The sequence below is a fragment of the Alosa sapidissima genome, chromosome 10 (genome assembly GCF_018492685.1).
Source record: "Alosa sapidissima isolate fAloSap1 chromosome 10, fAloSap1.pri, whole genome shotgun sequence".
NCBI classification, from domain to species: Eukaryota; Metazoa; Chordata; class Actinopteri; order Clupeiformes; family Clupeidae; genus Alosa; species Alosa sapidissima.
In genome coordinates, this window is record NC_055966.1 from 8,482,141 (window position 1) to 8,626,319 (window position 144,179).

Here is a 144,179-nt window from a genome sequence, read left to right on the forward strand (position 1 = left end):
TCTGTCAATATGGACATGGTATATACATTGTTAGATTAGTTAGATTCTCCCCAACTCAATCAAAGTAGTCTACAGTGTCTGTCTGTGTTTCTGTCTCTGTCTGTGCGAACTTCAGAGTTCTATTACTCAATGATTTATACCGTAATCATTTTGATAGTAGACTATTTCTCATCTTTGCCAAGCAAAAGCTTTGAGTGAAAGAAAAAAGGCCTGGAAAAAGACTTTGGCGATTGAAGCAAATAAAAGCCTGGGCTATTAATCAAGTTCTTACTGTTATCAACTATACAATTTAGCCTGGCTAGCGCCACCACTTCTCAATGAGACGTGGTCTGGGAACCAAACGTTCATTTGAAAAAAATGCCCAGATCCGTTTATTGGGTTCCACGGATATCTATCAAATGCGTCGGTGCATAGCTCATTATCGTCTTGCTTTCCCCCCTGTTCTGTGATTGGTTCCCTATCTCAGGCGAAAATTTGCTCCATGGTCTCCAGGCTGCCTTAGCAGCGTGAATCAAATCGCATGCAAGGCAGCATGGGAACACCCAGGCTATATACAATGATCAACTTTATACATTTGTCAAATGAGCCTTTTAAGATTGTCATTACATGTATTGATTGTATTTCATTGAATCATAGTAGCAGAACCCTCTTTATGGGCATGATGAGGGCATGGGGCATCGCTTTGCGAGGTCAATGGTCGAGTTATTTCACAATTACCCTCTTTTGACTTACAGTAATGGAGACAGACAAACTGAAGTTATGTACCACATGTTGCTGACAAAAATCAACAATAAATTGTTAGAATCTAATCCATGTTAATTATTGCTTATTGATCTGTCCCAATCCTTCCCCACCTTTCTTATGCAGCCCTTGCCACTTAATCTACTAAACCCCTCTTCTACTGCACTTTTCTGGCTGACACCAGACATAATTTCACTGCATTTCTTACTTCCAGTAACTATATGCATGTGACCATAAACTTCCTTGTATCCTTGTACATTACAGTGGGTTTAAGGTTAAACTGAACCTATACCTTCAGTGTATACCCAAAAAAGCATCCTGTGGGAGGATTGTGTATTCCTATTGTAACTAGGCTACTTTATTGTGCTGGGTGATGCTCACCAGTGAGAAGGGGGTTGCATAATGTAGACATGAGATTTGGTATATCAACTTATGGCCACCTTACTCCAAAGAACTTGGACAAGATTTGGGAAAGATTCTTGAAAGATTGTAGTCTTTTAAAGCTGAAGTTGGCAAGTCTGACAGATTGAGGGGACTTAGCCAAAATTTTGAATGTTTACAACTCTCATGCCCCTCCCCCACTATCACCGAGCACCCTCTCATCGAGTTTGTGCTCGTCAGTGCGCACCAGACTGTGATTGACAGTCAGATCTCACACAGCCCTGCTCTGATTGGACCAGAAGAACCGGGAGCTGTGGATTTTTGCAAAACAAATAACAGGCTCTAGGTGGAGGTAGAAGTGCGGGTTTGTTTTTAAAACCGGCTGATTTATGTTGTTCTGTCGGAGCATAGTGTCGGTTTCAGTGAATATGATAAAAAAAAATAAAAAATAACTAATGCCCCCCATTCAAGCTTTACTCAAAAGACTCCAATCTTTTATGAATCTTTCCCAAATGTTGCCAAAGTTGAAGGTTGAAATTCTGTTTTGGTCGTTTTTGAAAGTGAATTGGGTGTGCCTGTGACATCTAATCATTGGTCTGGCACACCTGAAATATTTTCTGCTTTCACGGCTATGTAGTAGTCAACAAAAACCAACCGTAATAGCTTATCATAACGAGCAAAACATTAATAGCTTACCTTGGACACTCATTAGGCTACATGCATGGTTGAGTGTTTGTTTGTTAACTCTGTGAAGACACCCATTAGGTCCTCAATGCACCCACGACAGTTAAATAGCTTACTGTCTTTTGAAAGATTGTTGGCAGAAAGTCTGGAAAGAATGGCCCGCCGTCTTGCACAGTAGCCTCACATTGCACCCGTCAAAACGCAGCTTGCGCACATTACGGACTCGCCTTTGGAGTCTGATCTGACTGTTTGCACGGCAAATTAAGAGTGAAAGTAAGTGCTGGTTACTCCTGTCCCTCACTGATCGAGGTTCTTGATGTCTGTCCAAAGGATATTTTCCCAAATATTAATAACTTACTTCGGCCAATCGGTTACAGTCTTTGCTAATCAATAAACAAAGCAGTTCACGTGTTGAATTGACTTATAGGTCTATAAAACCCATCTCTAAAATAGGAACTGAATTTGTATTCTGCCTTAAAATAGTTTATGGCTTATTTTTTCCTACTTAGATCTTCATTTAAGTTCGGAAATGAATCATGGTGCAGCCTGAAAGTGAATTATTCTTGCGAGTAACCTAGGCATATCGTATTTTCATGTGCGGTTTTTGATTGTCATTACGCGATCACGTTAATTTTTAAAGCACAATAGGCACAATTTATATTTTCATGTCATTTGCATCCCAACTGTCATGTCTCTCCTCACTTTCAGTCGGTTCTCACAGGCACACCTTAATCATAATCTCTGGCTATAACAATAACGTTCAAATTAAATGGAGTATCATAACAATAATGTTCAAATTAGATCTGCTGCATAGTGGAGATTGAAAGGACCCAAAAAGTATCATCCTTGCATGTAATATGCTGTTGCTCCATTTTGACATTGTAAACGTTCGGAAGAGTGAAAACAAAAGCAGTTACAGTTAACACTTAATGACCTACTGTACTGTAGCAAATGTCGGCGACTTAAGTGTGTGATTAGATAAATGGCCACTGGCAGATGCAATAGGTAAATAGATATCTTTGCGTGTTAGCACAAGCAGCAGCCTGTAGGCCATAAAGGCAAGTGTGTTTGCCACTTACATTTCTATTGTCTGACACTTCAAACTGCTGCATGTGCATCAAGAAAGGTCCCGCCTTAGACCATGTTAATGGCCAATCGTAGACTAGGATTTGGGGGTGGCACCTGGGGTGGCCAATTGAATCTCAAGGGTGGCCTGTGCCACCCGGAGCCACCCCTCTGCTCAAATTGAAAAAGGGGCTCAAAGAATACGATTTTTAAAAATATAATATGTCAACATAATTTAGCCTAGGTCAATCTTTTAAATTATAGCGACCCATATTCAAACAAAATTCAATAAACCACATTATATATCATTGTACCCCAGGTGAAATCTATTTCTATTGTGTGTGTGTGTGTGTGTGTGTGAGAGAGAGATCCACTGCCTTTAGTGGCTTTCTTTCTGTGTTTGTCTCCTGTCTTTATGAGGCATCTTCACTGCAAAATTCATATCATGATTTATAAAAGAAAACATATTGCACAATTAAATGTGTAAATGGCAACGTGAATTGACATTACTGTATCTTCTAATCAGCTTTCTATAGCTGTAGCTCATAACTATAGCTTTGTCTTTGACAGAAGCTGATATAGCATTCCTTAAGATTTTTTTTCTCTGAATATAGGGCTGGGGCCTCATTACAGAAACTTCCTCTGAAATACTTATCTCAGTTTAGGATGGACTACATTTAGGGAAAAAATCATATCTTGGGATAGGAATTCTCTATTAAGCGGTCAAAAAAGTATGTGCTGATCAGCTGTGCCCGGTGCTCCACTAGATATTCACGCTGTCTGAGATTCCAGCTATATGGAAAACAACTTGTGTAAAATCCATAATGTGAATAAGGCCAGATGGGGTCATGTGGGGTCACGCTTTCTTAAAGTATGTGCTGATCAGCTGTGCACAGTGTTTCACTACATATTATTCACACTGTGTCTGTCCCTGTCTAAGATTCCAACTATATGGAAAGTATCTTGGATTGTGCCAGAGCCTATAAAACCCAATGCCAGAGCACTAAAAGACCTTAGACCTATTGCTCTCACCTCATACATCATGAAATGTTTTGAGTGGACTGTTCTTGGGCATTTAAGGAAACAGGTCTGTGCCTTACAGGACCCACTCCAATTGGCATATACTGTAATGAGGGAGTAGGTACAGACGATGCCCTTGTCTATCTGTTGCACAAGGTGCACAGTCATCTTGAGCTAACTGCTGCATCTATCAGAATAATGTTCTTTGACGTTTCCAGTGCTTTTAATACACTACAGCCACATATTTAAGCTAGGAATCCAAAGGTCCAACTAGTTTCTCCTCTGGGGAATTAATAATGTTATCTATCTATCTATCTATCTAAAAATTCAATTTATTTGTCTGCTACTGCCTCCCAAGGGAATATAGGCTACTGTTACCAAATACTGCCAGCCAGGAGTGGACAGAAAACACATTAACATGAAAAATTCTAGGCCTTACTAGCAACATAACGTTTTGAAAATTATGCTTTCCCTTTGACATTTCAAAAAGAATGAGAGCTTAGCTGTTTAGATGAAAACAAAATTAAGTGATAATGCTGTTGTCAGGTTGTTTTAAAATCACGTTTTTTGAAAAGCCACAGCTTCAAATTTAGCTTAGGCCTACAACCAAAAGATTGTTTTCAGAAAAAATGCACTATGAGACGAGATAAAATAGGATATAAACGGTTTATTTATTTTCATTTATTTATATATAATTTGAATGGTTAGGCTAATGTTCCTCAATGTTGGAGGAGAGGAGACATTGAGCAAGGTAAGGTAGCCTATAATTAGACATTCGCCTGACATTCAAAACATAGCTAGATCTAGCTTTAATTTCAGTCGTATGTCTAATATCAGGCTAATCAACTAGGGTAATCTAGTTTGACTAACATCAAAATGGGTAATCAACTTTACGCCGATTCATTTAACACATCGGTCATCAGTGTGCATCATGCAACTAAAAGTTCACATCGATGTGATGTAAACTGACCGACCAACAGCCATGTTTTTTAATTTTTTTACATAAATTATTATTTTATAGATTATTATTAAATGTTCACAGCTAATTGTACTAATTTTCAAAATAGTTATCCACGGGTCTTAAAAGGGCACTTTGGACATTAAGGGGAAAAGGGGCTGGTGCTTGAGCACAGCACCCTTGTGAGCAATTCAAAAAACAAAAATGGGTGTGAACTTTCTCATCTCACAATCTCATGCAGTCACATATCAAAAACATCATCAAACCTGCCTTTTACCACCTCAAAATCATCTCAAGAGTCCAGGCCTCCCTGTCGGAACCTGAAACGCAATTCCCTCCTTCATCACTTCGTCTGGACCATTGCAGTGATGTTTTGTCTGGTCTGCTCAGCAGGACCCTTGACTGGCAATTTGTTAAAGTGATGGTTCGGCGTAATTTCACCCTAGGGTCCTTTGCACCATGACCCCGAGCCAAACACCCTCCCAGAACCTGTTTTCCCTTGGTCGAGCCCTGGTCGAGTAGCGCTGTCAGAAATGAATGAGTTTCTGCAGGCGTAATGGAACCAACTTTTATCTCGTAAATTACCCCACTAATAATGCCCTGAATGGTACGAAACTTCTACAGTAGGCTATGTTCTTTACTCATAAAACGAGGCATTGAAAAGTTTGTAAGTACACCAGGAGTTTAATTAAATAACACTTGCCTGATGGATGCTACTATCTGCTACTATACTGCTGCGTTGACGTTACTTCTGTGATTTGGGAAAAGTCCTGGCAGGAAGCATGCATAAGGATGTAGATCCAGGAATGCACTAATATTTTGTTCGTAGTACCAGTTTGCAACAATTATTAGTTAACACTAAGTTGTAAACACTTCGGAAAAAAAAATATTAAAAACGGGATATACCAAAAAACGTTGATGTAATCGCTTCCTGCTGATATTCATTCATTTATCCTGGTCATTGTAAGTGCCATTTACACATGGTATATTTTTTCAGGACAGTCTAGGCTACCCAGATCTTGCATTGATTTGATTTTGATTTTTAAATAATACAAAGATAAAAAGTGTATAGAATTCTTACATTTTGAAATGTATCTCACCCCAGCAAGCTGCCAGCTGGACATGACTTTAATGTATGTGCCACACTGTCCTAAATCTGGCAATATAAGAACCATGGTGGAGGGAGACTTTGGGGCTGAGCAATTTACAGACATGTGGTGTGCACCTTACAGAAATAAATGCCATTTTTTATTTAGTGATGAAATGTAGTGACACACACACACACACACAGATACACAGGCTGACACGAAAAACATTCTAATTGATGTCACTAGTCAAAACACAACTGACACAAAAAGGCACATCATTGCACCCTATATTTGTGTAAATGTTTCCAGTGTATAAAACTTGCAAAAACAAAGTGCACACACATCAGACATGTGCAATGACACTCCACATGTGAGTGCATTGTTAGTTTCCGAAATGGCACGAGTCTCGGAGCCACATATGCTCGGGCCTATCATGGCCGCTTGCTGCTATTTATTATTATGACCGCCGCGCAGCAATTTTGTGTCAACGATTCCTTGGACACTGAAAGACCAGGGGCCTATTGCACAAAAGCAGAATTAAGACATCCGGGATAAGTTACTGAGCTGCGCTCAATGAATCCAAAACAAGAGCGTACAGGCTTAATTGGTTGCACAAAGACCAAGCCAGGATGAGCAGACACGGATTCATCAAGCCAGGTGAAACCCATCCTGGATAAGTGCGCGCTCACGGCTCCCTCAAATAGACCCCGCCACCGATCACAGATTCACTATGGCAACTAGCGGCTTCATTGCTTCTTCTACGGTGTGAAGTGGGTAGCGATAGCCTTTTTACAACAGCAACAAACAGCAACACCTCTGTTTAGGAGAATATTGCAGCTAGTGCCGCGACCACCACGCGCAAAATGGTTAGGCACTCCCGTGACGTCATATTGTCGCATGACAGGTCAGGAATGGTGAGTATGTAAGAGTTAATTAATGATCACAAACGTTTAAATAATGACAGTGGGTCTAGGTATATGTGATAACAATGTGTAGTGGGCAGTGGAATAACTATTGGTTTCTGTTTGTGGTGACTGCTGACTGAGATAAGGGATGAGATTAAATAGATCCTGGAATTTAGCCTGGTCTGGAGCAGGCTAGCTCCACAGAATAAATCGCCATGGTAACTTATACCACAACATATCCTGCTGCCCCCTATCCCGCTTTTGTGCAACTGGATCACGGATAAATTGAGCCAGGATAACCAAGATATCCCAGCTTAATCCCTTATCCTAGTTTTGTGCAATAGGCCCCAGGGGCCACGAAACTCGATGGGCATGTAGCCCCACAAGGATAACACGGAACCATTGTTTTTTGTGTTCCTGTGAATATCTCGAGAACCGTAGGGCCACTCATTTGATATGTTGCGCCACCGAGTTAAAATGAAAAAACAAAAATGAGGCATTGTAATTGCAGGTATCTTTGGCTGACAGGTTCAAAATTGCACAGAAGTTGAAGTGTAGGATCATCATGACACCCTCTGAATGCATGCCACGTTTCGTGGAATTCCGTTCATGGGGGACCATACAATAAATTAATATGTGTACATTTAGTGACTGCACACTACACATGCACTCATGAGGACAGGCAAATGCACCTACACACACACACACACACACTCACACATAAACACACACATAAAGACACACAGTAGACATGCAGGTGTGGCAAGTGGTATGGTTGTTAGGGGCTTTGAGCCCAGATATATTTGCTGACTACGCCACGATGGGACTTGCACCCAAAGATATCACACACATCAGTAACCTTAACCCTATAAGGCACTCAGGTTCGTAAACTGAATTGGAGACGTGGTTCCATAAAGGAAATCAAGCTTTTATTGACAATGAACAAACATGTTGCACCAACACACATGGATGCGCATACACTGGAAGGGGAGAAGGATAGCTGAGGCTTACCAGTGGGAGACCAGGGGGTATCTCACCACCGAAAGGGACGCTGCACCTCCACCTTGGGCCTCAGCTGCACCTCCACCTTGGGTCTCAGCTACACCTCCACCTTGGGCCTCAGCTCCTGGGAAACAGAGAGGAAAGCAACACAAGGTTAAGGGGACCACACACACACACACACACACCTGAACAGGTTAACACAAAATACAATACAGGCCAGGGACCTTGATGGCCCTGGCACTAGAGATCCACAGCTATAAAAGGCCTCCGGCTAGTGATGGGTCATATGAACACAGGACAAACACAAAATACAAACACTTCTCAAAACGAGGCTGCAGACACTGAGGATCAGCAGCACTATGGAGGGCCTCCGTCAGTGGTACAATGAGATGAGATGTAACATAAAAGGAATGACACAGTAACACAATCAAGTAAAAGGAGCCAAACGCTGTCACACTGGGTATCAGCAGCGCTACACAAATGGCCTCCTTCCAGTAGCAGACATAGAGAGATAACTGACAAATTCATAAACAAAATGAACAAAAACACTCAGTTCATAGCTGCCAACTCTCACGCATTGGCCGTGAGACACACGCATTTGATTAGTTTCACACACTCACACGCCACACCCACGATTTCTCACGCTGAAGTGTCAACCCGGTCGGTCAGATGCCTGAAAAATGAGTTTAGCCTATAGATCTACCTGTTGAGCCACGGTTATGCTTTCATAGACGGTGAGAGGGTTCGAGAGCACCCCCTGTCTGTGGAATTTTCAAAATTTTCTCTCATTTGCGATGCTACTTCAAAAGCCATCCCAGGCGCATTCCCCCGGCTTCAGGTAGGCCTATGCTTTGAGTATTTTTCACGCTGAAGTGTCAACGTGGTAGGTCAAATACCTGGCAGATGAGGTTCAACTAAACTAAACCTATACATGATATCACACATCATGTGAACGAGCGGAATCTAAGCTTTCCAATGATATTAGCGCCAAGTTGCTGTGATAAATGGTTCGCGAGAAAATTATCATTGAACCGACGTGCAATTTAGGCTAATCATATTTGCATTTTGCACACAGTGCACACCCATTACTCTCGGTTGTAATATCTCACTAACCCTTCACACAACATGTGGCAAACCTAATATCACAATAAACAGCAAACCGTACCGAATAAGAGGATATAAAGCATGCCTCTGTTTTTGAAATTGCAACACATTTCTACATAGCCTCATTGGGGCGAAATTATAATGTATTCTAATGTAAACTATTTGTCAGTAGGCCTACATACATTTTTGTAAATTGCTCAGTAGATTATCCCACTATCATGGTTCTTATATTGTCAGGTTCCAGCCAATCCCACTTACACAGATAAATGAATATATTTATATTGCCATGCTTTCTAGTGACATTAATGCAAAAATATAAAGAAAATCAAATAAGGAGACACAAATATTGATATAAAGCCTGACATAAGCCATATGCAAACATTCACATCATGCAGATATGGGTACATCCTGAAAAAGGAATAGCCTGTAGGCTATGGCCATTACAATGACCAATATATTATCTTAAATGAACTAGCTGAAAAACACAGGTGACCACTTCTGCATAATTTCATGGAGTGCTGAACATTTCTGAACTGTGAAATGGACCATATGTTTTTGTGGTTGTGAACTTATTGCAATATCACCATAACTATTCCACCTGTGTATGCATGGTTATAATTCTGAAGTGCAAAATAGCTTAGGCTACAGCACAAATATTTCCATAAAAATAAGCAAGTCTGACCTCTGAATTTATTTTTAAAAGTGCACCAGATTGATGCATTTAAAAGTTAAAATATACAAACATTTCTTAAATTCTTACAAAACACCTACCCACTTTTTAAAATTGTTAGTTTGGACCCCCCCACTATTGCCGTGCGAAATACCAGTGCTTTTTGTACGCCAAATAAATAATAACCTATAGGTTTATGTAAAACTCCCCATTAACAGCATCACGTCACTAACCACAGCTAGACTGCACAATGGTAGGCCTTCAAAAGCATGACATTTTCGCTTTAGTTTGATATTTAATTTACTTTATCCGCTTTCATGCGTTCATTGAACGTCCGCAGTGCTGTAATGGAAACCTTATTGCGTAGCCAAGTAGCCTATATATTGAGTTATTTTTAAATTATGCATGATTTACTTTTTATTAATTTCGTAGGCTGGCTTTATTTTGTTATATAGAAGTATCTAAATAACCTGGTAAAATGTACCAGAATTCAGGAAATTGCATCTAGTCCAAAAAAAAATTTCTGGGGGAGGACCCCCATACCCCCCACTTAAATGTCCCACCCACTTTCAGAATGCCTCCATCGCCCATGGTCCTAGCATTAGGCTAGATCCCTTTGATACCAATGTTAATTTAACTCTGGGACCCTGGTCCCTACACCTGAGAACCTTTTTACTGTACGGTATAATGCTGAACGAGCCAAACAATAATTTCCGCAGCAAAATTTGGGTTGGCCCCACCAAATCTCACTCCAAGGTTTTTTGAAAAGTTGGCAGCCCTGCTAATTTAGATACACCTATGGTGTGGGTGGTTGCGTTTCTTTAGGAGTCTGCTGTCTTGGTTTGTATAGAAATTGATATTAAGTGACGCATACACGCAAGACGGTGGAAATACGGGAGTTCTGATAATTATATCCGACGATAACCGCTACATTAGCAAGCTATGAGTAGAAATTAGTACGCTAGTCGTGCATGCGTTCTTAATCAAAAGTAAACTTTTTATATTTCCTTATTTTTAGAATTATAACAGAGGCATTTTCATGAGTGTTTACATACAATATCTCGAACAATAATTGCTTAGAACACTTACGGACGTATCTACTCCAAGGATCTGACCGTGAGAAACAGCTTGTCGTACACATCTCTATACATGGATTTCTATGGAACGTCATGAAAACATGCTTGCGCAACCAAGAGGCAGAAAGCACCATAAAACAGCATAGAGCAATGCAAAAGAATAAAATGAGTTTTTGTGCTGAAAACTGCACCAATTCGAAATCACGATGGTTAGAGAATGTTAAATATGTTCAATATCCCTAACGGAATGCATGTCTTCGCCAAAAATGAGAAAATACGATGTTATATTAATCATTCAAATGAACGTCAAACTTTGAAATATAGTCTGAAATGAGATGTTATTATCATTGAGACAACAGGGGTATACAAAAAAATCCGATTGTAGCTTACAGCAGCCGACTATTTAGGTTAAGTTTAGAACGTTGTGGACGGCCAACAAGCGTCTTCTGCCTCATGGCTGCGCGCGCATCTAGTTTTGTTGGTAAACGGGAAACCCGTGTATATGAACACGTTAGAACTAAATTCTCGGGTGCGAGGCAAAACAAAGGCACTTAGGGTGCTATACCAGGGTACACCAGTAGGTGTCCTTCTTGCATAAATTTAAACAGATTAAAACAGAACAGCCTCTATGCCACCAGCTAACATTTAAACTTGTACATAAGTAAAATAATAATAATAACTAGAAATGCAATTCCAAGGAATTACCAGTGCATGAAAATGCTAAAGTTGTGATGTAAAATATCATGTATAGTTAAAACAGATAATACAGAGATGGTTACTACGGTGATGCTAGGATAGACATGGTGGTTGCATAGCTTAATAAAAGTTGATAGTTTAAAAGTAGACTGTTTAAAAGCTGAATGTAGATAGTTTAAAAGTTGTTGATAGACAGTAGATAGTTTAAAAGTTGTTGATAGACAGCTAGTTTAATAGATAGTTTAATGATAGTTTAAAAGTAGACCGTTTAAAAGTTGAAGGTAAATAAAAGTTGTTGACAGACTGGAAGTTGAATGAATGTTGATATTCAAATAGTTTAACCCTTTAGGCGCCAGAGGTTTTTTTCCGAAACGATCAATTTTGACATCTTCATTTCAAAAGGCTATATCTTAAAAGTGATAAGAGATAGAGACTTTCTGTAAATTAGAGAAATATTAAGGATGACCCAAAGTTTATGTAGAGATTAAATGTTTATATCTAATTTGCATATTATGACGTCATATGGTGGCGGCCATCTTGGATTATAGAATTTTCATGAAAAGTCGCATGTTTGAATGATAAAATGCACCACTTCTTTCCCCCCAAAATGTCCCTCACATTCTGTATGCTATATTGCACAATACTGAATGCTCAGGTAAATAGTAAGTAGTGAACAAACTGTGTAAATCATTACTAATAAATGGCTGAAACAAACCAAATGCATGTAGCGGTAGACTGGCCTTTTGCTGTAGAGATTTTCCATTTACTACATACAGTAGGCACTCTGATTCCATGTATGGGGCACATATAGATTATTCAGATGACACACAAACACAAGTAGACAAGACCTGTTTAGTTCAAAAGCTCATTTGCCGCGGCAAGGCACAGATCAGGAGTGAGATGACGAGACAAGACAAGAGACAATGTTAGTATTTTTTTTCTTTTTGTTGTTTTTGTTGATGTTTTTTTTCTTAGCTGACAAAGACACACACATCACAAGGACATGAACACACAAAAAGGAACACATAGTGTATGTCCTAAATGATCAGGGAAATAGATAGCAAATCAACAGTGTAAATCATTACTAATAAATGGCTGACATTTTTATTTTCATGTAGCAGGCCTTTTGCTGTAGAGATAATGACTCCCTATCCCTATCCATACAGGGCCGGCATTCCCATCATCTTGTGATAGACTATGCATGACCTAATGTGTGTGTGTGTGTGTGGGGGAGAGGGAGAGAGCGTGTCACCACCTCCACCATGCGAGCAGCATGGCCAGATCTGCCTCGCGTGCCGAGTGGAGAGAATTTGCGCAGCTCGGACTAGGCCTACTGTCATTCTCATTGCGACTCCCCACACTGCCACTACGTTCCCCCCTAACTGTCCTATGAGCACTTCGACCTCGTCTAACATACCCAGTCGCATTAGACAAAGGCTCCACCACGTTATGGCTTCTACATACCTGATGCACCCGACCGGTAGCGCGACAATGTGACGTCAAAATAATGTAGATCTCTCTGGCGCACCAGGGTTTTGGCCGTGTAGCACACGGTAGCGCACCACTCATTTTTTTTCAGACGAGCGCGACAAGGCGGAAACAGGAAGATGGACTAGTTCGAGGGCAAGCGAGTTGCAGTGTTTTGTTACAGCCGTGAATTTTTAATAGTTTGCTGGATAAGTTAACAAAGTTACCAGTGAGAGTAGCAACACATGGAATTAAGAGGAAAGAATAGAAACGATTTATTTTAAAACAAAGGATATCTATTAAGGGCTGAACAAAATCTCTTTCCACTTCAGGAAATTACACAAACTCAGCCAGCTGCTAGCTAGCTAGCCAGCTAACTAAACTGTTTAAATTATTAAAATTTCCCTCGGGATGACTAAAGTACCTATCTATATATCCATCTATCTATCTATCTATCTATCTATCTATCTATCTATCTACCTGTGCACACACCTTGGAAACTACATGATAATGATGATGGTAGTTGTGAATAGTAGAAACCAAAGTCTGAAGTACTACTGGTGTTTACTGCAGCTTCTTCTGCTGTGTAAGTAGTTAATGTTAGTCTTTTCACAACAGCGACACCTCTGTTCAGGAGAATATTGCAACTAGTGTTGCGACCACCACGCGCGAGTATAAATGGTTACGGCGCTTCTGTGACGTCACATTGTCGCGCTACTGGTCGGGTGCGTCGAGTATGTGGGACGTTTTACTGTCACCGCGATTGTGGAGAGGCACAAGACAGAAGCTAGCGCTATGGACATTAGGCTACCTCCAGCCTTGTTCGCCACACCACTAACACCCTGCTAACTTCCCGATGAACACTCCGAACCCGTGAAACATTATTCCCACCAGTGACATTGGGCAAACGATTCAACGTTTGTGCTTGGTTTAAGCTAAACTATGGAGTAAACTCTCACTTTGTCCAGCTGCATCATTGCAAGGCAGGGACGCATCTGAAGGCTCACTAAACGAATCACCGTCATTTCCTGAAGGCAGATATTCCCCTTCAGAATCAGGGTCCGCGAATAGAAGACCCAACACTTCATTTCAGGTAAACTTTTTTGATGCCATTAGACGATAATCTAATGCAAATACTCGCTAACGTTGACAATATCGCTCTGACTAAGTGCCTCACACGCACACTAGCTCCGGTATTGCACGCACTGATTCAATGCGCTGTAGCTCAAAAGTTTTGTTTAAACCATGACCTTTTTCGGACTCGGGGATGACGTATGACATGTCTGCCACCTAGTGGAGTGGATGTCGAACGAAATATGACACCCTATTTGACTAAATCGGCCGTTTTATTCAGTACCGCATCTTGTCGAGTAAACTCGACAGTGGCGCCTAGAGGGTTAATGGCTGTGTATAGGTAGATATTTGACGATAACTGAAAGTTGGAATGGCTCTAATGTTTGCTAGCAGTTATGCTAAGATTTATAATTCTGCTAACCATGCTACTTAGCTAATGTTTTATAGTAGTGCTAGCAATGCTAACATGCTAACCATGCTACTTAGCTTACTTAACAAACATTTTCTAGCAGTTTTACTAAACATGCCAACTATGTTAGCAATGCTAACATGCTAACTATGTTAACCATGTGACTTAGTTAACCAAGCTTATCATTTTTAGTAGTTATGCTAACTATGCTAACTAGCATGCTAACTATGTTAACCATGTTACTTAGCTAACTTAGCTAAGTAGTTATGCTAACTATGCTAACTAACATGCTAACATGTTAGCATGCTAACTATGCTAACCATGTTACTTAGCTAACCTAGCTAATCATTTTTAGCAGTTTTGCTAAAAATGCTAACTAACATGCTAACTATGCTAACCATGTTACTTAGCTAACTTAGCTAATCATTTTTAGCAGTTATGTTAACTATGCTAACTAACATGCTAACAATGCTAACCATGTTACCTAGCTAACCTAGCTAATCATTTTTAGCAGTTTTGCTAAAAATGTTAACTAGCATGCTAACATGCTAACTATGCTAACCATGTGACTTAGCTAACCTAGCTAATCATTTTTAGCAGTTTTGCTAAAAATGCTAAAAATGTTAGCAATGCTAACTTTGCTAACTAGCTACAGTGGGTAGGAGTCATAGTTGATGAAAAGTGTTGACATAGTTGATGACAAGTTAAAAGTTGTTGATAGACAGCTAGTGAATGTATATAGTTCAAAAGTTTAAAAGTTGAATGTAGATAGTTTAAAAGTTGTTGATAGACAGCTAGTTTAATAGATAGATAGTTTAATGATAGTTTAAAAGTAGACCGTTTAAAAGTTGAATGTAAAAAGTTCAGTAGTTTAATGGGTTACATTGTTTAACAGTGGATTGTTGTAGTGAGGACTTTTATTTTGAAACAGTTTTGGGCAGAGGAAACAGTTGAATAGGATGTGTAGTCTTAATTGACCCAGATTGTATGCTTAAAGCCTGAGGCTGCAGGTGGCCTGAACACCTGCCATGCTTAACGGCCGTATTATGATGTCACAATCGGCAATGTTAAGTCTATGGGGATTTTTAAAAAGTTTTTCTTTAATAGTTTAAAAAGTATAAAAGTTTCAAAGTTGAAAAGTCATACCAACCCGATCTGTTTGAAGACCTACGTAACAAAGTTTGAATGAAGTTTCTAAGTTAAACTGTTCAAGTGAAATAGCGTACGGAAAAAGTGGTAAGCGGAATAATAATAAGAAGAAGTTGCCTAGGAAGAACAGTACAGTGCATTTTCATGCACTGTAATAAGAAGCCTAGGAAGAACAGTACAGTGCATTTTCATGCATTGCATTTTTCTGTAATAATAAATATAACCGCAAGCGGTGATTAACGGGGTCCGAGCAAAACGAACATATGGTAGCATAGCTTTTTAGTTTACATCTGCTTTGATTGTTTGGGCCCAATTGTTCAAAAGAAACGTGATCGGATTTCGGTTATCGGATTTCAGTTTACTAATGACTGTGTATGTTGATTGCCTGATGTCAATCAGGTGCTGTTCAATGGTGTGAATCTTAAATAACCAATAGTATTCGAGCTAGAGTCTAAAGCACTACCGGGGATTTGAACTCTCAATCTAACAAACACCAGCACTAGGCATTATCCCACTGAGCCACTGACAATCCTACATATTTGGCAGTCACATTCACATGGTGAAAATGTGTGTTGGCAAACACACAACATCAAGAAAATTCCTAGCATACATTTGACAATAGAATTAAGGGCTTTATAAAAAAGAGTACAGATCTGAAAATGTGCACTGTTAATGGTATCCACATAATGATGGTTGTATGGTTGTTCTCCAAGGAAAAAAAATTACTCATATAGGAATATAGGTGATATAGGAGAAATGGGCTGAGTGGTCGAACTTTATTGGTCTATATCTCTGAAATGGAACAACATATCCAAATTCTTTTGATAACTTTTGTGAGGCTTTGTCTAAACATTGTCTGTGAGAATTTTGGTGAAGATTTGATAATTTTTAAAGCCTGTGAAACTTTTTATGATGTTTGGCTTTTCTCTGAAATTGTGGCAAAAGTAAACATTTTTAGAGCATAAGACCAGGGTGAAAAAGATGCATCTGAATGTAGAGTTTAATATGATGAAAGAATTTTGAGTCTAGGTCAATCTGGTAAGGAGAAATAAGCATTTTTGACAAGAGCGCCACCTTTGGGTGCAGTACCCCAAATTTTGGGTTATGGGTAGTGGGGGGTACTGGTAACAATACTTGAAAATTTCAAGTTTCTAGGACTTACGGTTTATAGGAATATAGGTGATCTAGGAAAAATGGCCTAAGTGGTCTAACTTTAGTGGCCTATATCTCTGAAGTGGAACAAAATATCAAAATTCTGAGCGATAACTTTTGTAAGGCTTGGTCTAAACATTGTCTGTGAGAATGTTGGTGAAGATTTGATTATTTTTGAAGACTGTGAAACTTTTTATAATGTTTGGCTTTTCCATGAAATTGTGTCAAAAGTAAACATTTAGACCATAAGACCAGGGCCAAAAAGATGCATCTAAGTTTAGAGATTAATATTATGAAAGAATTTTGAGTCTAGGTCAATCTGGTAAAGAGAATTTAGCATAATTAACTTTTTTTTTCAATAGCGCCACCTTTGGGTGCAGTACCCCAAATTTTGGGTTATGGGTAGAGGGGGATACTGGTAACCATACCTGAAATTTTGAAGAGTTTTGGAGTTATGGTTTAGGCTGCAGTATGACTTTTACAGAATTTTGGCCAAAAATGAACGGTACAGTTTGTGCCTGTGTGCGTGTGTGTGTGTGTGAGTCTGTGCGTGCGTACCTGTGTGTGTGTGTGTGTGTGCATGCGTGCGTACATATGCCTGTGTAGCAGGATGAAGTGGTGTAGTGCCCACTTCTCATTTGAGCTCCGATTGCTGCGTTGTAAATAGGCGAGTTCGACTTGCGGCAGATCTGACTTGATGTGATGCATGCTGGGTTGAACACAATGCATACTGGGATGGACGCAATGCTTGCTGGTTAGAAATTCTGTCCGACTTCTGTCAGCCGGGGAAGGACTTACCACCGTGACACCATGTCACATGGCCTTAAAATATCGCGGGAGTCTTAGCCTGCAGACAGATCTTGCAGTTGCCTTCCACGAGCTGCACGAGCTGAAACACGCCCTCGTGACGTCAGTTCAAAGACGTGATAGGGCCATTTTGACGGGAGTCTCATGCTGCTTCCTTATGTTGGAATATGCGAAAATAAACAGAAATCGAAGGGATACCTTCTTATATGTGATTTCTGCAACAATGGTAGGCTAGCCTACTGAAAACGTTTGGATATTCTGTTATTTTCTGCTGTTGGTTAAATAGATAGACACACATATAGGGAAAACACTTGATATTGAATTTATGTGCTACAATGCAGGCCTGTTAACTGTATGACAACAGTGGTTTATTTAAACTACATCATAAGAATTTATTTCGTCAGTCATCATGCTCATTTTAATGAGTAGGAATGAAAGTTCTGCTGTGTTTATTGCAAACAAAATTCCGCGATATCTCCCGCGATGTCTCCCGCGAGTCATGTCAGGCAGACTGTAGCCTGTCTGTCCGGGATGAGCTGCCCTCTGTTGTAGCTCCTCCCGGCTAGCCTCTGAAGATCACGTTTACGTAGAAAGCCAGACCAAGTCAGACTCAGCCGAAGTCGAACACGCCTATTGGCTCTCTGTAACGAGATGCGAGCCCACCAATATCGGTGCGCCTCTATTTAAATCCAGGATCACTCGTTACGAGGTGCCAGACGTCAAAGGCCCGGCCCCTTTTTGCCTCCCTGACAATCGTTGTTGCTGCAGGTATGATTGAGCTCCCCGTGTTTCTTTTAGGATAAATCTGTTTAGATTGCTGCTTACACCTAGCGCTTCCTCTTTATAGAATCCCTTACAGACAGCATTTACATCTGTGCCAGATCCGTTTTTGAATCAGCAGATTCGCGCAGCAGTCGCACTCACTATGCAGATCTGCACCAACTTTGCGCCAGACTTGTCTGTAGCTTCTGACTGTGACAGTCCATCCAGCGGGTGCGGCGCCTATCCGGGGCAGCTTCGCAGACCAGACGCGCCACAACTGAATTGAGTCCGCCCGGCGGGTGTGGGCCAGATCCGCAGGAGCTGTGCAGACCTGACGCGCCACAACTAAAGGCTCTGGCATGGTCCTGCGTCACATTTGCGCGTGTCCAAGACGTGCGTCATTTTTGCCGTGGACGTGAAGCATACTCCAATTTCTGCTGTCCTGAATGCGCGTGAAATTGTTAAGGTTAGCGCCTGCGCACTACGGATTAACTGTGATACTCTGCCCCACCAACTGGGGGCGGTACATCGAGCCTGAAAGTAGGACACAACCACCAAAGAAGCCTGAAACGCCTGAAGAAAAGAAGAACTTGGGATGTGCGAGCACTGAACGAAGGAAGAGCTGATGAAGGAAAAAGCACCACGAGTACGTTTGCCTGTCTGCTGGGAAGTTTGATAAGCTGGCCCATCGCATCGCTCCATTTATCATCCACCAGAACACACACAGCACACCTGTTGGTATAGCTGAGAGACTAGCCTACTTGCTTATTAGGCTACTTAGCCTGTAGCTAAGTGACTCGGTGCTGCGAGGGCAGCAATATTGGTGCGATACAAAGTAAAGACATTTTTCTGAACACATGCAGCAGTGTCATGGTAAGAAAGAGTCGTGCGTACAGATGTCCTCAATTAAATTTGTATTGAGTCTTCACACCTGCCTCATACCAAAAAGTATGAACCAAAAACCTGTAAATATGACGTGTCAATAAAAGTTTTGAAGTAACTATTTGTGTTCATAATGTATAATGTCTCACTGTGATAATGGGTGTATTTAGAGAGAGAGGTAGCCTAGGTTATTCCTTCAATTATTATTATGATAACGCTTTATCCGGTGTTGACAGGCGAGTTTCGAGATTGAGTTCAGCATTGTTCAGGAGTAGGCTAGGTGATAATGATTGCATCTGGGAGAGGTAGGCTACATTCCCTTTATTATTATAATCACTATTGATAACACATTATATACGGAACAGGCGAGAATGCATCTCGATCAGCAAGTGTTACTGGGTTTCGCCTGAGCGTTGTAGATAGATACCTTTATATGGCTCTGGGTTTCGCGATTTGATTTCAGCATACGCTCATTTTTAAAAGATGCATTTAATCCGAAGTCATGTCAGCTCTCTTACTATAAATAAACTATTCGGTTTTTAGTGCTGTGTAGCACATTTCTTCAGTCTATGATTAGTTTTATTTTATTGTTTGCCATCTCATTCAGTGCTATATGATCCAGGGCTCATGACCAAATCAAGCCAATATAATAGCCAGTAGCCACAATGAGCCCGTGCAGCCACCCTGTTTCGACAATCAAAGGTAACGCACAGAACGGCCAGCAGACAGATAATTACGTCCCCAACTCATCTAAAATGTGGTGTCTTGAAATACTTTGGGTTCTACACCATAGATGGTAAAGTGACCGTTAAATATAATGTTAAAGAATGTATCTGTGGATTGTGGCTTTACATCAGTCGAAGTTGACTCCATGTCGTGGTGTCTCACGTAACTCAAAGCCAGGCAAGCTGAGGACAGGCGCTCTGTTCCATCGTCGTTATGGTAACCAAACAAGTCTTCTTCTGTCTAGGTTTGTTTCTACGTTTAAGTGTTGTTCTTCTATGTGGTCCACCTACTGGAGGGGAGTGTTTACAGCAGTTCCGTTTCACACATGCGCAGTCTACGCGCTCACCAGTGCCGCGTGCGCGGGACGCAGACGCGGGACCGTACCATAGGCTTTAGTCTAGGTTCTTTTAAACATGCATCCACAACTATGTGAACATGAGCTTTGGGCTAAATTGGTGAACTTTTGGTGAACCAAAATCGCTTAATATCGTGTCCATTGTGTGTTGCAGTATCTTCACGAAGTTTAACGTTTGCAGCCATCTTGAATTTAGTCAAGATGGATTCCAGTTTCTTCCAGTAGCAGCAACTGGAATCCATGCATTTCCACTGAATTATTTTTGGAATCTGATCCCTTATCATAGCTGTTCATTCTTACTCGTTGCTCGACTTATCGTGACTAAATTCAAGATGGCTGCAAACGTTAAACTTCGTGAAGATACTGTCTGTATAAATCGTCTTGTAAGTAAACTACCAGTGCTTTTTCAAAGTTCTCAATGTCTCGTTTTAAATGTCAGGGCCCTAGGAAGTCTACCAATGAAGTGTGGAGATACATTGAGCCTCGTAAATGGGTGTAAAACAGTGATTTATTTGCATGGCTAGCCCGATGCCGAAGCACCACTACTGAAAAAGTTGTTGGTAGCATCGGCTAACTAGCGCCAGATTTTGGAGTGCAGGGGACAAGTCGAGATGGGCTATGAGACATACGTTCACACTCGGTATCATGTTTCAATACACTTTAGGTCAATATCACACCGGAATTCTCCTTTAACGTTAGTCCATTGGGCTAGTTTTTGCCCTGGTCCTCTGACATCCATCCGTGAACGGCGCTGCTATTCACCGTCTGCTCGAAAATATTTCTCAGGACAGCTACTAGCCTCTGCGAGAGATCTGCCGCTGCCGCGACCAAGGAACTGCTGCTGACCTGCGAGCTGCCATGATAGCAGCCTGCCCTGCAGTCTGGATTGAGTAGCCTAGCTAACGTCGAAGAACTCACGAAACAACAAACTGTCGCTGTCAAAGTCCACCGACCTGCTGATCTGCAGGATCTCCCAACTGTTCTGTGCTTTCAGTGCTCCCCAGACTGCCAGTAATCTTCCTCCGACACAGCTGAGCGCCGTCGTCACCATCGGGACATCAGCCGGTTAGATGCAACGGACTATGTTAACATGACATTTTCTTTCAGTGCGTTTAGCGGAGTTTGTTTATCAACATGAGCCTTATATTTCACATATTGGTTTGTGTTATGTTGTAGGCCTAGGCCTAGCTTAGGCTAGCGGACACAGTGTTCTCTTTTACCTTTTTAAAATAAACTATTTTGAAAATTACAAATTGTGTGGGTCTTAATTCTCTGATAGCTTAAATATGAATCACAGACCAGGGCCAGATGAGCCCCAGATGTAGAATATGAGTCTGGGCCAGATCCGCACCAAATGCCATGGCAATATTAACTGTACTGGGCCAGTTCTGGCCCAGATCTGTCTCTGATCCGTAATTCCAACCTGTTCCGGTATTGGCCCGTTGGAAGAAATGACCCCGGGGCAGGTCCGTTTAGAGGATCTGCGCCAAATGCTAATGAAGATCTGGCCCAAATATATTTTGCTGTCTGGCTTGTGTTGGACTTCCACCTGCCAAGCGTGCATCATAGATACGGTGGTACGTTATCCATTTCACATTCTAGGGAAACTTAGAAACTTAGAACCTTGAATTTCCCCTGGGGATCAATAAAGTATCTCTATCTATCTATATAACTTTCAGTAGGCTAGGCCTATGTCATTTTAGCTTTGTAAACAGATGTTTTGGGGTTTTAGGAATCCACGCCAGTCACGCTGGTATCCGTGAAGTAAGACCTCGCTTGAACGGTATGTTGCCTTCACTGGAACTGATTTTATTTGTCTCTGAAGTTATGGAGTTTTAATCAAGTATTTTATGTGTAGCAGGGATGGCCAGTTAGCACAAGGGCACGGCAACCATCACGCTGGTCCTACTAACACCTGAACATACTGCTGCTTTGCCGACCGCTGTTTCACCAACATCCCACACAAACATCTGCGGCTAGCGTGATTCGCTTGCCAGCTGGATTGGACTGTGTTTTGTGTTGTGTCCTTCGTCTTTGTGTGTGCAGCTTCTGAATGAATGAATCAATGAATATGTTGTGATTGTGAGAATGCATTGAGTGTCTGAGTATCTTGATTGACGCAACTGAGCAGGGCTGCCAACTTTTCAAAAAACCTTGGAGTGAGATTTGGTGGGGCCAACCCAAATTTTGCTGCGGAAATTATTGTTTGGCTCGTTCAGCATTATACCATACAGTAAAAAGGTTCTCAGGTGTAGGGACCAGGGTCCCAGAGTTAAATTAACATTGGTATCAAAGGGATCTAGCCTAATGCTAGGACCATGGGCGATGGAGGCATTCTGGAAGTGGGTGGGACATTTCAGTGGGGGGTATGGGGGTCCTCCCCCAGAAATTTTTTTTTGGACTAGATGCAATTTCCTGAATTCTGGTACATTTTACCAGGTTATTTAGATACTTCTATATAACAAAATAAAGCCAGCCTACGAAATCAATAAAAAGTAAATCATGCATAATTTAAAAATAACTCAATATATAGGCTACTTGGCTACGCAATAAGGTTTCCATTACAGCACTGCGGACGTTCAATGAACGCATGAAAGCGGATAAAGTAAATTAAATATCAAACTAAAGCGAAAATGTCATGCTTTTGAAGGCCTACCATTGTGCAGTCTAGCTGTGGTTAGTGACGTGATGCTGTTAATGGGGAGTTTTACATAAACCTATAGGTTATTATTTATTTGGCGTACAAAAAGCACTGGTATTTCGCACGGCAATAGTGGGGGGGGGTCCAAACTAACAATTTTAAAAAGTGGGTAGGTGTTTTGTAAGAATTTAAGAAATGTTTGTATATTTTAACTTTTAAATGCATCAATCTGGTGCACTTTTAAAAATAAATTCAGAGGTCAGACTTGCTTATTTTTATGGAAATATTTGTGCTGTAGCCTAAGCTATTTTGCACTTCAGAATTATAACCATGCATACACAGGTGGAATAGTTATGGTGATATTGCAATAAGTTCACAACCACAAAAACATATGGTCCATTTCACAGTTCAGAAATGTTCAGCACTCCATGAAATTATGCAGAAGTGGTCACCTGTGTTTTTCAGCTAGTTCATTTAAGATAATATATTGGTCATTGTAATGGCCATAGCCTACAGGCTATTCCTTTTTCAGGATGTACCCATATCTGCATGATGTGAATGTTTGCATATGGCTTATGTCAGGCTTTATATCAATATTTGTGTCTCCTTATTTGATTTTCTTTATATTTTTGCATTAATGTCACTAGAAAGCATGGCAATATAAATATATTCATTTACCTGTGTAAGTGGGATTGGCTGGAACCTGACAATATAAGAACCATGATAGTGGGATAATCTACTGAGCAATTTACAAAAATGTATGTAGGCCTACTGACAAATAGTTTACATTAGAATACATTATAAAAAACAGAGGCATGCTTTATATCCTCTTATTCGGTACGGTTTGCTGTTTATTGTGATATTAGGTTTGCCACATGTTGTGTGAAGGGTTAGTGAGATATTACAACCGAGAGTAATGGGTGTGCACTGTGTGCAAAATGCAAATATGATTAGCCTAAATTGCACGTCGGTTCAATGATAATTTTCTCGCGAACCATTTATCACAGCAACTTGGCGCTAATATCATTGGAAAGCTTAGATTCCGCTCGTTCACATGATGTGTGATATCATGTATAGGTTTAGTTTAGTTGAACCTCATCTGCCAGGTATTTGACCTACCACGTTGACACTTCAGCGTGAAAAATACTCAAAGCATAGGCCTACCTGAAGCCGGGGGAATGCGCCTGGGATGGCTTTTGAAGTAGCATCGCAAATGAGAGAAAATTTAGAAAATTCCACAGGGTGCTCTCGAACCCTCTCACCGTCTCTGAAAGCATAACCGTGGCTCAACAGGTAGATCTATAGGCTAAACTCATTTTTCAGGCATCTGACCGACCGGGTTGACACTTCAGCGTGAGAAATCGTGGGTGTGGCGTGTGAGTGTGTGAAACTAATCAAATGCGTGTGTCTCACGGCCAATGCGTGAGAGTTGGCAGCTATGAATTAGCTATGTACCAAACATGACATTTTACCGTGACTCAAAGAGCTGTAGACAGCGTTGTAAGGCTGCGTGTACACAACCGCTTGGAGCTCCAGTGGAATTTTAATTTCACGACGAGAATTCTCGGTCTAACCGTTCATGTGCCGTTGAAACGGTGTAAATAGGCGACCCATCAGGCCAGCACTATAACCAAAGATCCTTGATTACTAGCTCCGCTTGAACCCTCTCTGCTATAACTCCGAGCGTGGTAAACAAAATCGGATATTTCAGGCAGTTAATGCTCCCGTTAACAAACAAACCAGATTTTGTTCAAATCTACACACCTATGGCTACTGAAAAATGTCAGGTTTATTTAGCAAATGTTATTTTGAAGTGTTAAAAAACATCGTTGTTATAGAATTTCTGAACAAAAGTGGTGATAATTGGGGGTGTTACGATAGCATGTTGCTTGTGATATGAAAAATACACTTAAAACACATGTTGATGAGATAGTAATTTGACATTATGGTAATTTGATGTCTTTCTGTTTATTTTTATAGTTTTACGAGAAAAAAGAATGAGCAACAATGTAATGAGTGAAAGAACTGGACAGGCATGTTTTATGGATCAGTAAAAATCATTGAAGAAAACGTTGTGGAGCTTTATTTATTCTTATTATTTATGCAACTTAGTAGTAGCATGACATGCAAACAAAATAGCTTCCACTGACCGATGAAAAAAAGCAATGCAAAGTAGCTGCAAACAGCCTGAACAGGCTTTATCTTACAGCCTTGTTCCATGAATGGTTTATTACTCCCTATTTGACTAGAAGTGTACAGTGGACATCTGATAAAAGTAACCGTTTGTGGGAGGCCAAATAAAACGCTTTCAAGTTGAATGCCATTTAATCTACAACCGGAAAAATATGTACAAAATATGACCACTGATCAGTCCTGCACATTCTCTCCCTACTCTTTTGTGCATGTAAATGAGTGTGTGCAAGTGTGCGTTTGCTTTTGTTTATACTGTATGTGTGCTTCTGTATTAGTGTGTTTTTGCTTGTGAGTGTGTGTGTGTGGGGTAATGGTACAGTAATGTGTGTGTGTGTGTGTGTGTGTGCTTGTGTGTGTGCGTGTGGGTGTGTTTGTGCATGCTTGCATGTACGTGATTGTGTTTATGTGTGTGCGCGTGTATGTGCGTTCCTGTGTGTGTGCATGTACGTGAGTGCGTACGTATGCCTACATGTCTACTCTGTGTGCGTGTGTCTGTGTGTGTGTGTGTGTGTGTGTGTGTGCGTTTATGTGGGTCATTCCACGTCAGTTCAACCAGGGCCCACGCACTTAGGTCTCAAAAAATTCTGAAAAAATTACCAGGTGTGTACCTATGTTACCCAGGAGATTACTCTTATGTAAGATATGTTATGTTCTTGCGCTGTGGGCTTGTGAACTTTGACAAAAAAAAGAGCCCGAACAAAATCGACACCCCCCTCCCCCTGTAAAACTGGCTGTATCTTGGAAAGTATTGATCTTACATAAGAGTAACTTTACAGTGTGTCTCCTGGGTAACATAGGTACACCTGGTAATTTTTTCAGAATTTTTTGAGACCTAAGTGCGTGCAGGGCTTAAATTTCACTGCGGGATTGCGGGTATTGCGCATAATTTGTTCAAGTCCCGCAACTCTAGCCATCATAATGCGAGAAATTCCCGCATACACTTTTACAGCCTGTCTGATGACGTTAATATAGCCTAATCATTAAGTGGCGTGAATGCGGTGCTATTGACCGGACTGATCAACTACCGAGTTGAATTGAACATAGCTTCATGCAGACGCACACACACACACGGAGAGAGAGAGAGAGAGAGAGAGAGAGAGAGAGAACCACTTTGCGCTTACGCAAATAGGCTACGCTACCATGGCAAACTTTTACATCTGGAAAGAGCTCCTTGGTAACTATCCTGCTAGCTCAGGTCACGTCAACACTTGATCCCAGAAAGATTGTCTTCGACATGTTAGTTTTTTGAACATTTATTGTATCTAATGACATAGAAAACATAATGATTTGCATACACATACCGCACTATGCACAACTTTTATTCACTAGCGACTATAGCCTAAAACCGGTCAGGTTGAAGGGGGGCTAATTACTCCATAGAATTACTCTCACGTATTTTCTTAAAGTGACAGGCACTCAATTACACCTACTCATCAGCAATGTGCACTCAATTGGACCTACACACCACATTAAAGATATGCCTAAGTGTTATAGGTTAAACGTCAATATGAGGCATTCAAATTACTAAATATGTTTAGCTACTAGTAATTACTAGTAAAATGCTATACTTTAAAAAATGCATTATTAAATAAATACACTCTATATGAATTCAAAAATATATGATAGAAACATATCACATAAGCTATCATTTTCAGTGTGTGTTTGTGTGTGTGGAGAGAGTCAAGCAGAATCTAGGATGTCCACTGTTGTGAATGATCCCACTACAGTATATATTACTGATGACGTCAGGGTGGTGGGGGCCCCAAAATCAAACACTTTTTAAAAAAAAGTATTGAAGTATTGAAATTGCAATTCTTGACTTGGTATCAGAATCGACCCCCCCTCCCCCCCAAATTGTGTAAATCCCCCCTACATGAATAACCTAAGGGGGGAATTCCCCCCCATTTTGAAAAATGAATTTTAAGCCCTGGCGTGGGCCCTGGTTGAATTGATGTGGAATGACCCATGTGTGTATGTGTGTGTGTGTTTATGTGTGTGTGTTTGCATGCGTGCATGCACACACATATACACACACTAGACATATGGCATATACACGCACATACGCACATGCACACACACAGGTACACACACACAAGCACATGCACGCACACACACACATAAACACAAACATGTACACGTACGCATGCACAAACACACACACACACAGTTATGCACACGCATGCACACACACACACATACACACACAGACACACATAAAGACGCACACATAAAGACACACCCACCCACATACACGCACAGCAGACATATGGCATATGCACGCACATGCACACATGCACACATGCGCATACACAGACTCACACGCACGCACACACACCCGTGCATGCACACATGCACTGACACGCACACACACAGACATATGCACACACACACACACGCACACACATAAAAACACACACAAGCAGACATAAGCACACACACACACACACCATTACCCCTACACACACACACTCACAAGCGAACACACACGCACACACAGACATATGAAACACACACACACATGCAGGCAAGCAGACACACACACACACACACACCCCATTACCCCCCCACACACACACTCACAAGCGAACACACACACACAAACATATAAAACACACACACACACACACAAGCAGGCAAGCAGACACACGTACACACACACACACACACACCATTACCCCCCACACACACTCACAAGCAAAAACTCACACACAGGGAAGCACATCTATACACAAAAGCAAGCAATTGCACACATACACACCCTCATTCACATACACAAAAGTTGCAAGAGAAGGGGATGGAGTAGGAGATGGAGACAAATTGACAAGTGTGATTTATTTTTGCGGAGAGAATGTGCAGGACTGAGCGGCGGTCATATTTTGTACTGCTTTGCGGTACATCTAGTTTTGTTCCTAAGTGTTTTTTTTTTTCACATCACTTTCCCTCTGAGATGGGTGGGCCAGTAACATGAGAGCACCCTACAAGAACAGCCTACATTCAGCTTGATAACAAATCAGCCCAACTGGACACACCTTTTATCAAAAAGTATAAGATGATGGTGTTCACTGTTGGTATCAGCACAGCACTGCAGAACTGCACAGCATTCAAAAGTTGCCTCACCTATGGTACGAAGACCACGTAAGCTTTTCTCTTATATCTTTTGTATGCTAGATTTACACCTAAATTACATTCATATGTAAAAATGCATTACATTTTGTATGGTAAGTACACCCACATTACATTGATTTCTATTACATTACATTAATCTACAGTTTAACTTATTAAAATATAAATTCTAAGCGTAATTACAACAGTATGAATGATCTTTACCTCATTTGTCTTTTTACAAAATGTGTTATAATTTCATTACTTTTCTGTATAATGACGTAAAGTAAATCATTACAGTTCAAATTTAAGTAACTACAGGTATATGGACAGGACTGCTGAAACATCCTTTCCTGCTGATGTAAATTAAAATTTGACATTTAAAAAAAGATATTTCTGGTTCTGGGCAAAGTTTGCATGTTACATTTTTATCAGCAGTCAGACATGGCCTGATGAAAGGACTGTATTTATATTGTATACATGTTATATGTTTAGCCTGGCTAGCGCCATCACTTTTCAATGAGACGTGGTCTGGGAACCAAACGTTCATTTAATCGTATTTGAAAAAAATGCCCAGATCCATTTATTGGGTGCCACGGATGTCTATCAAATGCGTCTGTGCATAGCTCATCATCGTCTTGCTTTCCCCCCTGTTCTGTGATTGGTTCCCTATCTTAGGCGAAAATTTGCTCCATGGTCTCCAGGCTGCCTTAGCAGCGTGAATCAAATCGCGCGCAAGGCAGCATGGGAACACCCAGGCTATTATATGTTTATATTTCTTATATATATGTGGTACATTTGGGTATTTGTATGAAAGCAACCAAAGTAATGAGTGGTAAAGTAACTTTTCAAAAGAAGTAAAGAGTAATCTCATTAGGGGTCCAAAATGTACAGTAAAGCTGCAGGGACCCTATTATTTTTGTGCCTATTATTGTGGATCCAAGCAGAGAAGCATTGTCTCATTTTGCAAAAATCACACATTAAATGTATGTCGTATTTTCTATAGTCTCAACCATTCAGCTGCCACAGACTTTGCCATAGCTCACTTGGTAAATCCACTTGAATCTCACACAGAAGACTTGGGGTTCAAGGCTTGCATTGGTAATTCTTTGTGTTTTGCATTTGCTTGGACCCTGATAATGGCATCTAGCATCTTTTCAGTTTAATAACTATCTATCCCAACACTGTTCATAAGCCATTTATCACAGATTTCTTTGTGAATTTAGCCCAGACATGAAAAGCAGCTTCCTCCAGACAGCCCTTTTTGCTTTACTGCTCGTGTAAGTATGACAAATAAGTGCAAAGCATACCGTATGCATTTATACATTCTAGCAAATACGTTTATGGGTTTATAGGAAATGTCTGTTATTTGTTGACATTATTAACTTGAGAGCACAATGCATATGAATTTATGTCATTATGTCAAAACACCAATTGTTTAATCCTGTACAGAGCATTTCAGGACTTGAGCCGCAGTCAGAAGGACCAATCATTTAATGATGCAGCGGATCTCAACCTTCCAGAACTGTATGACATTGGCTGGATGAAATCAATTGACAACAACAAGTTCATCTCTGACATCACCATCCCTGGCACCCATGACACCATGGCCCTTCATTGGGGCTCTTTTGTAGAATGCCAGGCCTGGTCATTGGAAGATCAGCTCAAGGCAGGCATACGTTATCTGGATCTTAGGGTCAAGATGTGTAAAAAAAAGCTCAAGCTTGTACATGGATGCTTTTTACAGCATATAACGTTACCTGAAGTGCTTAGCATTATCCAGACATTTCTGAAGGACTATGTCAGTGAGGCCATTCTTGTAAGGGTAAAACTAGAAAATGTAACACCGAATCATAAACAGGATGCTAAAAAGCTTATTGAAAGTTTCCTTAGAGATAATCCAGGTGTTGAGACATGGGATGAGTCAAATGTACCAAGTATGGGCGACGTTAGAGGCAAGATTGTTTTCATACAGAAAGGAAAGTTTAACCTAGGTATTCCAATTCATGGTACTGATGCGAGCGGGGATTATAAGGTCAGTACAATAGATAAGAAAAAGGAGAAAATTAGGAACCATTTGAAAGAGGCTGGGGAGATGTGTGGTAAGGGTGAGGTAATTCTGACTTACTCTAGTGGCACGGGCCTTCCTAAATACGCGCTGACTTTAACACCAAAAGTAATAGCTGAAGAAATTAACCCTTGGTTAAATGAATATCTAAAGGACGATAATCTGAAAAACATACCTTGTTTTGGAGTCATTGCTATGGATTTTCCTGGCTTTGATCTCATAAAAAGGGTGATTGGCCTAAATAAACTTAAACCTGTTGTACTTGACTCACGGCGTCGGACTAAACCGTAGTGTTGGCTGCGTCGGCTCCAACCTGAGCCCTAATTTTAAGGACTCATGACTTGACTTGAACTTAGGTACCGATGAAAGGGACTTGGACTCGGACTTGTGTGTTGTTTGCATTTGGAGATAGGTTAAAATCTGGTTATTTTACTAAATCAATTTTTTTCTGACTTACTAATAGACTTACAGTAATGCAAAGACATTGTGAATTCAATTTGGATATTTTCAATGCAATGGTTTTACTCAATGAACTGTATTACAATTCTACCTATAGCACGTAAATCTTGTGTAATCCACAAAACCTTTTTCATTTCGGTAATTGTTTTATTGAACATTTAAGCCATAACATGTCAGACATTCTCTGTTATAGGCAAAATAAGACTGACTTGGGGGCATCAGTTGAATGGAATTAAAAGAAAAAACGCTTTGAAACTTAAAGCACACATGCCTGCATACTTTACTTTGTGCACAACAATAGTCTTGATTATTTGTCATTAAAACCATGAGACAGCATGCAAAACCTAATGTTTAATGGAAGAAGACTTCATGTGATGCCACTGGTGATTAGTCATTGATTGAATCAAGCCGATCATCCCATAAAGAACATGTATGTTGGTTCAATAAATGGGGAACATTCTGACATTCTTTTTTGTCAGTTCATTTTTTTTTTTCTCATCATAATTTCCTTCACCCAGCAAGTGGCAACATTTCACCAGATGACGAATGCCGAACACACTCCATTTGAAAGTCTTAGTCCTCTCCACAAGATGGCAGAGCTGGTGCTTAATCTTGTAAAAGATATGAGAGATAAGAAGTAAAGATGAAGTACCTCTGACATGAGATGTACAGGAACAGGAAAAATGATTGGGTATTGCCAATGCTACAATGCTATGCATTACAAGCACAGATATTATTTTAAAGCGAATGACAGACATATGGGATCCTCTAAAGCACAGTATATACTGTACAGCTCTGAAAAAATGTGACCTCTGCATATTTTTTCTGATGTCATCCTCATGTAAAGGCAACTGAATCAGACAAAGATAGGATTAAGCAAAGCACACAATTATGTCTGTGTTTTTAAAAGGCTTTTATTGGAGATGGGCTTGTCAACTGTTTGTCTCACACATTGTTAGGTGTGCATAAGAGGAGAGCATTCTGTGGTGTATGAATCATCAGGTGACAAACATACAGTAAGTCTCTGACAGCAACACTGGTGTATTTTATGATGATGTTTGATGGGGTTTGAAGTAGGCATAGTGTTTTATTTACTCTGACAATGAGGACAATTCCTATAACACTCCTTAAAGGTGCAGTCAGTGATTGTGTAGGAGATCACGTTTGTTTGTGTTTATGTTTAAATCACATCCTGGTGGGTTGCAAGACCAGCCTCACTCAAGTCCACTACACCTGGCGGCACAACCAGGTGTTGCGGTGCCTTGCAGCGGTACAGGAAAGTCGGAGGACATTCGTCAACGTCTTTCCTCCTCCTTCATTCTGTCGGCTGGCAACAGCATTCGCCTGGGAAGGTGAAAGGTCCAGGTTCAACAATGAAACTATAAACAATTGTAAAGCGATATAAGCTTAATTTAGAATTGTTTAAGAGCGGCATGCTTTCTATAAGTGGATAAACACAGTTTGGACACATCTACTCATTTATGTGTCTTTCTTTTGGTAGAACAAAATTGAAAACTGATTTTTATGCCACTGAATTGTGCCAGTTGAGATCACAAGGCCCCAAGGGTCATAGCTTTTACTGACTAGAAATGGGCTTGACTTGTCAGTTTTTGGTTGACTACAATGAACTCCAATGAATCCACTGCAACATATGCTAATGTAACCTGCGTTGTGTTGAACCTGCGCGATAACCTGCATTGTGTTGAACCTGCGCGATTCAGCCCTGCACACGCCCGGACTCGAACCCGCAAACAGCAGCACCTCGGATCCAGAGGCGAGCGCGCTAACAATTGAGCCAATAGCCCAGGCTACTGGCTCGCATGCCAGCAGCACTCTTGAGGCGTCAGGGAGTGAGTGGGGGGTTTACCAACGTTCCACAAGCACAGCTAAGCTAGCTGGCATCCGTTACACTAACTGATGCCATTTGTTTTTATGTCTCTGGGAATGACATGTTTAGTGGTTTAAACATAAGTATAAGTATATATACTCTTTTGATCCCGTGAGGGAAATTTGGTCTCTACATTTATCCCAATTCGTGAATTAGTGAAACACACTCAGCACACAGTGAGGTGAAGCACACACTAATCCCGGCACAGTGAGCTGCCTGCTACAACAGCGGTGCTCGGGGCAGTGCCTTGATCAAGGGCACTCGGGGTAAGGTGCCTTGATCAAGGGCACTTCAACCGCTTCCTACTGGTCAGGGTTCGAACCGGCAACCCTCCGGTTACAAGTCCAAAGTGCTAACCAGTAGGCCACGGCTGCCCCCGAAGTGACACATTCTTCTCTAACTTTGTAGTCAGGTGCCCTCTGCAGGTCATCTCAAGTTCAATTTTATTGTCACATAGCCAACTTGATAAAGATGGCCCATCAATACTAGTGATGACATTCTTCGACTCATAGCCAGCTCAACTTCACAGAGTAAGAGAAATCAAACTAATGCATAGAAAAATGCAAAATAGTCATTCAAGTAAATTGTCTGTTAGTTATCAAAAAATACAACAAATACACACACACACAACCACCTCTCTTTCACACACACACACACACTCACTCACTCATTCACTCACACACACACACACACACATTTTTTGTGGGTGTGCCCAAAAACTTCAGTCAGAAGGAAGAGGTACAAAGAAATGGAAATGGAAAAAAATCAAGCAAACCACAAACACATGCTTATGCTTACGGTTCTTAGCAGACGCTTTTGTCTGAAGCGACTTACAATGATATCAGTAATCATTACTCTATTACATGAAGCCTTATCAAAAATACAAATATAATAGACTAAATAAACATTTTACAAAATACAGAATAATGGCAATAACCTTAAACATAAACCACAACCCTGCAATCTGTAGGAAGAGTTAGTGTCAACATATTTGTAAATTGTATATGGATAAAAGCATCAGCTAAATGAAAAAATGTAAATGTAGATGTTATAGATATTATAGATGTTATCCAGTCTATGGGAGAGTGCAGGAGAACAAACATAGCTTTTACGTAATAAATTAAGTACCAACGAACGGCTGTTAAACAACTACAAATTAGACGAAAAGTTATAAATGCTTACCATCTGTGAGTTGAAAAGGTATGGTATGTCTCATTGGACACATATAGTGTTTGTCCAGAAATAATATAGCCCAATGTTGACAAAGTATGAAAAGTTTAATTATTTTCTAACATTGCCAATAATGTTGATGAATACTTTAAAGAAACCTTGCGTTTTCCCCCTGTCTTAGGCATTCTTTGAATGCATACTGTAACAAGGAGAATGCTTTAGTGTTTTCATTAGGTTATGTGGCAATCAGGCAAATAGGTTCCTTGCAGAGGAAACTCAATATGTCATACTTACATGCAGTAAACTTGTTATACACAGCATTTTAGGTTCATGATGTGCCTCAGAATTCTAGCAGCCTCCTACTGGGTCATTGGGTTATTTTGTTATAGCACAAATACGTTACTGACAAACCACATTCAACAATTATCTGATAAATGTAATATTCAGCTTTTTTGTTATTGTGAGTCTGTGTAGACCAAATAGCATCATTGTCATAGAAACCATTAGAAACTAGGTAACAGGGTAACATGGAGGTGACAAGCAGCAGCACAATGCATCCCTGCATCTCGAGCATATCGTCCCATTGCCACGTGATGTTTTTCTGCGTTCCTGAGGTCACCTGATGGGCCGGACTCAATGCAGGGTTGTTTGGGCAAATCATATTTATGGAAGAGTAATTTTGGGTCTGATTAAAAGCATTTCTTAAGCTATTCACCACTGCAGTATGTTCAAGCCTTTCCCAAGAGCCCTCAGATAGTAACTAGAGCAGCAGTCATTTATTTTCTGTAGGTCATAGACATTTTCTATGTAACTTTCCATTCAAATGCAAAAGGCAGTGTTACAGGAGATAAAAAAAAACAATTCAGTCTTTTCCATAGTGTTTAATCTTCTAAAAACAATGATACTATTAAGACAATATATTTGACTCTGTAATACTACGGTGTTGCCAGTCTTTATTGCATGGTGTTACATTAATAGCTTAATTCTTAAAACATAGCGAATCCCCTTAATTCAAGGGTCTAAAGGCTCTCCGAACATCTAGGATCAAGGTTTAACGTCTTGTAAAGCGAATCTGTTGTTTAAGAAAATAACAAAAATACCTATTCTAAAAAAATACACGGGCCCAAAATAGATCCCTGAGGAACACCATAGTAGTGTTTAAGTGATCCATAAGAGGTGACAAATACTTAAACAATGTATTTCAGGGGTAGCTAACCAGTTCAGCATTAAGAGCCACAAAAAATATTCCACACCACTCTATAGAGCCGCACAATGAAAAAAATCCCCACTCTGCAACAGCAACCTGGGCCTAATGAGACATTGGGTTACAGTGTAAATAGCTCTTCTCTTTTTCATATAAAGTAGACACTTGGCTGATGTTACAAATTATGATTTTCAGTAGTGTAGCAACAACAATAGGCCTATCTGAGACACTTCAGAAATTCCCCTCACTGAATGACTCATTAGCATGAGCAATCTTCAAGTGTTCCAAGTTCCAACTAATATGATTCACACTTCTGTGAATCTGAGGAAGACCGCAAGGTCGAAACGTGATGTGCCAAATGAGAAAATAATTTTGTAAGAGGATATACCATTAGGATGAACGAATAACCAATCCACAAAGTATGCACAAATCCTCTATTTAGGTTTGCAGTGTCTACATTTACGAACAAACCAAAAATAGTGTAGTTCGTAGTGGGTCTTTGAGGACAAGTCTTTAAGCATAGATAAATCAGATTTTCACTGTTGATAACAAAACTGGACGAGCCTTAACAGGCCATGAAATCCATGCTGACATTGTCATAAAATCATCAAAATTACAAAAAAAAAAAAAAACAACATACAGGTATACCTCTGCCTGCTTTAACTTCCTATGCTCTGCAGTGAACATGACCTCTGATAATATGTGACCTTGACCTTTGACCTCACAACCCTGACCCCACAACCTAATCGGTGCATCTAGCCCTTGTAGTGATTGGTATTCAGGGTTTAATGAAGATCCATCAAGCTACTTGAGAGATACCACCCAAACACTATCACATGGAGGACCCCATGTGAACTTGACTGCTGTCTGCATAAGCTAGAGTATCTAGGCCATGGGTCTATTATTTGGCCCGCCAGATTATACATGTAGTCCGATTTAAAAAAAAAAATCATTTACAAATAGCCTATTTACCAATCAGACCATGTGTGCTTAAACTAATATGATCCGGTCCTTTGATCCTTGATCCTCTGCCAGCGCATGTTGCGCTTTCGTGCCTCTGTCTGGAGCAGATAGGCCACGTTGAAGGTGCTGCTTCGTCTTTTAGTGCCGTCCTTTCAAACAGCGACAGCGTCATTGCAGATCATACACATAGGCTTTGCATCTGTGAAACCGGCTAAGATGAACGCAAACTAGTCTTTCTAATCCTTTTTATAGGCTCTACTTTCACGGTAAAACTTCCTGCTTTAGACTTTTTGATCAAGACATTTTCTCCCAGCTAACTTATATCTGTAGTTCACTCTGCACGCTAATATTTATTGTAGGAAGACAATGAGCATTGTAACATTGTCATGTCAGGAGGTGGGTCAACCAAGTATTTAAGAATAAAAGTAAAATAGATTAGTTTAGATTCAACTTTATTGTCATTGTGCAGAGTACAAGTACAGAGACAACGAAATGCAGTACATGGAGAAAATACAGCATAACAAGAGGAGAGGTGAGGAGAAAAAAGCAACCCCCATACTATGCTCTTATGGGGAGTACAGTGTGGGAACAGGGAAAAACACCTCAGCAACATAAGCACATAGTCAGTACACTTTACAGCATGAAAAATACACGGCTTGCAACAGGGGAGGGGAGTGGGGGGTGGAGGGAGTCCAGCGCAAGCAAGCAGCCATCCGGTCCTGCAGCCATTTTCGGCTTTGGACACAGACCCGCTTGTCAGACTGGGGGTACAAAGTGGCGAAGGCGAGACACAGCAAGTTGCTATGGAGACAATCCTTGATCAGGTCCAAGACAAAGTCTACAATCAGCAGGTGTTGTTCCTCGATAAACCAGGGCAATGCCTCGATAAACCGACTATCCAAAGTAGTAGCCTAATTAGGCCTAAAATAATCTCCGTGTTAAACAGTCTATCATTGCAAAATGATTGTAGCCTAGGCTACATATTTACTATTCACGATATTGAAAGGGGACATAAAACAGAGTTAATCAAGAACATGTAATGATTCAAGTAGACCATCAATGGGCCCATCCATTATTATGTTATTATGACCGCCGCACAGCGAATTTTCAGTCAAGGATTCCCGGGACACTGAAAGACCAGGGTGCAAAAAACTTGGTAGGCATGTAGCCCGACAAGGATAGCATGGAACCATTGTTTTTCGTTTTGATCCATCGTCCCCACCCCACCCCCCACACACACACACCCCCTGCCCCCCGCCCGCCGGAGTGGACCCCCGACAGGAGGGTAGGGCAGACACAGTTTTCTGTGAATATCTCGAGAATTGTAGGGCCTAGGAGGACCACCTTTTTTAGTATGTTGGTCTTAAGGGGCCATATCAACCCATCCCATAACCACTCATTTCATGTATAGCGCCACCTAGTTAAAAATGAAAAAGCAAAAATTAGGTGTTGTAATTCCAATATCTCTGGCTGACATGGTCATAACTGCACGAAATTGAAAGTGTAGGATTATTATGACACCCTCTGAATGCATGTTTCGTGGACTTTCATTCATGGGGGGCCATACAATAAATCAATGTATGTGTAAATTTAGTGACTGTACACAAACAGAGTTTTCTGTGAATATCTTGAGAACCGTAGGGCCTAGGATGACCAATTTTTTGCATATGTTTGCCTCCAGGGGCCATGTTAACCCATTCCGTATGCACACATGTGCATAAACAGATACACACTCACACATATTCACAATAATCATACGTATGACACATACACACGCAGTAGACATACTGTATGTACGCATGCATGCACATGCACACACACAGGTGCACACACACAAGAACACACATGCACACACACACACACACACACACACACACACACACAATTCAAGAATTTCTCAGAATTATGAACGGGCAAGATGGAGGTGGGGTTGTATAAAATGTATTTTACATGTGACATCTATGAACTAATCATGTTTTGGTACTTGTTGTCTAGCAGATACCAGTGAGAATTGAGTGTGCATAATGCAATTCAGTGAGACAGTTAGAATCATATATGCCTTTCTCCTTTTATTTTTAGCCAGCAGCCAGACCAGCAGATACCCTGACTTTGCTGAATTACTGAAGCTAAGAAGGCGTAGTTAGTACTTGGATAAGAGACCTCCTTGGAAGAGTAGGTTCCTGCTGGAAGTGGTGTTGGAGGCTGGTCCATATAACCTTTGTAGTGATTGACTGTGCAAAGTTTGATGAAGATCCTTCAGCCCCCTTGCAAGATATTGCGCAAACACTGTATGACATGTACTGTAGGACCCCATGTGACCTTGAACTTTGACCCTCAGTCTTTGATTACCCAATCAGTCCATCTAGTCTTTGTAGTGATTAACTGCACCAAGGGTGATGAATTTCCTTCATCCCCTTTGGGACAGAACGCTTGGAGACACAGACAGACAAATGACTGAGAAACAGTATACCTTCCGGCCCAAATATCAGTGTACTGTACACTCATTGCATATCAAATCTGTCAGGTGAAAAACAAAAAAATGATGTCTCTTGTACCACTTACTGTATCTAGCCAATAGAACTGACAGGAAAGTGTACGATCTGTGACAGTAATGACCTTTGTTGGCTTTGTTTGTTTGTTTGTTTATCCCTTTATTCTACATGTAAATTGATCATGTCACTTTGTTGTCAAGTTTCTTTGAAGTATTTATACTGTACATTTGTATGTTGTGGTGGGTGAGTGTAAGTTTTGCGACAATGACCCCGAAAGTGTGGAATTTTACCTTCTGCAAAAAGTCATGTTGTTGTTAGTAATTTTTAAAAAAGATCTGAAAACATACCTGTACAGGAAAGCTTTTAGTTAACTCATCTTATCCTGTAGACTACTTTTTCAGATTATTCTACATCTGCTGCTATTGGAGGGCGCAGCCAGCCAGAAGCAGATGGGCTCCCCCTATTAAGTCAGGTTCTGCTCAAGGTTTCTTCCTGGAATATGGGAGTTTTTCCTTGCCACAGTTGCCATATGGCGTGCTTGTGGGGGGTAAGAGGGTTAAGGCTGCCAGTCTTATGACGTCATTTTCTATATTTTTGATATGTTGCTGAGTGGATCATAAACGGCCCCTAGCAATGAAGAAAAGTGATTGATAATGACTGACTGACTATAATAAAGCTTATAATAAAGCTTATTATAGTACCACATCATACTTTTGCTATTTCTTCTCTTTCTTAAGTCATGTCTTTGTCACTGTTTGGGCTCAGGATCTGAGCCCAATATAGCATTGCAAACCAGCAGTTCCGCTGCATAATTATAGGGGACAGTGGGTGTTTTCGCCTACTTCTTGGCCACATGCATATCTTGCTTTACCAGCACAAACTTGCTACAGCTACTCAGGAGTCAAATAGGCACTAAAATGCATATACGCATGTACACGAGACAGAAAACTGATCATTCAACTAAATTAATCATAAATGTATTTGTGCTTGTTATTATTGATATATACTTTATACATTTTCATTTCCTGATAGTAGGTTATCTTGAAGTATGTGGAGATTTACACATGTAATTATATCCTGTCACTGTAACTTTCCTTGTATACCCATACTGTATGTGGGTGTGTGTAAAATATTTGTGCGTATAGATTTTGTAAGACCTTAAAGGCTTTATTAAAAATGATTCATATAACAGAGGGTGTGAAAATATGTAAAATGATGTGTAAAAAACTGCATTTGATTGTGGAACAAACTACAGAAACCTCAGCAATACAACTTGTGGTCAATCAGTGGTGTTGGTGATCTGTTGGACAAAAGAAGAACCACTCAAGACACAAGATAATCACTCATTCATGGCTTTTAGGAACACAAAGATATGTAAACTGACAACTCTTCTAATGAAAGCTTGAGTACAGCATTTTTATTTCACCAGTTTTTCCCATAATATACTGTATCTTTACGTTGTTAAAAAGGTGTTAGGCAGTAATGACAAATATGATTCAAGTTCAATATGATTAGTTACAACATTTATTTAACATTTGTTTATGGCAATCTATTGTGCCTATTCGCACATGCTTTTTCGCCATGTTTAATTTCCAAAAAGCACATGGAAGACCGAACAAATCCATAATTATGTGAGGAATTCCTGTACAAACACGGCATCTGTCACTAGCATACTTCATGTGTTCCAACATGCCCATTCTATGGGGACTGCGGTAAGTGTGTGGCCGGGTGCTTGAGACAAGGGAAAGGTAAAACAACAGTAGGAAGACACATCGGCGCATAAGGTACGAAAGCAGTTTCATCACACTGCAGTGGGCACATAAGGCATGCAGATAAGCCCTACAGTATGTGAGTGTAGGCATATCCATCCATTCTTTCATTCATTCCCCATACTTATTAGTTGATAATTCATACACAGTTATACATATGTGATACGATCTAGGAAAACCCACCACACGGTGCACTCAAAAATCCCTTTTTACTCTCTCTAGTGAAATTTCACCAATTTAAGATTCTGAAACCATCCTAGCAACATTCTGGATATTGTCTCCTAGCAAAATCCAGGATACCATCCTCCCATCTAGGATGGTATTAGAATCATAAGTTGGTAAAATTGCACCATGTGGTGGGTTTTCCTAGATCGCATCACTTATGATTAATAACTTAACGTACACTGGAAAGAAGTTATATTGGCTTCAAATGCAATTTGCAGTCAAAGATTGTGTCAATTTTTTTGGTATAAAGATACAGCAATGTGATGTCAAAAAGTGTATTGCAACTATTGTATTCCTGCTGTAATGGATTTGGTCATATTCAAAAGGTCACTTAGTATGCTTTTACATTGCAAGTCAGAAAGTTAAACGGAATATAGCCATTTTGTCAAAGGTAATTGAGTCTCAGTTCAAAAGAAATTCCAAAACTGCCATTAAGCAGAATGGACACAAACATAGAAGTTCTTCAGCTCCTCCCAATAGTGCAATTCCTCTGAGAAGCTGTAGGAGCAGACCACGTCTTTGCACGTGGTCTTTATGGTTTGCACCACGCAGACGGGCACCTTATCAAACAACAACTCCGCCACCACGGTGATAGTGGGTTTCTTCTGACTGGTGATTAGCAGCTGGATCTGGTCCTTGTTCAGAGGCTCTGGAGAGGCGCTGTAGGAGACCATGACGTTCAGCTTGTCGTCTGCTGAGGGTACCGCAAAACGGCTCCGGCCTGTGAAGCACTGGAAGTCCTTCTTGTTCGTGAACAGGCCGGACGGGGAGCAGAACACACGGACTGACCAGCGCACCCAGTCGTACTTCTTCTTCAGGGTCTCCACGATGGTGTCGGCCAGCTCTTTATTGGATTTGTCGCAGTTGTCTCTGACCACTCTTTTGACATCTATCTCGGCCTGTTTTGGGAAGCTGTTGATGCAGTCCTCGATGACGGTGGTCATTTTATTCTGAACAACCTTCATCTTCTCCCCCCAGTCTCTAAGCAAATCCTCCTCCTCATCATTCCCCTTGAGCGCACTGTATCCCATTAAAGCAATCAGGCCAACACAGAACAGTTTTTTAAGCCTGGCACAGAAGTCCTCCAAGACACGACGGTCCTTCTGCTCGTAGTTCAGTGTGATCTCCAACACAGACTCTCCAGAGAAGTTATCTCCCGTGACAGCGCCGAATAGGGTGATCAGGTTTTTGTCACCTCCAGTCTTGCTGAAGTGCTCCAAGAACAGCTTCTTCTTGACCTCACGGAATTTAGGCTTGGCATTGAGGATGTCCATGTACTTACGGAACTGGTTGGTCAGATTCTCCTCCACAGAGAAATAGGCAGCATCTGCCGCACTCTTCTTGATCTCCTCATTGATGCGCTGGATCTCCTCGGAGGCCACCTCTAGCCTGTCCCGTACCTTCTGGAACTGCTCCTTCATGTACTCTGCCTCTTTGCTCTCAACGTTGTCCAGGGCCAGCCTAATAATGGGTGCTGCTATAGCGAAGACAGGGAACAGGTCTCCTGCAATGCTGGCCACTACCTCTGCCCCTTGCTCAAACACATCCATGACGGTCTCAACCACATTCTTCTTGTCGGCCACAAGGCGCTGCAGCTGATCGGCCATCTTGTAGAATCTGCTCTATAGGGTCGGGGTTCTGCAGAAGAGAAACATGAAAATTGTGCTATGGACATTTCTATTTTTGACTGTGGGAAGTAGTATAATAGTCGAAATAGGGTAATATAACTATATATAAATACAATTATATAGGTTGTCTAAATTATGCTTACAGTCATGTAATTGTTATAATAAATGGGTAATCTGTGTACTTACATATTAGTATCCTGGTATGTTGCCTGCTCTGCGTGGACACGACGTAGTGTGCGTAGACCCAGCTGGGCTGGCTGTGTGAGCTGATAAAAAGGTATCACAGGTGAGCTATGAGGCAACAATGTGAAGAAAATCCCACCAAAGGAAAATCTGCCTTGCTGTAAGGTCTAAGTAATTGGGCAAACAACAGGTAATGGGTAAGAGGTAAACAATGAGCCTGTCTAGTAAGAAATCAAATAATAAATCATGAAAACAACATTTACCTTTTTGTAAGTTGAAGTTTGATTCAAAGACTCACAACTGCTCATTCTTTTAATTAATAAATGTTTTAAATAAGTTTTACTCAATTCCTATGTAAGTGGATGAATAGGCTACCAGCTCAGTGCCAGGTAAAATATTAAAAGTTGCGTCTAAAACACAGTGGCCCTCATGATCTTGTTACATACACACAGCCAACGATATGAGTGCAAAATATTATTATATAAACATTGTATTTATATTCAAACAGGAATCCTTTTAGCACATAAATACTGCCTTCTCAGGGCAACTCTGGGCGTGGAGAATGATTAATTGAGGTAGCTGAACTTGCCGGGCAGGACTACATTTTCCAAAGCACCTCAGACAGTAACCATAGAAACAAGACAATGGAAAATCTTTTGTCAGCCATTCTAAACAAATCTACTCAGTGTTCCCAAGGGTTTTAGTTTAGCTTGCTGAATGAGCATAATATCTTCATTTTTCAGGATTATACAGTTTTTGATCATATACAATTGTTGTATACAGATATGTAATGTAAATGTAAAGCATGCAGTGTGTGTGTGTGTGTGTGTGTGTGTATGTGTTCGTCTACTGTATGTCTGTGAATGTGGGTGTGTGTGTGTGTCTCTGACTGTGAGTGTAGATGCATGTGTACATGCACACACCAACATTTAAAGTTATCACAGGAATATTGTCATCCTGCCTGTATTCCCACTTCAAAACCAAAAAGCGCTGAAAGTCATTAGTAATCTCCACAAAATGGGACTACGGAAGGGAAAAGCTTCAGAAGGAAGAAAATGGTGGAAAGCGATCATGCTTATTTGATTTAACCTAGCATCCACTTGTGCTGAAACAGTTATTATGTCAGCTATCCACTTCAGCACTCCTCCCCTGGGTGACTGGGGAGTGTCTTTTCCGTGGCAGGGGAGTCTCACTCCTCATCAGCAAAGTGGTCGTTTTTCTGCTCTAGATTAGAATATCAAAATATAGCTTCCAATGATGAATCCTGAGTGGCATTAGAGACCAAAGTTTATGACTTCATACCATGTAGGTTAATGACTTACGTAACTAATGTATGAGAACATAAAATGCTTAATGTATTGCAGGAGACATCATCATTATACATAAAGTATTCTGCTACTGGACTTGTACCATTTCTTCAACAAAGCTAGCCTATCTAATCTACAATGCTTATCTAACGTTTGGATGGCACCCCTTTCTTGCGCTGCTCACACGTTCGAACCAAACCTACTTTACCCCGGAAGAGGGCCCAGTTATATTTCACGAAGTTAACATTAGGCTACAAAACTCTTTCCTTGGCTGTTAAGTATTCCAACACAACTTATGTACAGCAGCGTTATTCAATCGATGTCTCAGACGAAATTAAAGTTATTTAGAAAGCGAATATTTTCTAGACAAACTTTTTTATGACGATAACGCCCCTTAATGTGTTAAAAAATAGTCTGTTAAAAGACCGAACGTAGCCATTGCATACATTTACATCTTCTAGTGTCGATTAGGCTATTTTGTCAAAAAAAAAAAAGGTGTCAAACTTTGACTCACCTTTATATCTTTACAGAACGTTGTTTTTCCGTAAGGAGAGAAGTTTGCCCTGCCTGTTTTTCTCTTACGTGGTCATGTGGTCTGCGAAGTGCAGCTCATAGATAAACTGGCACACCCATTCCGGGAGAGAAGTCTACCAGTGAGTGTACTGACATAGTGAAACTTCGGGCTGCCATTTACTGTAAGCTACCATGAAAAGCCACTTCATGTCTTCTCCACTCTAATTAGGCTAGTGCACTAGCAGAGTATTACCCTATTTCCTCAGACATTTAGCCTGTGTGGTAGCCTAGGCTACAAGCTAGTATAGGAATAGCCTGTAATTTATCTGCCAATGTAGCCCTATAAAACCAATGGCATTTATCACGTTATGACCAAGAGTAAAATTGTTCAGATGGCTGTTAACTACAAATGAAGCTAGGCCTAGCCTATATATTAAAAGTAAAAACATATTCATCAAGTACCTGTTTTATGACATTTATTGTTGGTTTTGAGTTTAACTTGATCAATGCTGTCTGCTGAAAAGCAGTTACAAGTAGTACACAATATGATGAAAATATGAACATATTTGGAGATATTTGACATCTTTATGGTATTTGATGTCAAATATTAAAAGTATAAAATTAGTTTTTAGCTTCTCATTACTTTCTTGAAAGCAAGCATCTTTTTGCAATTTAGTTCTATGAATCAAGTTTGATCAAGTTTTTAAAGTAGTGTATACATGCTCTTTGTCCATTCATAATGATTAAAAATGTATGAACACATGTCACCATGAAATCAATCAAAAAAAAAAAGAAAGACAAAGTATCTCAAGTCAAGAGTTGCTATACATCCAACTGTCTTACATATTCAAAGAATAACATTTATGACACAGGTATGAAAAACTGAACTGATTTCCGCATTTGTGATACCTCTCAGTGCAACTAGGCTACTCTGAATGGATACATAAGTAGGCCCTTTTGTGTATCCCATAATAATAGCATTCTGGCTGAAAGTTGTTAGTCTCCTCTACTTTCTTATATCGGCTCACGGCATGCACCAAACAGTTGGGCTGGCTGCCACACAAGGCCTGGGCCACAGACACCATGTTGCCCTTCAACTTCTGTTTCTCAATCTGATCCTGCAGGTGGTTCTTGTTGATAGGCTTTGGATCCGCGCTGAACGAAACCACCACCCGGATGTTGTTTTGGGTCAAGAGGTCAAAAAAGTTACCACCCCCACCACTGCCATGGTACTTCTTGCCAGCCAGCCAATTCCAGAAAAATATTCCACTGTGATTGAAAACTCGGATGGACCAGGAAACCCAGTCATACTTCCTGGTGAGGATCACCAGAAGAGATTTGGTGAATTCCGGGTCAACGCTGCCTGGTTTGTCCAGGAGCTCACGCTCTACATCCATCTTGGCCTGGACAGCGAAGTTCTGCGTGCAGTCGTCCACTGCGGCCTTCATGCGGTTCTCCACATCCTCCATCCGATCCTGCCACTTCTTGACCATGTCCTCTCCAATGACTCCGTCTTTCAGGGAAGCATGGCCCATGACTGCGATGATGCCCATGACGAACAGCTTCTTGACTCGGGCGCAGAACTCCTCCACCGCCCTCCTGCCCCGCTGCTCTGTGTTCAGCACCGTTTCCAGCATGGGGTCCCCGGAAATGTTCTCGCCGGTGACGGCGTTGTACAAGGCGTCCAGGTTCAAGTCCCGATCCGTGTTCTCAAAGTGGCTGATGAATTTCTCCTTCTTCTTCTCCTTGAACTTGGGCTTGGCATTGATGAAGTCTTGAAACTTCTCATACTGGCTGATTATCTGCGCCTCGCGGTCAAAGTTCTGCTTGTTCATGCTGCTCCGCTGCAGCTCCAGGGCGATCTTGCCGATTTCATCCTGTATGCCCTCCAGCTTCTGGTTGACCTTCTCAAACTGCTCAGTCAAGTACCGTGCCTCTTTCCCATCAGGGTTACTGAGGATCTCTGCGGAGGCCACAAACACAGCTTCCAGGATGGGGTGGAACTGACCCACCGTGGAGGCCAGCACCTCACAGCCTTGGCCCATGATCTCCACTCCTTTCTCAATCTTGTCCCTGTTCTCCAGGACCCATTCTTCGACACGATTCATTATGCACCACAATTAAAAAGGGGGCTCGATTTGCCTCCTTTTTCAGCTCAGTGATGTCTGAAATCCTGTAAGGGAGAGAGAAGATGCAAAACGAACATCATCCAAACTGCGGTGAAAATGAAAATCAATGGCTAAGATCAATAGACATTTCAAATGGATAGATTGAGTTTCGCATAGGTCACATGGGTTAAATATAATCCAACACAAACTGGACCTTTGAGATCAAATCTTTGAGACCAAATATCAACCATCAATAAAACACAAAGAAGAAAACACACACGCTTCACATTTAAAACACAGCCAAGTAAACTGGCTTTTGATCAAGTGACAGTGGTACAGGATTTGTCAGAACTTGTTGGAGTCGCCTAGCCACACCCTTTGAGCAAATAGAAATGACAGGAACAGATAAGGACCCTGGTGTAATTGGGCTCATCCAAACTATATGTTAAGATCAATTTATTTTGAAGTTCATAGCAACACAAACTGAACATAAAATGGTGGCTATGTTCTCATAGTGATGGCAGAGTTGCGCAACACTCAATGCAGGACTTTTCAAAAGACAATTTATGGCCCAAACAATAACCAGGCACTAGAGCAAACACAGATGTCCTTAACATGGCTGAAAGGGGAAGACTTTTACACTTATGAACATTTCAGGACGTTTCTGGGTAGTTTAAATACACAGGGGAGATGAGCTCACACACATATCTCATTTCCCTGGGCTCTATATTCACTACAGAAAAAGGCACACCCTGATCTGAGAAACCCTTTCCCACTGCACTTGAATGAAAACCACTCTCTGTCCAGTGCCATGTTAACACTTAAAGCCCCATGGAGTATAAGTATAAGTATATACTGTATACTCTACAGATGCATTGGAAAAGATGGAGTAATTAAAAAAAATTGCCCACAGCAATATCATGTGAAATACAAGTAAAAATTAACAATATTATTTATTTTGTACTTGTACTCTATTCTAATCTAATCTAATCTAATCTAATACCAATTATGCCCTTTACCAAGGTCAAGGGGAACTTCAAAAGCAGTCATGTGAGGTTGAGATTGATTACCGACATCATATCTATACTTACACTGCTTTAAAATGGTATATACTTTTTCTTTAACCCCTTTGTGTTGAAACTGCATTATGATCTCAGAAATATTTGGAGGAGAAACATACTTACTGAATAAAAGATCCTGATTTTGGCTTTGTTATTTCAAGTCTTCTTTTGAAAATATGGTCACTTTGACCATCAGCTTCACAAAAAAATGGGAGTAGAAAATGTCCTCGTAAATCTAGCATCTAATTAATTTGATCATTCATCTGATCGGATAAAAAATAAAATGTGCCACATCTCTTTGCAGTATGAAAGAGAAAAAATCCAAACTGCGCATTATAGCTCATTCCACTGAGACCAACACAAGCCCACACAACACAGCACCACATCCCTGTGCCATAATCCAGCTGTATTTTCACACAGCATGACAAACCCTGTGGCAGTCAATATTGATTTAACAACAACATCCTGCAACTGAGCAGCCTATAATCAGCTCATTATGCTCCAACAACACTTCTTGCTTGTCAACAGAGACATGTGTCATTTATTTCATTTAGTGATTAAGATTTTTTTGTTTTATCCAATGTTTAGAACTCATTGCCATATTTGTATCACCCACAGTGACAGGAAAGATGACTAGATAACACATTTCCTTGTGTAATTAAAATACAGATAGGATTAAGTTATCAGAAAAATTAAATATGCCTTTTTAGAGGACTCACCACAATTCCTGAAAAATGTTGCCACTGAGGTGTTCTCCGACAGATCTCAGCTGTGCCTCTGAGCAACAGCCTCCCAGGGCTGGGATGTATATATAGACTCCCCTCAGTATGGCACTCCCCCTTCAGATTGCCTCCTTCCCCTCCAAGCATTCCATGGAACCCTGTCTAGGATGATAGGCAGAGACGGAGACTGATAACATCCTGTAAACACTCTCCCTGGAGAGTGAGAGAACGCAGCACATTCACACAGCAGAGCATCTGAAAAAAAAAGAAGCAGAAAAAAAAACTGGCTGGCTAACGGGAGCCCCTTCTGCAAGGGCACGCAGCAGAATCACAAAATCCTGCCTTGTTGAGTCTCCACTGAAGTTGCCATGGCCACATGTCTGGACTTAAGAAAGGGAAAAGATATGCTGCAGTGACATACTGTAGTTCCAAACTCGTGACATCACAATGCTTTGGCATGTTACACAGTGCACAGCTTTTCCATATGTACACAGGAGATTTTCATATCTTTGAATATGCAAAGCAGAAAATTCTGCTCTGCTTGAAACTGTGATGTGTACTGTTTTGTCGACCCTCCTTTGCCTACTTCTTTATTCATGTTTAGTTATGTCAAAGGATGCATTTAGACATTGCTGTGAGGGGGTGGAGAATGCTCTCAATCAGTTATGCCACAACAGTCAGGGCTTAGTGAAAGACGCCACTGTCTCTCCATCCCCAGCAATGAACGAAACACTGAGCCATAGCCTTTGTTCAGCCTCTCACTGTGTGACCCATTAGCTGCTATGACTAATCACTACAGTCCAACAAGGATGGAGGGAAGACCGGACGTGGTCTGTGGCTATTGGTCCGCAAAGGCACTGGCAAGCCGTGCAATATGTGGGCGCGCTTTGGGTTTGCTTGTGTCTGTCGTGTCGCTGCTAGATCTCGCACTATGCTAACTCGTTACCATCAGAACTGTGATCATGCCCTCGCAGTAGCACAGCGGTATGTGGTGGCGTGATGGGTGGCACAAGCTGGTGTGGGGTAAACACCCCCTGGCTCGCCTTAGTGCGACAAATGAGAGCTCCATATGGTGATATAGTATACGTATAATGCATAGTATATGGTCATGCCTGCTCTGCAGATCAGTTTTATCTATCTATCTATCTATCTATCTATCTATCTATCTATCTATCTATCTATATACTGTATGGCTTATTATTTAAGAATTTGTGTATTTTATTTGGTATTCTAACTCATTGCATTGTATTGCTGTTAAATTGTATTTTATTATATAACTAGTGCATACTGCAATTACATGATTATACTCTCATCATGCCAGCAAAGTCTTTGGGTGATTCTAGATCAGATATTATCATTATGTGGACTCAAAGTTTACAGTGCAAAGGTCAGCCCTGCAGATGAAATACAATTCAATGTGATTGCCAGTATGGCATGAAAGGGACTGCGTTGGCATGTGTTGTTTTTGCATTCGCAGCAGCAGAAGAATGGAATGCATTAAGTTAATGACAACCAGGTGAACTAGGTGTGCCAGACGAGAAACTGTTTGCACCACATCTGGAGTGTCTGTGCTTTGCCAAATGATCGCCCTCCTCATTCAGGTTGCTTGTGACCGTTAACTGGAATTACCCACTTTAATGTTCATGTCAGTATTCATTTGAAATAAAGTAAACAAAAGAGTAAGGTGATTATGTTGGGCATTTGCACATTTGCCTTGTATGCGTAATTAGACAAAAAAAAACATTCTGTATTTCCTACATTTTGTAAGTTATTTGTAAGAATAAGCTGAGTGTTTGAACAGTGAATCATATTGGATCTTTGACATTGCCAGTCCTACAGTTTCCTGCTGCCACAAGATGTCACTTTAGTTCAACCAGCAGACGTCCTAAATCCCTCTCTCTTGTGGATACAATTCTACATAATCTAAAAAAAAACATTTGTTAGGGTTTACTTTTCCCCTGATTGTTGCAAGACAACTGACTCAAGACATGATAAATCTGACATGAACATCTGAGCATCTCGCCTGCCTCCAAATTGCATTTAGGAACAGTTACTATTTCCTGGAGAAAGTCTAACAGCAGAGATGACTTATGGGTCTTTAGAACATGAGCGTGCTGGGGCGAGTCTGCAATAAGCAGAGTGTGATTAACATAAGCCCTGAGATCACAGGTGTGGGAACCAGCCATGCACCTGCATTAAGTGCAATTGACCGTTAAAAGGGAAACAGGTTCACCTGCTGCCACTGCAGTGGATCCACGTTTGCATTAGTGGATAGATATTTGTTTCCAGAGTTTAAACTGTGGATATATGTATTTATAGTGGTATAAATCATACATGATATTGCAATAATCATTTCTGTGCTGTAACAAATAAACAAAGGCAAAATTGTGTTAGCTTTAGAAGGTAAGTATGAGATGACTGGTACAGTGTCAGGGATGGATTACTGCATGGGCCTACCGGGCCCAGGCCCAGAGGCCCATGGGGTCAGGGGGCCCTAAAGCCCAAGCCTTTGCAGGGAATCATTGCCTCAATATCAACAAATCAGGATGTAGGCTATGAATCTGATTGAATTTAGTATTGGCCATCCCCAAAAAGCACCAAAATACAGGAAATCACATCAAACAAATTAAAAAAATTCTGGGGGAGGACCCCCAAACCCCCCCTCCCACATATACAACAATAAGTGGGGGGCCCTTAATACATCTGGGCCCAGGGGCCCAAAAGTTCATAATCCGCCCATGTACAGTGTAGATGAGACAAAATATCAATATTATTGTCAATATATCCTATTGTTTTTGCAATACATTATTGGACCACCAAATATTGATATTACATTCATGCATGGACATAAGCATAAATGCTGAAATGTGTCTAGAAATATTTTTGCTAATTTTGAATTATTTGTAGATTTCTGTGGAGGCACTAAGCTAAAATGCTGTACTCTGCACACTGTTTCAAGTATATTGTGAAATGCAGTGAATACATTATTCCAGATGTTTGCATTATTATCGTTATCTTGGGCAAAGTATCTTAACTGTATCGATTCGTGAGTTACTCTGTGATTCCAAGCTCTAACTCAGAGTACATGTGGCCTTGGTAACAACTTGAAGATTAAAACAATGTTATATGAGAATGTACTGATAGACCGATTTTGTGACAGGTCGTCAGTCTCCTTTGACTTGGGGCTCCATTAATGTGGGAGAAATTTAAGAGGGGCTTTCAGTCTCCCGCTGAAAAGCAACGGTGTCAATGTTTTCACAGATGAAGTGACCTCAAGATGACCAATAGGAAACCCAGATTTCCTTGGGGAAATATCTGTGTGGCCCTGGTGAAGGTGAACATCAACCACTGTTCTAACTGTGAATCACCAATGAGGTAAACACACTGTCTCATGGAGTCCACTACATTTGCATACAGAAACTAAACTGTTTTGGACTATATGTCCACATGTCTCTACATGCTTTTCACAGTTCCAAGTGAAATCGAGGAATCTTATTTTAAGGTGGGCTGTCCAGTTATGACATGAATAGGCTACTTTCTTGAACCTTAACATAACATGCTAGTGGCATTTGGTTTACATTTACAATCATTTACTAAAATAGTGCGGATGAAGCTCCACTTCTTGAGCATTAACAGAGGGTTCAGTCCGTAAAACTGTAGTCACCAAAAACAGAGCATGTCTGCCATAAACCGCTGGTGTGACAGCATTGTCCTTGAACATGTTAGAACATGCCTCAGGATCTGAGGAGGCAGATGTTTCCAGGTCAAAGAGATCCTGGTGCTGAGTGAGTCAATGGGGAAACTCCAGTTACACCGTGCGGGAGGGCCAGGGATCGCTGTGCATGCCAAAATTATGGTGTTCACTATTCCCTCGGTAGACAGACAGCCTGAGAGGAAGCTGTGGAGAAAGATAACTCATGAACTCAAGAGGAAATCTTTTGTGAAATCATTTTGTGGCCTGAATCTCACTTACAGATTTTTTTCCCTGCACTTTCAATCCCAAATATGAACTGTGTGCTGTGTGTCCAATCACTGACAGCACTGAGGGGAATCCCTGCTCAGTTCAGCTCAGCCCTTGTGATCATACTGTGATGTTTGATTTTCACTCCCATTATTTTGGCATAAAGGGATGAACAATGACTCCTGAATGGGGTTTCAAATAGAAAATATTAACTGTGAATGCAAAGATTCAAAGAGTTTCTCTGTGTTTCAGTATGACTTATTGTCCTACATCATGGTTTTGGAATTTAACCTTGCCAAATCCAGTACATGATTGTTGATAAACAAACATTACCCATACTTTTGTGAAATCAAGGGAATTCTTAATACTTATTTCAACACACACATGCTGTTGTCATATTGTACTGTAATTGGTAATATGTAGAAGAAAGCCCTGCACTGGCATATGTTGTATTTTCCCGAGATTTGATTCCAGTGCCACAGTGCTCCAGTGATAACTCATCTCTAATGCAGCAGTGGTGTCTGAAGCAACCTCCCTTCTTTGAATACTTTGTTTTCTTGGAATTAATAACAGTCACATTTGTGCCGGGCACTGCACCCGCACCTTGGCAACGGCTCCTGGGGGAGGAGAGGATGATTTGTCCCACTTTTGCATGATCCCATCACCCAGGTCACCCTCTCCTACACAAACACGCTACTTCTCTTCTTAGTTGCTCTGCATTGGCTTCCTATAGAATTAAATTCAGAATTCAATTCAAACCCCTTACTCTGGCCTGTAGGACTCTAACTGGATCTGCTCCTTGCTATTTCAATTCCATGATCCAGCTCTACATCCCCAATCCCCCACTGCGGTCCTGTGATGAGCATCTGTTTTCCACCAGCCATAAATGGTACAGTAGGAGGTCAAATTCAAGACTCTTTTCCTCCATGGTTCCAAATTGGTGGAATGAGTTGCCTGGAGTTCTGCGTTCCTGTGATAGTTTTGGATCATTCAAGAGGGGTCTAAAGACTTATCTATTCAATTATGTTTTGTATATTTAGGGTATTTGTTTATTTTCATCATTGATTATATGACATTATTGCAACGTTATTATTACTATTTTGCTAAATGTTGGCTTACCAACTTACTGTTCATTTTAATTATTGTAAGGTTCTGTAAGTCGCTTTGGACAAAAACGTCTGCTAAATACAACAACCATAACCATAACCATAACTATAGCCATAAACACGTCTTGCATCAGCACCCAGCCCTGCTACTGCCTGCTGTCCCCTCCCCTGCGCTGCTCTCCTCTGGGCTGGGCCACACCTCAGCAAAGATACTCAGGTTAATGAGTGTGGAAGTGGCTCATCCTGTTGAGGAAAATAAGCTTCCAGACATTTAACCTTACAATGATGAAAAATAATTTTCTGGTATGATGTCGCATTTTGTGTATCTTGTCTTGTCTCGTCTCAGGTATTTAACCGGCTTTGTTTACAATTTGCAGGCCTTGAAAGAGGCCCTGAAAGACACATATTCCTAATCCCAAGAATGCTCAGGAATCCTGGGAAACATCTCAAAGCATTATTTCTTCTAAATAAAAAGAGCTTAATGCACCTTCTATCAAAATTTTGCTATTTTTGTGCTATTTTTGCAAAACATTCTAAAACATATAGGTTTAAATAAGACTCTACAGTGTCATCGTAGTAGTTCTGGAAGTGCATTCCACATCAGTATGCAGTGCACATAGCACAGCCAGTAGAGACAGTTCTTGAATCCAAATCCTCAATAAGACCAACAGAACCAATCTGTTAGACGCTTTAGATCAATACAAATCCACGCAGGACAAGAGAAAACAGAGGAGTATTCACACACTGCAAGATGTCATTGATTGGACACAAATTTACATTAGTCTCTATGCCCCTATACAAAACAAGGAAATAATCTTCTACCTTTAGGCTAAATGCAAATGTTGTGCTTAATTTAAATCCCACCATGTTGAAGCTGCAGGATTTCCTCTGTTTGTGACATCACTCTCTTTGCATTAGGGAGAGAAGAGCACATGTTATAGTGAAAAGTATGTAAGGGATAATGTATTATGTAAGGGATAATGTATAGAACGCCGGTCATTACTGGGAAAATAAGTCCCGACAGGGCGAACCGGACCCCGACCCGCAGCGGAGGGGTTTTGTTCCGCCCTGAAGGGACTTATTTTCACAGTAATGACCGGCGTTCTATACATTATCCCGCTTATTATACGGCTACTTGCCAAAACGAAATAATAAACTCCCCACGATATGACTTTAGCCTACATAACCTAGCCTATTTGTTACCGTTCATCGTGGCATTTGCTGAGAAACAAATAGTTCGCAACAACACACGCTGAACTTGAATCAAACATTCTTGAGAACACAGCTGATCAACCGTCTGCTTTCACGTTTGAATGAAGTTCCAGTCCTTGCATAGTGATATGAAAGACATTAATCAGAAGCACAAAACCCGTTGCCATTGACAGCGGTGATTAAATGCTTTGCCGGTTATTTATGTAGATTTAACATAGGCCCGAACGTTGGGAAGGCCCATTCATGTGAATGGAACTTTCTGCAGCACTCTGAAGAGCCGTGTAATAAATAAAAGTAAGGGATAATGTATTATACTGTCTGCCAGTCATCATTGGGAAGTAAGTGCCGACAGAGCGAACAGGACCCCGATGCGGAGACATATAGCAATGTTATTATACTCATTAGAGGTGAATAGTGAAATGTAAAAATTCTCTCCATTGACTCACACTACATGACCATTGATCAATATTGTGTGCTTCGCTGAAGAGCCGCATTTGTATAACATGGTTTACATTTCACCAAGGCTAAGCAGGGTTCGCATAGTTTATCCTTTGTTTACGGTTATTGTTTTCAGGAATTGGTTGGACATAAAAAAAACTGCAATGTTATACTCATTAGAGGTGAATGGTGAAATATAGTAACAAATCTCTCCATCGACAGTGCATGACATAATTGAAAATGCCCACAGTGTCACTTTAAATGAGTAATCTGGTGTTCCATTTAAGAGAACCGATATCATTGATAATCTTTGATCAATATAAGTGCATTAAAATAAATAATTAATTAAAATACTAATTCCAATTGCTTGTGGATTTCCTGCATGTCAGTTTTACTCAGTCCCACATTGCTTCACCATTCACACGGTCTGGTGGGAAGAACCTATTTACCTAATAGTACTATTCACTTCAGTGAAATACAGTGGGCCATTTTTAAATAGGTCACACAAATGTTTCAGTATGCTGTCTGAACAGAGCATAAACAAGAGAGTGGTGTGTGTGTGTGCGAGGGAATGAGAGATAGAGAGAGAGAGAGAGAGAGAGAGAGAGAGCAAGAGAGAGAGAGATAGCACACCTCACAAGAGAGAAATTACAAGGGAGCCGGTACAGAGATCAATATACCGATTACAACTTTAATTTGCTAATGGTTTTGTGGACAGAAGTGTAGCAGCAAGCGTACAGGTTATTTATAGCTTTTTAAAGGGACCTGTCTGCCACATTACTGTCTGAAACTAATATTTTTGAATGTTGCAGAGCTCCGGTGTCAGGAAATGAAAGTCCAGCTATTGCTTCCTGTTTGGAGGAGTTCATTGCTCACAGCTGTGGTGTTTCCTAATCTTCCATTGCCCCCCTCCTGTCCTTTCTCATGCATTCACTCTCCCTGCCCCTCCCCCCCGGGACAGTCCCAGCATGGCCCCATGCACTAAAACCCACTCCGACACGCTCGGATGTGGCCACACCTGATCACTCTTTCCTACTTTAAACATATTTCTCTTTCACTCTTTCACTTTAAAACTATACAGACTTTCCAGAATACAGTAATATGCTGTAAAACGCTTCGTATCTTTCGTAGACGGGGTGTGTTGGTTTATGTTTGCTGTGGTGGGCATCTCTGCTACTGCAAGGGCCTGCGCTGACAAGACAGGCTGATATACTGCAGTTGCGAAGGACAGGAACTCACGGCGGGAGAGAATGGAAGGGGGGATGGTTTGGCTCGTCTTCAAGAAATAAGGAGAGGAGAGAAAACGGGAGAGAGAGAAACAAGGAGGAGTATAACTAGAATAGGATAGGGAAGGGAGAGATAGAAAAGAGGGGGAGTGTGTGTGTGTTTGTATGTGTGTGTGAGAGAGGGAGAGAGAGAGAGACAGAGAAATCAAGTAAGTGAGTGAGAGAGAGAGAGAGAGAGAGAGAGATTCCTGTGTGCTGACGTATGGCAAAAACTGCAGGGGTGCATAGTGTGCAGGGGTTTTTGGGTCAGTGGAAAACACAGAGGTGGGTGAGGGGAAGCATTACACTCCACAGAGGCAGTCTGGGTAACCCGGTGCACACATGAGAAGCATGAGGAGTTACATGGTTGCCATAAAGACGAGAGAGAGCTTATATTTGCCATTAATCTCAAATATTTGGAATAGCTAATGACAAACATGGAATGTCTGACCCTTACTACCCTGTGGGTTCACAGTGAGTGGACCGGAGTTGTGTGACCTTGATGTGTGTGTCCTCGTTCCAAAGCAGGCCTTTGATGGCCAATCTAGAGGGCTTCAGCAGGTCCTCTGCTGTGTGTCACTGAACAAATGTTTTAATGCTTTCTATCAGATTAGCCCACTTAAGCCGCAGGGCCCGGGTCGATGGTCCACTCTGACGGGGAGGTAATGTCATTACCCGCCCAGATCCAGGCAGGCTGGGCCGCCCTGCAATTGATCGACCTCCTCCTGAGGACCACTAATGCTGGCCTCCATAAAAATCACTCATTTGTTTATGAAATATTGATATTGGCTGATACGTCTTATCGGAGGACTTTGGGCCAAGAGGATTTACAGACTTTGGACCAAGAAGAAGAGACACACTAATCACGAGGACACACTAATCATGTGCAGCAAGGGATAAGTTAACAATAACTTAACAAGTTAATGGAGTACTGTGTTACGTCAGAGCAATTACATAATAAAGTAAATAGTAGTGAGTAGGTATACTGTAACTTGAAAGTAGTACAATTATTTTTTTATTATTTTTTTAAGTTTGAGAGACAATACAATTGCTCTCCCATCTGTCCTGTGGTCTGTTGATAAAGTATATTATCAGAATAACAAAGTAGCTCCTCTATCTTCAAATGTCATGCCAAGTGATAGTGATAGGGTAGCTCCTCTATCTTGAAATGTCAGCTCATCTGATAGTGATAAGAAATACATTTAAAATATTTGTCTGATGTAAACCTCTTCTGGAAGGGGCTACAGATAGTCCTACAGATACATAATACTTTTATTTTTCTAATTGAACCTGTGAGTGGACATCAGCCAATTCAGAACATTCAGAGTGTGTACACTGACTCCGGGCTCCACCAGCTACACCACTTCACCAAAACCTTGTTGATCTGTTTGTTGATAGCGCCCTCTGTCTCCTAAAGGCATTAAAGCAGCTTCACTCTTAAACTGACATGAGAAAACATTCCTCTCATAACTCATTTGCCTTCACCACAAAACAGGCAGCAGCAAAGCCACAACCTCCAGTTTGATGTCCAACATGTGGGCATGTGAGCAGTGACAGTGAGGATTCTGGCGTGGCTATAGAAAAGCCTTTATCAGGGATAAGAGCTTCATGGATCAATAACTGCAGCCAGGGCTCTGCCCACATGACCACTAATGAATTCAGGAGTTTCCAGCACGGTGTGTCTAATGGTCCATCTGATTTTTTTAATAATAACACTCGCACAAAGTGTTGTTTCTGGTTAACATACACATGCTTAGAAATCTGAGACATGTGTAAAGATTCACATACATAACATAATATATAATATAAATATAATGAAGCTGGCATTTCTATAGCAAGTCCGACCAGATGATGCAACAGTGACAGTGGTGTTTGCATGCAGTGGATATGAAATAGCACACATGTGTTGAAAATGATCTTCATGGTAGTTGTAGTCTATTGTTAAATATTCAGGTCATCATAGTGGTCATTGTGTTTAGTTTCACTACAAATATTCACAAGACATTCTCAACAGCTTCTTGATCTCTGGACATTTCAAATGAGGATTGGAAGACACTGCAAGAGTTTTACCACATGATTGTCACTACATGCATTTAAATGTTATTATTCCCCCCATTTCCAAGGGTTTACTGCACATACTCCTTTCAATTTAAATGACTGACAAGACAGGGAGCAGTATGGCCACTCCGACAACATTTAACGCCTCCTATTACAGACCCTGCAGCATAGATTTTGACACCATTGATTTACAACCGTGTGGTGCAGAAGCCCCGGTCTCTCTCTCTCTCTCTCTCTCTCTCTCTCTCTTTCTCTCTCTTTCTCCAGGCTAAGTTATGATGGATGGACCCCCTCCACTCCCCACCTCTAACATGCCTAACGAGTTATTGTACAATGCTGAGCACAGCACTTCGGAGCTTGTCTTTTTTATATTAGCAGTGCAAAAGGTTACTCGCAATCTATTACAGTATGGTGTACTGAGGCTCTGGTTTGAATATGCTGACTTATGTGCAAAAGCCAGTGATTAAATTACAAGCCGCTCTGAGTGGTGTTTGTGGCCACCAAAGAGATTTAATAGCAATATATGTCAACAGTTGTTTGCAAATTCTGTTTACACAAAACATGCTGCGCAAAATAGGCACCAGATATTCAATTACAGGAGGAGGGTGAGTGGAGGATGTAGGGTTCAGCAGAGTGAACAGCGCAATAGGACGCTCAGTTGAAGTGTTAAAGGAAATGCTATAAAAGCTAATGTGACTTGTTTAATTGAAAAAAGTAAATGACTGTTAGGCTTTGATTACATGCAGGGCATTTAATTAAAGGCATTTGAGCCTCAAAAGACAGTTTTAATGTGTAAAATAGGATTACATTAATTAAAGTTTTCATATACAAAATGTTTCTCTATGCTGAGGATAATATTTGTTACACACAGATGAAATGGATGTCAGTCTTTGGTCGTTTGAGATACTGAGTGAAGTGTAGCCTACTGAGTGCAGACACAGTCATCTGGGCTTATGGAGCCAGCAATGATTGTTTTCACGGTCCACAGATCCGCTTCCAGGCCCCCTTTCACCGTGGCGGTGGTAAGTAGGGCAAGCTGGAGTCGTACGGGGCCAGAACAGAAGGGCACTTTTGATAGGCCCATTTCCGTGAGAATGGTCTCTCTGGAGTTAGAGCTCTCTTCCTCCTGCTGTTGAACTCACTGTCACGACGCAGAATTTCAAATCACTCAAGAAGCGCTCTACAGGGTTAGCATGTGGAAAGAAGGCTGTTGCTGCCATTATACGAGGTAAAGTGCACTTGTTTTAAAATGGCTGATCTCACTATTTGAAGAGGAGAGATGTGCATATGACCATCATGTTCAGATTAAAGATGTACACATTACATATTTATGAGGTGTTGTCTTTACTATGCTATATTTTATTTTCTATATATAATAACTATAAGAAATGTCTTTTAGCAAGTCTGCAACTGAATACTTGAATGCTTTTTTAGTTAGGAAATAAATTAAGGCCAACATGAAATACTGTTATTGTTAGTCCATACATTTGCACACATATAAAGCCATACTCACAATGTTGGCTTGCGAAAAAATGACCATTTAAACCACTAATCTGGACTACAAGTTAACAAGTCGAAGCAAAGTTCTGTCAACAGCTGCCTTACTCTGAGTGAATACAAAGAGACACATTTTTGTGCCTCTCCCAGTAATGGCAGTCTTCCGGAAAGTTCCAAGCAGCACAGCTCTCCTTGTGGCGACTGATGGCGTGGACCACAAACCCGGCCAGCTGCTTCTGTAGGGCCTCCACCACTGCCTTGGCATCCGCCCTCTTCGCCGGCCCTGCCATCAGCTCCTGGATGCTCTCCTTGGGCACCGGCTGGGGACAGCAGCTGTAGGAGACCACCAGGTTGGTGTCGTTCACCTGCAGCACGTCAAACCAGCCCTGCCCACTCACCAGATGGAAGGTCTCCCCGGCCCTCCAGTTGCGGTAGCTGCTCCCGGAGTGGTTGATCACGCGGACAGACCAGCTGACCCAGTCATACTTCCGGACCAGGAAGTCCCGCAGCTCCTCGGCTACGTCCTGGAGGTTCTTGCTCTCCTTCTCCTTGACCAGCCTCTGGGCATCCAGGCACGCCTGCTCAGGGAACGCTGTCACGCACGCCTCGATGGCAGCTTTCATTTTGGTCTCAACCTCCTGGATTTTGCCGCTCCACTCCTGAATCTTTTCCTGCTCTTCTTCCTCCCCTTGGCTGAGGGCACAGTAGCCGAACAAGGCAATCAATCCCAGGCAGAAGAGCTCCTTCATCCGCACACAAAAGTCCTCCAGGACCCTCCTGTTGCGAGCCTCGTACCTCTCTACCACCTCCAGGATGGATTCGCCAAACGTGTTGGTGCCCATGAGTGCATCATGGAGGACACAGAGGTTCTTCTCCCCTCCTGTTTTGCTGAAGTGCTCCAAGAACAACCTCCTCTTGACCTCGCGGAACTGGGGTTTTGCCTCCAGGATGTCAACATATTTGCGGAACTGGTTGCGTAGGTTTTCCTCAACTGAAAAGTACTGGGTGTCCAGCCGGCCCTTCTTAATCTCACAGTCGATGTCCTCCAGTTGAGAAGAGAGGACGTCCAGCTGGTTTCGCACGACCAAGAACTGCTCCTTTACATAAAACACTTCTTTACTCTGCACGTTGTCCAGGGCAAGGCGGAGGACGGGGGCGGCGGCCTCGCAGAGAGGAAAGAGCTCCCCCACAGTGCTGGCTAGCACCTCTGCCCCTCTCTCAAACATCTCCATCACTGCTTCAATGGCCTCTTTTTTCTGGGCCACCACTTTCTCAAGCTGACTCGGCATTTCCTGCAAAAACACCCATGTGAAAAATCAAAGTTAGTAAATAACACATTTGAATGGCACATATTTCACATATATAAGAGGTAGCTCCGCTAATCTTTAAGTATTGTTTTAACAAATAACAAACCTTAACCCCTTTACCTCCCCTTTAATCATCTTTAAAATCCCACTTACTAGTCTGCGAATGACTTCAGTCAACTAGCATTGTCTTAACACTTCAGTAGCCCTGTATCAATATTTTTTGATAGTAGCCTATTTGAATTTTATGCATATAGTCAACACCTCATACATTGAAAATGAAGTGTACTTAGCTTGATGGGTGTAATTTCGTTGTCGCGGGAGACCCACTTTAAATTTACATCCATTTTTTAATCCGCATATCCAGGACACACCTTGAAAACCGCTGTTTACCTCTGAGCCCCTATGACACATACACCCGCATCACATCATCCGATAACAACGCCATACCTGCAATATTATCGTACAGCAACTCTTGTCACGCCTGGCCGGGAGCTGGGAACAGCTGCTAGTCCACAAGTTCTACAAAAATTTCCCACAGTCTTTGGGTTTAACACAGATTCTGGCAGGAGTGACGATACAAATCTGTGATGAGAAAGAGGGGGAGTAGAGGGGCAAAGGGAGAGAGAGAGAGACAGAGACAGAGAGAGAGAAAGAGAGAGAGTGAGACAGAGAGAGGGGGGGGGGTGAGAGAGAATGTGCTTGAGCGCGTGCTGTGGACAGACATTTTTGGAAACACCTCGCGTCGATGTTTTTCTTTTATCATACATGACGTTCTGGCTTATTTGCTTAGTTAATTGGAATAAACTAGGATTTTTTTCTTCACATACTAACCGACATACTGACGTTCCACCCACGGTCAGAAAATGGTTAAATAAGTGCGCACATTGCGCAGTGCTCATTAGGCGCCTCTTCTGATGACCAGTGCGGGAATCAGCTCAAAAGACGGTGAGTCATACACATAATAACACATTCATGTGGATTGTAAGTAAAATATGTTGTGACGTACCTGAGGGGCCTGGGAACAGATATATCCATCTATTCATGTAGCAGATCTTCAGGAGTGAGCTGCTATATTTAGTGATTTAAATGCATCACATGTGCATTATATGTTTGTGTACCTTTGAAAGCAATATATGGCTTGCTTATCTGATTTTTGTCAATTGACATCAAAATCAATAGTGATATTTCACTTTTGTCCACTTCATCTTGTAATGTCATGTTCAAATTAATCCATAAACGAAAGAACTATTGCCCGCTACATTGATGTTTCTGAAGGTTATGTTTCAAAATATTATAATTATCAGTGTATTTTAAATACGTTGGTTGTGGGAACCAAAAGAGGTGGGGCGGTAGTAATGCTCGTGCTGTAGGCTTATGTTGCGTTAAGGTGTGTTTCTTGCTCACTTAGCTCAAACAAAATACTTAATTCGTTGCAGTGTAGTTGACACTATATCGAAATTATTACTAAACAATGCACTGAAACATCAAAACATCATGTGTACTTTACCGGAAGATTCAGTTTACGCACAGATATGTGAAATGGAAACAGAAAATCTCTACGTAGCCTGCTGTGAATTCAATGTCTCTTTTGGGACAATATTTTTTTAGGGACAACCCACTCTCTCTAGAGCAAGCTCAAGGCAATGCGTAACCGTGCGTAATTGTTCGGGTTGGAGAGTAGGCGCCACGGTCCATCATAAAGATATGCATGACTTCAAAGCACCTTTGATGACATATGATGACATGTCTCTTTGTTAAAATAATAATTCAGCCTTGGGTTTACCTTTTCCTCCTATTTAAGCTATAGAAGACCTGTTATTCTTGTCGCAATAAGGGCATTCCTCAGGAACTTAATCAACAATGAGGAGGAATGTCTGAAAATGCTTGTATGTCCATGTTGTTTTGTCTGCTATGAGGATTACCGAAGTCTGTGGGTAATCAGCGCTAAACAATTGAAAAGAAGTATGTGAAGACAACCCAACCACTAAGCTACTGATGTTTTTAAAAGCCCAGCTGCTCAGCTTACATCGAAATTGACAGCATGAATCAATCTTCTCAAATCCACTAATCCAGACAACAGGGTGTGTGAAGAAATCGGAATATTCTCAGCATACCTGTTTCACAGCGCAAAGTGTCTACTACGTCAGATAAAAGGGTGACTCAAAATAGCTCTGTGAAAACAATCTTCCCAGGCTTCATTGACACCTAGTGGAGGAGAAATGCACATGTCACCTGGACTGGCTCTGGCATGCTGCCATCCAATTGTGTTGACCCGTGCACTTAAAATGTGTCAGAGAAGATTTTATTTCTAAACAGACTAAATGCTAAATAATAGGTAAATTAGACAAATTATGACCAATTAGTGTAATATATAATATGTAATAGTGTAATCAAACTGTTAAATCAAGAAAAGTACAAACTGATTCAAAATGATTGAATGTATGTCCTTTATTTATGTACATAAATATAGAACTAGAACTTTTTATTTATTATTTTTGATTTCTCCTCCATCTATCTACCCATGTCCTTGATGGCCTAGGCTTTCTGCCCCCCCCCCCACCACCACCCCTATCCCCAACACACACACAAAAAAAACACACACACTTACATCATCACTGTCATCATCACACATACATACAGCACACTGCTTGCTACAGTAAGCCTCTGCCCACTGCTGCACACTGCCCCCCCCTACATACACAGCACATTGTCTTCAGGATCTTCTCCAACACACATCCTCTACATACTTACAGCACACTGCCCCCACCTACCCACACACACACACAGTCACTGCTCCACTCCCCTCCCGCCCACACACACATCTTCACTGTCATCACTCACAAACATCATACATACAGTACTCTGCTTGCAATAGTAAGTCCCTTCACCATACTTGCAGTACACTGCCCCCCCCCCCCCTGTATGGTAGGCTGACACCATACATAATTTCACTGCATTTCTTACTTCCAGTAACTATATACAATAAACTTCCTTGTATCCTTGTATCCTTGTATATTGATAATAATATCTCATGCAGAATGACAAAAGTCCTTCAACAGTTAATGTATCTTTATTTAAGTCCAATGCTGGAGGAGGCATCTGTAGAGGTAAACAAATGTCCAGATTCCATCATCATGTGTAAGATCCCTGCTGCTCAACACAGGTCCAATGTTGGGGAGACAATCCCTATCCTGTGTCCATGGAAATCCATCCCTATCAATGATTGTTCGTATAGGGCCAGTGAGAAAGCTCAGTCTATATCACCCTGTCCCACTGAGTCTGCTTTGAAGTTGTGTGCAGATGATATAGATGATGACCCTAAGTTTAACTGAGCTGCACTCCTGGATGGTATGTGTATTAGTCTACTGTATCAGAAGGAGTAAGAGAGCCAGCAAACAAACCCCAGGCCCTGGTCATCTAGTTCAGCTCAAGGCCCTGGTCATCTAGTGCAACTCAAGGACCTGGTCATCTAGTTCAGCTCAAGGCTCTAGTGGTCTTGTGGAACTCAAGGCCCTGGTCATCTAGCGAAACTCAAGGCACTGGTGGTCTAGCGGAACTCAAGGCCCTGGTGGTCTAGCGGAACTCAAGGCACTGGTGGTCTAGCGAAACTCAAGGCCTTGGTGGTCTAGCGAAGCTCAAGGCCCTGGTGGTCTATAGCGGAACTCAAGGCACTGGTGGCCTAGCGAAATTCAAGGCTGTGGTGGTCTAGCGAAACTCAAGGCTCGGTGGTCTAGTGGAACTTAAGGCCCTGGTGGTCTAGTGCAATTCAAGGCTCTGGTGGTCTATAGCGGAACTCAAGGCCTTGGTGGCCTAGCGAAATTCATGGCTGTGGTGGTCTAGCGAAACTCAAGGCCCTGGTGGTCTAGTGGAACTCAAGGCCCTGGTGGTCTAGTGGAACTCAAGGCCCTCATGGTCTAGTGCAACTAAAGGTCCTGGTGGCCTAGTGGATGCTGGTGTCAAAGAGTAGCTTCACTTGTGGTGTGACCCTTCCCTGTTCAACTCTGAAGCTGTAGGGGAAAAAAACAGTTGGTTCATATGAATGCTGCTGCTATACAGTATGTCAATCCAAATCTTAGATGAGAGTTAAGTATAGTATAAGCATACTCTTTTGATCCCGTGGGAAATTTGGTCTCTGCATTTATCCCAATACGTGAATTAGTGAAACACACTGCACACAGTGAACACACACTAATCCCGGCGCAGTGAGCTGCCTGCAACAACAGCGGGGAGCAGTGAGGGGTTTGGTGCCTTGCTCAAGGGCACTTCAGCCGTGGCATACCGGTTCAGGTTTCGAACCGGCAACCCTCCGGTTACAAGTCCGAAGCGCTAACCAGTAGGCCACGGCTGCCCCATGATGAGCAGTTAGATGAGAAACAGGTAGTTTTTTGATTCACTAATTACACAACATTCATACTTTACCTCCTCTCTCTGCTTGTGGTATCTTAAAACAGGTTCTGTCCTGACAGCCAGCTGTGTGTTAGAATGTCCTCCAGGACTGGTCTGTCAAGGGGGTTCGTGCTCATACACCAATTGATGAGGTCATGGCACTCTACACAGAAAGGTCAGACCAGATGAGGGGTGTTATGATTTGTTGCAATTTAACATCAGACCTATTACAAACATAGTAAGGGAATGGTATTGAGATGGATTGGGATTGGCCGCTGAATCAGCAAACAGCCTCAAAGTCAGTCTCAACGCAATGAAAAATGAAGCTGGGACTCACAAACAGGGAAAAAATCCTATACTTTTTAGATGCTTTTACTACTTCCTTACCTTTGGACAGACCCGCAGTAAACTTTGGCTGATTGAGAATGGTTTCTCCTCTGCTTTTAAATGGCAAGTCACCACAGACCAGATCAAAGAGTAGCACTCCCAGAGACCATGTGGTGGCAGGGCAAGCCTCGTAACTCCCATTCAGAAAATACTCGGGTGGACAGTATGCCCAGGTGCCTGAGAAATGGGAGGACAAAGTGACAGAACATCTCATAACTGATCTCCCCCTTTGACATTTCATTTTTCAGTAGTTATTTTTGCAAACTTACCAGCAAAGTTACAATAGGGGCTGTTTTGGTAGAGATCCCCACAGCCAAAATCTATAAGTTTCACTGTCCAATCATTGAGGTTGACCAGGATATTTTCTGATTTCACATCGCGGTGGAAAACGCCACAATTGCGGCAGTGAATCAGGGCTTCAACAACCTGCCTCATGATCTGCCTGGCTTGTATCTCAGATAATCGGCCATCAAACATCCCGAGGAAATCAAAGAGGTCGGAACAGGGACTGGGGCGCTCCAAGACCAGTATGTAGTGGAGAGGCTCTTCAAACCAGTCCAGCAGCTTCAGGACATTAAGGCATGATGACGGCTTAGAGACCATAGTCATCAGGGCCACCTCCAGAGGAAGACGCCTGCCATCACCATGCTAGACAGAAGCAAGAAAAAAACTTTTAGGAAAACAAGATGGTGGTCACTGCACAAAGATGGAGCCATATCACTAGCTATTTTTGGTGTTTGGATAGTGTTTTGAACTTACAAGGATACAATTGGGATTGGGGGGGGGGGGGGGGGGGGGCACCAACAAGGAGCACCCAAGAGCAACAGGGGCAAGGAAAAACTCCCTTACCAAGGAAGAAACCTTGGGCAGATCCACGGCTCAAGGGGCTAACCCAACTGCCAGGGGTCTTGGTGTGTGTGTTGGGGGGATGACAGGAGAGATGGGATAGTGTGCTGTGTACAGTATGTGGGGAGAGAGCAGTGTGCAATATGTGTGTTGAAGAAGCTTCCTTAAATCATTCAATAGCTGAAGTCATACTTACCATGATAATGTATTTTTTTGCTTTAGTTTTTTGGATGTACTTAATGGCCACCTATAAGGATAAACAAAAATACTATAGTTATATATACTATAGGCATTAACTCTAAGTTACTGATGGAAAACATAAAAAAGAAGCAAGTCTCACCTCTTGTCCATCAGACTTCCTTATTCCTGCATAGACAGATCCGCATCCTCCAGAACCCAGCAGCTCTCCAACTGAGTAGCTGGAAGTGAAGGTTGCTGCACAGACAATACAGGACATGCTCAGTAACATGTCAGCATACCCAGTGCTACTATTTTGGTTGGTCACCTTGACTAAGATGAATCACTTTAGCTGGCTCACCCTGACCTCTTACCTTGGGGGGGTTCAGCACATCTCCTCTTTGCATCTGATGAGGTCACTGCAGAGACTCCATCACCTGCTGCCTGAGCAGCGGGTCTCCTTGGTGGCTGGACCTCAGCTCCTTCATTAGAACTGAACTCCCTCTTGCGCTTTGGTACAGCGGACCCTGACCTTGCGGGGGGCGCAGGCTGTGGCAGTGGGCAATACTGGCCAGGCCTCTTCCTGCTGTTTACCTTCTGATCCTTGGGGCTACCCTGACTGGCCTGGCAGGTTGAGTCTGAGGTGATTGCTGGCCTTGGGCTGGATTGATCAGGGTAACTGGTGGCAGGCTTTGGGCCTTGTACCAGCTTAGTTTTAGCTAAAGCAAGCAGATGACAGTGGCACATATCAATGATCGTCTATAGTGAATTGGTTTTTGTGATATTAATATTATAGTTTGATAATATTAGGATATCTTACTAATACAGTAATTCAGATTTGGTGCTTAATAGTGGGCTGGTCTATATGTTTTCAAGGCTTTGGGAAACTGTCAATGTTGAAGCTTTTGAAATTGGCCAGTTATTGTCTAAGGCCTTAAACATAAATTAAACCTAACCACAGTTGAAACATTAACCACATGGATAAAAGGCCAAGACAACAGTTATCTAAAATGAAAATGTGGATAAAATAATTGGCTAAATGAGAACAAATTAATACATTATTTAAATAACCTATTAACTAACCTATTAAATGATTAGTTTAGTAATTTAATAATTAGATTAATTTGTAATTCTTTATATTTACCTGGATAGGTTTTTCGACGTTTTCGAAACGGCATGTCAATACAATATGAGAGATGAGACAATATGAAAATACGTGTGAACTGATCGGCGCAAACCATGAAATGAGGAAAGTTGTTACTTTGTGAATTCTATAGCGGAACGCTCTAGAATCTTTAGGCGAATACAAACCATCGCTATGCAACGTCTCTCAGTATTCGATAGACCTGTCTCATTATGCTATGTCCGTTCATTATTGTAGGCCCAGGCTCGACATTAACGTCACAAATGTTGAATGTCGCCAAGTACAATTGTAATCTTCCCTCAAGTTTAACCTTTTTTCTTTTTGTGGTCCAAGTCCATAAAAGGTCCGCAAGTTTTTAGAAATGCACTTTAGTATTGACTGAATGTACGTTATTGTTTATTATTGCTTTTCCCCCTCATTTTCATTGTTTATTTTATTAGGCTATTGATTGAATTGACATTGTTTTTTATTGCTATTCTCCTATTCCGTTACATTTAAGTATAGTTTTGTATGTCACTTTGGACAAAAGCGTATCCATAACCATAACCATAACCACTTTATGTTGTTGGAAAACAACAAAGGCTACTTATATTCCTGTAATCCTAGATAGCTTGTAATGTCACGTCTGACGTTAAAGCAACACCAAAGAACGTTCCTTGTCGCACGCACGCTATTTGTTTATCCAGCACCGGCTTTGCAAATAACGATGTCCACAGACAAGGTAGAATATGTTGCATGATTTATGAAAGTACGATGTATTGCGACATCAGATGCAAGTCAAATTTGTAGTTTCTTATGTCTCATTCCATCGAACTACAGATCCGCTACCCGATCTGGCAAACTTACCGTGCGGTTATAGCCGATAGAGGGCCGCAAAGCGACTGCAGAAGTGCTGTTCACCCTGTTACAGGTTGATGAACCACTGAAACGATTTTGGAAACATTATTTTAAGGTAGGCCTACAAAAAAAAACTCTTTGGTGTTGCTTTAACAATAGCCTCAAGTGTATTAGGGAATTATTGCAGCCACTCTCCCCTGGCCATTATAACATACCTGTCAACACTCCCGTTTTTCCCGGGTTTCTCCCGTATTTCAAGGTCATCTCCCAGCACCCTCCCGTTTTCTTATTTCTCCCGGAAAACTCCCGTAATTTCCATGGCCCTCAAACTTCATTTTAAAATCATTGATGCATTCAGGTTGCAAGATTGTGTATGAAATACACCCTACACATACAAGATCACTTAGTTTCAATTTCAACCGTTTTGTCATAGGCTAAAACCTGGCAACCCAAAACCCAAATTAGGAAGCGGGTGCCAACTGCGCAGCCTGAGTCTCGTCATAAGCAAGCGGGCTAGATGAATGGCCTACTCCAGAACTAGCTGTTGTGAAATTGTTGGAAATTTAATTGATTAACACATCACATAAACTGTCATTAAGTGTTGTTGATACACTGAACTTGTTCCCTTGGAACCAAATCTGACAGCAAGCAGCTTTGGAGTTTTGGAAGTAGGCTGCAGGCAGGCAGCTGGTGGATACATAACTGGCATGCGTAAGGTAAGGGTAAGGTAAAAGCAACGACCGAAATGCAGTGTTGAAACACGTGTATGAAACGTATTAAATATGCAAACACAGATCCGGTATAAACACTGACCCCCCCCCCCCCCCGAAAAAAAATCTCCCGTTTTTGGAAAGCTAAATGTAGACAGGTATGCATTATAAAACAGAAAAAGATCCTTAACCTTAAGTCTTTTCTCTCTTTCAGTGATTTAGAAATTCTCATCCATGCCTTTATTTCCTCAAGGCTTGATTACTGCAACTCACATATGTAGGTTTAACTAAATCCACCCTGAAAAGGCTCCAGCTGGTCCAAATGTTGCAGCCAGATTGTTAACTGGATCTAAGTAAGGTGACTCATATCACCAGTGTTGGCTAAGCTGCAGTGGCTTCCTGGAACACAAAATTAATGGAATGGTTTGGAGATGTAGATATGGATAAGCATATGCATAAGCGTCTAGCACTGTAATCGGCTCATTTAGGTGAGAATCTCAGGATTCGCTTGACACATGCAGCAGCCTAAAATAAATTTTAACACTTTGAAATTGACTCAATGAACCAGAGGTTGAGTGCAGACTAAATCATTTTGCTGGTAATGAACCCCCCCCCCCCCCCCTTCCGAGGACAACAACTTTATTTGTTTACTTTTATTCTTTTTTTCCCTATTTTTCAATTGAAATTCAAAATATTTGTTGAAGCCGCTCCGCACCACCACTCACTTATCCTAATATCACAACAATACACAACAGGCAACAGGGCATGACAGACACACAGACAAACAAACAGATCGAAGGACAGATGGACAGGACGTATAAAGGGATATGACAGGGTGACAGCATATGACATGAATGGACGAGACAAGTTGTACAGATGTATTGAACGGTCATGCAATTCTGGCTTTCTTCCAGTAAATGTGCCTAGTCAATAGTCAATGTGTATATTGTTTTCAACCATTTGACTGTGGGGTTAGAGGGAGCGGCTTGATTTCTTTAATATTGTTTGATAATCTCTCATTACTTACAGTTATTGTTTGTTTCCAGGTCCAGCTGTATGCTTACCAGTTTGCCAGTCATCAACTGTGTACTTTGAATATAATATCACAGTGAGTATAAGATTTGGACACATATGCCTCTATTACACTTGAAACATTCATATTCATAAACAAGATATTGAATGCTGTTTCTTTTCTGCTTCCACTGTTCTGGCATCCAGCCTGCAAGATTCCTGCTATACCACAGACAGTGAGTGTTCTACTTACAGTAAGAGTCTGTGATTCTAACCCAACACACTTTTTTATCAAATTATTTCTTCTCTACTCTGGATGTCTGTTTGGGCACTAGAAGACTCTGGTGTTCCTACACATAATTTGATATAAACATATAAAAACAGACAGCATATCTACATATTAGTGACTCCCAGTAATGGAGGATGGCTAGACAGATAGAGTTACAGTTAACTCATTTTACATTTTGGCTTATTGCCCATTATGTATTGTCTATTTATCTATACCAATATGTAAAAGCAGCATTTAGCAATATAGGGCAAATTCAATGATCTTTTCTGCAAAAAAAAACCCTAACATATCTAATGTTTAAATGGTGACAGTGATGTATCAGAGGTTTTAATCTGGTTGATATTATGCAAGGGCATCACCAGTAATGCCCTGTTTGACTCTTCTTCTGCTGCACAGCAATCACACTACAGGAAATACAGTTTGATTGTATAACTGCATCTACTTACAATTTGTGTAGCCTATCGAACCGATAATTGTATATATTTGTAGAATTGTCACAATGTCCAATTATATAACATTTTACAAATGTTAGCAATTAGATGACTTCGGATGAGAGATCAGTCATACAAGGCACTTTAATATAAATGTTTTACCTTATTGTGGAGTTTGAAAGAGTTGTGAAAAGACCTGCAGGCATTCTGCTAACTGGTTGCTTTTGTCCTCCACAGGGAAAAACCATGCAACACCAGCAGAGGGCGATCCAACATGTTGTTGGATGAATAGTCACTTTCATGGTAGGTTTGTTATATATCTTTATTGAAAGTGTTATGCAAAATGGAATTGAATGTCACATAATATAGGGAGATTTATTTTTCTGAATATATCAAAAGAACAAATTTGTATCTTGTAATGTCCAGTTGGACTCCTTCAACTAAATATAATTGAATTTGTCATTAAGCAAAGCTTTACTGCTGAAAATTATGATATTATTTCAAATCTTTATATAAACAATGCAAATGTGACATGAAGGCATATTATGTAATATAATTTGAAAGGTAATGGAAAAATATATGAATTACTTTCATTCAATAACATGAAAATTAGAATTTGACTACATTAAAAAATAACAAAGTATGAAGCGAGCACTGAATGAATGCTCACTATACCAGGAGCTTTAGGAATGGAATCTCAGATTGCTGTATGCATACAGAGAATGTAACACAGTAAGAAAAAGAGAAGAAGAAAGAGAAAAGAAGAGTCTTTGAGGGAGGTATGGGAGAAGGAGGGGGGAGAGGGGGAGGTCCAATGCATGGTAACATGAGAAGAAGGAGCAGTCGGGAGGGAGCATCCTCGCCTCCTCTGGCCTCCTCACTTGCACCTCCTCAGCACGTCCTGCATGTACTCCTGGACGTTCTCCATCTTCTCGGTCCACTCCTCGCTCAGGCCCTCTTCGTCGTCGCCGATGATGGCGGCGTAGCCCATGAGCGCAATCAGGCCGATGCAGAAGAGGTAGGTGAGGCGCACACACAGGCGCTCCATGTCACCACGATCACCCTGCGAGTGCTCCATGTACACCTCCAGGATGGGCCGGCTGAACAGCTTGGACTTTCCCATCACGCTGTCGTATAGAGTGTGCAGATTCTGGTGGCCCAGGTCGTTGACGTAGCTCTCCTCGAAGTCCTTCTTGTGCTGTGGGTGTGTGCCGGGGCGCGCCTCTACGACCTCCATGAACTTGTGGAATTGGTTGCGGAGGTTCTCCTCCACACGGCAGTACTGGCCGTCCAGTGTCTCCTTCTTGATCTGGGCCAGGGCACTGCTATGCTGCTGCGAGAGCTTGTCTAGGGCACATTGCATGCTGCCAAACTCGGGCTTATTGTCTTGATCTCCTCGTCGTCGATGTCGTCCAGCACCACACGGATGAGCGAACCGGCCACGCCGAAGATGGCTTGACCACGGCGGCCGCTGACGAGATGGCGGCCACGCACTCCAGCACCTTCACCATGCGCTCCTTCACAGTCTTAATGTGGGTGTCTGCCATGGCAATAGAAGACTAGGCAACAGTAGTAGTAGTGGTAGCAAACGTCTAGACAAGTAGTAGTTGTGGTAGCAAACGTCTATATATGTAGAAAATGCGACTCATCCTCTGTCATTCAATGATGCAACAACCTGTCTGATTAGCACAAGGAAAAAACTGAAGTGTAGAATATAAGACAACTAGATGTACCGCATAGCGGTACAAAATTTGACCGCCGCTCAGTCCTGTACATCCATTCCGCGAAAATAATTCACACTTCAATTTGTCTCCATCTTTTACTCCATCTCCCACTCTTGAAACTTTTGTGTATGCTTGTTTGGCATGCCTGAGTGTGTGTGTGCGGCTGCACAGAAAGTAGCCTACTGGTGCTGAAAAGGTGAATAGATTGTAGAATAGCCAAAGAAGATGTAGCATTGTTATAAAACCTTTAAAATCTCTAAACAATCACAAGTAGGGCAGGTCATCACAGTTCATCCATTGCAACTGGATTGATGAAAGGTCACTTACACCTGTAGGCTACATTGTATTTGGGAAAAGCAAAAGGTATCAGCATAATGTTATTTATTTATTTATTTATTTTTAATGTATTTATAAACAAAAACATATCTGTCAGTTCCATGCCGTTTTCAACAGCTATCAAAAACAAAGGTCATTTTTGGATGGATGGATTTTTTGGAATGTTTCTTCTTCTACATAAGATTTTAGTCATCTTTAGTTCATGTAATACTTTATTGTCAATGCACAAATTAAGTAACAGTAGTCTGAAACGTTATTGTTAATGCACAAATTAAGTAACAGTAGTCTGAAACGAAATGCTGTTTTACATCTAACCAGTGGTGCAAATAACTGACATGTCTAAATGGGCCTTGATGAAATGCGTCGCTAGACTGTTCATACACATTTTAACGGGCCAAAGTTGAAGAGCTTTTGTCCGTTATTGTTCGTGCAAATATAGGCTGATTCATGTTCCCTTGCATTGTGTAACTGAGGTCCATGGCTAGTCTGGCTTTCATCAGACCAAGCTCAATCTTTTAAGAAATCAAAAAATAAATAGCGGGCAGATCAGGCTGGGTTCACCCAGCCTAGTCCATAGGCACCCGATATTGTTTAATTTTCCGATTGAGATATACACGCTCTGGCTATTCTAAATGCAAAAATGCATCAGGGAGTTATGACAAAACTGTAACTAACAAACTAGATCCTAATAGAAAGCTGTTAGCTTCCCTAAGCTACAGGTAGGATTATAAGGTAGGCCTATTTACAACATAAATTGTCAATAGGCTATGCTGGCGACACAAATAAAATCTCCTTTGGAAACCAATGGCTTACGACTTACAGTATCAAGCGGACTTAAACTGCCATATCGTGGCGAAAAGTTGTAATAACATTCACGCAGCTCCATGAGTCAAGGAAAGCGCGAATGAAGTAGCCACTTCTAAATGGGACCCACTACATAGTAGCTTAAGGTGTGTTGCTAAAGCAGCCATAATGAAATGAAGGTGTCATTGTTTGGATACTTCACACACACGTGCTTTTTAATTTCACAGACTACAACTACCAAGCTGTAATCAAAGCACATCGATTCCCCTCTCACACCCTGCACGCACTTAAAACAAAATAAACAGGCGTCTCCGTCTCACGCATGTATAGGCAAAACTGTATCAGACCGGTGTAACGTTGGTAAATCTTCCATTGCACAGAATGATTTTGTAGCACGTGCAATAAATGACAGTCGAAAGATACAAACAGTGCTGCTATCAATTTGCTTGGTATAACCGCATTTATAGTTTTCTACAAATGCAATCAATCAAATGGGCCTCCATCACTCAACCAACGCTAACGGTAACATTACCTAGGTCCTTATTGATATTACAAGATTAACGTACCTGCAGTAAAAACCAAGCATGTCCGATAAACATCCTCACTTCATCCTCACTTACACTTCATGTGAACATCGTCCTGTCCTTATTAGATGTTCGCTGCGGTAAATTACAGTCCTTGTAGGAAGTGTCCATTATTTTTCCAACCCACTTTTAACTTCCAACAAAATTACGTCTCACTGCAACGATGCGCCATCTAGTGGACAAACGACTACTTATCGCCAATACTGAAAATGCAGCCATGATGATGATGATGAATATTTTGGCTTTCTTTTGATCCTATTGAATTTGTAATTATGTATCGGCCGTTCTAATACCGATAGTATGTGGGTGCCTGTGTGTGTGCATGTTTATATGTGTGCACCGCCATTTACAGGCCAATGAGTGTACAGTCACTAAATGTACACATAACCTAATTTTTTTAGCCCCCCCCATGGATGAAATTCTACGAAACTTGGCATACCCCCAGACCCCCAGAGAATGCCAGGTCAATCATACACATAAAATTTGGTGCAGTTCTGAACATCTTAACTGAAGATAGGGATGATTAAAGCAGAATAATATTGCATTTTCATTTTTTACCGGGGGGGGGGGGGGGGGGGCAAATCACAAATGAGTGATTATGAGCCAGGTTGATGTGGGCCCTTGAGACCAACATACCATAAAAGATTCACAGAGAACTGTGTCTGCCCTACCCTCCTTTCGGGGGGTCCAATTCAGCGGGGGGGCTACAGATCAAAACGAAAAACGATGGTTCCATGCTATCCATGTGGGGTTACATGTCCACCAAGTTTCGTGTACCCCGGTCTTTCAGTGTCCCGGGAATCATTGACGGAAATTTGGGCATGGGAAAAAGAAAAAAAAAAAAAAAAAAAAAAAATCTGACTAAACCTATATGACCGCCGCTTCGCTGCGTGGCGGTCATAATAAAGTCTTATTAAGACAATAAAGTCTTAAGACAATAACATTTTATCTTATCTAATCTGACAACAAATGGCCGATTGGAATCAGACACAGTGTGTAGAAACAAACATTGTCCAGCCTATAGGGCTACCATTATAAAAACATTTGCCTATCAGTCTGTGCAGCAGGTGCATAGTGTGTATGTTTGGTTAGTGCAAAGTGCACTTTTGAGAAGGCCTACTCGTCGCATTATCATAATTACAGTGCATGAAAATGCACTGTTCTGTTATCTGAAGTCTTCTTCTTCTTCTTCTTCTTCTTCGTCTTCCTACCAAATTTCTGCATGTAATTAAACTTCAACCATTTAATGTAGAAACTTTGTTCAAACTTTGTAACGTAGTCTTGAAAAGGACATTTGAGGAAGGTATTTTTCATTTTTGTAAACTTTATACTTTTTTAGATATTAACAAAAAACAAGCTTATTTTCCCTATAGACTTTGCATTGGCACTATAATAAAGGGCTAATTAAACTGATTTGTACCTGTATCAACTGCTTTCTGCTTAACTAGGCCAACTCTCTCTGTGTCTCTCCATTCCACAAGGATATAAGGCACATTCCATCCAACTTTCTTTCCATCCAACTTTCTGGTTCTTCAAACCACTCATCCACCCATTAAACTATCTATCAACATCCATTAAACTATCTGCCTATCAACATCCATTTAAGGAGAAGTTTGGTGGGATATTGTCCTAAAGTGTGTTGAAACATGATACCGAGTGTGAACTTTTCTCTCATAGCTCATCTCGGCTTGTCCCCTGCACTCCGAAATCTGGCGCTAGTTAGCCGAGTTAGCAGCAACTGGACTCCATGCATTTCCACAGAATTATTTTTGGAATCTGATCCCTTATCATACCTGTTCATTCGTACTTGTCGCTCGACTTATCGTGACTAAATTCAAGATGGCGGCGAACTGTAAACTTCCTGAAGGTACTGTCTGTAAAAATCATCTTGTAAATAAACTAAATAAACCTATAGGTGGCACTGTTTCTGTTTCAGAAATTCACCAAAGCTTGCGCACTGTAGTATACAGACAGAATAGGCTTCGGCAAAAATGGCAAGTGCAAGGAAACCAGAATCGTTTGTGTGGACTGATAGTGAACTGTCAACTGTAGTCAACTGTAAAACTAATAAACTTCATTTTTACGGTTTGTGAAGGGTGCAGTCCCGTCCTTTATTTGGCTAACGCAGGTGCAAATAATCTCCTTTACTTTCTTTGGTTGTATAGTCCATCCAATTTAAATAGTACAACATAGAAAATCATTGTGTGGTCGTCAATGTTGATATTGTGGTGGGCCGCCACAAATTAGTCAATGTATGGGAAACACTGCCGTGATTCACATTAGTTTCTATCACCGCAAGTGCATAGGCTACTAATGCTAGGCCTACCCAAGTTCTAGGCTATCGCCACATTTATAATATTGATATAATACCTTTGTTAGTAACAGTCGATACTTTTGCCTGCATCAAATCGCGCATTTGCATTTAGTGTGCATACTGTAGGCTTAACGTTATTTCTAAGCGACTTGTAGGCTCATATCTGACTTCACTAGACTATGAATGCATTTATTTATGTTGTAAGACATGTAAAATAAATGAATGACACTGGCACTACGCACAAATGAATTTAAACTTACACCGTACTTCCCTAATAACTTCTGACTAGTTCTCTTGCGTCAGTCGCTGACAGTAGCTAGAATGCATCAAGAAAACATATAAAAAACACTGTTCAGTCCACCAAGTCATGATAAGCTATTGGCGCTACGCAGCACCAGTTGTGATATTTATCCTACTGAGTGTAATTAGGTAATGTCATGTAGCCTATGAGAAGAACTAGTATTGTTAGGCAATACGTGTCAAGTCCAAGACAACTGAGGAGTGGCGATGACATCAGTGATACACATGTATGCGGTTTCGCCGTCCAAACGAACTCGGAAGGGCTACAGTTTCAAATTTTTCCACCCTGGGACCAGGTTTCAAAAAAGTGCGGTTTCAGGCAGTGCGTTTACAGGATTCGTTTGGACGATCGGCCAAGACGATGCAAAACATGTGCGTTTATACCAAAAAGCTTCTCCATGTGGATGGCCCCTTAAACTCTGTTTTCACAATCAACGTTTTTTTTTCTTGATATTGGCCAGTTTTGAGCAAGCCATTTTCACACTTTTAGAAGGAAAAATGTCAATTGTTCAGTTTAATTGCCTACATCTGCGCAGCTCGAAAACAATCATGAGAAATGACCATCCATCTAGAGCATGCCGCCAATAGCCTGACATTGCTGTTATAGTTGCTGTGATTAACTCAAGTCTTTATATTGTAGCCTCTTTGTGTAGGTTTCTTTATTTGGAAAGTTAAATCCACATTTTCCTCTAGAGTTAAATGTCTGCTTGTTTGTAGGTCTTTTACTAAGGATGTGTAGGCCTATTGATGTTGTTACAGGCTATGTTGTAAGAATGGAACAAGAGTCAAAAGATAATGCGCCTTTACTGTAGCCTAGTAGAGTTTGTGAGGTGAAAAACGAGAGGAAATAATAGTGTTTAAAATGTCCATTTAAATTGGAGCCTAATAGAATGCACTGTTGTGTGTTTTAAATCCGAAATAATAGAAATGTGAGGTGGTTGCTATTCACTTTAAAGAGTGCATCTACAATCGAAACTATCTACAGCCTATGACGCAAATTGAATAGCGTCCGGTATATGTAATGGATGTCTGCTGGAGCCGGTGTCCGTTAATGTTTGCTGATTCATGCTGATTAATGTTCCTTGCATTTTGCAACTGCGAGGTCCACGGCAGGCGCCCCACAGAAATGTTTCATTTTGCGAGTGCGATGTCCACGCTGTCCCCTCTGCGACGCATCAACCCAATTATCAACCCCCCAGAAATACTGGATGTTGAACATATTTGATATTTTCTTTCTTTTTTGTCATTTCATCCACATAACAAATGAAATGCAAACCAACATTAGTACCGGTAAAACTGTTACTATGACAACAAAGCCTACTGTAGCCTACCATAAAGTCTGTTCCTATATATGGTGATTTTGTAGTTCTTCAGAGCCCTATTTTTACAACCCTTGTTGTCTATACCACGTCCATTATGGACACTATGATCACGTTTACCACTTCCACCTCAAGATTCATCCATTAAACTATCTGCCTATAACATGCATTAAACTATCTGTCTATCAACAACTTTTAAACTATCTGTCTGTAGCTAATCATTCATTAAACTATCTGCCTAGCAACATCCATTAAACTATATATGCCTATTAACATCCTTTTAAAACGATCTACCTATCAACATCCATTAAACTATCTGTCTATCATCATTCATTAAACTATACTGTACTGTATATCAACATCCATTGAATTATCTGCCTATCAACATCCATTAAACATTCTGTCCATCAACACCCATTAAACTATTTGCCTATCAACATGCATTAAACTATTAGCCTATCAACAACTTTTAAACTATCCACATTCAACTTTTAAACTATCTACTTTTAAATTATCAACATTCATTACACTTTGTGTATCAACATCCATTAAACTATCTGTCTATCATCATTCATTAAACTATATGTCTATCAATATTCATTAAACTATCTGTCTATCAACATTCACTAAATTATCTGTCCATCAACAACTTTTAAACTATCTTCATTCAACTTTTAAACTGTCTACTTTTACAGTATCAACTTTCATTAAACTATGCAACCATGTCTATCCTAGCAACACCTTAGTAACCATCTCTGCATTATCTGATTTAACTATAAATGATATTTTACATCACAACTTTTCATGCACTGATAATTCCTCGGAATTGAATTTCTAATTTAACAATTACCACATTTATCCGTATATAAAATAGGCTATACATTTTGTATATAAAAAAATACCTGGCTGCCATTGGTAAGTTTTTTAAATGGACTTTTACTTGCCTGTAGTGCACAGGCAACGGATGTGTTGGAAGAGACGTTAAGCAGAATAAGGTCAGGACTTCACTGTTCAGGAACGCACTGTGCATTAAACACTTCTGTATGCAAAGAGCGGCCTTTTTCTCCTTCCTATCATATAACTTATAAGTTTGGCCTAGCACTCTTAAAAGACGAGTAAGAGACTGAGTGAAGCTTGTTCCTACCACAAAGTGTATGTTGCTTGAACACATTTTTGCATTATTATCTTCTTATCTTGAACGCAACGATATACTATGTCTGCTGCACTGCCTAATGATAGAGGATGGACCAGGGCAGAGCATACGCAACAGAAGCTGTGCAGGTGAACATACAGTAGGTGTATCCAAATATGTACTTTTATGGTATGGTGTTTGTGTGTGTGTGTGCGTGTGTTGGGGGTGGAAGGAGGGGGTAGTATATATGTGTGTTGGGGGGGGGGGGGGGGTAATGGGATGTGTGGGGGGAGTGATGGGGGGTGGGGGAGGGGGGAAATGGAGTTTGTGTGTGTGTGTGTGTGTGTGGGGGGGGATTGGTATGTGTGTGTGGGGAGGAGTGATAGGGTGTGTGGGTATGGTGTAATGGTGGACTTTGGCAGAGACTTATGGGAGACAATAGCCTATGTTAAGTTGATCCCAATTTTATTGATGATCACCTATACCTGTTTTGAGGATATGCTATCACTCGATTTGTTCAATAGTGAAGATAATCAAACTTGCAATTGATTTCAAACCATGATCATTGTTATTTAAATGTATGCATTCATTATTCTCCAAATTTATGTAGGCAACTATCGATTTTTTTCTCTCTAGATCAATTTTATGACTATAAAAATCCTGTAGATGGCGCTTGTAAATCAAACAGAAATCCTCCAGTTTTCCCTTCGACATTCCCTTCTCTTTTCGTCAATTTACTGTTTTGGTCAACTTTTCTACCTAGTGCACGAGCAGACATGAAGCTGGCATAAGCCTCGCTTGAATAAACAAAGGCAAGATGCAGCTAATATGAGTTAATGGAACGGTTTCAGGCTCAAGTGAAAGTCTGCGCTAGGTCAAGCCAGGCTATTTCTGTTAAGCGCCGCGTTCATTAGAGAGATTGATAAAATAACCCCCGAGGGTCCCAGCTTGGGAATTATGGGAATTTATACCACAGAACTAACCTGGCCCGTAGCACTTTCAAGCTTAATCAAGCTGTGTTGCAAAAAAAAAACCATCAGTCAGAAAACGATTCCCAAAAGACCGTTCCGTGTCATCATGTTCTCATCACCTGTAGCCTAGGCCTACAACTTCAAAAGTAGAAGTCAGCACTTTTTTCCGACAGTGTCATTAAGCATTGATTTAAATATTCACTTGTTTCGAAGAACTTATGAAAATTATGCAACTTAAAATGTTCGGTAACACTTTACTTGACAGTATCGACATAAGAGTGACATGACACTGTCATGACACATGAACCCTAGCCATAACCCTAATCCTAACCTCTAACTCTAATCCTAACCCTAACTCTAACCCTAATCTTAACCCTAATTCTAACCCTAACTTGTTTTGACAAAAAACGAATGTCACTTAATAACAGAAGCATTATGTCATAAACGTTCATGACTTGTTTATGGCACATTCATGACAGTGTCATGTCACTCTTATGTCGATAAGTAAAGTGTAACCAAATGTTCTAATTTGACATGTGTGTGGTTGTAGGAATCTTGCTACTCTGCTTCATATGCGTTTGGTGATAGTGTAACATGTAGCATGTTCGTGCGTGTTCTCAGGTTCGCTTCCCACATGAAGTATTTACATATCTTATCAACTTGATAATGGCATTACAATAGCCTACTCTTTAATGAAATACATTCTTATTGATAAAGGGTCATGCACATTTGGTAGGCATTATGGGCATGTGAATATCATCATTACCATAGTTTTTAAAAACCTGTGAAATTTATGCCATGTCAACCCAAGCATGGTGAGTGTAGGACACATTTACTGTTTATGTGCCGAGGTATTAAAATTCTTTATATCAGGGTCATTCCATGTCAATTCAATCAGGGCCCACGCACTTAGGTCTAAGATACAGCCAGTTTTACGGGGGAAGGGGGGTGTCGATTTTGTTCGGCCTCTTTTTTTGTCAAAGTTCTCAAGCCCATAGCTCAAGAACTAAACCATGTAGGAGGCTCAAATTTTGCATGTTGGTACATAAATAGGAATAGTATTCTGCAAAATTGTCATGTATGTTGTGGATGATCCTGCATGGTCATAGCTGTCCCTCAAAGTTGATCAAAATTGTATTGGAGTTTTTGGCTAGGCTCTGGTTAGGCCTTCAGAAGACATATTTATACTCAACATAGGCTCTTAATTTATTCTCTTTATTGAGATAAGTAGAAACATTCTCACAGAAAGCAATGAATAGAAAAGAAATTCCTTTAGGGTCTGAACAGCAGACCTCACAAGTCTGAAAAATATTTTTTTATCTCATTTTCAGAGCACCCTAACACCTTGTGGGAATGTATGATAGACATAGAAACAATATTGGTGGTTGCATGTTAGATCTGAAGTGAAATGGGTCGCGATGGTCTGTCATTTTTAAAAAGTGGGTCCCCAGAAAAAAAGTTTGGGAAACACTGCTCTAGTGCATAAAATGTGATACAGTGAAGTGAAGGGGGTGTCCCTATTTGCATCAATTTAGGGACGTTTCTTAATAAAGGCGCCTTTCTGATGGAAGAAAAAAAATCATGAAGTGCCCTCTTAGATAGCACTGCAGCACTATGAAGGGCCCTCTTAGATAGCACTGAAGCACTATGAAGTTTTAAGTTAACATTCCAATGATAATAGCAAGGTTGGCTATAAAATGTCTGTACATCAATCAAATGCTTGTTTTCTTTAAAAAAAAAAACAGTCCCTTGTTTGTATACAATTGTATTTATAATGTTCCATAATGTTTCAATACAGCACTAAACAAGACACCACCTGTTGCCGACCCATGGTTTAGACATTAGCGTCTTCTTGTGTTTATAGTGCTGTAAAGTTAAAATAGCATCTCTGCATGGAGAGACGTGTGTGGACAAACATAATTATATAGTAACCATGTGGAACCATGTCCTGTGGTCTGATGAGACCAAGATAAACTTAATTGATTTAGATGGTGTCAAGTGTGTGTGGTGGCAACCAGGTGAGGAGTACAAAGACAAGTGTGTCTTGCCTACAGTCAAGCATGGTCTACAATGTAAAGTAGTCAGTGTCTCAGCTGTGAATGGGGAGCAGGTGTGTTAAATTTGATGTTATTGCTCTCACACTCTCATACTGGTCACTGGAAGTTCAACATGGCACCTCATGGCAAAGAACTCTCTGAGGATCTGAAAAAAATTAATTGTTGCTCTTCATAAAGATGGCCTAGGCTATAAGAAGATTGCCAACACCCTGAAACTGAGCTGCAGCATGGTGGCCAAGACCATACAGTGGTTTAACAGGACAGGTTCCACTCAGAACAGGCCTTGCCATGGTCGCCAAAGAAGTTGAGTGCACATGCTCAGCGTCATATCCAGAGGTTAGAAAATAGACGTACAAGTGCTGCCAGCATTGCTGCAGAGGTTGAAGGGGTGGGGGTCAGCCTTTCAGTGCTCAGACCATACGCCACACACTGCATCAAACTGGTCTGTATGGCTGTTGTCCCAGAAGGAGACGGAGGCCTTTTAAAGATGATGCACAAGAAAGCAGGTTTCAATTTGACTGATATTATGCAAGGGCATCTCCAGTAATGTCTGATTTGGTCTCTGCATTTATCCCACTCCATGAATTAGTGAAACACACGGTGAGGTGAAGCACACACTAATCCCGGTGCAGTGAGCTGCCTGCAACAACAGCGGCGCTTGGGGAGCAGTGAGGGGTTAGGTGCCTTGCTCAACGGCACTTCAGACGTGCCTACTGGTCGGGGTTCGAACCGACAACCCTCTGGTTACAAGTCTGAGGCGCTAACCAGTAGGCCACGGCTGCCCCCATAATTCCTGTATCTATCCCGTATCTGACAATTCTGTTAAACTTTGTAGAATTGTCACAGTATCGAGTTAACATTTTACAAATGTGACCCATTGACAGGTCATACAAGGCACTTTAATATAAATGTATAAATGAGTTTGAAAGAGTTGTGAAAATACCTGCAGGTTCTGCTAACTGGTTGCTTTTGTCCTCCACAGGGAAAAACCATGCAACACCAGCAGAGAGCGAACTGTTGTTGGATGAATAGTCACTTTCATGGTAGGTTTTATTATATATCTTTATTGAAAGCATTATGCAACAGAGAATTGAACGTCACATAATATAGGGAAATTGCTGAATATATCACAAGAACACATTTGCGTATTGTAATGTCCAGTTGGACTTTCCTTCAACTAAATATTTAATTGAATTTGTCAATACAGCAATGCTTTGCTGCTGAAAATTATGATATTATTTCAAATCTTTTTAAAGACAATTCTGAAACATGTGAAACTTGAAGCCTTGGAGCATAACATGTATATATTACACCATAGAGGCACTGAAGGCTTTTTGGTAAAATAATGGGAAAATTATGAAAAATATATAAATTACATTAATTCAATGGCATTAATATTAGAATTTGACTAAATTAAAAAAGAAAATAACAAAGTATGATGGCAAAAATGTGCATGTTAAAAGGAACATATATATATCTTCATTTTAATCAATATAATTGATTCTTTAACAGAGCATTCACCAAAGGGCTATGCATTCCTATATATAGAATGTTGACCTTTTCTTTTCACTGACTTGTTTGTTACGGCATTACTTGACATCTCTTACCATAATATTCAATCCCTGAAGAATATGACGTGCTGTTGACAGCACAATGTGTGTGTGTGCGTTGTAGTGCTTGAACAATGAGGTGTAATGAAACCGTGCTGTTTCTGACGGGTTCTGTTTACACTAAGGATGAAAGGGTTTGATCAGTTCAACTTCAAATCAGAATTACCATCAAACTGACTCTAGTGTTGTAATCTACTTTGGGTAGTTGTAATCTACTTTGGGTCTATAGTGTTCTGTTTTGAGAGTAAATCTGGACCTTGCCGAACTAAGAAACCGGCAGAAGAAATCTGCTTATTTAAGTGACAAAAAAGCAGGTTTTGTGATAGTGGTGGTAGTATATGGAATAATTTGTTCTGGTAAATTGTGAAACATGAAGTGTCCAGCATATGACCACTTCTCTTAGTGTCATGTACATGTATATGGTGTAATAGATAGTAGTAATAGCAATAGTGTTTGTGTGAGGCTACTCACTCAGTGGTATTAGCAAGTGTATTAGCGTTTTTCATATGACCTTCAGGTCTGTCTTCCTGTGCTGTGCTGTGTTAATGCTCTAGTGCGGTCACAGACCAGTAATGCATACAATATGAGGCTATGTTGTTCACGCCACTGTTCTTCGACACTCCATCATACATGGTAGGATGCGGGATTATGGTAGAATATGATGGTGGAACTGCCTTTCTGCTGCCTAACTGCTGCTAATCTGCCTAACTGCTGCTAAATATGCCTGGACAACTATGAGAGCTAGTTTCGTACCCTCACAAAGCCAGCAGGAATTCACTACGATTGTTGGAAAAAGAAAAAAAAGGGCAGAGATCAGAAAGAAGAACAGAAAAACACTTATATCAGGCTTGAACAGTACACAAGCACAAGTGAGTGAGAGAGAAAGTGCAGTCTGCATCACAGCATGAGACCCTCTCAAGCTCTACAACATTCTGGGTCGCCTGCTCACTATACCAGGAGCTTTAGGAATGGAATCTCAGATTGCTGTATGCATACAGAGAATGTAACACAGTAAGAAAAAGAGAAGAAGAAAGAGAAAAGAAGAGTCTTTGAGGGAGGTATGGGAGAAGGAGGGGGGAGAGGGGGAGGTCCAATGCATGGTAACATGAGAAGAAGGAGCAGTCGGGAGGGAGCATCCTCGCCTCCTCTGGCCTCCTCACTTGCACCTCCTCAGCACGTCCTGCATGCACTCCTGGACGTTCTCCATCTTCTCGGTCCACTCCTCGCTCAGGCCCTCTTCGTCGTCGCCGATGATGGCGGCGTAGCCCATGAGCGCGATCAGGCCGATGCAGAAGAGGTAGGTGAGGCGCGTACAGAGGCGCTCCATGACGCGACGGTCACCCTGCGAGTGCTTCATGTACACCTCCAGGATGGGCCGGCTGAACAGCTTGGGCTTGCCCATCACGCCCTCGTAGAGCGTGTGCAGATTCTGGTCGCCCATGTCGTTGGCGTAGGTCTCCTCGAAGTCATCCTTCTTGCGCTGCTGGTGCGTGCCGGGGCGCGCCTCTACGACCTCCATGAACTTGCGGAATTGGTTGTGGAGGTTCTCCTCCACGCGGCAGTACTGGCCGTCCAGTGTCTCCTTCTTGATCTGGAGCAGGGCACTGCGGTGCTGTTGCGAGAGCTCGTCTAGGGCACGGTGCACGCTGCCAAACTCGCGCTTCAGCGTCTTGATCTCCTCGTCGTCGATGTGGTGCAACACCACACGGATGAGCGAGCCGGCCACACCGAAGATGGGGTTGACCACGGCGGCTGCCGACGAGATGGTGGCCACGCACTCCAGCACCTTCACCATGCTCCGCTTCAGCTTGTCACGGTCCTCCAGGATCTCAATGTCGGTGTCCGCCATGGCAGCAGGAGACTAGGCAGCAGGCCGGCAATAGCCTGGCTGAGGAAACGACATGAAGATGAACAACAATTAATTACCCTTAGCACACCAAAAATTAAGAGGCTTTTCTTATCAACTCATGATCTGTTCCTTGTTACTGCTCAACTCAAGGATACAACCAGATTTACAGGTTGACTTTTGACGTTGAAAAAGTACATCTGGAGGCCATCTCACTAGATAACAAAATATTTCAGGCGGTAGATATTTAAGATAAGGGTAAAAGGCAAGGCTGCAGCATTCTATGGAAGTGATTTAGTCTATGAGTATATAAACATATGGCTTATTTTATTATTTAATGAAGGGTATAATCTACTCTAGGTTAATATGATAACATATATGTTAATAATATAAGTTTTAATATCAATACAATTTATTCATTAAAATATTCCTCGATATGTAAATTACAAACAATGACAATGTGCAGGAATAGTATTTGCTTTAATGTTCAAAATAGATAGACATACTGTAGATTGTCCATGATTATGTGGATGGAATGACAATATGCAAATACTTGAAACTGCAGGATATACATATGACATACATTCAGTCTTTCCGCACATATTGCAGCATATGAATGGTAACAGAAATTGCAAAAGAACAACAAAAAAAGTTCAGTGCTATATGAATATAGTATAAAATGTCACATCAAATAATAACTTCTTTGAAGAAAAAGACAATTTGCTCACACCTAAATTATAGACATAGATATTTCTTGGTTCCAAAAATGGCTTTGTCCAGTTTTATCTCTTAGAGGAGGGACGGTGAGGAATTTTTGAGAGACCATTAAACCCCACAACCCTCCACCCATCCTAGTTCTCTTCTTTGCATTGCTTCAAAATCTCCAACATTTTGTCCTGTATATCAGCCACTCGCTGGGCCCATTTCTCCTTGACCTCATCCTCGTCATCCTCGGTGACGGCTGTGTAGGCCATGAGAGCCATGAGCCCAATGTGGAAGAGATGGGCGATGTGAGAGCACCTTGCCTCCATGATCTTCCTGTTGCCCTCGCAGTGGTCCAAATACACTTTCAGCAGTGGCCTGCCAAACACCGAGCCCGTTCCCATCACCCCGCGGTAGTACACGTCCAAGCTCATGTCGCTCTTGTCCCGCTCGTAGATGCTCTCAAAGTCGTCCATGTAGCGCTTGGCGTGCTCAGGGTCCTTCTTGACCCGCTCCACCATGGTGTTGAAGGCCGCGTACTGGTGCTTGATGTACTCCTCGTACTTGCCGAAAGTCTCGTTGACCTCGTCAATGCGGATCTGCTGCAAGGTCTGCTTGTTCCGCTGTGAGATGCTCTCCAGCTTCTCGTGGACCTGCCGGAACTCGCCGTCCATCTCGTGGGCCTCCTCCTGGCCCAGGCCCTTGCGCACAACGCCCACCAGGGAGGAGACGATGCCAAACAGCGGGTCGATGGAGGAGGCGAAGGAGGAGACTTTCTCCACGCAGCCCAGCACCTTGACTGCAGTCTGTCTGATCTGCTCCTTGTTTGCCATCACTCCTTGTTGGTCCCAAAATGGCAGGTCTGAAATCATAAAAAGAAAGGTTAGGTGGTGCACTTGTTGGTGAAGCACTTGTTATTGTATGACATAATCTAGCTCCAACTGGTGATTGCCTTTTTTATTTATGTCAGCAGGACACAGATTGGTTATCGTACTGCATCATATTCAAAAGTCTTTGGATGGCAGTTATATACCCAGTTAACTGATCATAAATGTTGGTAGAAGATACATTTTATATAAAGAGGTATGATGCATCTCTGTCATGTTGCCAAGCTTTATCTGTTTTGATAGATTTTTTGATTATATTTCATAATTTAAATGTTTGAATTCATTTGAAAACCACAAATCTAAACATTTCATAAGGTTAAAACATTTACATTTACAACAGAGTCACAGGGTGCTGTCCAGTTCTGAAAACTGAGCACACTGAAACCTATCAGCATGCACTCAGGACTGTGACAGTCCCTCCCTCCCTCCTCCAGCAAGGAGAGAAAGCTTGTTTTCTTGAGCTACCACTCTTTGGAAAATAAAACTCAGAACAGTTCATTGTACTAGCTTCATTTACCAGGGAATATACTGTACAGGTAAAATGTTACAGTGCAGACATATGCCCCATTTTATGCCACACTACGATTTCATATTACATAATCTCTCTAAAGATAGCGACCGGAGCAGAGGCAGAAAAAAAAACACATAAACTGCTCCAGTGAAACAAGGTCTTAAATTATTGCTACCGAAACAACCATGACTAGCCAGTGTGATTAATGACAACGCTCAGAATGACTTGAGGAAGTGAAATCTTTTCTAATGCTACACGGCTACAGTTAGCTTCAGGCAGTCAAATGTGTCTCATATGGAGCTCCCATGACAACAAAACAACATCAGGTCACAACAGCAACATGAAACCATTTCACAGCAAGCATTCAGAAGAGAGAAAACAGAGCTGGGCATGATATCTTACCTTGGTTTAGGCTCTGCAGCTGGTCTCTTCCTAATGGCGAGCTGCTGTTGTTTGTGAACAGGCAGCCACCATTTCACTCTAAGGCAGTCCCAGCCTCTATGCCGTATAAGGGCAGGGTGTGGGAGTGACTCATACTTGAACAATGCTGATTGGGTGAGGGAGGGAAAAAAATGCAGCCTTTCCGCAATCCACAGCGCCTGGGCTCACACCCATATTGCTGAACAGAAAATGGCTGCAGCAGTTGGTGCAGGGGCAGACCCAGGCTATACTTAAGAAAAAGGTCCAGCCAAACTAGTTTGTCCCATTTGACTGAATTATAATATGAAATAACCAGATACACATGTTTTGAATGTAGAAAGGGCGGTCCATGTTGCAGCGGTGAGGACAGGAATGACGTGGTAGTTTAATGTTCTGTATGACTGTATGACTGGGCAGGACAGTGGTGGATGTGGAAAGGGAGACGAGAGGTTTACGGGAAGACCACATGTTGTCAAACAGCTGACCCCCCCCCCCCCCCCCCCCCCGCACACACACACACCCCACCCCCATTCCCTACCCTTGGACCCTTAAGTTGTCAGCTGTTTCAGAGTAAGAACGCCAGTGACCATGAATTACTGTATGAACACTATGTTTGTTTAACTTATTAAAACACATTCCTCTGCTGTCATACCAAAACAATTATTTGAATGCGGAAACCAATCTGAAGTACTGACATCCCTGTTTTGTTTTCATTTACCACTGAGTGTAAAACAACAGTATTTTGTTTCAGGTCACACAATTATTGATAATCTGAAGTCTTACGTTGAAGTCCTCTTTGGAAGAGAAGTTGTCTTTGGTGTCTGAAAGATCTCCTTGAGAGTGGCGTATGATTCAGATAACACCTGTAGAAGGACAAGACAGGACAGATGTCAATCACACTGTGATGCAGCAGCCTACCTACAACATTAGCTTACATTTTGACACCTTTGTTGTGTGGACTCTTCATCATGCAATTAAAAAGATTGTAAGTGAGGGAGGTAGCTGTGAACTAATACAGGTCTTCTCAGACTCTGCTGCATAGATGTGGACCTCTTGGGTTCCACTTTAGGAACCTTGACAAAGGCTGGAAGATAGAGTGTGCAGTGACCAAGTTTTTCTTGGCCTCTTGGGTTTGTCATAAATATGGTTTGAAACATTAAAGCCTTGGGGTCTTAGGGTCGCCGCTGGGGCGAAGGGGTGAGCAGCATGCTGCCCTTTCCTCTGTGCACTTCCTGTTTGATGTGAAAGCTGAGATGTTAAACAGGAACAGGATGAGTAAGAAAAGAAGGGGGTGTCACTTCCACAAGATACTCCTTCACTGACATACTGCCCCCATTATACAGTATGTTCTCTGTTTAGTGTTGTAAAACGAGCATCTATGACTCGACGCGTAGGAAGCAACTTCCCCGTGTTTTTCATTTTCACTTAATTAGACTTTCATCTTAGTCTAACAGCTTAGTCCAACTCTTTAAGACATACATATTATGAAGAGGATTAAACAAGAGCTAAAATGTGTTCCATTTTCTGTGTCATTGCAGGGCCACCCAGAACCCTCCTCTGATGGCAAAAACAGAACATCATAAGGCCACTGCTTACACCATGGGAGAGCATCAATGACGTACGTACACCACACCTCGGCTAGGTAATGTATACTTTGTGTAAGACAGAGAGACATCTAATCCAGAAACTGAAAGAGAAATAGCCCCCAGTAGGTGTGGCCCAACACCCAACTCCACCACATGCTTAGACACGAGACTAGGCCATGGGGTACACAGAGCAAAGCGGGAGCAGCAGGAGCTCAGTGTAAAGAGATAACAGCCTGAGTGGATGCAAGCTAAATCTAGCCCTCCAGCCATATCAGAGTTTTCACACCTCTACCAAAGGCACACTCTGGGGTTTGACTCAACCAGGAAGCCAGATGCAGTCGAAATGCAGCATTAGCTCAGTGCAAAGCATAGAGGACCAGCATGAAACAAGTGTGCAGAGGACTGATCACAATGGAGGTTATGCACACTTGGGACATGGTTCAACACTCTCACTTACTGTATGTACTGGAACATGAAAATTGTTCCTGAAATTGACCACAGGGGGCAGTGATTTTCATTTTCACCTTTTTGTTCACAATAGTTCCCAAGTAAGTAACAGTGGCAGGAAGATGCCAGGGAAGTGAGGCCCCACTTGACATGACATGTTTAACCCTTTAATGCCTGGACAGTTTTTAATATGGATGAAGAGGTGTAAGCTATTACATGAGGTTATTTCTCATGTAAAAAACATACATCTCTGTAAAAAAAGTGTGTAAGGATATATAAATCTACTTTAGTGAGGGCATATATTACTTTTTGAGTACTTAATCCAGCCATCCTTATTTATTTAACCCTTTCATGTACAACTCAACTCTACAGAGGACACTCAAAACATTTTAGGGCCTAATTAGTTCTCATTATGATAATTTATTACATTATTTATTTAACTAGTAAATCAAATCATGTGTGAAGACTTGATAATTTTTGCTCTGTTTAACCTTTTCTAAAAGTATATAACTCGTTGAGGTGGAATTGCCAACTTTGCATCAAAATGTGAAGAAATCTGAATATTTCTTGAATAATCATTGAGCAGTGAAAGGGTTAATAGCTTAAAAACTGGTCATAAATATAGTTAGGCATCTTAAATAGCAATATATAATAAAGAAATATGTCAAAGTCCATATGTCAAAGTCAATTATTACACTAACTTTCCTTATAACTTATTTGTTATTGCACTTCTCATAGTTTAACCCTTTGAGAAAATATTTGTGTATGTTTTAACAGTCCAGTTGGGCCTGAGATGCCTGTGTTATGTTTTCAGTGGCACCTATCCATCTCTGTGCAAGCTTCAATGTGGCTAGTAGCACAGTTGTCCTGGAGGCTTGTGTTGATTTGTCACACAGGGCATGTTTACCCCATAGCAAACCTTAAAGATCTAAAACATTCAGGGCCAGACAGCAGGGTCTAACACGTCTGGAGGTAAATTTTCATTTCAGCTGTTGGGCCTTGGATGCTACAGCTAGATACTAGGTTCAAAGTAAGTAAATAGAGGCCAAAACCATCCACTCTATCTTTTAGGTGATAATTTCATAAACAACAAATAAATAAAAATGAACCTTTTCCTAATTAGCTTTGTAAAAAAATAAATAAACATGACTATGATAAGAGTGTAAATAAATCAACAACGTGATGAGCTCAATCAGGAAGTATGGAGCCCTTTAACAAAACTCTCCACACAGGGGCAGCCATCTTGAAAGCTCTCTGTCACTACACATGCATAGCAATCTTTAAATATTTTTCACTTAAATACCACATATAAGTCTTCATAAATAATGAAATTTGAATGTCCACTTGATTTTGTTATGATTTCTTCAGCTCTGTAGCATTGTTTTTAAGTTTCCTTCCTTTTTCCCTCAAGTTCAAGGGCAGTTTGGCAGAGAGGCTGTTTGTACTGGACACACATCATTCTAACTACAGAGGAACAAACACAACTTCCTAATCACGCTACAAACTAACAATAGACACCTTCCTGAGTACTTCTGACAATGTGAGTGGTAAAAAAAGAGTCCCCATTCACCCTACTGCTACAAAGCACCAGTCCATATGCACTCCACTCCTGAGGTAGCAATAGTTCCCCCTAGCCTAGACTCCATATTTCCTTCTCTATGGCTAGCATAGACCTCACCCTCCCCTGTTTTCAGCTATGAAACAAAATCACATAGCACTTCAAAAGTCACATCTTTAGCCATAGATGTGATGTATAGGGCAATCCAACACCACTAACTGCCCACTGGCAACCAAGCCATTGGAGATATCACCACTTCTTACCTTTTCAGAGTGCTTCCTCCCTCTCCAAAGTCCCAATCTGTACTGATCTTCTTCTTCCAGCAATCCCTGCAAAAGGGGCACTTCCATGTAAGTTCAATAAGCAGGGGTGCTCACATTGGACTATACCATTTAATTGTTGTATAAAGGGCCCTGTGGGGCCACTAAGGCCTTTTGGTGCACAAAGGGCCAAAAATCCCCATATTCTCCATTCAAATGTTATGCCACCAACTTCAAATTGACAAGCCCCTTACCAAGTGCCCATGGCCTCCCCCCAAGACTGTGATGTCTACAGGTCCAAACAGCAGTCATACAGGCAATACAAAGCGTCAGTTGTCAGTGTAAAGGCAGCTGGAACAGAGAGACTCTCCAACTGGCTTTTTTACAGCTGTCAGACCCTGGGGCTGCCCATGGTGACCCATAATTAATTCTAAAGGGCAATGGATATTTTTAAATGGTTAAGTTGTTGTATTTTACTTGTTTTACTGAGGAAAAATAGTTTCTTGACGGGAGTGGTCCATTCAGATGGTAGGCACCCTCCAGAAGGGCACCTCTCCAAATGCACACTTTTTATCCATACAGAGCTGTGTTTTGAGCTGTGCGGAGCTGGGCAGTGTGAACTAAAAGACTGGGTGGGGTTGTTTTGTATCGAGGAGACAAGTTTTTAATAAAAACAAATCAAGCCAAACTTCAGCCATCACCAACATTTGAAAATAAATATGCTCAATGATTGTATATGTGTTTTAACAGGTGTATCCAAACCAACTGTCTTTCAGCACACACTAAGGTTTGTAAGACTCCTTTAAATTAAACATTTTTACTAATCAATTAATGTTAAAATAATAATCTAAGGAGTATTATACAGTTTGGCACATACTGATTATTGAAATTGACCCTAAAATGCTGAACATAAGGGGGTCATTCACAAATGCTGCAGCCCAATATACGCCTGATGCGCCAAAATGTGACTGCATAAAAGGCAGTCTTAAACCCTCACGAAAACGTAGTTCTATATATTCATCAACTGCAGTGTTACGCTTGTGAATGACAAACACAAATGTCTCCTAATATTAATGTAAGTGAAAGAAATTAAGATGTTACACCCGACAGAATGTCGCTGCTAAAATGTAGTTTGTAGCCTACAGTATGTGCCAAATGCGTCAGAAGAGGAACATAAAATAAAATGTCAGATGAGATTAATGTGTCAGATGAGAGACATTATTTCACGATTAGGCTCATTTAAAAAACAAGAAGACAAAGGTAGATCACTGAGATAACCCTAAATAACGCTTAGGCTATTTGTCCTGACTTGTTCTCTGTCAGTTGCGCTACGCGAAATAAAGACCCCCAGGCCAAACGAGCAGCTGAATCAGTGGACATTACCGCAAACATGTATCGAAATGGTATTTCAATAATAGAGATAGTTAGGGCCTGTGTCAGGATAACAAGATGTAAACACACTTTGAATATGCGTCGTCGTTTAAGCACAAATGCGTTGTAGCCTAATAGAGAGGAAAGCGCCTTTTCCAATGTTAAATAGCGGAATTAATCAGTGTAACACACCGCGCACTTACCGTGATGAGCCCGATTTTCAATATAATTCAAAGAAATAATCTTGAAATACACTGCTGGCCTTAAACTGGTAGCCTACAACTGCCGCTTGACAGTTGGTGCGTTTTGCGCCCGGCCTGTTGTATTAAAACAGCGACAGCTGCGCATGCAGGTGGTGCTGAAATAGCATAGTGTAACTCAAGTGAGAACTAGCATTTAATGCTAGACAGCGAGCTATCTATATGAAGCAGGGGGTCACACTGTTCTCAATAAACTTTGGGGTCTCTGCAAAACTTCAAAACTACCACAAGCTTTGTTCTTCAGTCCACATGTAGGCCTATTACAAAAACTTCCGCTTATGTTATATCATGGAGTGTCTTTAGCCTAGGCTCATTTGTATTGCAAATTAAGCACCAACACATCCATCGCCGAAGCTGTTGCCTGTGTCAATGATAGGCTACACACAATGAAAGCTTGCGTTCAGACTATTACAAACGTCAAAGTGTAAATTATTAAACGAATTGTCCACCTTGTAGGCTAATCTAACGTCAATGCATCAATAGGGTAAACTAATTGTCCACCTTGTAATCTTAAACCAGATACAAGACCAAATTGTTATTTGTCCTGCTGTTGAGGCTGGCGGTACGTCCACCCGCTAAGCATCCAATGAAAAGTGCTGTTAATTCCGAATACAACGATACGTTTGAAGAGCCAACATGAAATTAAGCTATGAAAATATGCCCGTTATCGTTAATATATTAGCCCTCTAGTTGTGTATTGTAGGCCTATTAGATAACGCTCCAAAGGGTTTTGTTCTATGACAGAACTTTTTATTAAATTATTCTACACGCCAGACAGCATCACCTGCTTCTCAGACTTTGCGGGAACACCCTGTTACGTGAGGGTGGGGTTAAGTAAGGGATAATGTATAGAACGCCGGTTAAAGCATGATAAGTCACTGAGGTTTAGGCAGTGGTCCACATCGGTGTAATGAATGTCTTGCCTTAAGGCTGTATGTTGCTAAAGTCTGAAGACGTGATGTAACTTGCTAAGAGATTATGTGTGTGTGTTGTGTTTCTCTCAAACTGCCCACACCAGAAAACACACAAAATACCAACCTAGCCTATCTACAGGGCTCTTGAGGACAAGGCTATAGGTTTGTTAGCTGGAGAACCAAAGTATTATATCAAGCAATCAATTAGTTAAATAGAAGACTTTATAGCCAGTGCCTTTTGTGAAAAATAATAATAGGCTATAAAGTAATTAACTAAATAAAAGAAAATACATTTTCAATTTCAATTTCATTTCACTTATAGAGCACCAAAACATTGTCTCATGGCGCTTTACAGAGTGTTAAAACATTCAGAGAGAGCCCATGAGTAACAGGGGTGAGGAGAAACTCCCTAGAATTGGAGATGCATATATGAAGAAACCTCGAGGAGATCCACGACTCAAGGGCCTGACCCATCTGAAAGGTTAGGTGTAGAGATTAGAACATGCCAATTAGAACAAGAGCCTATACAAGATCAAGGTAATAACATTTTATTAAAAGATTTTATTATTAAGATAATAAAAAAGATACAAGAAGGTAGCCTCCCTATAGTTTCTTGTCCACTGTCTGGAAATGACCCATGGTAGTGCAGACCCTATGGTGCAGACCTTAGGGGTCTAGAGGGAACATTTATTGAGTCTGGAATGTATAGGCCTAATTGAGTTGAATCATAATAAAATGACCTGAAACTCTCTAAGAAGAGATGTTTACTTTTCTTCTAGTCCAAGTTCATATCTGTGGCAGCATTCTGAATGATTTGTTAATGTTTTTGTGCATAATGTGCCATTTAAAGGAACTGACTGCTCCTGGAAACAGGATGTTGATATTTAGGATCAACAGCCAATCAAATGCATCCCTGTGCTCCGGAAGCAAGGTTACTGATCATCTGAAGTGTATGGTTTGGTTCAAATCATTTTGATCTCCATTTATAGAGCCTTGACTGTGTGCAAACACAGAGTTACTATAAGTACATCTTAGACAGATAGCTAGAGAAACTCAAGGAGAATATCACTGAATACAATGAATATTGTATTATATTGAATATAGCCTAATCAATGACTGTACCTTTAAATGCCATGGGTACATTTTCAGATGTCACCTGAGACAACAGGCAGGTGAATGGACAGAGCAGCCAGTTTTTCCTTTGTTCGATTATCTGTCTGTTAGAACTTTGATGAAGGATGTTGTTTGGTCTGTGAAACATGCAACCCTGGATGTGTTGATATTCATCAAAGTGGTCAGTGTTCAGCCTTTAAACTAAAGCATCAAAAAAGATCAAACTAAGCATCACTGGCACTGCACTGTGGACTTTGGGGGGGGGGGGGTTGTGTGGTGGTGTGTGTGTGTGTGTGTGGGGGGGGGGGGGGGGGGGGGGGGTAGTTCACTGTCATGTTTCCATTTTATAAACTGCCCCCCCCCCCTTCATGTTTATAAAAATCGATAAAAAAGTTCATCACAAAAAAATAGTTAAATCGTCAGCAGTCCAGGACTTTACTTAACCTGGAAAATCCTTCCTGGTCAAAGCTGGCAGGGTGGAGCTACAGTACCCCCTGGACAAGGAGACCGAGACCAAACTGGTGGTGGTGGGGAGGAAGGTGGGGACTGTGGGATTGATGGTACCTGAGGCAGTGAAGCAGGTAGAAAATTCATTATAAGACTGGTGACAGCTGGTGATTGGTTGAGGGTAATAAATGAATGAATGACGTAGAATTCAAGTCTTCCTGGTTGAAGTTATATGCTACACTTTCCATTTCTGACAATGTAAACAAGAGGCTTAGACCAAATTATATACAATTCCAGCCTATCCACACATTTCTTCACTTTCATGGAAGGGATGGGTGTAATTTGAATGGCTTTTGGGAATCACAGACTTTACTTTCAAGAAGATCCAGAAGATGGCAATAGCCCATGGGAACATGGTTTGTACAAATACTCCAGTCCTCTCTGACCTGCAGTCTTAAAGGAACACGCCACCGTTTTATGAAATTGGGTCATTCACCGTCTCCCTTCCATTCACTATGTGAAGCTAAGCTAGCAGTGGCACTGCCGGACTAAAACAATGCATGAATTGAGACAAACAAGCTTTTGCCCACTTATCTAACCTCTAGGGGAGACGGTGAATAACCCAATTTCAAAAAACGGTGGCGTATTCCTTTAAATTTTCTTTTGCGACCTTGACCTGTAGGTTCACTGACAGAGGAACTCCTTTGTAGAGGGGAACTCCTTTGTAGCAGGGCACAGGTAAATTCATTTGTTTTTGTTACAGTGGTTAAATGATTGGGTGTGGGTCTTGGAGGGCCAGTCAGTGTATAGTGAATATATGTGGGTCATTCCACGTCAATTCAACCAGGGCCCACGCACTTAGGTCTCAAACAAATCTGAAAAAATTACCAGGTGTACCTATGTTACCCAGGAGACACACTGTAAAATTACATTCATGTAAGATCAATACTTTCCATGATACAGCCAGTTTTACGGGGGGAGGGGGGTGTTACGGGGGGAGGGGGGTGTTGTTCGGCCTCTTTTTTTTTTGTCAAAGTTAACAAGGATAGCGTAATAACTAAACACAGGTTACTCTATACAACCACAGGTGGCACTGTGGTAACTATATAAAACATATTGATCTCAATGGTGTATTTTGCCCATGTTCAGGGTGGAAAATAAAAAAGAAAGATTTGCGTAAGACAAGTCAAGTTGGTGTTTTTAAAAAGAAGGGATCATGGAGAATAAAGAAAAAAAAAATATTAAAAACATCTTTGTATATTCCCACAAGGTGTTTGGGTGCTCTGAAAATTAGAACCAAAATGGTTTTTCAGACTTGTGAGGTCTGCTGTTCAGACCCTGAAGGAATTTATTTTCTGCCCAGCCAAAAACTCCAATACATGTTTTATCAACTTTGAGGGATACCTATGACCATGCAGGATCATCCAGACCAAACGTGACGATTTTGCTACACACTATTCCTATTTATGTACCAGCATGCAAAATTTGAGCCTCCTACAAGGCCGAACAAAATCGACACCCCCCTCCCCCTGTAAAACTGCTGTATCATGGAAAGTATTGATCTTACATAAAAGTAATTTTGCAGTGTGTCTCCTGGGTAACATAAGGTACACCTGGTCATTTTTTCAGATTTCTTTGAGACCTATGTGCGTGGGCCCTGGTTGAATTGACGTGGAATGACCCATGTGCTGTCTGCTTAGCAGCCTATTTGCTCTACGTTAAGCTTCATAGGTAAGTGAATTTCTCTTTGCCTTTGCCTTTATGTCGATGGGACTGTAGCGAGTGACAGGAAGCAAGTGAGGGAGAGAGATGGGCTGGGATCAGGAAATGGAACCTGGGCACTGCCATCCAGATGTGGTATGGTGCTGCCGCTTGTGCCAGAGGCCCACATGAATTTAATATTTGTCACAGTGGTTAAATGTGTGAGTGTGTTGTCTTATAGAGCCTGTATATGGTGAGAATATGAGCAGGATTACCATTGCAACAACACATCATCAGTAGGGTAAAACTAACCTGTCTCACGACAGTATAACATTTGCTGTATGTTGAGTTATTTGTGATTTCCTCTAAATAAATAAAATCAAAAAATGGCTGATTACAGTTTTCTTTTGTTTGTACTTTTGTAGCATTATCTGTTGTCTTTGTCTATATCCATGTGAAGCGCTTTGAGTGGCCATTATGCTAGACAATGCGCTAGGCCTATCCAAATAAATACTTACACTTCAAATGTCCTTCAGGTAGGAGGACAATCGTAAAATAATATAGCAGTCAGCCTGTAAGGTAAAGCAATGTGTTCAAAAGGCATTATCATTATGTGAAAACATTGTTATACTGTATAGTACACTTTCAAAAACCCCCTTACTACCAAGAATATTTCCAAACTCATTTAACACCTCTTAACAGCTGCTTTCAGACACGTCCTCCGCAGTATGTGAAATGGAGGTCCAACCCTTCGGGTGATTCAGATATGATGCTAACATCACCAGGAATCAGCATAGAGGTGTTAGAGCAGTATAAATATCTGGGTATACTGTGATAGACGGTAAACTTAAATTTGACATAAACATAGAGATGACCTGCAAAAAGGGACAACAATGATTGTACTTCCTAAGGAAGCTTAACTCTAATGTGGATAAGGTTATCCTGTCTTTGTTTTATAAATCTTTTATTGAATCTGTCCTTTCTTTTGCTTTCATTGCCTGGTATGGGGGCATCAGCCTGAGGGAGAAAAATAACCTCAGCCATATTGTGAAGGTGGCTGGTAAGTTGATAGGTTGTCCACAGGTTTCCTTGACAAATATTTATGAGAGGCAGGTTATGAGGAAAGCAGATGCCGTATTGGACCGTGTAAATCACCCCCTTCATTGTTCTTTTGAGGTCCTCCCCTCAGGCCGGAGATTCAGAGTCTTGTTTTAAGACCAAAGAACTCCAATAAGAAGTCCAATAGGACAAAGAACTCTTTTATACCAAGTGCAATTCAGTTGCTAAATTTGCACAATTCTTGGACCTACTGTAGATGAGGAGTAGTGTTAACAGTGTTTTTTAACTAGTAGTGTGTTATTTATTTATATGTGTAAGTGGTGTTTACCTGTGCTACCTGTATATTTACCTGGCTGCAAGACAAGTTTCCCTTAGGGGACAATAAACTGAAACTGAACTGAACATGCTGACATTATGCGGTCATATGTGTCAATGACACCGACGCACATTAATAGAATCTCTGTGTGGTTGAACAGGTTGAACACGAGCATGAACAGAATCGCCGCATGTTCTTTGCTTCGTTCAGACACAAGCTCATTTACATAATGTCCATTGGAAATACTAGGGGGGGAGTAGTGTAAGAGCTGGCTAAGTTCAGAATTCCAAATGGCCGGTTATGTTGTTCAGATATACGGCCGACCGCTTGAAATCCGCAGAACATGCAGACTTACACCTAGGTCTGAAACCAGCTAATGATACATAACATATGTTGACATGGAAGTTGACTTTTCAAACATTTCCGGGTTTTTCATGACTATGACTAAGGATTGCTTCACATTGTCCACTGATCCCAGAGAAAGATTTCTCGTCTCAAATATTGATATTTTATTAAGAAATAAATAACCTTTTATTGAGAAGAAAAAAGTTGAACTGAAATTACACTTGGGTTGAGACAATAGGAAGGATATTTCCCAGGAGAATAAACTGAGAAAATGTGAGACAATTATTGAAATCACATATTGATGTTAAATTGAGCTCAATTATTTGTCAGGAGAAATTGAATATAGGCTACAAAAGAAAGATTTTTCCTTTCCTAAGAAAGGTATGAAATGAAAGGTGAACTCTGCCCTGACCAACTGTGATCGAGTGGAAGTACAGTAGAAGATGCTGGCCAAACTCCAACTTCTTGGTAAGGTAAGGAAACTTTAATGTCCCCAAGGGGCAATTGGTTTCTGGTAAGGAGGTGGGGGGGGGGGGTGTTTTGAGTGATAGCCTCATAAAGAAAAATTGGTCGGAATCCAATCCATCTGGTGTGGACTATGCTGCTTTGCAAAGGCAAAAGGCCGTAACTTCAATTTTGTCAAAAATGAGTTTTTGTCATTTTTGGAACAATGAGCATCAGTTTTATCATGTGGACAAATATCTTTGGTCAATTTTGTTGTTTTCTTATCAAAATAAGATGCTGTTTTTGCCGTTGGAGGTGGGTAAAACAAAGGCAGAGTGCCTTATTCCTATGTATTGAATGTAATTGAAGCACTTCAGCCACACTTCAATAAAGTGAAAAGCAAAACTCCCGAACTCCAGTGGCTACATCATTTTATCTGTTTTCCTACCAGGAACAACTCAACAGCAGGCACACATAATGTAACCTTTATCGTTGTGACGAAAATAACAGAACAGCATTTCACCACCACTGACAGCGCGCGAGACATTCTTATTTCCATGTGATGAGATTTGAATATATATATATGTGTGCAGAGGTGTAGTGGTAAACTATTCTGTAACCGTGACGCGTTCACGATCTGAAAAAGAACCACACACCTCAAGCCGCTCAAAAGAGGAAGATTGATTCCTTGGTCCAGGAGACACTCGGTGCAGCGCGAAGCCATCAGAGCTTTTTTTTTTTTAAATATATATATATAATTGATAGACCTTTAATTAAACATTTCCTGAAATCTCTGTAAGGACAATCTCTTAAACTCTCATCTCTATAATTATGCCAACTTTGTACAGCAGTATTCTTCAGCACCTTTTACACAATCGGAGAAGTGATGGTAATGGAGGGTCCGGATTTGTTTATGAGGGAATCAGGAACTCTGATGGATTACAAGTGAGACTCTTCACCTCACCTTTCTCTTCTTGTTTAATCCTTTAACTTTGTGGTAGAAATTGCAGTTCTTCATCAGGCAAACATTTAATTATTTTCCTAATTCCTGTAGGCTGCCATCAAGAGTATCCCCAAGACACTGGCAAAGAAATATATTACTCTATCATAAAGTTGATCTTTTCCATTTAGCTAAATCTAAGATCATCCAAAACACATCTGGAGGGATACAATAAAGTAACCCGTTTCACATCCAAAATGCATATCCCAACAGATGTTATTCTAACTCCAACTCCAGTTCCAATTTAAAATGTACATTCAAATTCTCCTCCAGTTCTTCGTTTCTTTCTAAGCCTGGCAGTGACGTCTCTCTCCGGCTGGAGATTGCCCTCATGAGGATGGTATCTACAGTACGCCGCCACATTGCCCCAACATCATCAAATTCCTGTATTATTTTGCGGGTGACAATGTTGTGACCCTCATCCTGGAGTGTCTCAGGCCCTGTATAAATTTATATTGCTATTGCAAAAGCCAAGGTGGTCGGTCGTCTTAGTGAGAGCCAGGCAAAGCATGTCATGCGTCAGGTGGTCCTTGCCGCAAAACACTGCCGTGATCGTGGCGTTTTACATCAGGACATAAAGCAGGAGAACGTCTTGGTCAACCCTGACAATGTCATTGTTAAGCTTATCGACTTTAGCTATGGGGACCTGTTGAAAGAGACTCCTTACACTCCTAACACAACAATGTGCAGTGTTTGTGTCTAATGCTAAATCTTTGACCCAATCACTCCACCGGAACGGTAATCACACAACTACAGCTACCAGGACCGTCCGGCCACTGTTTAGTCTCTGGGTGTGCTACTCTGTGGGAACTTGCCAATTGTGAGCATGGCTAATATTGTCTCTGGACGCTTGTCACTCAGGAGGGGACTCTCCAGGGGTCAGGCAATGTCAGAGCTTTTATGCTCTCCAGAGTACACATACCTGTCCCTAGATGTTCAGAGAAAACCTGAACTGAAGCTGAGTTGCAAAAAGTCTAGGTGAATAGTAACTGACACAAATTAACATGAATTTGTTATGCTCTTCTGTAATTGTGCAATCTTATTCACTGGTGTTTCAGGAAAGACCCGGCCAAACAGCCAGTCCTGGAGGAAATCCTCCAGCACAACTGGCTCTCCACAGACTAGGGTTAGGTTACAGCAAGGAGAGAGAGGAGGAAACTGTAAGATAATTCAAGACTAATCAGCATTGAACCATAAACACACACTTCACAGATGAATAACTTTTTCCCCCTTTTAATCAGATGTGTGTCTGAATGTGTTATCAAATATATTTTTTTCCACAAAATTATTGACTGACAGGGAAGGAGGTTGCCAAAGGAACCGTGTTCCATTCATACGCCTCAGAACATTTGGGCAAGCAATGCCACTGGGAAATATAATCTCCACAAGACATGGCAACTGACATGGGGGTCTATTAGTTCCACAAGTGCAATACAGGGGCACTTACATCAAAACAATAATCCTCAGAAATCAAGGGAACTCTGTATTTGTGGATTGAGACTTTGAGGTGTCTCAATGAGCTCTCATAAACCTGCCAGGTTTATATAACATTGAAGTAATTATCCTCAAAAAATGGGAAAAACAGGAACTCAGTACAGTTGGTTGATTGAGAGTTTGAGCTCTCCTAACACTGCTGGGTTTATAATCTGACATGAAAAAGTCCCGCTGTAGACGGAGCAGGCAGCAGAACCACCATCTCATATCTGGTGGGTTCATCTGGCAGTTAAGATTGTATTTGGTTTACAATTTATAACATTATAAGAAATTATTATTTTTTATATGAAAGGTCAAACACAAGGATGGTATTAAGCACATTGAGCATCCTTCATTGCAAATATCCTCTTCCCTGCTCCGGAGAACACCCCCCATTGATGACCAGGTTCAGCCGGGCTAGTTAATGTCACTCTCCCAGCCTGGATGCTGGCTGCACATCCAGTCAGTATGTGTCCTATAAGCACCACGGACTGGGCCTGTTGTGGGAAGCACTTTTCATTTCAGTAAGAAGTTACTGTTATTTGCTTGCTTATTATACCGGTAATTATTTGTATGAAAGGTCAAACACAAGCACGTTGAGCATGTCATCTTCTCTAAAGGCCTGCTCCGCAGAACACCCCCCATTGATGACCAGGTTCAGCCGGGCTGGTTAATGTCACTCTCCCAGCCTGGCTGTTAGCTGCACACCCACCCAGCCAGTATGTCTGCGTCCTACTTTTCCTACATTTCATGCAAAGGTAAGAAGTTACCATCATTCAATTTCATACTAAGTATCATGAATATTATGAACACGAGCAACCGTGTATGAGCCAATGTGTGCAGGTGTGCGTGCATGTGTGTGTGAGAGAGAGGGGGGCCATTACACATGCAAGGACACACAGGTGCATGATTGCAAAAAGGGTTGTATGGATGATAAGCTAATGATGTCTTGCAATTTGTTGTTTTAGACCAAGATCACCTATGTCTCATCATCATGACCCCGATCCAGATTGGGTGCCAGAGATGGAAAGGGACCGTTTTGAAGAGGAGAGGGAAGAGGAAGAGGATGAGGAAGATGGAGCAGGCATCCACCTCTACCCAGCCTCTCCGAAGAAAGAAAGCCAGAGAGGAAGGCAGCGATGAAGTAGGTGGGAGAGGAGTCGGACGAGGGGAAGAGAGAGCGAGAGGAGTAGGAAGAGGAAGAGCATTAGGTGATGGAAGAGTGGAAGAAAGAGGACGAGGAAGAGGACGGGCGAGAGGGGAAGCAAGTGGGAAAGCCAGAGGGAGAGGAGGAAGAGGAGGACGAGGAAGGAGCCAGAGCAGGGAACTGACAGGAGAGCCGTGGCTGGGGATCGATGTGGAGGACATTACACCCCCACAGGCAATCTGCCGCCCAGCTCGCCCTCCTGGACATCAGCTCTTGAGTGGGGAGCAGTACTCAGCCCTCGACCTCTTCAAATTGTTTGTCACCGATGCCATGCTGCAGGAGATTGTGAGAAACTCCAATGCCTACGGAGTGCGCTCACATCCTGAGGCATGGCAGGGGATTTATTTAGAAGATCTCCTCTCCTACACAGGGATAGTTGTATACATGGGCCTGGTGGAGGCAAAGACGCTGAAGGACTACTGGCGGAGGTCTGACCTTTATTCTTTGCCTTTCCCCCCCTCCATCATTTCCGGACGGAAATTTGCCGCCATCTCACGTACCCTCCACCTTTGCTCCCCTGAGGCAGATGAGGTCAACGCGAGGAAAAGGTTATGACCGGCTGTGTAAGGTTAAGCCCACCTCTCTGGACTCGTGGCTGTGTCCACGCTCCTCTCTGCTCTGCACTCACGGCTGTGTCCACGCTCCACCCCACCTCTCCGCACTCAATTGCAATTTAATTTCACTTATAGAACGTCAAAACATTACACATGTCTCATGGCGCTTTACAGAGTGTAAAAACATTCAGAGAGAGCCCATGAGTAACAGGGGTGAGGAAAAACTCCCTAGAATTGGAGATGCATATAGGAAGAAACCTCGAGCAGATCCACGACTCAAGGACCTGACATCTGCCTAGGGTCAGTTATAGGGCGGTAAGGCCTGTATACATGATAAATGAAAGGTTAGTTACTCGTGGCTGTGTCCACGCTCCACTCCCACCTCTGCACTCAGGGATGTGCTCCCCTCTACATATTTGCCAATGCACTTTTTTGGCCCTTATTATCAAAATCTCATATGGTTTCAGGATATAACTGGAGATAATCGTGCCTATTTTGTGTCTGCATATGTAGCAGGGTGAATATTGTTTCCCTGAATTTTCCCGCAAGTTGTATCCATCTTTCTGAGTTTCTTTATTTTCCCACGGTTGTATGGGGAAAAGTGGGTGTGGCATTAGGCTTGTGCCTGACAAAATGGACTTTAAGGGGGAATTCTCCCATGTGCGTAAGGGTGCATAAGTAAAAAATAGCGCGTAACTAAGCACTTTTCAACCTGTGCAAATTCTCCCATCTGTTATTTACGCGCGATAAAGGGAGTTTGTGTTTTGGGAGGAACAACCCCAAAATCTGAGCGTTTCTTATGTAGGCCTATACAACTCTTGTGCGCATTCTGCCACTGGCTTAAGCAGCTTTTCAGCTACTAGTTCCCGAGGGCTGTATTAAGGTCGGGTGCCACTACAAGGTGAAACAGAGGATCAGACTTGGATGTGTGTGCGTTTTATCCTCTTTACACTGAAATGAGCTGATGACCTGAATGCTGCGGTACAGTTAAATGTGCTGGATTCGAGCTTGCTAGTGTCTCTCCTTTTCTATCCTGAATACGCTGGGTTCATATAGTCGGTTGACTGTCCACCTGCTGGTTTAGTCGGTTGACTGACCAGCCGGAGATTGAGGCTTCGTGCTAGCTAGGTGATTAAATTGCACACTTTGGATTGGCTGATGCATCAAGCCGTGTCGGAGTTTGTGTTTTGGCTATGGTTAACCGCCGCAAGACCTTCATCCGAAGGTAAAAGTTCTCACAGCTGGTTCACCGCAGGAAGTTCTGCAGCATGGGCAAGACCCTCCTCCCGTCAAATTTGCGTTATTGAACGCACAATCTATCTGTTACAAGACTTTCATTTTAAACGACCGCTACACGTCTCATCACCTGGACTTTTTGTTTATAACGGAGTCTTGGCTCAGCGGTAATGACGTCATTCCACTTGGTGAACTCTGCCCTCCTCACTGCAGCTTCATGAATTCCCCTAGGGCTACTGGTCGTGGAGGTGGTCTGGTCACTGTTTATAATAACAACTTTAAATGTAGAATTGTACAAATTGATATGTTCTCCACTTTTGAGGTACAGCTTGTAAAGATAAATGCCACCCTCTGTGCATTAGTTTACCGACCACCAAAAATTAAGCTTAATTGTAATTTCATTCAAGAATTTGCTGATCTACTATCTTTTATGGCCTCTCGCTCTGTCAATTTCATGATTTTAGGGGATTTTAACATTCACATCTGTTGCCCATCAAAACCTTTGGTTAAGGACTTTTTATGCCTTGTGGACTCTTTCAATCTTGTGCAATCTGTTATGGCCCCGACGCATCAGAAAGGCCACACATTAGACCTAGTATTGTCTTATGGTTTCAATGTTTCCAACTTAGAAATTATGGATGTTGGGGTCTCTGATCATTTTTTGATTTTATTTGAATCTATTTTGTTTTGTCCCCCTGTATCTCCCCCTAAGTCCTATTCCTTTGCCCGTTCTATTAATTCCACCAAAGCCACAACATTCTCTAATACTTTCATCCTCTCTCACTCACCTACTATCTCTGTTGCTATTTCCACCTGCTCTGACATTGAAGAATTAGTCACTCTCTTTAATGCATCCTGTCTTGAGACCTTAGACTGTGTTGCCCCACTAAAACAAAAGCGTGTCAAAACTATCACCACTCCATGATTAGATGCCATAACCCGTTCTGTCAGAAAATCTTGCAGGAAAGCAGAGCGCAAATGGAAAAAAGAGAAGCTTCAGGTATTCTATGACCTTTTCAGAGATTCTCTAAAGACCTACCAAAACTCTGTTAAGGCAGCAAAGGTTGAGTATTATGCTCAGCTTATCAACAATAATGCTCATAGGCCAAAAGCTTTATTTAATACCATTAACTCTATTTTAAATCCTGCCTCATCTACTCTTGCCCCTTCAACAGAAATCTGTGAGAAGTTCCTCAACTTCTTCATCGATAAAATTGACAAAATAAAATCTCAAATCTCACCTCCAGATTCAGATCCCTCAGTGATAGAACTTTCACCTAGCTGCCACTAACAGTTTCAGGCTATATCTTCCTCCCAGCTTTCTAAGGTGGTCTCCCATATGAAATCTACATCCTGCCACTTAGAAGTTTTACCTGCACGCCTTTTTAAAGAAGTCTTTACCATCATCTGCCCTCTTGTATTGGCCATAATTAATCACTCACTAACCAATGGAGTGGTCCCCTCAGGTTTTAAACGTGCAATTATGCAACCTTTACTTAAGAAACCTAACCTTGAACCCAGTGACCTGAAGAATTATAGGCCTATTTCTAAATTACCTTTTCTGTCAAAGATACTAGAAAAGGTTGTCCTCTCTCAGGTTTCTTCTTATCTGAGTGAGTTCAATATATGTGATAAATTCCAATCAGGTTTTAGATCTCTGCACAGCACTGAATCGGCCTTGCTTAAAGTCCAAAACGACATTCTCTTAGCAGTTGATTCTGGATCTTGCGCCCTCTTGGTGCTTCTTGATCTGAGTGCAGCATTTGACACCATTGACCATAACATCCTATTAAAACGCTTGGAGGATGAAGTTGGTCTCCAGGGTTCTGTTTTGCAATGGTTCTCTTCTTATTCTTATTGATAGATAATTTTCAGTTAGTTTAGGCAATTTCTCCTCTTCCTCTGCCCTTATAAAGTGTGGTGTTCCTCAGGGTTCCATTTTGGGCCCTCTTTTATTCTCTCTTTATATGCTACCCCTTGGCTCAATTTTTAAAAAGTATAACATTCAGTATCACTGCTATGCAGATGACACTCAGTTTTACCTGCCTGTTAACACTAATGGCATTTGTTCCTTGGAGAATATTTTTAACTGTCTCAGTGACATCAAATGCTGGATGGCAAGACATTTTCTTCAACTGAACGAAAGTAAAACTGATATAATTATTTTTGGCCCTCCAAGTGATGTTTCTATCTTGAAAAATGCACTAGGACCTCTCTCTGCAAACTGCCACAGTGAAGTAAAGAATCTTGGGGTTTTCTTTGACTCCTCTTTAAATTTTAATAAGCAAGTAAATAGTGTGGTCAAAGGCAGCTTTTTCCAGTTAAGAACCATTGCAAAACTGAAGCCCTTTTTGTCCTTCTCCGATCTTGAAACTCTTATACATGCTTTTATAACATCTAGACTAGATTATTGTAATTCACTATATGCAGGCCTGACCCACTCCACTCTCAACAGACTTCAGCTAGTTCAAAATGCAGCAGCTAGATTATTAAGTGATTCTAAGAAACGTGAGCATATAACTCCTGTGTTGGCTAAGCTGCACTGGTTACCTGTGGAGCAGAGTTAAGTTTAAAATTTTACTTTTTGTCTTCAAAGCCCTCAGTGGATTGGCACCTAGTTACATAGGTGACCTACTAATTCCTTACAGCACTCCAAGATCACTTAGGTCTTCATCTCAGAATCTTCTCTATATCCCCAAAACACACCTTAAAACTAAGGGTGATAGAGCCTTCTCTGTTGTTGCCCCCCAACTCTGGAATAGTCTACCTGTACATATTAAGTCCTCTCCAACTATTGACTGCTTTAAGTCTAACTTAAAGACTTTCATTTTCTCCCAAGCTTTTAATCTACCTTAATACCCCCCCCCCACACACACACTCTTTATTCTTTATTTTATTTTTGACCAATTTGTTTATTATTTCAGTTATGTATTTATTATCCGGGTACGAATTGTGCTAACGAATTATACTAAGGGGACCTTAGTATAGGCCTTTGTTAAAATCTAGACCAACGCCGCAACTGGCGGGCGAGTTGGACTACTGGACTCGTGAGGCCCTGCACGAACTCCCCAGAACTTACATACTGGATTTACAGACTGCGTACATACTGGAATTACATACTGGAACTTACACACTGGAATTTACATACTGGAACCTCGCTGGCCACCTGAAGGTTCGATCCGCTGTCCATTGCCATCAGGCCCCAGGGGAGGGTCTCGGGGAGCAGGGAAGTCTCCCTTTTAATAACTTTACATTACATTACATTTGGCTGACGCATTTTTAGCCAAAGCGACTAGCAACATGGTAAACAGTTTAAGTTTTAAAGCAATTCGCAACAATTTTAGGACAATTTAAAAAACAGTAGAGTACAGTAAGAACTAGAAAATGCAATTCCAGGGAATTACCATTGCATGTAAATGCAAAAAAACTGCCGTTTATAACATTATATTACTTACAGTATAATTATTCATATTACATAGACTTAAAGCACTCTTGAAAACCACTTACTTGGTTAGATGTTAGCTTAGTGTACTGTATATCAACATTCTTTGTTTTAATACAGAAGAATACAGTAGTATGAACACTTATCAACCAATGTAAGCTTGAAGTAAAAAAAAAAATCAGTTGTTGAAACCAATTTTAAAGTTACCCAATAATGATTAGAGAGAAACCAGATGTCTACTGAATTTGCATTCTTACAGAACTTGATAATGCCAATCAGGGTAGGAATTTCACGGCGGACACGACGGCCATGGCCGTCGTAGCCCCTTGCGTTGGCCGTGAGGCCCCTTTGAAAATCAGAGGTTTACAGGCCACGGTGGCCTTGGTGCCCCCTTCTTTCAATATTCTGCTTTGCGTCCTACTAATAGCGATTTTTATTTAGCCTGTGGCCTGTCAAAATAATCTTAGCATTCACAGCGCAAATTAATTTAGTCTTTTACGCAGTGGAGAAAGTGACAGCGCAAGAAAGAAAGTGCGTCCAAATTCACCCATTCTCAGTTGAACTATTCGCGAAGTAGCCTATTCATCACACACATCACAAGTATCAAACGGAAGAACTTTTTCTCAGCTTTTAAACGATGTTAGCCGACAATTGCTGTGTTGAACGGTTCGCGAGAAAAGTAAATAATATCATTCAATTTAATCATACATTCTACTGAAGGTTTTGCGTCCCATGTTCTCCCTACCCATTCATCTCGGTGGAATACTTTACGAACCCTTCTTTTAACATATGACAAACCATATATCAGAATAAACAGGAGACCTTACCGAACACAAAGGTGTAAAGCAGTCCCCTGTACAGTTAGTCGTTCCAGAGTAATCCAGTTTTGAATTTGCAGTAATACATACATATATGACCATGTAGGTAAGACTGTTTTTAGTGGCAGGCTAGCACATACCGTTGACTTGCGCTAGCCTAGCACCTGCGAACTCTGCAATTAGAACGACTGGATGAAACGTGTTGAAAACGGTCTCCACTGATAAATATCACACTTGCTTACTTGGAAATGAGGTCCTATGTCCAAAATCCTGAACCACCCCTTTAAACGTCAAACTTGGTCGGAAGAAGAATAATAAAAAATAGACGATAATAACTAGAAAAGCATTTCCTGAAGGAAATACAGTGAATGAAAATGCTAAAATATGATGAGGAAATACTTTCTGCTTTGTTTAGGCAGTCTACTGTTAGGGATCAGTATTCACAATCAAAATCATATGTCCAAATAGCCTGGCGAACCAGACCCACATCAAGATGTAGGGTCTGGGCACTCACCGTTCGCAGTGCTCAGTCTGACGGGCGGGATAATCGGTTGTCTTTCCCACCATCGGAGCTAGTTGGCTAGTTCAAACTTTTGCCAACTTAACAAAAGCTTAACTCGTGTCACACTGTTCGCCAACAGCAACATCCATCTTATTTGTTTTCAAGTAGCAGGGAATTCAAGCCAAATAGAATTTTCATTTTTCGAGCTCACAAGCCAATGGAGAGTTGCTAGACTAGATTTCTAGGCTAATGTCCAAATGGATATGGTTTTGAATGATGGCAAAAATGTAAAAACAATGCCTTAATGCAGGAATCTCCCTCTTCAGTGTTAATTATCCAGGATTCATTTGAATTTGCAAACCCACTTGGCTTTGGCAAAAAGAATATATTGCCTCATCGTTCAACTGTTGACTCAACAAAACTTGTTTTACTTTGCAGGGATGACTTCAAATTTTTTGGTGAAGAGAATGTATTTGCCCGCCTGATAGAAGACCTGAAAGACCAAGAGGAAACAGGGTTAGCTACACCAGCTTCTTCAGTCACACCTCAGCAGTGGTCAGTTATTTCCACCGCTTGTTGCAGGCGAAGCAACTCAAATTGATGAACAATAATCCAACAGTGATATTCAGAGTGTGCTAGAGGCATCAGACATTGATAAAAACAAAACTTCAGAGGTATCCACAGTGACATACAAAGGGACTAATACTGCCTTCATGCCGGTTGTAAACTCGGAGGACCCAACTTTCAAAATCCCGACCTCCCAAAAAAAGAATGTTCATGAAAACAAATACAGGAAACGCATAAATAAATTATTAGAACTGCTTACTATGGTTAATCAAGGAAAATGGTTGAGTTGTTTTTATCTGTAGTATTAATTTAGTGACAAATTACCTTGCCTATTTGTAACGAGAGTGAGATTCGTCTCTTGTGTTATTGCAACGGAGGCCGGATGGAGAGGCCTGGATTCTGGTTGGAGAATATGATAGTGACGTCAAGTCGGACACCTCGGGGCACAAGACTTCCGCACGAGTCTCCAGGCAAAAAATCCGACCCGACTTTGCGTTCAAGTCATTTTCTCGGAGGTCCGAATTTCCGAATATCCGACGTGGCATGAAGGCGGCATGAATACACCTAGGCCTTGTTGTTCTGGAGCACACTGGTGACACTATAATCTTTGGTAAAATATCCCTCGTAGTCATAAATGACGAACAGGTGCACTTTGTTGTGTTAGTGCACGTGTAATTATTCCTAATTGATCATGGTGTTCACCACATATTTCAGTCTCCCAATAAATATTTGTGTATTAATGCAGATAGTCTACAGGACAATTATCCACTGGGCACTGGCAGTTTACAATACAATACCTTGGACCTCCCTGTTGTTTCCTTGCATCATTCAGTGTGTCTGAATGCATTCAAGAGATTCAAAAGGTTCTTCAAGATCTGAATGATGAGCGTTTGAGGACGCTGACTGAACACCTAACATCAGTAGTAGGAGTGAGAAAAAAAAGGAACCTGACTGTGGTTGAAAAAGAGGAACTGCAATCATTTAACGAGTATTGCTTATTCATGTGAGCTTTCCATCCAACACCAAACCACACCAAACTCTGTCGTCATACTTGTCTGACTGCATTATGTCAAAAGTGTCTAATAATCCATACAAACGTGCAGAAACTGCAAAAATTATCAACGACAATCAGGTAAAAGAGACACATTTAGCTGTCTAGCGCCATAGACCTCCACTTCTCATTAGCCATAAGGTATCCGAAGGAGACAATGCATGGTACATTCTGCTGCTATATGGTTGAGTTGGCTGTAGCAAAAAGGCATACTGATGAGTCAATACATTACTTTGAATGTAAAGTGTCTGAACACAGAGACTTATTGCAAGTTACATTCCCTAATTTCAGATTGCACCCAAAACACCACTACATTGAGCATTATCCTGAGATGATTAAGGCATTTGGTCCACTTTCAGATGTATGGACAATTCGCTTTGAGGGCAAGCATACATTTTTCAAAGTGGTCATTCGCAATGCTTGCAACTTCAGAAATGTAGCACTCACTCAAAATGATGGCTTACCATTTAGCAGAGGTGGAAAGTAACGAAATACATTTACTCACGTTACTGTATTGAGTAGTTTTTCTGTGTATTTTGTATTTTTTAAGTAGTTTATAAAATCGGTATTTTAAATTTTACTTGATTACTTTTTGAGTGAAGTATTGTACTTCGCTACATCAAAAATCCCATCCGTTACTTGAGTAAAAAAAAAAAGTTAAGACTAACTGAAACAGAAAGGGAGAGAAAAAAAATCGCGCCCTAAACCACTAGCCTAGTGATAAAGATCAGCATGTAGCCTGACAGGACATGAATCAAGCTGACGCCATGCAGTCTTTCTGAAAGTGATGGAGATGGAGCTGGATCACGAGATACATCAGATTAGCCTAACCTATGAAAGTGTATTTTCCGCTATTCCAATGGGTTGTCTCAGTTCGTTTTATCACCAATGATTATTATTGGAGATATTCAAGCAAACACCATGGGATTTCGTGTTTTGACGTTTGTGCTCACCTTTCTTTGGAAATAAGTTTATTAGCAGTTGTTTCCCCTCATTTTGATGTCTCTCTTTTTCCTGTTTTGGCTTTTGTTTTTAGTAACTTGACTTGGCTTTCTTGGAGAAAGACATTGCACCAGCAGCACAACAATTAGCGGTCCACTACTAGCGACGCTCAACTAAATAAACAAAAGATAGACTACCTTAATCGTGCAGGCGGACTAAACCATTTAGCTCTTTAGCAAGGGAGAGTGAGAGTGACCTTAGACAGTTTTCACTATGTTTTGTATACAAAATCCAATCAGTCAAACTTTACATTTCGTCTGACATTCATTTTTACATTTAATTTGGAAGTTAAAATATTCAGTTAAAATAAATATTTGGTGGAAATGAGTATTGAACGCTTAATTTTTTTCCAGTAATTAGCCTAAACTTCCAGTGAGTCTATTTGAAATTTTCACCACACATATATTAACACACATATAAAAAAATCCAAACATAAAGAGTTTTGTGTATTAAAGTGAAATGACACAGGAAAAAAGTATTGAACGTGCCTACTGAAATTTCTTCAATACTTTGTGGAAGCCTTTGTTTGTAAAGACAGCTTCAAGACATTTCCTGTATGACAAAACCTATTAGTCGCAGTATTAGGTGTGATTTTGGTCCATTGTTCTAAACAGATTCCAGGGGTCCCTCTTGTGAATCCTAATCTTTAGTTCCAGATTACTTCCAGAACTGTTTAATTGAATTGAATTGAATTGAATTGGCTGCCTTCAAGTCTTTCTGGAGCCTTCTCCGAGTGGTCCTTGGCTCTTAGAATTGACTATCCTTCTGACTCCCTGGTCAGAAATATTGCAAGGAGATCCTGTGCCCTGTGCCGGTTGATGATGCAGTTCTTCCACTTGGAGATAATGGCTCCCATGCTGCTTACTGGAAGATTCTGAAGTTTTGAAATGCATCTGTAACCAGTTTCATTGATATGTTTTGCAACAATAAGGTTGCAAAGGTCTTGGGAGAGCTTTTTGCTTTTATCCATCATGAAATGTTTCTTGTGTGACACCTTGGTAATGAAAAACCTTTTTATAGCCCATCAATATGTAAGCTACTAACCAAGCTTATATTAATTTGCACAGATATAAAGGATAACTACTCTCTAACTACTTCCAGCTCGTTCCTTCCCTTTCCTTGCCTTAGTGCTTTTTCTTAGCGTGTAGCGTGTGTCCCTGTGTTATTCCACTTCATTACACATGACTGATGAAAGTGTTGTGCCCCCTGTATTCCACTTTTCAAGGGCCCTTTCCTCCATTGCCCTATACTTCAGACTTTCCCCCCCAGTTCGACGCCCTTTAATCTGCTGAACCTTCTGCTCGTTTCCAAATATAAAAAAAACTCTCTGCAACTCAACATTGGCCTACCTGCCTCAGCTGCCTGTGAGGGGCTTTTCAGTTGTGCTGGATTACTGTTCACTGCAAAGCGACCCAAGGATGAGTGCAACTAACTTTGAAAATCAACTACTGCTCAAACTTAAAGGAGAACTCCGGTGATTTTTCACATAGATCTCCATTTCTCAACATCCTTATCAGGCAAGTACCTCCACTCGGTGGCCATATTGGAACACTTTTTGGGCACTACCCACACAGAAATGCGTGTGGGTAAGGCTTCACGACACCAATCTTGCTCCAGCAGCGAGATCACAACAGATGATTGGCACGATGTCTTCACAGCACACCATATGATTGGCTCAATGTATTTTACAACACACCACATGATTGGCTCAATGTATTCACATGTCAATGTTTTGCCGCGGAAGGGTTGTGATATGTGTAGACAACTGGCATATTGGCGTTACAAACTAACCCCATGCATTACTATGGAGGATTTTTTGAGTGCTGTATCTCCTCATTAGAAAGTCTCTGGTAAAACTGGTTGTTCTGGTACCCCCCCCCCCCCCCAAAAAAAAAGTAACTAAGTAACTTTTACTTTAAAGTACATTTTAAATGAACTACTTTTTACTTGAGTACATTTTCAGATCGGTATTTTAACTTGTACTTGAGTAATATTTCATCAAGGTATTGGTACTTTTACTTGAGTACAATAGTTTCATACTTTTTCCACCTCTGCCATTTAGACAAAAGTTCCTTTTTCAAACCCTCAATTGAAATGGACAAGGTTACTATAGAACTGATCACATCTCACCCTCAGAATGTCCAACAAATTTTCTGCCAGAGATTTCCTAATCTTGCATCAGTTGTTGTTGCATCGTCAGTCTCTGTAGATGGAATGAGATACTGTCCTGAGATGAGTCTCTGTTGGTTCATGCTTAGGCCTCCCTGAATTTATGTCAGACACCAAACAGGACGAGGACCACAAAAGCGTCACGTTCAAAAGTTTATTTAAGGGTTGGGGGTTTCAGGGGTTCCGGGGGGGGGTACAGGAGTTCCAAGAGTCTGCGTGTGTGTGTTCCCCCAGTAGCCGAACAGCGATGGCAGGAGCTGGATGATCCGGGAAGTCCGGGGCTGGAGAACACAGAAGTAGTCGAGCGGGTCCGGGATCACAGGCAAAGAGTCAGAGGCGTTTTCAAAAACAGGCAGGTAACTGGTGCTGGTTGCAGATGATCTGACAAGTGTGGACTGAAAAGCAAGGCTTTATATAGAGGGCATGATGAGTGGTGAATGCAGTGCAGCTGGTAGGTAACGAGGGTGAGGCAGAGCAGAGCAGGAACAGGTGGAGGTCATCAGACTTCAATCAGCACGTGTTACCAGGCAGAGAGAGAGCTCATGACAATTTAAGCAGATCAAACAGATTGTGGTAATTAATGCAGAGATCCTGATCATCTGCAAAACAATGACTGCATGATACCATGAACATATTCGATCATTTGAACTCTGTGACATCCCCTGTCTGTGTGTGGTGCAACTATAAAACCTGAATGATGTTTTCCCTCTTCCAGTGTACAGATTTGATGACAATTTAAAGGGACACCAGGCAAGCATGATGGTTTTTCTCTACAAAACTCTCCCTAGCGTCTGTACGTGTCGATACGTGTGCGAGCCCTCGCTTGGTCTAAAGCTCTTTTCCTTTTCTTTGCATCTTCTGTCAAGGGTTTTCGCTGCTTCTTCGCCGGCTCTGCCATTATACACACGTTTGCAACAATCGCTAGTGTTTCGTCTGTGCTGTGGATGCAGGATGTAAACTGATCGGATCAGATCCTGCTTCTCGCGATGTCTGAGACTGTGAGACTGAAGGTCGGCGGGTACGATACACTGAACTTGCAAGTGAGATATTCTTCCTACAGACAGTAGGGGAGGGCAAGAGAGTCTTCATTCGCCCTGTAATGAGTCATTTAACCATATACCGACTTACGAAGATGATTAATTTACACGAAAACGTTGCCTGGTGTCCCTTTAATAGTAACACTCAATATATATATATATATAAATGTATTAAAACCATGACAACATGTACGATTGTTGCGATCAATTGAAGCGTCAAATGTCCTGATGAACTGTAAATGCAGGCTGATGTGGTCACATTGTGCTGCATTTATTGATGTGCTCAATAAACAATGAAAACTAAGCTAACTTACAGGAGAAGTTCGGTGTGATATTGACCTTAAGTGTTTTGAAACATGATACCGAGTGTGAACTTTAGTCTCATAGCTCATCTCAGATTGTCCCCTGCACTCCGAAATATGGGGCTAGTAAGCCGATGCTACCGACAGGTTTTCAATAGGGGTGCCTCGGGCTAGCCATGCAAATGCTGTCAAAGACATACTTTCCGACGTTTTGGGCTCACTCTTACTGAATCACGAGGTTATGAATGCATGGTGATATTTTGCAATGTTCTTCTGTCAGATAAGCTCTCCTCTCTCGTGTTGCTGCTGAGGCATTTGGGCTAAAGGTGCTCTGAGGCCCCGTCCACACGGAGACGTTTTTTGGTTTAAACGCACCGATTTTGCTTCGCCTTGGCCGATCGTCCAAACGAATCCTGTAAACGCACTGCCCGAAACCGCACTTTTTTGAAACCTGGTCCCAGGGTGGAAAAATCTGAAACCGTAGCCCTTGAGAGTTCATTTGGATGGCGAAACCGCATACTTGGCATATTGATGATGTCATCGCCACACCTCAGCTGCCCTGGACTTGACACTTATAGTATTGCCTAACAATACTAGTTTTCATACATGACATTACCTACGATTACACTCAGTAGGATAAATATCACAACTGGTGCTGCGCAGCGCAAATAGCCAGGGACGGATTAAACAAATATGGGCCCCTGTGCACAATATCAAAAAAGCCCCCCCCCCCCCTCCCCTCCCCCTGACCGCAACGGGCGCGTTTGCGCGTGCAAGTGACGTGCGCGTGCAGCCAGCGCTTCTCTCTTTGCTGTCGCTGTGCAGGCTGGTGCACAATTTCACACAATGAAAATGTATATTATGTCATATATTATAACTCAGGCCCACACAGAAATGAATTCCAGCAGCTGTTTTTATTATTAGGCTGTAATCTCTCTTTGCTGTCCAAACAGTCTACAGCAACATTTTTCACTTAACGGACCGGACAACAGTTGTCATATTTCTGACGGACCGGTAGCAGGGACGTTGATAGTATCTTGTGAGAGGTGGTGCTGATCATATTACGGGGGTGTCTCCCCCGGGAAAATGTCGAAATTCTGTCTGTTAAATATACCCTTTTAACGCAGTTTGGAAGGGGCATACAAACTTTAACAGAGCAAGCAGGGCCCGTTTTCTGTCTGACTCAGGTGACGTGAACATTGGCTATCTGCATGATAAGGTTTTCACTTCACTGCCGCTTGACACTACCTTGCATGGAGACATATTTCACGTTAACAGTGGAGATGTTAGCAAAACTATAGCGTTTGGAATCATCTCCCTAATTAATTTCTTTGCGCAACAGCCCACATTATGCGCTCACTCCAGCGAGACGAGTGAAATAAGTGTAGGCCTATCTGTCATCGGCATCGCCATAGGCTATTTGCTACGATATAAGCTACTGTTAGGCCCACAACAAGTCGCGATTTATTAGGCTATCCAATCGCTATGCTGTTTTCATGAACATTGCAGGAATCCACTTCATTCACCTACCCACGAGTAGGTCAGTTTTACTTTCGCAAACACGCATACACATTGAATGAGCACATATAGCCTACCACTTCCACCTAATGTTATGCCTCTATATTTTATGAATTAAGAAGTATGTTGATCAGGAAAACATTTAGTTTATTTTTCTTTCGGTCCGCGGTTCCATAACACCATTCAGTTGTGCCGCAAATTAACAGACAGAAGCACTGGGCATAATCTAGCCTAAATTCATGGCAATTTTTTTTTTAAATCCGAGGGCCCCCATTGGCTGAGGGCCCCTGTGCACGTGCACACTTGGCACAAGCCATGATCCGTCCCTGCCAATAGCTTATGACCTGGTGGACTGAACAGTGTTTTTTTATGCATTCTAGCTGTCAGTGACGCGAGAGAACTAGTCAGAAGTTATTAGGGAAGTGCGGTGTAAGTTTTAATTAATTTGTGCGTAGTGCCAGTGTCATTCATTTATTTTACATGTCTTACAACATAAATACTGTACATGCATTCACAGTCTAGTGAAGTCAGATATAAGCATACAAAGACGCTTAGAACTCATGTTAAGCCGATGGTTGCGCACTAAATGCGAATGCGCGATTTGATGCAGGCAAAAGTATTGACTGTTACTAACGGTTACAGTTACTAAGGTTTTATAGCAATATTATAAATGTGGCGACGGAATAGCCTAGAACTTGGTAGGCTAGCGTTTAGTAGCCTAATTGCGGTGATAGCCAAAACTAATGTGAATCGCAGACTATCCTACAACCAAAGAAAGTAAAGGAGATTATTTGTACCTGCGTTAGCCAAATAAAGGACGGGACTGCACCCTTCACAAACCGTAAAAATGAAGTTTATTAGTTTTACAGTTGACAGTTCACCATCAGTCCACACAAACAATTCTGGTTTCCTTGCACTAGCCATTTCGTTGTAGCCTATTCTGTCTGTATAGCCTGCAGCACGCAAGTTTTGGTCAATTTCTGTAAAGAAACAGTGCCACCTGTAGGCCTGGGATATGAAGTAACGTGTTGAGTCGTGTTGAGATGGATCCGTTTGGACGCAAATATTCTTGATACGGTTCCAGGAAAGACGGAGGAAAAAAAGATCGGTTTGGTACGTGTGGACTAAGCCTGAGGCATTTGGGTTCAAGGGCAGCTGTGGCCTACTGGTTAGCGCTTCGGACTTGTAACCGGAGGGTTGCCAGTTCGAACCCCGACCAGTAGGCACGGCTGAAGTGCCCTTGAGCAAGGCACCGAACCCCTCACTGCTCCCCGAGTGCTGCTGTTGTTGCAGGCAGCTCACTGCACCGGGATTAGTGTGTGCTCCACCTCACTGTGTGCTGAGTGTGTTTCACTAATTCACGGATTGGGATAAATGTAGAGACCAAATTTCCCTCACGGGATCAAACGAGTATAGTACACTGTATAGTATATATAGTCTTTTGATCCCGTGAGGGATCTAAAGACTAATCGTCACTTCTGGTGACTTTCAAACAAAACAGAGAGCTAGCTCGCTACTTCCTCCCCCCCTCTCCCGTACAATTGACACTCGCCTAAACACGCATCTCGTCTGTGATTTGCTGGAACAGTTTATTATGTTTTTATGGGCTACCCAGATAACAATTTCCTTTGGGCCGGATCTGCATAAAAGCCTTTAGATCCACCTGAATACTGTTTTATCACCGGTTTACAGATTTGTCCCAGGTCCAATTTCCGCAACTTAACCGGAAGTCAGGAGATGTGTTTAAAATACAAAACACTGTAAGGATCCTAATTACTAGGCTGATGATAATCTTTTCAGTCATGTATTGACTCTTGATCAACTACTAAGTGTGGGTCTACTGTCACATGTCCACAGGAGCAGTTAACTATAGGGACAGGAAATGTAATCAAATGTATACCTTGTCATGTCTTGATTGATTCACTCTCACTACAACAATGGTCTCAAGTCTCATCAAAGTACTCTCAAATCAGATGACCTCCAACCATGTGATCCCAAATCAGCTGACCTCCAATCATGTGAATGTAACCAACCACAAACTAGGTAGCCTATTTAAGTGAAGTTTACAGAGCATTCGGGGAGCCATTCTGTAGTCAGAATCTCCCGCACCACTAAGGTGTGTAGTCATTATCCTCTGAGCTGGTATGTTCATTCTCTGATTGTTTCATATGGTTTCCTAAATGTTCCTTTAACCTGTTTTCGTAACTTTCACCTTATTCATTTAGATGTACTTTCTATAATGTATTGGATGAATAGCTTGTACCTGACAAATAAATTGTTATGTTCTGACCCGCATAGCCTTTCTATTGTACTTATAGTCCAGAGTAGCAGTTTAGGTAACGTTACTAGCATAATGGACGATTGGGATTAGTTATCGCCGCCGTAGAAACTAAATCACCTGGGAGCTGGCAAGTTATTATGAAATGACCAAGCATTACACAGTGGTGGGCAGTTTGTCAGCGATGGTCTAGATTGGTCGCGAAAACCTAGCACAGCCTGACCCCCTGTAGCATAGGAATTTGCTTGACTGTCTAACACGCTGGTGAGTATCGCAGTCCGGATCAGCATGTAACCTCTGACCACTTCCAGACCGATACGTGTTATGTTTAGGAACCGCCCGAATTAATCGGCAGGTGGAGGAGACCTATAGTATATATTCCTAAGCTTGAGCGCGTGTCATAAGAAAACGAGTTAGGCATTCTCATTAACAATATGCACTGTGGGCGTACCAACCCACTATGGATAGCAATGTTGCATTGAACCGAAACCTTTCCAATACTGAGCAGAGTCAGATTTATTAGGTTTAACAGGGGTTTATAATCAATTGTTATATTTCCAACAGCGCGCGGACAGCTTCACGATTTCCTTCGACCACTCTCAGTTCCCTCTTTGGTCCTGACGAGTGACGCCATTACAACACTGATTTGGCCCAAACCAGGGGGGTATTCCATCAACCTCGCTAAAGGCCAAACCTGGCTTATTTCGACAAGTCTCGAATGAGAATTCCGTTCCATTAATGAGGTTAACGTGAATCCCAGCTTGGTAATAACTATGGGAATTTATGCCACAGAAATAACCTGCTCAGTAGCAGGTTACCTATCAAGCTAAATTAAGTTGTGTTGCAAAAAAAAACAATCAGTCGGAAAACGAGTCCAAAAAGATGGTTACGTCAACCTGTGCTTTCGTCACCTGTAGCCTACAACTTCAAAAACAGAAGTAGGCCTAGAAATGTTTTTTCCGACAGTGTTACCAAGCATGGATTTACACATTCACTAGCTCCAAAGAATGTATGAAGATTATGCGATTCAAAATGTTTTAACTTCAAGCAACACCAAAGAGTTTTTTGTACCTTTAAAATAATGTTTCCAAAATCGTTTCAGTGGTTCATCAACTTGTAACAGGGTGAACGGCACTTCTGCATTCGCTTTGCAGCTATTTTCGGCTATAACCGCACTATGTAAGTTTGCCAGATCGGGTAGCGGATCTGTAGTTTGATGTTATTTGCAAAGCCGGTGCTGGATAAACAAATAGCGTGAGTGCGACAGAGGGAAAGTTATTTGGTGTTGCTTTCACATGCGTGTGGTTCTAGGAATCTTGCTACTCTGCGTCAATTACGTTCGGTGGTGGTGTAACGTGCAGCGAGACGGCATAGGAAAGAAAATAGCCTACATTCTTGCGTGTTTGCAGGTTCGCTTCCCATACGAAGTATTAAGGCTCCATAGTTTATCACCTTGTTAATGGCATTTTTAGTTATAATCTTTGATGAAAGACATATGTCTACTACTGATAAAGGGTCATGCACATTTGGTAGGCTGTTCAGTGGCAGCTTTGCCAGTGGGCTATATTATATCTGATGCAAGCCAAAGGATAATTCTGTAGCCTAGGCAGCTAATAATTAAAACTGCTTCATGTGTCGATGATTGTTCATGAATGTCAAATCAACGGTGTGCTACACAGATCATTTTATTTCAAACACTTTGGGACTTATGGGAGACAATAGGCTATAATGTTGATAGGCCTACTAATTTATTTTATGACCACCTACACCTAGACAATAATTTGAAGTGAACTCTTTTAATCTAAGAACGAAAGCTAGGCTATAGATAGTTTTGAATATGCATATCCATAAGTTGTTTCTGAGTTTATACTATTTATTCATTCACTCGTTTTGTTCAAGCATAGACTGTATAGTCTATGTGTTCAAGAGTAAAGCCAATCAAACTCGCAATTGATTTCAAACCATTAGCATTGTTGTTTTAAATGTATGCTTTCATTATTCTCCAATTTCTGTAGGCAATCTATTTTTTTCTCTCGATGTTAAATTTGATGACTTTCGATGAAAATCCTGTAGATGACGCTTGCCAAAACGAACAGAAATCGTCTAGTATATCCTCTTTTCGTCAATCTACTGCTTTGGTCTACTGTTCTACCTCGTGCACGAGCAGAGATGAAGCTGACTTAAACCTCGCTTGAATAAACGAGGTCAAGATACCGCTAACTTGAGTTAATGGAACGGCTTCAGCCCCAAGTGAAAGTCTACGCCAAAGATAATGAATGCGTAGTAAGATGGGTCGTCCTAGTTCATGTCTATGAGGGCAAAGTGGAGTTCAGTCAGAGACGGGCTCTGGTTCAGTTCCCGCCTGCACAGGGGCGTGTCACTGACGTATGACTTACGTTTGAACGCCTCGGAGTACAAAATAAACTTGGTGTACACCTTCATTAATGTTGATTTTCTCCCGACTGGAGGGTCATACTATCATGACATTCTACTGAAATAGGGAGGAGGGTTTGGAGATCATGATACCGTGTCCGAAATGTGCATCCATTGCTCAGAAAAATAAGGCTTTGACAAATTCTGGGAAATTCTTGGATTCTGCCATAGACCTCAATGTTAAAAAGAGAGCCCGATCACTGCATAAATGTTCGGGGGCGTGTACTGCTACCCTATTTGCATAAATTTCCAGGGACAGGAAATGGCCTCTCATGAAGTATCTTCGTAATCAACCATCTTTGTCTACGCTAGTTCAAGCCAGGCTATTTCTGTTAAGCACCGCCTTCATTAGCGAGGTTGATGGAATTACGGATATGAGCTGAAGGACCAATTTTTCACAGCAGACCAGGGTGGTAATGACATTAATTAAAGGGACATTCCACCAGTTGAGACATGAATATGTATTGAAAGTGGGTCATATATGTAGTAGAATAGTAGCATAAATTTCTAATTTGGTGCCTTCTTGACCGAGAAAAGGCACTTTTTAGTGCTTGTGGAAATGCAGACAACAATCCCCATAGTGCATTGCAATGCTCAGCTCCGCAGGCCTCTCCCACTGTCGAACTCAATGGTTAAACTCCGCCTATCAATCTATCAACCAAGGATCGAGAGTAACGGGCTCCACTCTACGCTACCTGGAAATCATTTCACACAATTTCTAGTGAAGAGTTAGTTTGCGAACTCATTAGTGAATTACTCTTAGTTTGTGTTTTGAAATGGTGTGCACTTAGCCTAGAAAAGTAGACGCACCCTAGCTAGTCTAGCAACTCTCCATTGGCTTGTGAGCTCGAAAAAATTAAACTTCTATCAGGCCAATCAAATTGTGTATAGAGTCGTTAGGCAGGCTTAACATAATGATTGATGGCAGAGTTGCAACGGTTTGGCTTGAATTCCCTGCTACTTGAAAACAAATAAGATGGATGTTGCTGTTGGTGAACAGTGTGACACGAGTTAAGCTTTTATTAAGTTGGCAAAAGTTTGAACTAGCTCCGCTGGTGGGAAACGTATGGGACTCAGCGCTGTCCTATTGCGTGCAGAGGGAATTTGAAAGACAACCGATTATCCCGCCCCTCGGACTGAGCACTGCGAACGGTGAGTGCCCAGACCCTACATCTTAATGTGGGTCAGGCTAGTGTGCACTTGCATGGTACCGGGATGTTCAGCCAGCACTAGGAAAATACACTGAGTAAGTTCTCATAGATTACCCAAAGAGTTGGACTTGTGCAAAAAGTGGCTATGGGCTATCAATAACCCGAAGTTCGGAGAGGACACGGTCATTGAAGCACTGAAACATCTGACTGTGTGCAGTCTACATTTCAAGCCAGAAGACATCGAACCCAACCCCTTACGAGTGAAGAGACCCACGCTTGTGAAAACCGCAATTCTGTCGATATTTACCTTGCCAGATGATGTCGACGAACAGCAAGGAACTTCTGGAACTATCAGTGCTAGCTGCGCTAAACGCATTTGCCTGGAGGCAAGGTTCTTTCTGACTCGACTCTAGCGGCTACTGAGAACACATACTGATATAGTTGTCTGCTGTAAAGCAGCACATCTCATATGATTTGTAGAGGTGGATTTTAATGTTCGTTCGCATGACACAGTTTGCGTCGTTCAGTTCACCAAGATGATTCGTTCTGAATCGTTCGTTCAATCGCATTTCCGGTACAACGTAGTTCAACGGTAAATCATGGAATGCAGGTTCTCAGCTCCTCGTTTGTGCAAACAGTCAACACAACACTGCAATTGTAGTGGCAAATATAGGCTATAGCTGCAGTTTCATGATTATGTGTACTTTTAGACAAAACAGCAGTAGCTAACGTGTTCATTCACCTTGACATTAAATTGACATATTGAAGGTAAATAGAGTAGACTACGGCTTGATCAGCTAATTTCTTTTTTAAAATTGTGTTCATTTATAAAGGAACAAAGACCCAGTAGGGCAGGCTATGCCGACAAACATGTTTAAAGGCTTGGCAGAAAGATTATATTGATGAAAAGGTTTCAAATCCCTATTTTGCCTAGGCTACAGAGCCATAATCACTCTAGCCAAGAACGAGTGACTAAACGAGAACGACAGACCGAAGTGAAACAGGTGGGGGGTCTTGGCGTGAAAACGAATGAACGAACGAGACAGATTGAAGAGACATTTATTAACCTGGCATGACACAGAAAATACAAAGACGGCATGCATTTACCATTAGACAGATATTTAAATGTAAATGCCAATATTGAAATGCAAAATGGAATTGTTAATGTAAACCATTATTGTTATTTTTTATCGTATGCTCTCCCACTAGCCCATTTGTTTTTTTTCATGGAAACGGTTACTATGCTTTCATGCCCCTCATTGGCTAATTCAATGAGAATGTTTTAGAAACAATAGAGACAACAGCATATGATTGGTTTGGCTCTCGCCTTAGGAAGCTGGGCCATAGGCATTCACAGCAGCACTAGGTCAGTGTGATTCAGCGACGAACGAAAGAATGAACAAGAACTGGGAAGACGAACCAGTTCAGGTCGTTCATTTTAAAGACCTGTTCGAACGAACTGATTCGTTCGTGACTGACCCACCTCTAATGATTTGGCTGTTTACAAAGTAAATGGGTGGAGTGTTTCCTTTAAGGGTACATTTTTTTTATCCATTAAGGAACGTTCCCTAACGGTAGGCCTATAGTTTTGTGCAACTACTAGGGAACCTTTTGGGAATGTTCCCTGAAGGATTAATTAAGGTCGAATTTTTAAATAATCAATGGAGTAAATCTGTCATCGTGTCATGGAGCTGATTTTGACTATCGTGCCTGTGTGTGTGTGAGAGAGAGACAGAGACTTAAGTATATATACTCTTTTGATCCCGTGAGGGAAATTTGGTCTCTGCATTTATCCCAATCCATGAATTAGTGAAACACACTCGGCACACGGTGAACACACAGTGAGGTGAAGCACACACTAATCCCGGCGCAGTGAGCTGCCTGCAACAACAGCGGCGCTCTGGGAGCAGTGAGGGGTTAGGTGCCTTGCTCAAGGGCACTTCAGCCGTGCCTACTTGTCGGGGTTCGAACCGGCAACCCTCCGGTCACAAGTCTGGTCACAAGTCCGAAGTGCTAACCAGCAGGCCACGGCTGCCCGGGTTGCCCTACTTTTAACTTGCCCCAAGTTTCAACCAAAGATAGGCTAGCATACTCTAGTATTAGGGCCACACATGAAGAAAAAAAATACTAGGCCATTTATATACAGTAGCTAGAATAATACATGTTTCCAATGATATAATGTTTCTATAGAACAAAATGTTATTTCACTCTGTTTTACGTGGGTAAGGCCACCGCACATCCAAATAACTGCCCTTCATGACCCACAGCCATCACTCTCTATAGGTTAACATGGCAAAACTCATTTTTCTAAAACTGCTTTTCCATGTCTCACCTGCAATAAATATAGGAGGCTATAAACACAGATATGTGTGCATTTACTTAGAATACATGGGGTAGCCTGGTCGTCCCTCCATAGACATTCAGCAATAATAGGCTGTTTTGCATCCATTACAAAAAAACATGCAATGTGAAAATCTGGGATTGGGGAGAGCACTTAGTATGCCTAGTCTAGTGCATAAGCTTGAAGTTGAACCTTTAGATGAAAAACACTCTTTAATAATAAACCTACAATAAATGATTAAACCGCTAATGACGTTTACTTTTGACCATCGCATTTATCGCCCGTAACTCCGTGATAAAAGGACCTAACAGGAAAGTATTTGGCTGAGCAACGGAGGTTAATATGTTCTATGTTTTGTCCACATGATGTAGGTCTATGTCTAATCATTGTTGCACTCGAAGAAAACTGGAATGTTTCATTCGTTCTCCTTTTCAATCGTCCCGAACGATCGTTCTCTCTCCAAACTAACTTTATCAAAGTCAAAGTCAAAGTCAGCTTTATTGTCAATTTCTTCACATGTTCCAGACATACAAAGAGATCGAAATTACGTTTCTCACTATCCCACGGTGAAGACAAGACATATTTTACCAATTTAAGTCCACAGACAAACATAACATTCAAGTAAACAAAAAGTAAGTAAATAAGTAAATAAGAGGGCACATATAATAATGAAAAAATAAGAGCAGCAAAATTTGGTTGAAATTGTGCATAGACAGTCAATAAAATACTAGTGCAAAGTCAGGCCAATAAAAGGCTTGGGTAGTTCTGTTTGACCTAAGTAAGAAAGAAAGTGGCATAGTGGTGCAAGTTATGTAAGAGCAGCAGAAGTGTTGTGTTTTCAGGACAACAACAACAAGTTGTAAAGTGTACAAGTGTGCAAGTGGAGTAGTGCAGGCGGCCATTGTGGGTCCAATGTCCAGGATGTTATGTAGCTGAGGGTGGAGGGGGGAGAGAGTTCAGCATCCTTACAGCTTGGTGTATGAAGCTGTTGGTGAGTCTGGTAGTGCGGGAGCGCAGGCTTCTGTACCTCTTCCCAGAGGGCAGTAGATCAAACAGATTGTGAGCAGGGTGACTTGCATCACTCACAATTTTGGTCGCCTTGTGGGTGAGGTGGGTGGTGTAAATGTCCTTCAGGGAGGGGAGTGAAGCAACAATAATCCTTCCAGCTGTGTTCACTATGCGCTGCAGGGCTTTCCTGTTGTATTCAGTGCAGCTTCCGCCCCACACAGCGATACAGCCGGAGAGGATGCTCTCAATGGTGCCTCGGTAGAATGTGGTCATGATGGCTGGTGGAGCACTTGCTCGCCTGAGTTTCCGCAGGAAGTACAGGCGGCGCTGAGCTCTCTTCGCCAGTGATGCAGTGTTAGTGGTCCAGGAGAGGTCTTCACTGATGTGCACCCCCAGGAATTTGGTGCTGCTCGCTCTCTCCACCACAGCACCGTCGATGGTCAGTGGCAGGTGTTGGGTGTGACCTCTCCGGAAGTCAACAACAATCTCTTTAGTCTTGCTGACGTTCAGCAGGAGGTTGTTGTCCCTGCACCACGTGGTCAGATGGTCGACCTCCAACCTGTATTGAGTCTCGTCGCCCTTGGTGATGAGACCCACCAGAGTTGTGTCGTCAGCAAATTTCACTATGTGATTGTTGCTGTAGGTTGCAGTGCAGTCATGCGTCAGCAGGGTGAAGAGCAGCGGACTGAGCACGCAGCCTTGGGGGGCCCCTGTGCTCAGTGTGATGCTGCTTGAGGTATTGTTGCCAACACATACTACTTGGGGCCTCTGACAGAGGAAGTCCAGTAGCCAGTTGCAGAGGTAGGTACTGAGTCCCAGTTTGTCAAGTTTGCAGATGAGTTGTTGTGGTATTATGGTGTTGAATGCAGAACTGAAGTCTATAAACAGCAATCTCACATATGAGTCTCTTTTTTCCAGGTGGGTGAGGGCTGGGTGGAGGGCAGAGCAGATTGCATCCTCTGTAGACCGCTTGGCTCGGTATGCAAACTGGAAGGGGTCCAGGGTGGGGGGGAGAATGGCTTTGATATGTGACATGACAAGCCGCTCAAAGCACTTCATGATGATGGGTGTCAGTGCCACCGGGCGGTAGTCATTGAAGCAGGATGGAGCAGTTTTCTTCGGCACAGGTATGATGGTGGCAGCTTTGAAACATGATGGGACGATGGCTTGCTTCAGGGAAGTGTTAAAGATGTCTGTGAAGACATCCTTAAGCTCCCCTGCGCAGTCCTTCAGCGCATGACCTGGGATGTTGTCTGGACCTGTTGCCTTACGGGTGTTGATAGCAGCAAGTGTCCTCTTCACGCTGTCGGCAGAGAGGCACAGGGGCTGCTCATGTAGAGGGGGATGGGTCTTCTGTGGGCAGGTGCTGTTTTGTGCTTCAAAGCGAGCAAAGAAGCGGTTCAGGTTGTTGAGCAGAGGGATGTTGCTCTCACAGCTCTGTGGTGCGGGCTTGTAGTCCGTGAGGGCCTGAATGCCCTGCCATAGGCTTTGTGCGTTCCTGCTGTCTTTGAAGTGGGTGGTTATCTTGTGAGTGTATTCCTTTTTTGCTTCCTTGATGCCACGGGACAGGTTGGCTCTCGCTGTTTTCATGCCAGCTTCATCCCCAGCTCTGTAGGCTTTGTCTCTGGCCCTCAGCAGCCTGAGGACATCCCCTGTCAGCCATGGCTTCCAGTTAGCCCGAGTGATGTCTTTTGTGTGGGTCACATCATCGATGCACTTGGTGATGTAAGAGGTTACAGTGTCTGTATACTCCTCTATGTCTCAAAATTATTATTATTCTCAAATAATAATATATTATCATTATTCTCAAAATGTCGAGTTTAATGTCGACATGGCGACTTTAAAGTCGACATGTCGAGTTTAATCTCGTCGTGGCAAAAAAAAAATGTCTTCATGTGTGGCCCTAATACTCCGTCGTACTAGCATTACATAGCTCTAAGTCTGGTTCAACCACGGATTCAATAAACGGCACCGGAGCTATGCTGATTTGCAAAGCGTCTTTCATGTTGAGGTTGCAACACTTCGTAATTTAGCTTTAGTTAGTTCCCAATATGCATTGAAGGTCAATTGCCGAGTTTATTATTTTGATTTTAAACAAAGTGGTTGAAACAGTTCAGCCTTCTCTTGCTGGTGTTTTGAATAATAACACGACGGGCCCATTGAAAATAGTTTAGGCTGGTTTATTATTTATTATGAGACACCATAAACATGAAAGTTCTAGGTATAACCCGGTATATACATACAGCTGATTCTTGGTGGTGACATGAAGGAGGAGGATACAGCTATCGCTGGTGCAGGCATGACGCAAGTAGGTTACCCATGATTACGCGCAGAAGGCATGATGAATGTATATGATGAATTAATGACTATCAGATTTGATACATGCACTTGAATTCTTTTCTATCGTGAGCTGATATACAGTGATGGCTGAAAGTGTTGGCCCCCAATTTCTTTTCCAGACAATTATTGCAATTACACGTGTTTTGTTTTACACATGTTTATTTCCTTTGTGTGTGTTGAGACAATACAAAAAAGCCAAGAAAAACAGATTAATTTCACACAAAACTCCAAAAATGGGCCGGACAAAATTATTGACACCTTTTTAAAATTGTGGGTAAAAACTTTGTTTCAAGCATGTGATGCTCATTTAAATTCACCTGTAGCAAGTAGGCCTAACAGGTGTGGGCAATATGAAAATCACACCTGAAACCAGATAAAAAGGAGAGACGTTGACTCAATCTTTGCATTGTGTGTGCCACACTAAACATGGAGAACAGAAAGGAGAAGAGAGTAGAGGTGGATCGGTCACAAACGAATCAGTTCGTTCGAACGGGTCTTTAAAATGAACGACCTGAACTGGTTCGCCTTTAAAGTTCTTGTTGATTTTTTCGATCGTCGCTGAATCACACTGACCTAGTGCTGCTGTGAATGCCTATGGCCCAGCTTCCTAAGGCGAGAGCCAAACCAGTCGTATGCTGTTATCTCTATTGTTTCTAAAACGTTCTCATCGAATTAGCCAATGAGGGGCATGAAAGCATAGTAACCGTTTCCATGAAAAACAAAAACAAATGGGCTAGTGAGACTAGTGGGAGAGCATACGATAAAAAATAACAATAATGGTTTACATTAACAATTCCATTTTGCATTTCAATATTGGCATTTACATTTAAATATCTGTCTAATGGTAAATGCATGCCGTCTTTGTATTTTCTGTGTCATGCCAGGTTAATAAATGTCTCTTTAATCTGTCTCGTTCGTTGGTTCTCACGCCAAGACCCCCCACCTGTTTCAATTCGCTCTGTCGTTCTCGTTCAGTCAGTCACTCGTTCTTGGCTAGAGTGATTATGGCTCTGTAGCCTAGGCAAAATGGGGACTTGAAACCTTTTCATCAATATAATCTTTCTGCCAAGCCTTTCAACATGTTTGTCGGCATAGCCTACTGGGTCTTTGTTCCTTTATGAGTGAACACATTATTAGAAAAGAAATTAGCTGATCTAGCCATAGTCTACTCTATTTACCTTCAATGTCAATTTAATGTCAAAGTGAATGAACACATTAGCTACTGCTGTTTTGTCTAAAAGTACACAATCATGAAGTTGCAGCTATATATTTGCCGCTACAATTGCAGTGTTGTGTTGATCTTTTGCACAAACGAGGAGCTGAGAACCTGCATTCCATGAATCACCGCTGAACTACGTTGTACCGGAAATGCGACTGAACGAACGAACAAACGATTCAGAACTAATCATCTTGGCGAACTGAACGACGCAAACTGTGTCATGAGAACGAACGATAAAATCCACCTCTAGAAGAGAGCTATCAGGACTTGAGAACCAGAATTGTGGAGAAATATCAACACTCACGGCCACAAGGCCATCTCAAGAGATCTTGGTGTTCCTTTGTCCACGGTGCGCAACATAATCAAGAAGTTTAAAACCTATGGCCCTGTAGCAAATCTCCCTGGACATGGATGAAAGAGAAAAATTGAAGTACAGTAAGGTTGCAACACAGGATAGTCCGAATTACGACGGAGTATTGGGGCCACACTAGCCTGGCCTTAATTGCCTTCCAATGTACTTCCGCTCGATTTTCATCTCCCTCCACGACTCCGTCTGGGATTCAGGCCATTGGCCTCGCTTGCAGTGGTAAATTCAACTCCAATTCACCAATCAGCGAGCAGGAGGCGGGAGTTGTGAGAGACGACGTCGAGATTCTGTGCTGTGTTTGAATTGTAGTCCTCGAGGAGTTGGCAATGGCATAAGTTAATGAAGCAATTTAGTCCGTGCTGGCTACGCTTCCAAATATTCAGAAACTGAAGTCCGAACAAAAGGAGTGTTTAACACATTTTATTTCGGGCAAAGATGTAGTGGCCCTACTCACTATGGGATTTGGGAAACGTTTGATTTGTATCGCGCAGTAGCCTCGATATTAAATTACAGCATGTGCGGCAGACCCGGTATGAATGAAGCGGCGTGTTTTCAATGATCACATCTAGCTTTGACAATTGTGATGATATTGTATCGCCGAGGCTATTTGCCCCCGTGTTGGGCTTTCCCCTGTGTTCCCCTGTGTCTTCTGTGTTCCCGGTGTGTGCGAGTGTTTGTGTCTCCCTCTCCCTCCTGTGTCATAGAATGTGTCAATGAGTTCTGATGTGTTTGGATTGGGGGGAGGTGTCCTGGAGGGAATATTTAGGGGTTCAGATAGGTTAGCGATGGCTATGGGGAGGGAATAGAATAGGGGGTTCTAAGACGTCTAAATTCAGTCAGAGTAGAAGTGGATTACGTGCGAGTGAGTTGTGTTGCGTTGTTGGCCGATGAGTGTGAATGACAAGTGATTGAGACCGTGATTTATCAGCGATCAGTTTGTTGTTTTGTAGTGGACACCTCCTATTGCCCGTACACTAGCCTGTACATCTATAGGAAATAAACTACCAGAGTTTTGGAACGATATATCAGCCTCCCTGTCTCCTAACTTCTCATCGGCGTTACAATATGTTATCTTCAACCTTACTGTTGAATAGTAATCTGCTATTTGCTATTCTTCCACTAACTCTTACATTTGTATCGCAAAGTCACCATGCCAGGTCATTTACATCCATCTTGTTCGTTTTGGTGGGGAATGGTTGTTGTGGGCAATTTCTGAGCGTTGTAGTGTAGCTTACTTCACGATCGAGCTGGCGCATAACATATGTCACGGCCAAACGTTAGCGATTGGGTGAAATCAGATCCGATAACCTTATTTCACAGTGTCCAGGTGTCCGGCCTCGTTGATGTTAATGATGCCTTAATTGGCAGGGGATAACGTCTTCCTGCTTTTGTCTTTCCTGTGGACTTTTCTTTTGCTGTCTATGGGACAGTGCTGACAGAGTCCACGCATCCAGCATGCAAACGTTCGTCAATAGCCGAGATCCCATACCCTTGTAGAAGCGAAGCACACCAAGGGGATGGCAAATGGCCAGGCTAGGGGCACACATGAAGTAAAAAAAAAATATTTTTGTCATGGCGAGATTAAACTTGACATGTTGACTTTAAAGTCGATATTAAACCCAACATTTCGAGAATAAAGTTGAAATATAATATTTACTTTAATCTCGACGTGTCGACTTTATAAAGTCGACATGCCGACATTAAACTCGACTACAGTTTAAACATAGCCTACCGTTTAAGCTTTGTAGCCTACTCTAACACACAATATGTGACATGAATAATAGGCCTACTTCAAATAGGTGTTATTTCAGATAAATTGCAGATATTCAGATAGATTGCGTCTTGTCTGTTAACTCATTGCCGTCATCGTGAAGCGCTGTATCTTGCGGTTATGGAAATAAGTATAAGTATGTAACCCCTTCTTAACAGGTGTGCACAGGCACTAGTTACAATCAGTAATACATAAAACAGTGGCGTAAACAGGATCCCGAGGTCTCAGCTGTTGAATGGCGAGTTGGCTAAAATTCCTGAATACCAGTAGGCTAAAATTAAAGACAATAAAAATATTGCGGTGCCTCCACTGTAAAAATACTACACTTACCTTAAAGCTCGTGTATAATGTACTTCTACAGAATAAGAAAAGAATGTATGTGTAATTACACTAGTGGTGAATGCAGTTACAAAAAGGGAAATACACCCGAAGTATAATGAAGGATAAACTAAGGACTACAAAAGGTTGTGTACTAGTCACTCTCACTAACCAGGAAACAGACCACAAGGTAAGATTATGATGAAAGCATACACTGTCAAATTAAATGTAAATTACAATGAGAAAAGTAAAGAGAAGTAAGAGAAAGAAAAAGGTGAATGGGCCACCCACAAACGCATTCTATTCGTACTATCAGTCAAGCGTGTGTTGTTGTTATTTTTCCGTTACTTCCGTGATCATGTTATTAAGACCGAACGGATAGAACGTACTAAGTCTAATAATCCAAAGATCGTCATGCCATTTCCTTTGGCAACCGTCCAAAGTACACCGCTTTGGAGAGCCGAGACTGAAAATTCTGAACACTCTCCAAGCGTAAAGTGTGTGTAGAGTACAGTATACAACTCTGGCCTGTTTTAACGAGTAAAGATGTTGTTTGACTCGGATCTCGAGCGCGTTCCTAGTCTCGCCTATGTAGAGTTAGGCGCAGGATTTACACTATAAACAGTAAACAAAACGTTACTTGTTTTGAGTGTAAATTCCTGCGCAATCAAAGCTCCTTTCTGTGAGCATCTATTGTAGATATACGTGCGCTTGCGCAGCTTCAAAGCTCGTGGTGTACTCTCACTACTCCGAAACTCACCCTGAAGTTTAGCTCGCACCAGAATATCTTGGAGATTTTTGTTGCGTCTCTGAGCTGAGATGAGGCAGAAATTTTCCAAGTGCTCACACTCGGCTACGGCCAGATTGTAATGGGCTACCACACGGTTACGAAAATGGAGCGAGGCTTTGGAAAATGTACTGACGAACGGCAATAGCGACCTCTGTGGCTGTGGGCTAGCCACCGCTGTTAACGGACCGGGATTATTAAAGGAGCGTGCTACCTCCCGGCTGATTTTGCGCAAGAAGGCGTTGGAATAGCCTCGTGTTGTAAGTACATGAAAAAGAATGCGGGTGGCCCAATTCACATCCTCAGAAAAGGAACAAATTCTGTGAAAGCGAATTAATTGCGCTTTAATGAGACCTTTGAAGGTGTGACGTGGATGAAAACTTTGCTTATGGAGAAGGGCGTGTCTGTCGGTCTCTTTGAAAAAGACCTTAGTGGCTATTGTTTTGGTGGAGGCACAGAGATCAGGGGCAGTGAAAAAGAGCTGTGTGTCTAGAAATTCTACACTATGTTATTGCAATGAGTGTTTAAACTTGATCCTAGGATGATGGCTATTGAGCACAGACATGAACTCTAGAAACTCGGGCTCTGAGTAGGTCCAAAGGCCAAAAAGGTCATCCAGAAACCTGAGATATAATAGCGGCCTGTGGTGACACTTGGCCAACACCTCCTCCCAGACGGCCAGATAAATGTTGGCATAGGCCGGTGAGTATTTCCTACCCATGGCACAGCCACACGTCTGGAGGTAATAGTTGCCGTTGAACTCAGTCGTTACGAGTCAACGTGAGTTCAAGGAGCTGTAAGAGCTGCCTGTCTGGCCTCTGAGGATCTGGATATTGAGCAAAAATCTTTTTCACTGCTGCTAGACCTCGATCTGTCTGGTATAGAGTGAGTCTACATCAATAGAAAAGAGAAAGGTGTCCAGTGGAACCTTGCGGTCTCTCACCTGCGCTACAAAGTCGTACGTGTCTTTGACATAGCTTGGATGTCTCTGAGACAACGGGTTGAGGTAGAAGTCAACAAACTCTGCCAAGCGGTGCGACTCGGACCCGCAATCGCTGACAATGGGACGTCCCTTGGGCAAAACCCCGGGGATGGTCCACGTTTCTGGCAGCTTATGTATCTTAGGCAAGAGGTAGAATTGTCTAGGTCTCGGGTCGTCTGGGCCATAAAGATAAATTTTCTGTTTCTTATTAATAAAGCCTTCTCAAGCACCTCACGGCATGGTGCCCCTCAAACGCACCCAAAAGTACACAACACACAAAACAGTCACACTAGAGGGCCCCCACCCTCTGTCCCACCCGGCCCGAGCTCCTCTCCCGTCGCGAGGCATGAGTAGCTGCTCTCGAAGTTGTCCACCAGGTCGTGCAGCTCCGGCAGCAGGTCTTCTTCCCAAGTGCAGAGGTCGCCAGGGGTCTCTTGTGCTGAGCGGAGCCAGGCCTTGATCACCGCGCCCCGCCTCCTCTCCCTCCCCTGGCGACCCTTGGTGCGCTTAATAGGAGCCCTTACAAGGGCTGTTTGCGGCGGGAGCTCGAACAGCCCCCGCCCCGGGGTCAGGTCGCCTGCCCCCAGGATAACTCCCGGGACGGGGGCAGCTCCGCTGCACGCTTCCTCAACGTCAGAGGCTTCCATTGTTTTCACTTCTGACACCACTGTAACGTTTTCAAGTCACAAGTCAGAGCTCAGGGACACAGACCACGAACACAGCACACACTAGGTAGGTCAAGCACACACACACGCTACACATACAGGGGTGGACGCAACCACCCACACAAAAGGGTCACACACGAGGGAGAACTAAACGGGAAACATGCTACAGTAAAAACGCTAATATTAAACCAGTAAATAAGGACAATTACGGACATAAAACCCCCAAAGTTTGCCCCCGCATCCCAGCATGCCCTGCGTGGGAGTTCGCAACCAGCATAGTCCAGTGCGCCGACGTTACAATAATAATCAAATATTTATTTAATAATAATAGCCACGTCGTAACGCCACTCGTAACGTTAAGGGGAACAGGGTAAAACCGTAAGTTTCACGACGTTAGCTAATGGTTAGCCAACACAGTTAGCTTAAGACAAACAGTTACCATTATGGGAGACAATACAATATACACAACTCAAATTAAATCACAATACACAAATCACAACAAAATAGTCACATTAATATAGTATTAATCCTATATATAATAAAATAAAGCTCCAACCCCCCAAGCGTTGGCCGTTGGAGCTCGGTGGTGCACAGGTGACAGCTCTGAGCTGCAGGTATGACAGCAACCCTGGGGGTCGTTTCTAGAAAAGTTAGCAACGACGTTGCTCAACCACCATGGTACGACGCAACTTGCGACCAAACAACGACACTGTTACACCTGTTTCCAGAAAGCATCGTACCTGTGTCGCAATTCGCTACCTCCGACGTTCGAACACCATAGTTCCAACAACGTTGTTGATGATGCAGCGATACATATCATTGGTGGAAACAGTGGCAACGTGTAATAGCCTACCCCACCCCCTAGAAATGTTCTGTCACGGCCTATGTCGGCATGTTTCTAATCTAAACCGAGTGATTAATGCTGGTATTGTCATTGCCATCAGCCAAAACCTAAACCTATTGCAAGCATATAAAACAGTTAACTTAAGCAGACCAATATGAGTCATTATTTGTGTTAAATATCTAGGTGTTATATAGCCTGGACAAATATCTGGGTATCCCATAGCTTATTAACTGTCTCGTGGCTTAACGGCAGCGTGTTGGTGCACTGCGCGCTCGGCCGGAGTTCGCATCCTATCTCTTCTTTTCATCTCTGAGTAAGAGTAGGCCTACGAGACACAACAATAGGTTTTGACCATACATATTTATGTATATAGTTACTCTACATCGAGAGACCATAGGTACAATACATCAGTCAAAAACAATTGAATCTACGTGTCACACTAGTTCACCTGCAGGTAGCGAGAAGCAAGAGGAAAATCTCACATCAGCAAATCGAACCTACAACGTTGGGATAATAAGTCATCTGCTTTAGCCACTACACCATTTGTCATTGCTGATGCAGGGTCTGTGAAGATTATAATACTAAAAGCAAGGCAATACTTGAATTAACATAAATAGCAAGAATGAGCCAAGTAGGGGAGTCAGTGTCTTAATCAAAATTAAGCTACAGGATAGATCAATCATTGAGTCACGAGATAAACATCCACTTCGCAAATTTTGGTTAGGCGGTTGTGATTTTTGGTTAGGCGCTCCGGAGTGCCTAACACAAGTGCGACTGCCTAGGGGCAGTAGTTCAAACGACCAAACTTTGCGTCCTTGTTTGCGATTGAGAGTTCGAACTACCCTTTCTAGAAACACCAAATCCAAGAACGATGGAGCGTACTACCAAGGTTGCGACACAAGTTAGCAAACGATGCTTTCTAGAAACGACCCCCTGAACGGCCCTCCAACTCGCCGGTGATCCAAGCGAGACGAGAGAACGTGTGTGTGTGTGTCAGTGTAAATGCAGTTGACATTACTCACGACCGAGGATGTGACTCCGGTGGAGGATGTTGCTGCAGTCAGCCTGCACACCTCAACAGCAGCAGCAGGTAGTTGGCGGTTGGCACTCCGGTGGGCCCAGCACCGAAGCACAATCCAGTCCGTCTCCGAAGAATAATGCAACAGCGTCTCCTAGTTAGCTAACGTTAGCTAAACTGGCAGCTAACCAACTGGTTACACTGAAGATATAAACACATAAAGTCAATCAATCAGTCCCGAGACAAGTCATCCCACACCTCCACACTGATGCTCATGCATGTGGGCCTAAACACACCGACGGATGCAGCACGGACTGGCGGAGCAGAGAAAACGATGATCTCTCTTCTCAGGGCAACTGGGACTGAACAGCCGTCTCCTTTCTGACGAGACGGAATGTTCAAATTCCCCGCGATTTCGCGGGCATAAACAAATAATCCTTGGCTGCTTATACAATTCAAATAAAAACAAAACAAAGACATTTGATTGGTTCACACACAGAATGTCGTAAATCACAGTAGCAAGTAAATTACAAAGCATTCTGGTACATGGAGCAAATACAGTAAAAGTTATTAAATCGTCAGCTTTTACAGGTGCTGACAAGTGTATATACTCTTTTGATCCCATGAGGGAAATTTGGTCTCTGCATTTATTCTAATCCGTGAATTAGTGAAACACACTCAGCACACAGTGAGGGGAAGCACACACTAATCCCGGCGCAGTGAGCTGCCTGCAACAACAGCGGCGCTCGGGGAGCAGTGGGGGGTTAGGTGCCTTGCTCAAAGGGCACTTCAGCTGTGCCTACTGGTCGGGGTTCGAAAAGGCAACCCTCCGGTTACAAGTCCGAAGCACTAACCAGTAGGCCACAGCTCCCCCCGATCTGACTCCAGGGCAGCCCTGGTAACTTACAAAGGTAGGCAACATGACTTCAGGTGTTGGTGAGTGTCCATCCAAGCTGAGAGGTCACAGCAAAGCCTCGAAGTGCCAAAGAGCTAGAGATGTTGACGATCCCCTGGATGGGCCATCTTCCTCTGCCATGAGCTTGAGGTCATCATGGAGCGTCCCAGGCCCTGCTTTATATCGATGTTGTAGGAGTCAAGGCGGTCACCTCAGTGAGAGCCAGGCCAAGCATATCATGCGTCCGGTGGTCTTTGCCACAAAACATTGGTGTGACCATGGCGTTTTAACATTGTGATATAAAGCAGGAGAATATCTTGGTCAACCCTGATGTGACGGTCGGACCAGCCGCCGCACAGAATGCTCGTTTAGCCTACTTTCCGCACACACACACATAGTTGATTAGTTGTCTTTGTTCATGCACATTTGAAATATTGCCCGGTATATTGTCATTCATTAAGTTCTCGTATCATTCAGTTGCAATAACATTTACGATCTATGCTACAGTACAAAACACACAACACGGCGGGTGGTGAGAGGCCGACGGCAAACACGCTTGGCTGAACTTTGCGGGTGCTGAATCTTGGCAAAGGGCTTCTTGCGGCAATGGTGTCACGTTAAGAGTCCTCCGGAAGTAACCATCGGAAATGGACGTCATGGGTGAAAGAGGAAGCTTAATTTGGTTTTATAATTAAGTTTATCCGTTAACTATATTGTTTATGATTATTTTCATTGAAGAATTAATATTTGTTTATCTTTATGCTTATGTTGAACTGGCCATAGATTTTATGTTTGTTGTTGTCTAAATGTCAGTTAGTCATAGTCATCCCTTCTGTGTCTTGTTAGTCTAGCCGGCCGGCATATGTTCCCCTGTCGTCCCATTTGGTTAGGTCAGTCTTTTGTGTTCAGTTCTCTCATATGCTTTGAGTTATGTTCTGTTCATCTGACCTCATAGGCCTATTCAATTATGTTATTTTTACTTGAATTATTATTTTGATATGCTTTATCATATCTGCTTTTGAAAAAAGAAAGACAAAAAAAAATAAATGTTTCATTTTTGAAACTTAAAAATCTGCATCCTCTTTAGCCAGCCTGCTCGATCCCTCACACCTGACAATGAGATTGTCAAACGTATCGACTTTGGCTTTGACCCCATCAATCTCTTTCGCAGGCACAGAGGCATTTGCCCCACCCTACCAGGGGTGCCCGGCCACCATTTGGTCCCTGGCTGTGCTACTCTGTAACTTTCTCTGTGGCAACCTGCTATTTGCGAGCGATGCTGATATATTCTCTGGACACTTGTGACTCAAGAGGGGACTCTCCAGGGGTGAGGCAATGCAAGAACTTTTTAGCTCTCCAGGGTATACAGTCATACCTGTGTAGCAACCACCAATGTAATAACTTCCCACCAACATAATAAACCAGCAACGTAATAAAAATCTGCACATCCACCAACGTAATCATTCCCCACCAATGTAATAAACCACTAAATTGCAGGAAGTTATTGTGTTGGTGAGAATGTTGTGAAAAATGTATTACATTAACTTCCCACCAATAAATCACTGATTTAGTGAAATTATATGGTTTATCAGTATAACTGATGCCTATGGAATGCCTATGCATCATACTGCTTGGCCCCCTCTAAAGGTCTTTGGTCCCCAGTAAGAGAGGGTGAAAACATAATAGGTGCCAAAGCAACTTTGCATAAAGAGTCAGGGACCTGTCTGTCTGGCTTTGCTTGGCTCCTATAAAGGTGATGAATAATAAGTAAAGGTAGAAAGTGAAGAGGGGGGTACAAAGCTTTATGGTCATATGGTTTAGATGGTGACAATTGTTGACAACTATACCCTTACAGCTGATAAAACATTTTTCTAAATCATAATTTCACTAAATCAGTGATTTATAACATTGGTGGGAAGTTAATGTAATAACCTTTTTTTAACCTTCCCACCAATGTAATAACTTCCTGCAAACATAATTGGCTACCATTACACTTTTTAATGCTTTTACACTTTTTAGACTAAAAATGTAAAGAAATTTGGCATTATGAAAGTAAATAAAATGGCAATGAAAGTACTGTACCAGCTGGAGGCCAGTCAAAAATCATTGGGTGTTGTGAATCTATTTAACCTACAAGAGTGACTGCCTCAATGTTAGCGGATCAGTGGATAACCTCTAACCTCTAAAGACCTCTATTACCCCAAGGAACTAATTTGTTAGAACCAATGAAGTATCACAATGTAGGAATTCCCTTTTTTTTTTAAATATTTTTTAACATACTGGGTACATAGTGCAATACCAGACACTCTGGACACACATCAGCATTGACAGGAACTTAATTCTGTCTATTATAAATCCATATATGAAAATGAGTTTGAAGCCATTACTTTAATGTAAAAGAACTACACTGGCTTTAAAGCCAATAAGATTAATGTTACAGTATCACCCCCCTCAGGCAACTATTAGTCATTACAACAAACAAGATGAAAGGAACATTCAGCTGTCACAAACCAAGACTATTCTTGATAAAGCACGGTTTTCTGTTCAGTGTAGTGTGTGCAAATGATGCAAGTCAAAGTCAAGGTCAACTTTATTGTCAATTATGCTATATGTACTAGAAGATTGAAATTGTATTTCTCTCATGCGGTAAAACAACAATGACAAGTGTACAACCCATCTAGCATACTATTTACGGTCACAGTCAACAGGACTTAATATTCAAGGTAAAACAGACTCAAATACACCCTCTCCCTTTCATGCTCTTTAAGCAATGTTGTTGATGTTGGCTGGATAGTCTACTTTGTATAATGAATGACTGTCTTTGTACTCCATTTTCTTATTGTAATTATATTACCCTTTTACCTGGGATCAATTTCACAGAAAAGACCAAGTAAAGACCAAGTAAAAAAGTGTTGTCATGCAGTCAATGTGTCTGTGTGTTTAAGCATTGCCAGTGATTTTGGACAACGGAACACTCATGGAACCAATCTCTAAATATGTACTTTATTAATAACTCATTACTTCTAACCCTACCGGCTTATATACAGGACACTACTGATGTCTTGTGTAAAATTGAAGAACACAAATTTATCAGACCGGAACAATATTTTTCTATTTCAGGATAACATTTTTAAAGAAGTCAAAGGTTGTGCCATGGGAGCCTGCTTTAGTCCATCATATGCAGGTCTATTTATGGGCAAATGGGAGGATGACTTTGTTTTCAATAAGACAAATGTTCAAGTACAAATTCAAGTTATCTCTTGAATATGATGTGCATAAAATACCTTTTCTTGGTCTTGAAATCTGCAAAGATGAAGATGGTTATTTGCATACCACAATATTTAGGAGTCACATAAAAACACATTACCTTATGCTAAAAGCTTTCACTCATCTACACTATTACGGAGAATTTGTAATAATGATCAGGATTTTAATATTAAAAGTAGAAATGCATGGTCGCTTCAGGGAGAGTTTATCACACGTTAGACACAACACTTGATAGAGCCACCCTTTGAACGCCAGTCTCTACTTCAAAGAAAGCCTGTTGTCATGAAGAGAGAGTATTTCTCCAGACAATATGAAGAACTTTAAGAACTTTGTTGGCGTTGCATCGGTTGTGAAGACAGCTGTGCGCAGTTTCACGCGGGTCATCATTGCCCTTGGACATTTTCAGCCGGTTGGAAATTGGAATAATTTAACATCATTTTGTTCCTTTTTATTTGTTTATTTGTTTTATTGTCTGTCTTGTATGTCTTGGTGTCACGGTGACTAGGCCTACGCCGCTCCGTCCGGCATCTTTATTTTTAAGCGACCTTGGGTGTCTTGAAATATAATATATTATTTTATTATTATTATTTAATATAGCACAGAGGCTGATGGCATACGAAAGATAATTAAAAAGAACTGGGATCTTTTTCAATGCGATGAGACTTTGAGGGACATATTTGAGGAACCCCCAGTCTTTTACTATTAGTAGCCTAATTCATACAGCCTAAAGCCAAATCTATTAAATTGATTAGCATACACACACCTAAAACAAAAGAAGACTATTCCAGTGTGGATATGTGGACAAACTCCACCGAAATAGGCCTACATTTGTATTTCGTCTAATTTCTTAAGTCTACTCAGACATATATTTTCATTTTAAGCGGCTATTTACAGTGTAATGTAGGCTAGACGAAAGCGAGACCTGTGATGGAAATAGCGCAACATTCAGCACCACTGACAGCGCACGAAACATTCTGCAGTGTGTCTGACCCGCCGATGCTGTAGGCCTACGACAGTCTAAACAGCATCCATCGGATCAGCAAACTGGTTAATTCTTCACATACACCACACCACGAGCGTAAGTTGCACGAGCTTTGCGGCCCTACTTTATATTTATGTTCCTTGACGCCTTGTACATATTACAGTATAGGCATACGTATCTTTTATATCTTCAACTCATTTCCTTTGTTATAAATATTAGTTTATATAGCCTATATCCAGTCACAGGAGTCCAGAAAACTAAGCATTTCACTGCATATTATAGCATATCTTAAATAGAAGAGAGTTTTATTTAGGCGACAGCTCAGGATAGAACTTCAGAGTCTGAACATTCTAAATTAAGCGAACTGGCATTGTTGTTACCAAGGAAGTTCCTTCTACTTCACCATTATGACGTAACATATCGACGCTCAGGCTCATACTTTACAGATAGACTTCATATCACGCAGCTTTGCAGCGCATACGGCTGTGTTCATGTCAACCAGAAATTATACTGAATTATACCAGAAATTATAATCATCTCTATGATTAATTAATTATGCCGAAAAGGCCATTGTCGGAGCCAATACCTTCATCACAAGGTAAGTTCAAACTGTTGTGTAGGTATACAGTATATATTTATTTCTGACCAGAAAGATGGTAAGAGTAAATAGGTAAACACAATTAGTTAGCCTTGCAAGAAGCCCAATTTTTAATGTAAAATGTGGAAAGTAACCAAAACAAACAAAGAAAATCACCAAAAAGTGCAGTTCTCAGCCATAATGTTCTTTTCAGGTAAGAGCCAGGTGGGAAGAAGCCGCCGGGTTGCTAGCACCAGCACCTGCAGCAGGAGGGATGTCCTTCCTTTCAGCTCAGGCTTCTCCAGGGAGCCCACTACTGCACCCTCCACCACTCCGTCCACCCAGCATGGGCACAACAGGCCGGAGAGTGACCGCAGACAGCAGCCAACCCAGGGCCCAGCTTCACCTGCGGCAGCTGCAGCCCCCACTGGCAAAAGCAGGAGAAAGAGGGTCTACAGCGACATGGGGAAGAAAATTACTCAGACGTCCTCGGGTACCACAAACGTGGGCAACATGGCCTCAGGTGTGGGTAGCTCCGAGCGTCCTTCCAAGCTGAGTGGTCACAGCAAAGTGCCCAAGTGTCCAAGAGCAGGAGATGTTGGTGGTTCCTGGGCGGGGCCATCTTCCACTGACCAGAAATCCACATCAAGGACAGCATCACTGCAAATATGCCAGGTCAACGGTTCGGACAAGGCAGAGGCCAACAAGAAACCTCAAGCCGCACAAAAGAGGAAGATGGGTTCCTCGGACAAGGGGACATCTAACCAGAACACCAGCACGGCAAACCCA

General features: G+C 41.7%; 8 protein-coding genes, 3 long non-coding RNA genes and 1 pseudogene across 17 annotated transcripts in view; 5 read left to right on the forward strand and 7 right to left on the reverse strand.

The window, feature by feature from the left end:
• LOC121720859 (membrane-spanning 4-domains subfamily A member 8-like) overlaps positions 1-809 on the forward strand; it is a 4,419-nt gene extending 3,610 nt beyond the window's left edge. The window contains exon 7 of the mRNA XM_042107331.1: positions 1-809. This exon is cut by the window's left edge and continues 409 nt beyond it. The gene's annotated coding sequence lies outside the window, so the exon portion shown is untranslated.
• A 24,645-nt stretch (positions 810-25,454) lies between these two features.
• On the forward strand, positions 25,455-42,994 carry LOC121721233. The gene is made up of 3 exons (XR_006034767.1): positions 25,455-25,529; positions 33,501-33,503; positions 42,970-42,994. It is a non-coding gene; the product is annotated as an uncharacterized LOC121721233 (long non-coding RNA).
• LOC121721228 (1-phosphatidylinositol phosphodiesterase-like) lies at positions 27,867-31,099 on the forward strand. 2 transcript variants are annotated; one of them, XM_042107978.1, is made up of 4 exons: positions 27,867-28,142; positions 29,336-29,389; positions 29,562-30,442; positions 30,474-31,099. In XM_042107978.1, exons 1-4 carry the CDS (start codon positions 28,057-28,059, stop codon positions 30,515-30,517), a joined length of 1,065 nt encoding a protein of 354 aa, XP_041963912.1. In that variant the 5' UTR covers positions 27,867-28,056; the 3' UTR covers positions 30,518-31,099. The 2 variants fall into 2 exon arrangements, with proteins under 2 accessions (XP_041963912.1, XP_041963913.1); XM_042107979.1 differs by having other exon boundaries at positions 29,562-30,439; positions 30,471-31,099.
• On the reverse strand, positions 39,743-68,325 carry LOC121721234. The gene is made up of 2 exons (XR_006034768.1): positions 68,284-68,325; positions 39,743-40,515 (listed from the first exon to the last, which is right to left on the reverse strand). It is a non-coding gene; the product is annotated as an uncharacterized LOC121721234 (long non-coding RNA).
• Positions 39,860-44,113, reverse strand: rpz4 (rapunzel 4). The gene is made up of 3 exons (XM_042107977.1): positions 43,980-44,113; positions 42,162-42,241; positions 39,860-41,985 (listed from the first exon to the last, which is right to left on the reverse strand). Exon 3 carries the CDS (start codon positions 41,952-41,954, stop codon positions 40,779-40,781), a length of 1,176 nt encoding a protein of 391 aa, XP_041963911.1. The 5' UTR covers positions 41,955-41,985; positions 42,162-42,241; positions 43,980-44,113; the 3' UTR covers positions 39,860-40,778.
• rpz5 (rapunzel 5) lies at positions 44,438-48,241 on the reverse strand. Of its 2 annotated transcripts, none has more exons than XM_042107975.1 (2): positions 47,867-48,241; positions 44,438-46,151 (listed from the first exon to the last, which is right to left on the reverse strand). In XM_042107975.1, exon 2 carries the CDS (start codon positions 46,084-46,086, stop codon positions 44,905-44,907), a length of 1,182 nt encoding a protein of 393 aa, XP_041963909.1. In that variant the 5' UTR covers positions 46,087-46,151; positions 47,867-48,241; the 3' UTR covers positions 44,438-44,904. The 2 variants fall into 2 exon arrangements, with proteins under 2 accessions (XP_041963909.1, XP_041963910.1); XM_042107976.1 differs by lacking the exon at positions 47,867-48,241 and adding an exon at positions 47,271-47,764.
• Positions 57,567-61,777, reverse strand: rpz3 (rapunzel 3). Of its 2 annotated transcripts, XM_042107973.1 has the most exons (3): positions 61,720-61,777; positions 61,161-61,295; positions 57,567-60,698 (listed from the first exon to the last, which is right to left on the reverse strand). In XM_042107973.1, exon 3 carries the CDS (start codon positions 60,693-60,695, stop codon positions 59,511-59,513), a length of 1,185 nt encoding a protein of 394 aa, XP_041963907.1. In that variant the 5' UTR covers positions 60,696-60,698; positions 61,161-61,295; positions 61,720-61,777; the 3' UTR covers positions 57,567-59,510. The 2 variants fall into 2 exon arrangements, with proteins under 2 accessions (XP_041963907.1, XP_041963908.1); XM_042107974.1 differs by lacking the exons at positions 61,161-61,295; positions 61,720-61,777 and adding an exon at positions 60,820-61,095.
• On the reverse strand, positions 63,768-67,749 carry LOC121721224 (serine/threonine-protein kinase pim-1-like). Its single transcript, XM_042107972.1, has 8 exons — positions 67,654-67,749; positions 66,884-67,228; positions 66,673-66,767; positions 66,529-66,579; positions 65,756-66,134; positions 65,487-65,663; positions 65,133-65,262; positions 63,768-64,720 (listed from the first exon to the last, which is right to left on the reverse strand). Exons 1-7 carry the CDS (start codon positions 67,685-67,687, stop codon positions 65,156-65,158), a joined length of 1,188 nt encoding a protein of 395 aa, XP_041963906.1. The 5' UTR covers positions 67,688-67,749; the 3' UTR covers positions 63,768-64,720; positions 65,133-65,155.
• A 1,922-nt stretch (positions 68,326-70,247) lies between the features above and the next one.
• On the forward strand, positions 70,248-91,976 carry LOC121721232. The gene is made up of 6 exons (XR_006034766.1): positions 70,248-70,308; positions 70,419-70,447; positions 71,169-71,234; positions 83,455-83,515; positions 89,987-90,066; positions 91,893-91,976. It is a non-coding gene; the product is annotated as an uncharacterized LOC121721232 (long non-coding RNA).
• On the reverse strand, positions 71,601-72,645 carry LOC121721231 (annotated as a pseudogene).
• On the reverse strand, positions 83,517-94,757 carry LOC121721229 (protein rapunzel-like). 4 transcript variants are annotated; one of them, XM_042107980.1, is made up of 4 exons: positions 93,874-94,757; positions 92,303-92,368; positions 89,232-89,311; positions 83,517-85,970 (listed from the first exon to the last, which is right to left on the reverse strand). In XM_042107980.1, exon 4 carries the CDS (start codon positions 85,929-85,931, stop codon positions 85,239-85,241), a length of 693 nt encoding a protein of 230 aa, XP_041963914.1. In that variant the 5' UTR covers positions 85,932-85,970; positions 89,232-89,311; positions 92,303-92,368; positions 93,874-94,757; the 3' UTR covers positions 83,517-85,238. The 4 variants fall into 4 exon arrangements, with proteins under 4 accessions (XP_041963914.1, XP_041963915.1, XP_041963917.1 ...); XM_042107981.1 differs by lacking the exon at positions 83,517-85,970 and adding an exon at positions 86,392-87,492; XM_042107983.1 differs by lacking the exons at positions 83,517-85,970; positions 93,874-94,757 and adding an exon at positions 86,392-87,492 and having other exon boundaries at positions 92,303-92,370.
• Positions 94,758-143,161: 48,404 nt separating this feature from the next.
• LOC121721222 (serine/threonine-protein kinase pim-3-like) overlaps positions 143,162-144,179 on the forward strand; it is a 3,652-nt gene continuing 2,634 nt past the window's right edge. Inside the window, exons 1-2 of the mRNA XM_042107966.1 lie at positions 143,162-143,411; positions 143,605-144,179. The exon at positions 143,605-144,179 is cut by the window's right edge and continues 79 nt beyond it. Coding sequence (XP_041963900.1) covers positions 143,369-143,411; positions 143,605-144,179 — 618 coding nt within the window. The 5' untranslated portion in view covers positions 143,162-143,368. The remainder of the gene's footprint in view (positions 143,412-143,604) is intronic.

Bases quoted from the DNA above. Each gene is read 5' to 3' on its own strand.
- LOC121721228 (XM_042107978.1), top strand. From the start codon at position 28,057: ATGATGGTGTTCACTGTTGGTATCAGCACAGCACTGCAGAACTGCACA. The intron at 29,390-29,561 runs GTAAGTATGACA...AATCCTGTACAG, and splicing joins CTTTTTGCTTTACTGCTCGT to AGCATTTCAGGACTTGAGCC. The intron at 30,443-30,473 runs ACTCACGGCGTC...ACCGTAGTGTTG, and splicing joins ACTTAAACCTGTTGTACTTG to GCTGCGTCGGCTCCAACCTG.
- rpz4 (XM_042107977.1), bottom strand. From the start codon at position 41,954: ATGGCCGATCAGCTGCAGCGCCTTGTGGCCGACAAGAAGAATGTGGTT.
- rpz5 (XM_042107975.1), bottom strand. From the start codon at position 46,086: ATGAATCGTGTCGAAGAATGGGTCCTGGAGAACAGGGACAAGATTGAG.
- rpz3 (XM_042107973.1), bottom strand. From the start codon at position 60,695: ATGCCGAGTCAGCTTGAGAAAGTGGTGGCCCAGAAAAAAGAGGCCATT.
- LOC121721224 (XM_042107972.1), bottom strand. From the start codon at position 67,687: ATGCCGTTTCGAAAACGTCGAAAAACCTATCCAG. The intron at 66,135-66,528 runs GTAAGTATGACT...GCTTCTGTCTAG, and splicing joins CAAAAAAATACATTATCATG to CATGGTGATGGCAGGCGTCT. The intron at 65,664-65,755 runs GTAAGTTTGCAA...CCCATTTCTCAG, and splicing joins CCCCTATTGTAACTTTGCTG to GCACCTGGGCATACTGTCCA.
- LOC121721229 (XM_042107980.1), bottom strand. From the start codon at position 85,931: ATGGCGGACACCGACATTGAGATCCTGGAGGACCGTGACAAGCTGAAG.